Source organism: Solanum lycopersicum, chromosome 8 (genome assembly GCF_036512215.1).
Source record: "Solanum lycopersicum chromosome 8, SLM_r2.1".
Lineage (NCBI taxonomy): Eukaryota > Viridiplantae > Streptophyta > Magnoliopsida > Solanales > Solanaceae > Solanum > Solanum lycopersicum.
In genome coordinates this window covers 40,115,327-40,259,505 of record NC_090807.1, presented here as the reverse complement: position 1 = coordinate 40,259,505, position 144,179 = coordinate 40,115,327, and the positions used below count along the sequence as shown (strand labels likewise).

The window sequence follows — 144,179 nt, the reverse complement described above, 5'->3', positions numbered from 1 at the left end:
GCAGTTGTTACTGCCATGGTGCTTACTGATTACAGAAATTAGGTCTTAGGAGCTAATTGTTTTTCAAATCTTTTTTGTTGTGTGAATTCTTTGTGCTGCAAAATCTTTTCTAATTTTTCAAAATCTTTTCTCATTTGCCTTTTACTCAAACGCGTTGGAGTTGGACAACTTTTTCTCCTCCTTTGCTCGTTTTTGCAAGAGCTTTAATTTATTGTGAGACTTCCCCATGTTATTTCTGCGCAATTACGAAAGCAGCTATGAGACCTTGACAAACATAGGAGCTGCAATATTTGTATACATTATGCTAACTGATGTGTTCAGTAATAGTTTTAGCAATTTCATCGGTTGTTCATTCATGTGGTATATATTATTGGTTTAAAGGATGCTCAATCTCCTCATTTCCTGTTGTCTTTATTTTGGTTTTCCAACTTCATTATCATTGTACGAGATGTCATCACATAAAAAAATGATGGCACCAACTTATTCCTCTCAAAAAAGAAAGCATCACTAGTCAGCAGAAAGAGCTTCTAAATTTAAGCTCAGAAGACATAATCTGTATGTACAGTTGTCAATTGACAAAAAAAATGCTTTTATCATGGTGACGAGTGAAAAATGTTGATTCAGCAAGCTGATGTCTCTTGATTGAGTGCACGAAAGAAGCATTATGTTTTGGAGTGGGTGCTGATTTACCTAGACGACAAGCTCTAGTGATCAGAGAATCATCTTCCGCTGCCAAAAAAGGTCAGATCCCAAAAATACAACTTACTATTTAGAATGTATGTTCTTTATGATTTTACTTGTATATGCATTGTTAATGTTAAGTAAGATTTCTGCCCCACAGTAGCTGATTCAATTATTTATTTAGTAGCCTTTATATGCCTTTACTTTAGGATGGTTGATGATCGATTTCTTTATATAATTGAATTTACAGGCGTTAAGTTAGGTATCACTGCAGCCCCTTAATTTTGACATTTGTATAAGATGGTTCAGGTTTGGTTGTTCCGATAAACTTGAACATTCTGTTATTGCCTATTTACTTGCAGGAAAATGACTATATCCAGTTGATTTAAATTTGAACAAAGTCTCATGTAAACTTCACAAGGGACACTGAAGACTACCCCATAAAGAGTAATGGAGATGTGCAGCGGTGTATTCCTTGTACTTTCATCGATCTTCGTTGGGATTTCTCTTTTCTTTCTCTGCTGCTGTATATTCCTCCCATTCTCTTTGTCCTTAACCTGCTCGTTCCCTTATTTCAGGTAATATCTCCTTCAGATTTCTTGTGATTTGCCCTCAATCTATAATTTCCTCTGGCTAGCCTTTCTGCTTTCCTGCTTGTGTTGAATTCTGGTCATTTATAAGCTTATTCTTGCTACTTAGGATGCAAATTAATTGGTGTAGCTTCCATATTTTTCTCCTGGTCTCCTACCTTCCTATTTAATAGTAGAATTAGCATGGAATATGATTGACTTGCTATTTATCTCTCTGTACATGAAATTGGAATGTTCTTCACGAATAAGGATTAATAACACCCCCAATCTAGGTCACAGTTAATCTTCTCCTGTCTCTTTGATCTGATTCAAACAAATTCTCCAAGCTAGAAAGATGCACATTACTGCTTATTCTTTTCCTTGTCATACTGCCAGCCTTCTTTTCAAATTCATTGGGGTCAACTATATGAATCTTAATAGCTGTTGTGTTTTATTCAAGCCTGTCTTGGTGGAATGTCTGCTCAGAGAGTATATCTGATTGTGTGCTTCTTCTGAACCAGATAAATCGCATCTCACATTGTTGCATGGGCCCAAAGAATAAGCTGAAATTTTCTCTCAAGTCTTTCTGGGATGGAAAGAGCAGTGCTGAGGATTCAGTCATCCACCTGAACACATGTCTGATGCTGGCATTAAGTACATCCTAGCAACACAACCGCAATTCTTGGTGCCATCCCGTAATCAGGCGATTCAAATGAGCCACATGCTCTCGGCCGATCTCAACACTTTCAAACGTTTACCTCAATTGGAGTCAACTATAACAATACACATTGTAATACATCTTGCGTCTTCACGCCCCTATTTACTGTCAAACTCATTTTTGCTTCCATATTTGGTTCAGGTACTTTGTAGCAATTTTAATAATTTACAATAATTCCTAGTATACTATAAGGAATTGCTGGCTGTAAGTGTGTTTTAAGATGTTTCACACCTACTTTTACCTTATATTGTCAGGTTGTTAATTTCACTTATGCATTCATTGTAATTATCATTTAGTTGACATAATAATGTAAAAAATATGTCATTGATAGAAGTTAATCAAAAGATCATGGATTATAGACCTTACTTAATCAAGGTCTTGTCCAATTTGCCTTGTGCAGTTTGTTTGATTTTCTTCCATTTCAGATTACCATGTTTTGTTGGTAGAGAGTCCTGACCCTTCGACAAGGTCCCTGAATTTTTATTCCATAACAAGAGTGCACGTAGATTAGTTGCACGTCTCCATTTCACATGTACCAAAAAAAAAAACAAAAAAAATCTGATTAATGATCATATTGAGCTGCACAGTCCTAAAAATGATTGATTTTTTTTATAAAATTATTAGTGAGTTATGTCGACTCTGCAATGATGTTGATAGTAGAATCTCTTTGACATACCAGTCACCCATTAAAATCATTGAGTTGGAGCACATGTAATTGCGGAGGAGTAAGACAAACAACAACCTCCTATTTTCAAAATTTTATAATCTATTTCAAAAAAAAATTTATTGAGGATAGGGGGATTAAATGTGAGGAATCGAATTATTACCGTGAGAGTTTAAATAACCAACCAGTCGAGCTACTGAAATTCCCTATTCCAAATTATTGCTCCTTTTCTTGGAGCATTTTTTTTTTATGGACAATTCACATACTTAAAAAGTAGAATGGCCAATTATTCATATGGTTCTTTTTGATCTATTCTTTCTTGTGGCAATTCTTATGAATAATAATATCCCACATCTTTAAACGCTAAAAACTACACTTAATAACCTTAGAAAATGAATAATCATAAATTTTAACTCTCCCCTTACCTTGTGGGCGGTAAACCTTCAAAACTCAAATCCAAACTTGAAGATTCAATGCCAAATACATAGTTATATGCGTAAAACTATTTGACTCTCAAATCAAAATTACGTCATATAAATTTAAATCGAGTGAGTAATAACTATTTTAGGAAAGGTAGACACAAAAGAAATAGTAAAAAATGTGTTGGTTCTAATACATACATAAATATATATGCATACATATATATATATATATATATATATATATATATATATCCACTTAAAAATAATTAATTACTCTCTATAGCTATAGTTTGATAATTACAATTTGTAGCTACATGTTATATGGAGGAGAGAGGCGAGCGAGACTGGGAGAGAGGGAGAGAGGCGAGGGAGAGGGGGGGAAAGAGTGGGAGAAAGGTAAATTGCATATGTATATTAGTTAGATAATTGTATATTATACATATGTATTTCTATATATGGAAAGAGAGATTGGGAGAGGGAGGAGAGAGGTGAGCGAAGTTGTGAGAGAGAGGAGAGAGGAGAGCGAGATTGAGAGAGGCGAGCGAGAGAGGGCAGAGAGTTGGAGAGAGGTGAATTTTATATGTATATAATTGTATATAACTGTATATTATACATATACATTTGTATAAATGGCAAGCGAGATTGGGAGAGGGAGGAGAAAGTGAGCGAGATTGAGAAAGGGAGGAGAGAGACGAGCGAGAAAGGGCAGAGAATGGGAGAGATATGAATTGTGTGTATGTATATATATATATATATATATGTTAAAAAATGGTATATTATACATATGTATTTGTATATCCTGGTGAATTATACATATACAAACATGATTAATTATACAAACTCGAAGTCAGCCCATGTAATTAATGTATAATGTAAATCGCGAGCGGTAATTATAACAAACTTGTCATATCCGAGGAGCACCCCCTAGAAGCAAGATGGCATACTTGACCTCTCGGGGGTCTTGTACAAGCCCTTAGTTATCATTCATCGCATTGACACGGTAAATTTAGCAGAAAATTTAAAGCTTTTCATAGACATCATATGCTAGAAACTTTACTTCATATTCATATATATATATATATTACATATTACATACTTAGACATTAAGTCTCTTTGCCATATTAGACTCAATCAACATTAGAGTACATTAGGAACACGACCATTAAGACATAAACATAAGTACAATATTCAAGACTTAACAATAAACCATAACATAGGAAACCCTTGGACTTAAGGATTCCTTTCCTTGAGCTTGGGAATCACCTATCAAGATCCTCAATCATGTAGACACCCATTAAGCATCCATAACCTAAACTTTGTGTAAAAAGTAGAGAAGAATGGGATTAGTACAAGAATGCACTAAGTATGACAACCATGCAAAAACATGCATTTAAAAGAGACATTTTCTTCAAATCATACTTCATGCATTTTTGAGTAAATCTTCATAAAACCTTTAGACAATAACATTTATATCCTTCACATACTTCATATAAACATATACAAATGCCAAATATTTCATAATACCACTTGTTGAATTTATTATATTTCTAAGTCACATTACAGTGAACTAGTTTTCCCTTAACAATGAAAATCTTCCCTTTTATTCATTAATCTCCCAAGTAACCCTCAAGTGATACTTGGTGAAATGCAGCACCTTAAGTCCACAAGGAAACATACATATCATCTACACAAACAACACATATCATCATAGAAGTATAGTACAACATAGGCATAGTTAAACCATGACTATAAGGACATTATAGTAAACTCCTAGTAATTATGCACATATACTTATTTTACTTTACATATAACCTTATAAGACCTAACTCATGCCCCCAATCTAAGTCTACTAATGCAATGTACATGTAAAGCCCCATAACCTCACACACACTTAGTAAACCTATCATGAGACCACAAGCCTTTACAGCCAAGTCATATATCAACATAGTAAGAGAAGACAACTTAATTTATGTCAAGCAAGATCTTCATCATATAGTCAACAAGATCAACAACATGCATACAGACTCATACCATGCACATCTTCATAACAAGTAGACCAATACTACAAAGTCATGCATAAAGACCATGCATTAGAACACCTTCCTAAGACTTCCCTTAAGAGTCACTTGTGCAATGTATAGGTGAAGTCCCATACCCCCACCTACACTAAGCAACTACCCTTAGGTTATCCTAGTTAGGGTCCTTCCATTGTCCATTTTACTTTAGGGAGACTATAGCCTTAACCGACATTGACCATGTGATGCTAAACATGGAATCTGGTGTCATAAAACCCCACAATGAAAGAAGGTGGTCTACCGGCCAAAGTAGAACCAAATGTGACATAACTTTTTAGGTGGATCCACTAGCTAGTATCCTTTGGTGGCAACATAGTTATGGAACTTGGAGGTATATGTGAAAACCCTCTTTATGCCAAGATGGGGCATTATGGTTACTCACTTATGGAAACCCTATTTATGCTTATTGAGGCTTCGTGGTTATCCACCTCATAAAATTTATGGTAGACCTTCCTTTCCATATTGGAAAGGGACACACACTCATAATCAAGTTCACTTGGTTCTAAGCTAAGTTCTTTTTTTAAAAAAAAATCTTTATTATCATTTCTTTATAAACCATAGGTTTAGGAGAGTCATCCCCTCATATGCTTAGTTGATAGGTCATAGACGAAAGTTCATCAACCTAAATCATGTGAGGAATCCCTTCACATGAACATAGCATATGTAAAACACCATCTAGTTTAGGGTACACATGAATACACCATTCAAGGCCCCTCTCTTGACTAGATATTCATATATATGTGTTTTAATACTTATATGTGAGCAAACCTTCCACATAAAACATAAGTACCATACATGGACATACATCATTTCATTCATGCATAAGTGTACAAGTGTAACTATACTAACAATGCTTTCATATAAAAACAATTAGACACTAGGTATAATCATACTTCATCATACCACATACTTCACATTATACCATAGAAGACATGTTCATAACACACTTTCTTTGAACTCAAGCTTAGCATGCAAAATAGTAGACATCAATGAATATGATAACTACTTTTCATTTAGACACCATGACCTATAATACAATAAAATGAAGCCTAAGACATAAAGGAGCACGTCGATATTGTCCTCGAATCGATGAGGACTCACCAATACTTCATCTTCAACCCTTAGAAACCTATCCATCCTCCATGGCACATCAAGACTTCCAATTCCCTACACTTTAGTCAAAAGGGAAAAGAAGGGGTTTACTTGTAATGATGTACATTGGTCAATATGATCACATAATGGCTATCAACAACATATTGAGGCATCCACCCTCTTAGGACCACAATACACATTCAAGCATAGACCATACAACACAAAATAGTGTAGGAGACGAGACAATTTACACATTATAGTCAAGATTCCTAACTTTAGCCATTTACACATTCATATAAGGGGTACATGGGTAGGGGTAATCAATCATTAACACTTCATTAATGTCAGCACCTACAAATGATATTAGAATAATCATTTACATGCTCATAACAATAGTAATATACTCTAGATTCACAACTACAATAGAAGACTAGGCACAAGTTACACATAAGGTGATCATCATAATCACTCCATCATATATCATCAATTTGCCTTCAAGTACATGGTCAACACATATATAATGACAATAAAATAAACACCGCCACCATAAGTAGACCATATCACACTATTCCATACAAGGCTTCATCAACAATTACTATAAAGAAGTAGAGAAGTAGAAGAGTAGAAGAGTAGAGTAATTCTTACCAATCCTTTAGCCTTTGGTCATCATTGACCATTACTACTATTTCTTCAATAATTAAAGTATAAGCAGTATCTAAAACATAATAATAATATACCAAGTCATGCATAAGATACTACAAGGCCATGCTACAAACTAGTGCAACATATCTTAACATGCTAGAATGTAGAAGGACATAGACCATCGACCAATTTCTCTTACATGGATTATAGATCATATTTCATCAATCATATCACTCCAAAGAAGTAGCTAATCATACACTTAGTTATAACTAAATCATGCTTAAGCACTTCAAGATCAAGCTTCCAACATAGACATTAGGCTTATTAATTTGCTAGAGTATGGAGGAATTAGCCAATACTATTGATTTCCAAAGGCCTTGATCATCAATAATATTTAAAAAATAATGTACATGTTAGGCAGTAGCTAATTATATCTTTACTAAGAAGAAATCATGCTTCATCTAACCATAATTCGAGATCACATCACATACATAGCCTTTTTACTTCATAGCCTAAAAGAACCTAGATCGATCATGAAAATCATTCTTTACTTTGATCATACTAGATTCCTGCCCATAATTCAATCATTATGTAACCTAAAACAATATCTATAAGCACTTAACGTAATCCAAAGTCTTACAACAATCGACATAAAGCAAACCTTATACTGAATACATATATTATGTACTAGTCATGTGAATTCTTCATATATTGATCCTCATGGATCCTTCATCATCAATTCACAATCAATTAACGTAAATTACAATAGATATAGACAATTCAACTTAAGAAAATCTTAATTCAACCACTAACAAGCCCTGATCACAAAGCACATGTAAGGGTTAAATCAATTTAAGGAAGGAGCATGGGTTTATCATGCAATTGGATTAAAATCACGTTAAAAAGAATACATTAACATCAATTCATAATTATTTAACCATTAAAAATTTTTGAGAAGGAACCCATGGCTAGATTGAAAGATTCATCATAAAATCTTCTATGAAAACTTTGAGAAGAACTCTCAAAGTGAAAAGTTATTTAGAGATGAAGGACAAACATACCATTGTCTAGTTGAAAACCTCTAAAACTTTACGATTCATCCATGGAAATCCGATCTCCAAGCTGTTCTTGAGCTTCACCAACAATGGTGGTTTCTAGGGAGAAGATTTTTGGAGGGAGAGGTTCAATTTCGTGGGAAAGGATTTGGAATGAGTTGATCACGTGTTTGATGCTTTATATACACCCAAAAGTATCTAAATAAACCTATTATAGTCAGGTTAGGACATGGAGTGAATTTCCCATTCACCACTTAAATTAAATAGACGCAATGATGCAATTACAGGCAACCATCGATGTATGACCATCGACTGGCCGTTAGTCAATCGACTGGCCGTCCTTTGTCTTCCATCGATTGGTCCTTAGCCAAATTTTGGATTGAGACATCACCAAGCTAAGTTTACATCGAAGAGACCTCACCAACGGGTCTTTGGTTGACCAACTGGCCATCGTTTGGTCTGTTGATTGACACTGCCAAGGCAGTGTCTCGACCAGCCATCCTTCTTGTGGGGCCTTTTGCGGGGCCCTGTAGAAGTCGTAGCCAAATGTGCCCAACGTAAATACAATCCTTAAGAAGTTTTATACCTTCCACATAATTTTTATCCAAAATAAACACCTGCAACTCGTCCAAACAACCTAGGCCCCATCAAGACACGCGTTGAGCATCTTAAGGGCTATTTTTCAACGCCTTGGACGTTCTTGGTCGTTTGACCTCCAAACTTCTCGAAACTCTATATACCATCTTTAAAAATCAGTATTAATCATTTTAAGACTTCATATGCTCATATAATACAGTATATGAACACGTATGGACACATGAGACACATAGGTGACTAGTCGTCGAACGTTTTGGTCGTCCCTTGACGTTCGACTTCCAAATCACTTCAAACTTTACACGCTTCCTATAAACCATATTATAAGTCATTTTATAACCTTATAAACTCAAGAAAAAAAATTTAGGCTCTAGACACCCTAACTCATTTTGGGGTCTTACAAAACTATAGCTATGATGAGTAATTAAATAGTATAAGTTATATATATATATATATATATATATATATATATATATATATATATATATATATATATATATATATATATATATATATATATATATATATATATATATATATATAGAGAGAGAGAGAGAGAGAGAGAGAGAGAGTGAAGATCAAGATGAAATTCATATGCAAGCCATTATCTAAGTAGATAAACTATGAGGCAAGGCATGATCGCGATTATAAGCGTCCTATTTAGTTTAGGGATTTAGGGACTAGGCCTGTTGAGGAACTGAGATGATTCATCTTAGTCTTAGTATGTCGGGTATGTCTTTGGCCAAGCCCATGGATTGACAAGTTAGCTCATCATAGGGCTTTTTTTAAGAAAGGCTTAAGTTCTTCCTTTATTAAAGAAAGCCTATGGGTGTGTTTGGTATGAACGACAATATTTTCCTGGAAAACAAGTAAATTTTTGACTTATTTTCTCATGTTTGGTTGGTGAGTAGAAAAAAATTCGAAAAATGATTTTTAGCGTTTGATTTATGAATGAAAAATATTTTTGAGACACATCTTTTATTTTTATTAGAGTAAGAAATTTTTTTTGAAATTGAAAATATTTTTTAAAAGGAAAATTATTTTTTTCGGGGGATGGGGGTGGGAGGGTTGGTGAATGGTGGGGAGGTAGGGGTGAAAAAATAAAAATTTGAAGTTGAAAATATTTTTAAAAAATAAAATTATTTTTTAGGGGTGGGGGGTTGAGGGTAGGGAAGAAAATATGAATTTCGAAGTTGAAAATATTTTTAAAAACAAACTTCAATTTTTTGGGGGGTTGGAGGGGGGGGGGGGGTAGGGTCAAGGGTAGGGTGAAAAAATGAAATTTTTTGAAGTTGAAAATATTTTTAAAAATAACTCAATTTTTTTGGGTGGGATAGAAATTGAAAATATTTTTTAAAACTTAATGTTTTTCCAAACAAAATGTAATTTGAAGTTGGATGAAGGCTTAAGTCATCTACAGCCCCTTAAAGTTTTCCGCATAATTCACTTAGACATTTCAACTAAAATTTTTATCTATTGAACACCTTTACCCTCCCAATTTTAACCATCTGAACATTTTATGCTTACATGACACATTGTTTGTGATTCACCCCAAAGAGGCGCGTGAGAGGCCTTTAGGTAGGCTTTTTTTAGGGAAAAATGTTCTTTTTCTTCCTCCCTCTTTACCGATCACTTCCTCCACCACACCAGTCATTGCCGCCATTATACATCCATCTTTTTCCTCTTTTTTTCTCCGGATACTTCACTTCTATCTCTATCATTGTTTTTGTTTCTCCATTGCCTTCTACCTCCATCATTTTTTTGTTTTTCTATTACCATCGTACTAGGAGGATTGGTGGTACCTTCATGCCTCCATGGCAGCCACCATCATTACAGAGTTTGAAATTTGAATTTTTTTTTTGCTGTTAATGTAGTGTTTTGGCGTTAAACTGATGGAGATTTGTGTGAATTTTGTTAAACGACTTTCCTATTTATTTTTTATTTTGCTCAAATTTTTGTAAGGGTGTTCTTCAGTCCAAAAATATAATCACCTCTGGAACTCAAAAAGAAATTCACTATTCATCGAAAACTAATTAATTTTCCAACGAAGTTCATCTTTTCGTCAAAAATGAAACAAGGAAGACAAGTTAAATTTTATTTTATTTTTTTTACCTATGGCCAACTCTTCCGTAACTCATCAAAAATAGCAATAAATCTTAATCCTTTTGCTTGAACTCTATGATGCAGATGAACTAAGAAGATTAAAAAATAATAGAATATTTACAGAGAGGGTTGCCATTGGGGCTGGGGCACTGTAGAAGGAGAGGAGTTTTGGATTCCATGGAATAGAAGGGTAGGTAAGCTATAGGATTTATATGATTTCTTTCTTAATTTTTAAAATAAAAATAATTTCTTTTTTTTTTACTTTATAATATATTTTATATTAAATTTTTTGGACTCTAAAATACCAAATGTCAGTATTTAATTCGTCAAATCTACATGTCATCGCGAGTGTATTTCACACACATTATACTTTTAGCTTATTGTCAAAAAAATGTTTAAATGGTTCAAATTTGGGAGGATAAAGGTGTTCAATTGGACAAGTCTTAGTTGAGGTGTCTAAATGAATTATGCGGACAACTTTGAGGGGCTATAGATGACTTAAGCCTTGGATGAAAGTTTTGGAAAATGTTTTCCTTAATTTTTGAATGGAAGTCATTTTTCTTAATTTTTTGAGGAAAATTAGTTGATCTGGAAAAAAAAATTCAAAACTTTTGTCCCAACAAAAAATGAGAAAATTGAAAAATATTTTTTTGGAAAACGTTTTTCTTTATACCAAACACACCCTAAAAAGCAAATCATATCAAAAGCTTCCAATAAACCAAATAAGCAGTCGATTAATGTGACTTAGCAAGTTTTGATAAGAGGAATACAAATTCAAAATTCCATGTCATGTGGCATGTTGCTAAGCGCTTGCATTGTAACGCTTCCAACATTTAAAAGTTGCAAATACTCATCGATCCGCTCCGTCAGTCAACAAGACACTGTGGAAAAAGAAAAATATAAGCACATCATTGTAAGCTAATTGTGCCAAAAACGACTCAATTCTATGGTGCTGATACACTACTGCACTAAGGAGAATGTCAGATGACACCATGCAGTTACTCATAAGGCAGTACTTGAGTTCCCTGGAAAAGAGAAAAATGACCAAAAATAACACTCATGTCTCATTTGTATCCCACTTTTATCATATAAAGAATCGAAACAAATTGTACTTTTGACTACAGATTTTACAAATACTTTTCATGCATGAAAAAAGTTCTACTTTGACTCCAAATTAAGAAATCAATGTAGGAATTGATGCTGAAAATTAAGTGTTGGACCCTCACTGTTCTAACCCGAGCATTCTTCCAGAGATGGAGGAAACAAAAAATAAAACATAAAGGAGTATAAGTAGTAATAATCACTCTTAACAACAATATTATTAGAATAAGCTGAAGAAAAGGAATAATCTTGTCTGATTTAGCAAATTTATTGCATATTCTTGCTTTCTATTCATTAACTACTATATCATACAACTGAAAGAAGCAAACAACATATTAGTAAAACATGTTAGCATGGTTGAATGAAAAATGAGATGATACACAATATTGGAACCTCACACAACAACCGAGAGACATGATATCCTTCTGCAATGACATTGTTCACTTCTTTATTTGCCAAGTCAATATTGCCACTTCTGGAAGCTGAGAATATATCCAGAACAACTTCATTTGGGATGACCTGATCATAGTAACTGCAAGTCAGTTACTAAAATTAGTGTAGAACCCTAGTATTTAAGTATAAACAGGGCAGATGGATGGGTTTATACTCCCCAAGTGTTGAATAAGTGTACAAACATGGTATTGGACCAGCTAACTCAGACAATTTCTCAGTTATAAACCAAAAGTAGAGCGTCGATCATGACTTTAGATGTGAGCTTATATGGTTAAAACAATTGCAGCAATAGTTGAAATCTATTAGAAATGAATAAATGCAACTGATTTTGTGCCATCAAGTTACACTAAAAATATCTTAAGATTTTTTATTTTTTTTCAAAGAAAGAAACACGCAAAAGCAGGTTGTCAATTTCACAAACATGGAAGCGCGTCAATAATCTAAAGGATGATTCTTTCGAGAAGAATCTTTTAGGATTGGGAGTGGCACCTCAGCTAAGTGTTGGTAAGACAATTGGTTGTTTAATATTCATCTAAAAGACTCTCATCCTAGACTTTTCTCATAGCAACAGAACAAGACTCCATAGTTACAAGCAACAGACATAAATTGAATTATATGCATTGATCAACTCCTAACTGTGCTCTAAAATCTAAGTATTTAGTTAACCTTTTTAGTTGGAGAAACTTATTGTCCATTAGTATGATATCCCCTTTTAGATTTTATTAACTCTCTCTCAGTGGCTTAGCAGCCTCGAGTTTTTGCTCATGGTTTTAAAGTCACAACTTCTATTAGTTTTTGTAACGTTAATGGGCGTTAACCTTTCTTTGTAAAGCTTTTGCATGTTTCTTGATGCTTTTCAATACAAGTTACTTCTTTAATAAAAAAAGATCGAACCTATTTCTACAAGTTGTCGACTCAAATGACAACAGATGTTTGCAAAATCACCGTGAAACTCCACGAGTGATTATATTTGAAACAAGTAAGAGCATACACTATGCATGCCTAATTTGAAGAACATTGTTAAGAAATTGTCCAAGTTCAGTATTAGATTATGTATATTTTTAGTTAAGAATCCATATATAACACCAATCAAATGGATATTATGCGTGCTTTCTCGTTTTAAGATATTTGAAGACATTATCTTATCCTCAGAGCATAAAAGGACTAATCAAACAAGACATTCCAAAACAACCTCTCTTCTTTTCCTTAGTTTTAACTACTACTACTACTAAAATTGGCAAATAAACTTTCTTGAACATCAGCATAGCCCAATTATCAAATCCCAATGAAAATGCTGAAATTTATAATAGCCTTCATTGTAAATAAGAAGAATAAATTAGAACCACACATAAAAACGACAATACTAATAAGGAGAATTTCTTAATAGACCTATACTTCTACATTAAGTATTATATATACCAATGGTAAATCAAAGGCACTATGCATTGATCTTGTGAAAACATACAGATGATCTCGTTGTTGGTTAAAAAGCAATATAAACCTAACAATACAAAACCAGATATAAACTTAGCCCAGACCCACTAATTAGGTCCTTCATAGATATGTAAGATCCAAATAACCGAGCAGCACTCTAAAGCAATTCAAAATGTTACATTCGATTTACAAGGTTGATAATCTAGTTAGGAAGTAAGATAGGGCAAGAAAGCAAAGACTTGAAAATGGATAATATATATTCCTTCCACATAACATTCAGTATTATATACATCAAGGTACACTATAGTATTTGGGTAGTTAAAGTTATTCCTTAATGTACACAAATAACATAAAATTACCTATACAAAATGAGCTTGAAAATTACATGTTTAAAAATAAATATACTAAATAAATTGTTAAATAATGAAAAGAAGTAAATGTGATAAGATAGAGGAGAATTAATTTAACATGTGATCGAACAACGAAAAATTGATCAAATAATTCACAAGGGAAATTTATCACTTCGCCTCTTATCGTTCAATCACATTGTAGATAAATACATAGGATGGGTGAAAGTTAATTTCAATCATTGAATTCGTACCACTCGCAGTATTTCAGAAAGAGAAAAAGAGATTCGTTATTGCGGAAAAGGGAAAGAGTCTATATGATGAAAGTATGATTGTCTTTGTGTGGTAACAACTAACAAATACTAACAATTAGAAAATAGGACTACATCCCTGTAGATTCTCCTGTGTGTACAACCACCGTACCTTTTTGTCCCAAAGTTTCTGCCACCAATCCTGAGATGGACTTTCTCCCCCACCCAATATGTACTCATCTCAAAAATTCATAAAGACCATTTCACCAGTTGGTGATATTTTCTAATACATCCTGGACATACCATACTGAATAGTCCCCCTATGAGTTGCACCAGTAGTAATTGTTGTTGCGCAACTCCAATTCCACCATATTGAGATTTATCCTGTAATAAGTTTGTGTCTGTGGTGATTCAATCATCAACACGATCTGGTTTTGTAACTCCAGATCACCATCATATAGAATGGGTTGCTATCAATGCACCTTATTTCCATCTAGAAAATCCCAAATTTATGGCAAGAGATTCAACTCATGACAATAGAGCATCTTGTAACAACTTCAAATTCATAGTTTCCCAAGCCCAAAAAGCGGTATTTGGTTGCACTAGTTATGATTAATGTGTTTATTTTTCCTAAACATACGGATGCTCTTTAATACCATAAAATATATAATAATTTTGCAAGCCCTTCATTTCTCAGTTTTAACATGATAAAAGTATTCTATCATTAGAATGAAACAATTATATTCCTACTCCAAATTGTTTTCACGCATACCATTGAAACAACATAAAGAAAATCAAACTGCATTAAACGCAAGCCAAAGGCACAAATATGTAAAACAAAAGAGTGTCTGAAACCAATTGCACATGTAAAACCGGCACTTATCCACTAATATTCACATCACGATTTAATTGTTGAATGTCTATAGTAATCCTCATACCACGATGCCACAACAAATAAACAAAAAAAAAGAATCACCACAAGTTTTGTTTACAAAATAATTTCATTAAATACTGTAAATACGCGAAATGCATTTCAATTGAAAAGACAAGGTTGATTTCATGGACATCTAAGTCTGATATGAACCACTAGTTCCACTTAGCCACATAGTTGACTTTCATCATTGAGCTTATTTCAGCTTTCCCATACCAAGGAGAGAAAAGGGAAAACTATCTAAAAGAACCTTCGTTTCACCACAACTATTTAAGGATCACTTAAAAATAGAACCTCGACCTACTTGTTTTGTGGAACTCACGAGAAGGCTTAAATCTGCTTCCAGCAAGTTAAATTTCAATGGAAGACTAATCACTTTATGTGGAAAAAAAATAAATTTATTTTGTTTTCATTTAAAATAAATTAGTTTTGTTGTCATTTACAAAGAAACCTGTAAGAACTAAGAAGATCAAAGGAAATTGGAAAGACATAGAAGCAAGAATATATCAACAAGATAAAAAATTGTAGAATGATACCAAACCTGTTGATGTAATTAGAAATGAAGAATAATCTTGTAATTTTTTAATATGTCTCCATTGTTCAAGAAGAAGGAAGATGACAATTGAAACATGTCAAAGGAACACGTCCAACGAAGCTGACTTGATTTCATAAATCTTATAGATTCGAGGAGTGAAAGATTGTCCAAGAAAGAACTCTAGGATGCAATCAATGGAGATGAATTAAATAAGAGAGATTAAGAGAACAAAATTATATTTATCTTGTATATAACTGTATTATACTTTATGTAGAATTAAAAATACAACTGAAATAGATTCAGTTCTAACTAACTCTGTTATTTTGATTTTTGTTCCTAACCAACTAACTGTAACTACTTTATCACTAACTAATATATGGAAATATCTTTTTTCATGTAAAAGTTCTTCCCAACTAGAAGTTACTTGTCCTCAAGGATCAAACAAGGAAACCTGGACTTCAAAACAGAAGCAAATTCGCAAGTGGCATTATCAGCATGCAAATAGCACCACTTGACCAACACTTGAGCAATAACCTTGTTACCCGCTTGACCATCCTTTGCTGCAATACTAGTTCAGGTTCAGGGAAATGGGGACTAGCCAAAACGATTGTAGGAGGAGTAAATGGAGAGGGGGTGGTCGACCATGCAAGGCCTCATAAAGAGTGGTCTGAATGGTTGAGTGGTATGAATTATAGTATCAATACTCAACCATTGACAAAAACAACCCAATTCGAGGCATCCTCATGAATGTAGCATCGCAAATATGTCTCCAAACACATGTTTAACACCTAATACATCAGATTGAGGATGATACTCACCTTGGATTGTGAATAGTCCTTGCCATAATGTACTCGATAAAACAACATCCCTAACACTATTAATTGTCTCATGTAAGACATGCCGCTTAACAACAATATCAAAGAACACTTGAGCAATTGATTGAGCAGTATAAGGATGTTTAAGAGGAATGAAATGTCCATACTTACTCATCTTGTCCACCACCACTAATATAACTTCATATCCATTAGATTTAGGTAATACATAAATAAAATCCATGTTAATCTGTGACCAAACCACACCAGGAATAGGAAGAGGTTGTAGTAAGCCAGGATATGCAGCAAGATCAAATTTAACTTTTTGGCAAACATCATACCTCTATGTAAATTATTTTACGTTAGTCCTCATATGCTTCGAAAAGAACAAAGCGAGAAGCCTTTTCAGTATAGCCTTCACACCTAAATGACCTCCTTGAAAACCTACATGCCATAATGTCATAATCTCAGTCCTAATATTTGACCTTGCCAATTACAAGCTTCCCTTTTCTTCTTAAGTGACATTCGGACCAAGTAAATTTTTTATGAGTAGTGGATCCGTCTATAAGTCAGTTAATGAGTTGTTGAATTTCTATATCTGAAGACCAGTTATCTACTATAGCTTGGAATAAATTTGTACCAGTAGGAGACACAACCAAAGCCAATAGTTCAACACCAGAAACTCTAGAGAGGGCATATTCTACCTTATTATCAACTCCTCTTTTGTATTTCTTATTTGATAAGGTTTGGAGAGAATAACTTTTTTATTGCTCAATGATTACAATGACATAAATACATAAAGATTTTTAACTAACTATGGTAACTAAATAATAAATTCCTTACAAATCCACTAGACTACCATATATACAATATTATGTAGCTGTAAATTGATTTTGTAATGCTCCCCCTCAAGCTGGAGCATAGATATTGATCATGCCCAGCTTGTTACACAAGTAATCAACTCAAGTTCCATTTAATGCTTTTGTGAACAAACGAGCTAGTTGCTCTCATGTCTTCATGTAACTAATTGAAATCAAATTATCCTTTATCTTCTCACAAATAAAATGACAATCAACCTCAATATGTGTAGTTCTTTCATGATACATCGGATTTAAGACAATATGAAGAGCAACTTGATTATCACAGTAGAGATAGTTGGTAGGGATACTTTATGCCAATTTCTATTACAACATAATGTATCCACATAATCTCATAAGTAGACTGTGACATAGCTCTGTAATAAGATTCTGCATACGTCCAGATACAACACTTTAATTCTTACTTCTCCATGAAACTGAGTTCTCTCCAACGAATACACAATAGCCTGTAGTCGATCTCCTATCAATTTTGGATCAAGCATACTCAGCATTTGTAAGACACTCAACACGAGTATGACCTTGATTGATATACAATACACAAAGTCTAGGGGCTCTTTTAAAGTAACACAAAATTTGTTCCAAAGCTTCCCAATGTTTAATCGTAGGCGTGGAAATAAACTGGCTAACAACACTTACTACAAGAGCAATATCCAGATGAGTCACCATAAGGTAGTTTAACTTCCCAACTAACCTTCAATATTTATCTGGATCATCAAAAGAATCCTTATCATCTGTCATAAGATGTACATTGGAAACCGTTGGACTACTACAAGGTTTGTCTCCCAACATTCCAGTGTCCGTAAGCAGGTCAAGAATATACTTTCTTTGTGATAGAAGAATTCCCCTCTTGTTTTTATTTACTTCTACTCCTAAAAAGCATCTTAACGGTCCCAAATCTCTCATTTGAAATCTGGTATGTAAGAAATACTTAACGGAAGAAATCACCACACAATCACTTCCCATATATATATACAATAAGGTGAATAGAGAAAAATGTTGATTGCCAATAGAAGACTTAGTGATCACATGCATTTGCTTATTTTCAATTTAAAATCTTGAACTTCCTGACTAAAATCTCCAAACCGAGCTCTTGGTCTTTTCTTCAAGCCATATAAAGACATATTCAAATGGTAAACTTTTGCATACACCCCTTGAGCAACAAAACCCGGTGGTTGCTCCATATAAACTTCCTCCTGAAGAACACCATGAAGGAATGCATTCTTAATATCTATATGATGCAAAGTCCTATTCTGAGAAACATCTAAAGAAATGAACAACCAAACAGAAGTGAGTTTGGCAACCAAAGAGAAGGTGTCTGAATAATCTACCCCATATATCTGCCCATACCCTTTAGCCACAAGTATAGCCTTAAGTCTTGCCACAAAATAATCTGGATTAACTTTACCTGTGAAGACCCACTTACACCCCACTGGTTTCTTCCCGTTTGTTAAATCCACCAAATCCCATGTGTTATTTTCCTCTAGTCATGTATTTTATCCGACATTGCATTAGAATATCTTGGATGGTTCAAAGCCCCCCTTCACTATTTTGGGTACAAAGATGGAGTCTAGAAAAGCAATCAAAGATCTAGATGTGGAGGATAAGCGATCATAGGAAACAAAATTAGCAATAGAATATTTGAATTTGCAAGTGTGTGTACCTTTGCAAAGATCAATAGGAAAGTCTAGATTTTCTGAAGGATATGGTGACCAAACAGATGCAAGCCCAGTACACCTCCTTGAATAGACTTGAAAAATTAGTGGTCTTGCTTCCACACATGGATTAGGTACTAAAGTTACAACAGTTAGGTGGTGATTAATAGAAAGAATGAGAGCTAGAGGAGAAACGTCAGATTGTTTTGTCAAAATATGAGTGACTACATAGACTAACCACTCATTTTCCTCCCCCCAGACTTATAGAATTACAAGGTGCATATAAAAATGGTGTAGTCTTTGAAAATACCATATTAGTTGACACAAGAATCAATATGTTGCCAAGTTCAGTTGAATAACATTGATACACTTTTTGAAGGCAAGGATAACCTAGAAAAACACATTTTAATGCCTTAGGATCTAACTTGGTAACAAATGGTCGAACATCTCAAACATAACATGTGCTTCCAAAAACCTTCGATTCCACTGAAAAGAGTGACTTATTAGGAAAAAGAAATAAGCACAGTAGATGGCATGTGATTACTCCGAAAGAAGCTTGTAGGGTCTTCATCTGCCCAAAATTGCTTAGGAACCTTCATCTGGAATAAAAGTGTTTGAGCTATCTCAAATAGATATTTATTCTTCCTCTCAGTAACTCCATTTTGAGAGGGTATATCAGCACATGAAGACTGACAAAGAATACCATATTGTCTCAAATATGATTGAAAAAACTCTGACATATATTCTTTAGAATTTTCACTTCTTAAAGTGCGAACCGAAGCATTGAATTGAGTTTTAACTTCAGCAAAGAAGGCACAAAAGTGAGTAAACACTTTAGAGAGTCTGTTTATAAAATAAATCCAACTTCAAGAGAAATCATCGACAAAAGTGACAAAATACCTATGTCCCTTTTGGAAGTGACTGTACATGGTCCCAAACGTCAAAATGAACTAATCCAAAAGCCGATTCAGCCCGCTTATTAACCCTTGGACTTTTTGAGTTGCGATGATGTTTTGTAAATTGACATCACTCGCATTCCAATGAAGAAATATTCTGAAATTGAGGACAAAGCTTTTTCAATAGAGGTAGAGAGGGATGAACCAATCGGCAATGTCCTTCAAATGGAGACACGATACATGAGTAGGCTATATACTGAGGATCCCGTTCATTAAGGATATAGAGGTTAATATATACAAGTCCTTTACCAATAACTTGATTTGTTGTAAGATCACAAAACAAGCAATGATCAGGAAAGAAAGATATATAAAAATTAATATCTCTGGTAGCTTTGCTAACAAAAGTCAAATTAAAGGCCAACTTAGATAGACTTAATACAGATTACAGGGTAAAGATAAGGTTGGTTTAATAATCCAACGATGTTGCAAGTTCATCCACCAGCTACAGTAATCGGAGAGGGTGCTTTGTGTGATTCAAAAGCAAGAAAATACATTAGGATTACCTATCATGTGATTTGTTGCACCTTAATCAATCACCCATTTATTTGAAGACGTGATAAGATATGACTCCGTAAAAGCATTAACTGGAGTGGGTTCCTTCACTCATTTATGATGTAGAGATTTTAGCAAATTCTTTTGCAAAAACTGAAACCTTTTTATCATATAATGAACTTGAAACAGTCATATCCCTAAACTCACTTTATCAAATAAGAACAATAGAGAAATTGCCAAAGCTCTCCAATTAGAGTACTAGAGAAATTGCCAAAGTTTAGCACCAAAATGTTATCCCAATGATTTTCTCCACACCAACAAGTCATATTATTTGAATCAACTCAAAAAGAGCTCCACTCACATATAAATATCTTCATAATGAAGCAGTCAACTCTCAACTAAAGGGTTCAAACTTAAATAGAAACACACAGTTGTTTTAGAGATGGTTCAGAAAACAAAATATGAAATATCCAAATGATCCAGATGTAAAACTAATTGAATAATTGAGAATAAAATTTGAATAGAATCAAAAAAATTCAAACAAAATTGCATCTCAAAACATATTAAAGCGGCAAAAAAAGAAATTTGAACTCAAATATGACCAAAAGAAATCATAGATACTTGTTGTTGATGCTTATTCTTCAAAACTTGGTCCAATATCAAGAAGACTACCATAAGTCAGCTGAGAATTTCAAAGTGACACCAAATTAGGAATCCAGACCAAGATTGTCCCACACACGTGCCTCCATCTTTGGCTAATTTCGGCGATGACCATCCATGAAGTTTGACATACTACACTTTCTAATCCAACAAAGCTTTGATACCATGTTATTTGATAAGGTTTGGAGATAATAACTTTTTTTTAATGATTACAATGATATTAATACATAAAGAGTACTAACTAACTATGGTAACTAAATAATCAAATCCCTACAAATTAGCTAGACTACCATATATACAATATTGTGCAACTATAAAGTGATTCTGTAACAGTCTTCAATGGCATAGTCAAATGGCATCAACTTGATTAGACATAATAATTGAGAATTTTTGTGTAGTTTGTGCTCCATAAGAAACTTCAGAGCCTTCTGATCGGCCCTTATGATGATTTTTTGTCCTAACAGGTACTAAGACCACTCAGGTACAACCTGGACTATGGCTAATAATTCTCGAGCATACATAAACAAGGAAGTATGTCGGGTATAAAGCTTTACTGATTATAGGATGTCCTTCCTGAATAAGAACAAGTCCTATTCCGTATCCACTAGCATCTATCTTCACCACAAAGTTCTTGGTGACATCAAGTAATGCTAATACAGGGCTTGTGTTAATGCAGTCTTTAGTGTGGTAAAGGTTGTCTATGCTCATGTACCCAACCATCTGAAACTATTCTTCTTAGTTAAGTCAGTCAACGGTTTGCTTATCATGACAAAACCCTAGATAAATCTGGTATTACCCAGCCAACCCTAAGAAATCCCTTAGTTTTTTAAGAGTGGTTGGTATAGGCCACTTCCTTACAGCTTTAACCTTCTGTAGATTTGTAGACACTCCCTCAGATGTAATAAAATGTCCAAGGTATTCCATATGTTGAACCCCAAAGAAACACTTTCTCTCCAAGTTGATGCTTCACCATCTCTACAAAAACATATCTCAAGTACCTAACATGATCTTCCATAGTTCTATTGTAAATCAGGATATCATGAAAGAAAACAAGCATATGTTTCTGAGATATTTCTGAATACATAGTTCATTAGACCTTGAAAAGTAGTTGGGGCATTTGAGAGCTCAAAAGGCATCACTAAGTATTCATAGTGTCCTGAATGAGTTCTGAAAGCAGTCTTAGGTACATCATCTAATGCCATTCTCAATTGGTGGTATATAGACCTCACGTCTATTTTTGAAAATATTTCGGATCCTCCTTACTCATCTTACATATCCTCAACAATAGGTATGGGGAAAACATTCACAATGAATTTATACAAATCGCAGTACTCAATACACAGACTTTACAACAAGTATTGATGAAGAATGAAACTGATGATTGAAACAGGTCCAACGAAGTTGACTGGCGAGTTTACAACACTGTTGTAGAATTAGAGTCACACTAGGATTAGACTATTATATTGAAAAGACTTCTACTTATTGTACTAGTTGATGTCGATTAGGATTATATTACGACTAGGATTAGAATACTATTAGAATTATAGTACTAGGACTAGATCACTTATAATTGCATTGTTATTATAGTAGTAATAGATATTGTAGTAGGACTCTAATTATAGTTTACTTAGGACTCTATAATTATCTCCGTATAAAAGGAGTATGTACTGAAAAATTTTAATCATTAATACAAACCTTCATTTCTTTAATCCTAGTTGTGAGATTTCTATATCCATAGTGCGTCGCAAGGAATTCTGCAAATCCAAGTGTTAGGTCAAATTTATGTAGCTTATTAGAAAAACAAGTAACGGAAATGAGCATCTCGTGTCATTGAATCTGCCTTATCAGGGATTATAATCTTAAAAGATGGGCAAGGATAACCACTTAAATGAGTAAGGAAGATATGTTGTTTAAACAACTGAGTAAAAAAGAAGCTTTAAAAGCATTAAAAACTGAGATTGACAAGAAAAAAGTATGCCTTTGCTAATTAGAACCTACAACAACAACAAAGTTCTTAATTTTTGTGTAAACTACATTGATACCACGGCCATCACTAGCATTTAGCTCCAACACCCTTAACTTACACAGCTCAGGTTTTTCAAAAAAGAATTCATTGGAAGATGAAATATATATACACTAAAAGTAAGGGAGGAAAAAATCAAACAACAGACACTCATAAGGCCCAAGTTTGATTAATATGATTTCTTTGTCAGATAATATTAATAGCCACTTATCCATATGAAAATGTGTCCACTAATCTAAAAAACAAGCAAAGAATCTCCACAAGGAAACCCACCAACAATATTCTTGTCCGGTTGAGGATTTTACCAATTAAAATGTTCAAAGAAGGAAGTATGCATCTCTTATGTTTCATTAGATTACATATTCAATAAGAATTCACTAAACCTATAGGGATATTAAAAAAAGAGCATTATGCCTATATGTTTTACATTACTCAAGTATAGTTTAAAATCCTAAGCAGCATATGGACATAAAATCAAGGAAGTAAATATATTTTCCTCTCCAAATGCATTTAAATAAAATATTCCTAGTTTTCTATCTATGAATCATGGAGAGAACGTGCATGTAGAAACAGGACTAGGTCAAGACAACTAACTAGAAGCAACTAAGAGAAAATCTAGGAGTAGAATACATGTCCTAGAAACTAAAGCAAGGCAGCAAGCTGTAAAGTCCTTCCAATTTCTAGAATAAAAATAGTAGAAAGAAAACATATGTTCCAAAGTTTCATTATTACTCAATATCATTCTTTTATAATAGATGGAGAATTCAAATTACTCCAAAAGTAGTGAACTTTTTCCGGCCTCATTCCTCTTTACACTTGAATTTCAAATCAACTTTTAGCAGTAAGAAGGAAATTACTTTATTTTCTAAGCTAGAAACAATATAAGATACAAACTCCTCGCCCCAATTGGATGGATCATAGGTCTTGAGTGGTTGAAGTGTAGAGTAGTCTCAAAGAAGAGCTTTTTGATGATCCTGAACACCTGTATTTGCATCATAAAAAGATGCAGATTGAATATCATCAGTATATTAAATATACGAGTATGTAATATAGGTGAAGTGAAATAATTAAATGAAAGGACTACAATAAATAAAATATACTCAAGTTGAATGTAAAGAAATAAAGGAGTCCAATCATTGAAAACTTTACAAAATACCGACTCATCTCTTAAATCCACATAATAAGTGATATATTAAAATGTTCCCAATGTTATACTCAGAAATTACATTTCCGTACAATTGGTAAAGTAAGAAAGAAGATTTAAATATCTTCAATTTGATAGGTTATGAGCCACACAACTCTTTATATTTTAAGAGATATGATCATTTGAAATTGACTCAAGTATAATCTTACATCAAAACTTAATTGGTGTGGAATCAACTCAAGTTTGTGATAGGGGATTCCAGTGACCTTAATTCATATCCAAATGCATTTTCACACTAAAGAAATGACATTTACACGTATAGGGAATTTAAGGATCACCTGATATGACCTTACATGTAAATGAAGTATAGTTTGGGTCTTAACTTAGAATTTTTTGGGGTATTCCACAAGTCCTGGGTCAGAGTTAGGTGTCGAAACTCCAGTTGAATATGGGGGTTGGATTGTGATTCAGAAGTTGGATATTAAGTCGAATGTTGTATAAGGGAGGTAGGTCTTGGATCGAGTGGAGTCTCAGCTCAAGATTAGGTTCAGGTTCAGATGCCAAGATCATGTTCTAGTTCGAATATCAGGTCTCTATAGGTCATGGGTTGGATTTGTGGATTAGGTCCTCGTTCAAGCCATGGCAAGGTTAGGTTCCAATTCAAATTTCGGGTCTGATATGGGAGTAAGGGTTTGGTTTCGAATTGAGTGTTCTGGTCAGGTACTAAATCTATTATTGAGGTTGATTTTCAAGTAAGAAACTATTTTTCAAAAAAGAACTAAGATAATCTCTAAAATTTAATTCTTATTCACCAATCGATAACACGAGATAGTATTCTTCGAAAATTGTTTTTCCACTGACCAACCAAACATAAGAAAATAAGTTAGAAATCAACTTATTTTCGAAGAACACATTTTCATAAACATGCATGCATATGGAAACATGAAAAAGTCTAAAACGCATGAATCTGAAATAATGAACCACGAGGAACAAATACCTCAAGATAAAATAAGAGCAGAGGGAAAGAGATGAGGATATCAGGACATCACATTGGCTATGGAATCCCAAGTAGCACCCTCAACTAATTGATTTCTCTAAAGAATTTTCACGAAAGCAACTTCCTTATTTCTTAATTTCCAAACTTTTCAATCTAAAATCTCAAGTGGAATCCCTTCATATGAATATATTCTTTAACTCCCAAACCATCTAAAGGTACTATGGATAATTTATATAGTGCATACATCTAAGCTAAAATATAAGGTCCTCATTGTTAGGTTTAGACAGGTGTGAATGAGAAATAAGAAGAAAAAATAGAAAATGTGGGGAACCAATTTTGAAGGGAAAATGAAAAGCCATTTCAAATGAAACGTCTTTGAAAATGAAAAGTCAGTTCTCCCATATTGGTAGATGAAAGGAAAATTGTTCTCTTTATATTAGGAAACACTTTATTTAGTTTTTAAAGGGTTAAGAATAAGGTTCCCCTAGCGTTTTCATCGTGGCTCGCTCGACTTTGGCTTTGTCTTTGTCTTTGAATTTGGCAAATAATGTGATTGATTGATAATATTTAATTTAGAATGTTAGTTAACTAACAGAATTAATCTCGTACATAACAAAATTCATTTGGAATTAGCATGTAACGATAACGTCTTTCTGAAGGGATATGTTACTTTTGAAAAGACATTATTTTTACAAAAGACACACCATTGTCCGAACAGACACGTTCCTTGCTGCAAATGACTATAAATAGAAAGTTTTTTTTTCCATTTTTTAGACACTGAATTTTTTTCTCCCTGCATACATTTTTCTTACTAAATAAAAATGTCGATTGATCGAGTATGGGTGTGCTATCGTTACTATTCTTTCATTCGCTAAAATTATTGAAGTTTGAGGTATCACTACTTTTCTAATAGGTTGATCCATTTAATCTTGGGAGGAATTAATCCGAAACCTCGGGTACCTGATGGGATTAAATTTCTTAAGGAACATAGTGGATTATGTGGACTCGGATTTTATTTTCCGTCTGTTTCATCTATTTTTTTGTTTCTTTCCTTTGCTAACCTGAATACATGAGATAACAAGCTCAAGAAATTTAAATAGTTTATGTACTTGAGGTTTCTGGAGATTAAAACCTTTATGGTCTTACTACTCTATTTGGATTTTTAAGATTCATTTGATAAACAATTAAAACAACATAAAAAATTTATTGTTAAATCAGAAAAAGGTTGTGTAAGGATTTATTCTTTACCGGTAGTATTTCACAAATGAAATTGTTTGTCATTTGTGATAGAAAAATTAAAAATTCAAATCAAGTATATGTTGGAACAATGAGTGTTGCAACAACATCGGTTTCACACAATTGTTCAATTGTTGCCCTTGCACCAGTTGGGAAACCTGCAAAGTTCTCTGGAGTAGATTTCAAGAGATGGAAGTTGAAGATGTTCTTCTAACTAACTACGTTGAGTCTAGAGAGGTTCATCAATGAGAACGTTCCTGTTCTATCGGATGGAACTCTGACCGAAGAACGATTCTTGGTGACAGAAGCATGAACACACTCAATTTTTTGTGTATAAAATATACTCTAAGTGGGATGATCTTTACTATGTGTACAGTAGTGTAAAGATCTCAAAAGAAATGTGGGATACTTTAGAAAAGAAGTACAAGATAGAGAATGACGAAATGAAGAAGTTTATTGTGGCAAAGTTTTTGTACTATAAGATGATAGACAGTAAGACCGTCATCACCCAAGTTCAAGAACTGCAAGTAATAATCCATAATACATGATCTCTTTGTTGAAGATATAAATTTATTTAATGTTTATGTTGAAAATATTAAGTTTATTCGTAATACTCACATAATCTTTAATGTAAGATTGATTGTGAATGTTTTTCTCAAGTGACGGTCATTATTGAAAAATTACCTCTGTTGTAGAAGGACTTCAAAAACTACTTGAAACATAAATGCAAGGAGATGACTTTTAAAGATCTCATAGTAAGGTTGAGAATCAAAGAGGATAACAAGGCTGCAGAAAAAGAGGTCACGTGGTAATTCAGCAATTTATGAAATAACTATTGTTGAAGAAGATCCCTCGAAATCAAAGAAAATAAAGAAAATATCTAGTCCAAAGAGCAATCCTCCTAAAAGAAATTCAATGAAAACTACTTCAATTACAGCAAACGTGGTCATAGGGCTACTGAATGTTGGGGTCCTAAATATGACAAGAAGAAGGATCAAGAAAATTTGGTTGAATCCAAAGAAAAGATGGACAATCTTTATGCGATGCTTTTAGAATGCAATTTGGTTGGAAATCCAAGAGAATGGTGATAGATTTTGGTGCATCATGTCATGTTTGTGCCAACAAAGAATTATTTGCATCATATACTACAACACCTATAGACGAGAAGTTATTTATGGCAAACTTCATTGTTGAAAAAGTATATGGAACTGGCAAGGTCCTCTTAAAGATGACATTAGGCAAGGTAGTGACTTTAAAAAGGGTCTCATATGTTCCACAATTGAGAAAGAACCTAGTTTATACACCAACTCTGACTAAGAACAAATTCAAATGTGTATTTTTTTTATGATAAAGTTGTAGTGAGTAAGAATGAAATGTATGTAGGAATAAAGATTAAAGATTCAGAGAGACTCTTCAAACTCAATGTAATTGCAGTTAATATAAATAAAGATTCGGTTTTTTCTTATTTACTTGAGTCTAAATGTTTATGGCATGAACATTTGGGACATGTCAATAACAAAACCTTGCGAAAACGAATTAACTTAAATATCAAAATGTCAGGTTATGCTAAGCATCCCTATAAAATTTGTTGAAAGGAATTCACACCCTTAGAACTGATTCACACTGACATTGAGGACTTGTAGTCAACACTATCACGCGGTTGAAAAAAGTATTTCATAACATTTATTGATGATTGCACTAGATAATGTTAATTATACTTGCTAAATAGTAAGAATGAAGAAATAGATGAATTTAGGCAATATAAAACTGAAGTTGAAAGTCGGTTGGATAAAAAGATTAAAATGATTAGAAGTTATAAAGGTGGAGAATATGAATATAGATTCACAGAAATATGTTTGGAAAATGGAATCATTCATCAAACCACTGCTTCTTACACTCCTCAATCTAATGGAATTGCGGAAAGAAAAAATCAAACGCTAAAGAAAATGATGAATGTCTTACTTATAGGTTCATGTTTACCACAAAACTCGTGGGGGAAGCTATCTTTGTAGAAAATTGAATACCCAATAGAGTGTCTTACATCAAGACATATGTTATCTCACATGAGAAATGTAAAGGTAGAAAGTCCAACTTGAAATACTTCAAAGTTTGGGGGTGTTTAATCCAAAGCACAGGTTCCTATAACAAAGAGGATGAAAATAAGACCTAAAACTTTTGATTGTATATTCATTAGATATGCCACAAATAGTAAGGCATGTCGATTTTTGGTTCATAAGTTTGAACATCCAAATATTCATGAAAATGTGATAATTGGAATCACATAATGTTGAATTCCTTAAACATATATATCCGTATAAAACTAGACTTGAGTAATCTAGTGAGGGGTCAAAATGACCTCGAGAAGAACCAAAAGAGAGTCCTACACACAGTAAACGTCAAAGGATAACTACTTCATTTGGATATAACTTTGTAACATTGCTTCTTGAAAGTGAGCCTCAAACATTCAAGAAATCTATATTATCTAGTGACTCAACCTCTTGGAAAGAGTTTGCCAATAATGAGATTGAATCAATCTTAATCAATCATACTTGGGAGTTGGTTGATCTTCCTCTAGGAAACAAACCCTTGGGTTCGAAACAGATTTTCAAAATGAAAATGAAAGATGATGAAGCTATTCAAAAATATAAAGTGAGACTTGTTGTCAATGGCTTTAGACAGAAAGAAGGTCTTGATTATTTTTACACATACTCGCCAGTGACAAGGATTACATCAATTAGGATGTTAATTTCCATAGATGCATTATACGGTCTTGAAATCCATCAAATGGATGTGAAACCACCTTCTTAAATGGAGAGCTAGAAAAAGAGATTTACATGGAATAACCTAAGGGCTTCATGGTTCCCGATAAAGAAAAAAAGTTTGCAAACTTATTAAGTTGCTTTATGGACTAAAATAAGCACAAAAACAATGGCATGCAGAGTTTGATCAAGCCATGTTGTCAAATGGATTTAAGATCAATGAATGTAATAAATGTGTCTACATTAAAGACACTCCAAATCAAAAGATCATTGTATTCTTATATGTGGATGACATGTTGATAACGAGCCAAGATATTGCTAATATAAAAGTTATTAAGTGTATGCTCGCTAGTAAGTTTAATATGAAAGATCTAGGATTTGCCGATTTGATATTGGGAATTAAGATTCATAAAACTCTTACCGATCTAGCATTATGTCAAAATCATTACATTGAAAAGTTCAAGTATATGAATTTCAAAAGATGAAAGACCCCAATTGATGTGAACCTTAATCTTGCTAAGAATAAAGGTAAAAGTCAATCTCAATTGGAGTATATCAGAGTATTGGGAAGATTGATGTATGTCATGAACTATACACGACCAGACATAGTATGCGTTATAAGTAAACTGAGTCAAGACATATGTAATCCATTCAAAATCATTGGATGGAAAAAGACTTTTTGGGTACTTAGATGATACTCAAAATTATGATTTGCATTACAACAAATATCCAATTGTTCTTGAAGGATATATAGTGATGCAAATTGAATTATTGGGTCGACTAAAATAAAATCCACGAGTGGATATGTTTTCACTATTATAGAGGAGCAATTTCTTGAAAATCATCCAAATAAACGTGTATATCTCGCTCTACAATAAAGTTTGAATTCATCGCCTTAGACAAGGTAGGTGAAGTAGTTGAATGGCTCCAAAATTTCTTAGAAGATTTTTCATTTTGGCCCAAACCAATGGCCCCATATGCATACACTGTGATAGTTAAGCTGCAATAGGAAGGGTTGGAAACATTATGTATAATGGAAAGTCTCATCACATACGACAAAGACATAACTTTGTTGGACAACTACTCTCTAGTGAAATTTATCATAATTGACTATGTAAAGTCAAAGAATAATGTGTCTGATCCACTTAAAAAGTCCTAACCAGAGAGGGAATTGAGAGATCATCGACAGGAATGGGACTATGGCCGAGAATAAGTCATCTTAGTGGTAACTCTACCTAGATTATTATAGATCTCAAGATCTAGGTTCAATGAGAACAAACAAAGTGATAGATGACAGTTCAACATTGTCAAAATTTATTGTATGGTTCATTCTCATGATTAGACAATATTCAAAAACAGGATAAAGGCATAAGGACTTTTTAATGCTTTCTAAGTTTGATACAAGGTATATCAACTAGTTTATCTACAGATAACACAGTTAGAAACTATCTATGTAAGTGTGAAGTGTAAGCCGCTTCAAGGAGAATCTGGTAAGGTCAATTCTCTTAGCACTTATTAACAAAGACGTGTGATGGATGAAACGAACAAAACAATGAGAACCAAAAATAGTTTCAGGGTTGATTGTATGACTTATGTTCTCTAGGTATACATCGAAGCTTAACCGTTCAAATATATCAAATCAACCGATTGACCGAGTATATCTGATATATGTTCAGTACAAAAAGATTAAAAGAAAAAATACTTATCCAGATGAGATTAACCCTTACTTACGGGACATGCAAGTTTTCTCACACAGATGTTTTACAATAGTCATTCCCCATTCATGTGGGGTATTGTTGAGTTTAGCAAGGAGTGAATGGGAAATAAGAAGAAAATGGAAAATGTGGGGGGACCAATTTTGGAGGGAAAATGAAATGTCATTTCTCCCGTATTGGTAAAAGAAAGGAAAATTGTTGCCCTTATATTAGGAAACACTTCATTTAGTTCTTAAAGGGTTAAAAAGAAGGTGACCTTTCGTGTTATCATCGTCGCTCACGGCTTCAATTTTGACTATGGATTTGGATTTGGAATTGACGAATGATGTGATTGATTGATAATATTTTGACAAAATTTATTTAATCAATCTCATTAATTGATTTCATTTCTTTTATAAATTAATTCATAATGTTAGTTATTAACAGAACTAATTTCTCACATAATGAAATTTTATTTGAAATTTGTGTGTAACGGGAACGTCTTTATGAAGGGACATGTTCCTCCCGAAAAGACATTATTTTTCCAAAAGACACAACGTTCTAGAAAGACATACCATTATCCTAATAGACGTGTTCCTTGCTGCAAATGGTTATAAAATAGAGAGTATTTTCCCATTTTTTGGAAACTGATATGGTTTTCTGACCTAGTTTATGTTTTTATACATATGTCATGATTCTCATATTGCATTGACCACTCCACAATTTATATATTTAGCTTATCTGATTTTTATGTTTTCACTTGATCATGCGTTATCATGTTTTAAGCTTATTCTGTTTATGCTTATGCATGTTCGTCATATTCATTATATTCAAAATATTTAAATATATATACATATTGTGCATGTATTGTTTCATAATATAGGGTCTGAGATTCCTCCATTTTGGTCATAGTTAGATCAGATTATTTAGCATAGCTAGCAGATTGGTGAGTCCTCATCGTTTGAGGAAATGGCCATTATTAGTCTTTCATGTTCATTACAGTTTTCAAATTATTTTGTGAGCTAGGAATTTGTCCTAGTCACATCTATGATTAGTAGAGGCTTTTGTCAGGCTTAGAGCCTGTTTGGCTCAGCTTAAAAGCTGGTCAAACTGACTTAAAAGCTGATTTTTGACTTATTTAGCTGTTTGGCAATCCTCAAAATAACTTATTTTAAGTTAAAAAAAACTTATTTTAAGCCAAAAGTTAAAAGCTGGGGTAGGGGTACTTTTTTTTCCCAGCTTATAAGTTGTTTTAAGTTAACCACATTTTTACCTTTTTACCCTTAATATTTTTATACAATCTCCAAATTACCCACATAACCCTAACATCTCTTTCTTCTATTTTTCCCTTTTCACGTGTGGATGATAGACAATTACTATTACTAATGAATGAAAATAAAATAAACCTTAAATCTTTCAAGTGATCTATTCAAATTATATATTATTAAAATGTAAAATAAATTGCACATATAACTTAAATAAAAATTTATATTCCTCTTATAAATAATTTGTGATAATAAAGAAATATGTGAATGATAGACTATTATTATTACATATGGATGAAACTAAAATAAAATCTTAAATCTTCTTTGATCTATTTAAATTATATATCTTTAAAATCTATAATAAGTTTATATTCCTCTTATAAATAATTTGTGATGAGAAAGAAATGTGTGAATGATAGCAAAATATAATTATTTATGGCTGTAAAATATAAATTAATTAACTTTTATTATGTTAACAGCTTTTAAGGGTATTTCAGACATTTTGATTTAAAAAGCTGTACATCAGCACTTATTTGCCAAACACATCAACAACTTTTTTTTTGACTTCAGCACTTTTATCCAAACGCATAACTGCTTATTTTAAAAATAAGTTTCAACACTTTCAAAAATACTTTTTTAAAGCTGCTTTTATTAAGCTCATTCAAACGGGCCCTAGTATAATTTTTGTATGTCCAGATTTGCACTTTTGAGACTTTTATTCATCCTTATGATTCATGGCATTATGTATATTCATGTCTTAGTGATAGGCTTATGTCAATTGGATTTTTCAGGGTCTCTCAGGATCCTATTCGTCATGTCATATCTACTATGAAGTTTGTGCGGTGACAATAATACATTGTTATTTACTATCCCCACAATCTTAAATTGTATTCTCTTCAACCTTCTATCTGATGTCATATCCTCGGTAAGCTAAAATGCATCATGTCATGTTTAATGACCTCTGCCAAATAATTCTTTGACCTAACTTTACCTCTCCTAAAATCATTTATAGTGAGATTTTGACACTTCCTCATTTACGCATCCAAATATTTCCTCTTATAATTGTTGGGCTATGGGTCTTTTTTTTTCCCTTCCTATGTGGATAAATAAAAGCCCAATTTGGACCAATCCATTTTTGCCCATAGGCTCATTCTTATGAGGCAAATATAAGCCTATTTAGGTCTTATTTTCAAATACACAGAGAGTTTTTAAGCAACCAAAAAGAGAGAGAGCAGTTTTTCGCAGTTAAAATTCAGCCCTAACAGCCAATTTCAAATTGCGATTCCCGCTTCGTTTCTTGTCCGATTGAGCTGATTTTTGGACAGAATATTATCTTCATCTTAATCTTTGATTAGGAACTGACAGAGTTGGATTTAGTGGCCTGTAGCTTCAGTTTTGCTGTCGTGAATAGTAGCTGCGAAATTGGTGATTTTGCTCCTTTAATTCTCTAGATTTGGTGCAATCTTATTTTGTTGTTGCTCGTTGTTTGACACTTGTTTTGTGACCAATTTTGGAGAACAATATTGTAACTCTTGGTGATTATAGTGGAGCTTTCGGTCCCGTGGTTTTTTACTCTTCACATCGAAGGGTTTTCCACGTAAATCTTGGTGTCTTGTGTGATTGGTTTATTATTGCCTTGTTATATTTGTTTGGTTGAATTACTTGCTGCCTTACTATCATATTGCTTGTGGTTGTTTGTATTCTCTTGGTTCAAATCGAGAAGGGAAAGTATAGACTTGGGTATTCTTCCGCTGTTATCCTGTCAGGCATTCTTTGTTAGTGCCTTGTCTTTTCCAACAATAATTACCATCAATTATATTAAACTAGATGGGTATGACCTGTTTCAACATGAGCCCAACAAATCATATTTACACAGGGTAGATGTTTTGTATAGTCATTGATCGAGACCTTTAAGACAGAAAAGCTGAAACTGCATCATGTCATGTCTAATGACCTCTCCCAAATAATCCGACCTAACTTTACCTCTCCTGAAACCATTCATAGTGAGCTTTTGACACCTCCACACTGAAGCATCCAAACATTTCTTCTTATAATTACCATCAATTATATTAAACAAGTTAGGTATGACCCGTGTCAACACAGGCCCAACAAATTATATTTTCGGACATTAGATATTTTGTATAGTCATTGATCGAGACCTTCAAGACAAAAAAGTTGAAACTGTGTCATGTCATGTCTAATGACCTCTCCCAAATAATCCTTCGACCAAACTTTACCTCTCATAAAACCATTCATAGTGAGATTTTGACACCTCCACACTAAGGCATCCTAACATTTCCTCTTATGATTACCATCAATTATATTAACTAGATGGGTATGCCCCGTGTCAACATGGGCCCAACAAATTATATTTTCATACATTAGATGTTTTGTATAGTTATTAATCAATACCTTCAAGGCAGAAAAGCTGAAATTGCATCATGTCATTTCTAATGACTTCTCCCAAATAACCCTTCGACCTAACTTTACCTTTCCTAAAACCATTCATAGTGAGCTATTGACACCTTCACACTGAGGCATCCAAACATTTCCTAGCCCGTGTCAACACGGACCCAACAAATTATATCAGGCAGTAGATATTTTGTATAGTCATTGATCAAGACCTTCAAGACAAAAAGCTAAAACTATATAATTTTTGCCATCAGAATTCATATACATTAATCCTTCCTATGTGAATGTCTTCATAAGTTTTTGAAATTCAGATATCAAAGCTACCTTGCTAATTTATCAAAGTAGGTTCTTCCATATCCACATAAACTGTCATGGCTCAATCAATTCTTAGCTCTATTTTCAAAAGGTTGGTATATCATCTTTGTTTGTACAATTTGTTCATGTAGTAAAAGAAGTATAGAAATTACACATTGAGAGCAAACAAGCCAATCTCCACAATGAATTACATTTCTCTTTTCTGCATTTTATACTCATAAATTAAATGAATGTCCACTGTTGATTGAAAGACTCTTGTGTATAGTCACATTTGCAATCCTAGTTGTTGTAGCTTTGATATACCACAAAAGGCAATTTTATAACTTGTCACTCTAGAACTATTATTTAATGTGTTGCATTGTTTGTCCCTTTTTGCTAACTCAAAATCACTTCAAAACAATATTTAAGGAGAAGAGAAATGATAAAGCAATCAAAATTGTTTGTTGGTTTGCACACCTTGATATTGGAAACCTTAAAAATATTTGTCACCTTCTAGCTCTTCAACTTCTAGAACATGCAAGAAAATAACTTTGTGCAGTTTTCTTTTGTTCCTTCGAAACATTTCAAATCTTAATAGTTATATACGAAATATCAGTTGTATGTTTCTCTTTTGATCCGATGTTCTGAAAGGTAGCGATATGTGTGAATTTCATCTCTGCCAAACTTCTAGTGGGAACCTGCAAGTTTCTTTCCTATACCTTAACTTCATTCGATAATGTTGCAACAATTTTGCAGCCTCCATAAATCAAAAGAAATCATTAGCAAAATATAGTAGCTATACAAGTATCTAAGGAGATAAATTTAAGTCTTCTCATTTGCTTTAGTATAGTGGAGAGAGAATGATAGGAACTCTCTCTATCTAACAATAGTTATTTGTTATTGACTTGACACAATTTCTTATGAAATAATATAATAGAGATAATATTACTATATTATCTTTTAACTTTATTAAGTTTAATGTTTTGAGAATGTTTAGATGATAAATAGTATTTAATTGCAAGGGTAAAATGGACACAAAATATAAGTTACCTTTAGATTTTTGTAAATTGAACAAGTATTATTGCACAATTATCGTTAGATAAAGGAACTATGTTATAAGGGCATCTCCAACCCAAACACCAAATTTAGTGTAATCAACTCCAACTCACTACACTAAATTTTACACCAATAAAGAATTTTTTTTTCTCTCTTCATTATTTTATTATTATTTCTTATTTCATAAAAAAAATTCTTTCTAAAATAATCATCATATATAATTCATATTATTTTTGTTTATAATCGTTTAATTTAAAATTATTTTGTATCATAATCTTTTAAATGATATAAATTGCTAGCAAATATTATACATTATACATAATAAAAATAAAGTGAAATCATTATTAAGTTAATATATACATGTAACGCTTCTTCTCTAGTTTTGTGAAAGTTAATTGTAGTTTATATAATTTATAGTAGAATTAACATAAATTTAATTTTTTAAAAAAGTAAAAAATTAATTTATAATGAAGCTAAATTTTATATCTAAATTAATATTATAAAAGTATTGCATAAAAAATAATTAAATATACAAGAGATTTAATTAAAACAAACAATTTATATAATGTTTAATTAAAAGTTGGTATAATGAAATAATATAATAATATTTAAAAGTTATTTGGTATGATGAAAAGTGTTATGCCAAATTTAATGTAACAATATTCACACACCAAAATTGGTGTGAAAATTGATGTTGGTTGAAGCTCAAAACATTAAATTTTACACCAAATATAGGAATAAAAAGTAAAAAGTAAAGTAATAATATAAATTTTTATTTTTTTAAAAAAAATAAAATATCTATTGTTTCTGTCAAAAAAAATAAAAGGGGAGAAAAGACTACTTTTTTATTTAGTGCAAAAAAAAACTTAGCTTTGTTTGTAAGCAGAAAAGGATAAGTATCACATTAGTTGATGCCCACCCACCCACCCAGCCTAAGTAAAGTGAAGATGGAGCTAACCGCGGATGAGCTGAAGGCATATGACGGATCAGATCCATCAAAGCCAATTTATGTTGCAATCAAAGGTCGAATCTTCGATGTAAGCGCCGGTAATTCGTTCTATGGTCCCGGCGGGCCTTACTGTATGTTCGCCGGAAAAGATGCAAGCAGAGCACTTGCAAAGATGAGCAAGAATGAAGAAGATGTTTCTCCATCTCTTGATGGATTATCTGAGAAAGAAATGGCTGTTCTCAATGATTGGGAGACCAAATTCGAAGCTAAGTATTCAATTGTTGGAAATGTCATTTCTTAATTACTTTTCCATCTGGGAATTATGAAGAAATAAATAAATGGTTTCCTATTTGCTCATCGATCTGTGTTTATGCAAAGACAAGATTAATTATGAATAAATTTTACCCTTGAAATTGCTCTTTGTTTGTATCATACTGAATAACGCAGAGTGTGTATCTGGTAATCGTTTGATGTTTGGGACTGTTGGCAATTTGTATAACTCATTTATCTATGATGTGATTGATTAGTTATTTGTAGTATTTTTTGTTGATTAATTTGCTAATCTCTATTTCACATTCTGTGAATTTATGATCTAAATGTGATTATGCCCAAAAACATCCCTCATTTATACCTTAATTGAACTTAAAATACAAACTTGCACACATATGAAATGAACAAAAAAAATATTCCTTCTTTTTCTTTTCACTCTCCGAAGGAGCTCCCCCACTCGAGGTTGCAAACTTCGGGTTGGAAGGCACACTCAAACTCCCAATCTTTGGGCTGGAAGTAAGGGAAGTGAATGGTGCATATTATCGGAGCAATTCTTTCTCGTTAAATATTTCTTTGACATACTTTGTCGAAAAATTATGTTGTATCTAATATTTAAAATTGAAGATACTCTTAACAAAAGTTATACCTTTGGCGACTTGGCGCAGTGGTAATAGATATATATTTTGAATGAAAGACTTTCAAGTTTGAATTCCTAATAGTACAATATTATTTTGTTTTATTTTGATACCCACACATCATTATTCTTAAACTTCTAAAAGATTTCGACTCTCTTACTACCTAATACTCTCAAATTACCAACTTTTGTTAGATTCCTTTAAGAAACTAACGGCTTCAACCAAAATGTGTTACCTCAGCTCAGCCAAAGATCAATTTATTGATGAGTCATACAAATTATGTTGGTTAGCCAGCAATTTTGTGATCTGGAAAGAAGATGCAAGATGGATCAAATCATGTTAAATAGGAGGCTGTTGATACAATAGTAATGTCATTATTATATTTTTACAAGGGAACTTTAGCCAGCAATTTTGTGATCTGGAAAGAAGATGCAAGATGGATTATAAATCATGTTATATAGGAGGCTGTTGATATAATAGTAATGTCATTATTATTTTTTTCAAGGGAACTTACTGTCACTATCCTTTAACTTATACTTTAATATAATAATTCACAAATCATACTAAAATGTATAATTGGATAAATTTTGTGTGACGAGCTTGATCGAAAAATCTTGAGAATTTCAAATTTATTATTTATTATATACATTTGGGATATTGTCTTCTTGGCCACTTGCGGATATCATTGAAAAAGATATAAGTAACTCAATTTTGAACGTCAAATCTCCAATCACCTTAGTTGCTTTATGAATAATTCCATAATCATAAAGCACATGTGAGGTCTCTATTAGATACTCTCTCTGTTCCTTTTTATATATTATTTTTATCATAAATAGTTAGTCTATAATATTTTATCATTTTATAAAATTAGTACATAAATTATAATATTTTTTTTATTTCTATTTTACTTTTGTAAGTTATTAGCTTTAAAAATATATATTTAATCAATATAAAAAATTAAGTGGATAATTCATGTTTATTGGTAAAATTAATTCATATTTATTTTTGAAAAGTTGGTTTAAAAAAAAAACTAAATAAAAGTAAAATAGTAATTTTTAATGCACATGAAATTAAAAATAATAACATATAAATTGAAATTGAAAGTAAAAGAAATGTTATAGAAAAGAAGATCTCCACTCGAAATCAGTATACATATTAATGCAAGTCACTATTCTATCAGCCGTTGAATTTAGTATCATGCATTGATCCATGGCTGACCCTATTGCTTACCTACTTCTTTTTTCGTTTTTCAATTGAATTCTCTAATTACTTTGTCAATTGAATTCTTAAACGCATTAAAATAATATTTTGAACTTTTTTCTTATCTGATTATCGAAGTGTGCGCAATCCAATCAATTACACATGTAATTTTATGTCATTTTTTAATGACATAAGAAATTAAATGTTAAAAAAAATCAAATATGTCACTCTTACTGAGCACCAAATAATGTCAAATTATGACCCATTTGATTTGAAATTTCAAGTACAAGTTCATTCAAAACAAATCCAATGATCTCGATCACAATTTTGATTAATAAATCTACAATATACCCATTTCAATGAAGTTTTAAAAAAAATTATATCCACCATCACCCTATACGTTAACTTATAACCACACGTTCTCTTTGAACCCAACTAACGTAAACAAGTCTCAATATTTTAGAATCTAAATAACTAAAAAAATGAAGGGACGGGGCGCGAAACGAAAGGATTAGGGATGAAGTGTTGATTTGCATCAAAATAAGAGATTGGGCTAAGAAGATAGGGTGTGGTGGGTGGAGAAGAAGAAAGATTAGGGATAGGGGGACGGAAGAGATTTTGGTTCCCACTTGGTGCTTTGCGTCGTCATTAGAGTTCCGAATAAATTCAGATAGCTCTTTGAAATAGAAATAGTTAAATTGATTATTAAAATTTTTTATGTTTTTTTTAAAAAAAAAAAAATATATATATATATATATATATAAAACAGATCTTACTAGCTAGTGGGATTTAAAAGTGTTGCTAGGATTCAAAATACGCTTAATTTATCTTACATTCATTCAACTTCAGATAATGGCACTTTCGATCCTCCTGCTTAACAGGTAGATCTTCAAATTGTATATAATCACGGCAAGGACAAAATCATGTTCCACTAATTTAATCACTTCATCAACAACTATTTCCATCTTTAAAAAACTCAAGTCCTCCCAAAATTTACACTCTCTACTCCAATAGTAGTGTACACATCCTATAAAGGATTTTGCCCACTCCATATTTATATAATAGCTGAATTAGATCAGCAATACTACTACCTGACACAGAAACAGCATGTGTCCATTTTGAATCATGGGATGCTCCAATAGAAACGAATGGAATGGAATAAGATCAAGCCAATGAGCACACCTTGTCTGGAAAACAGAGTTGTGACATTTTAACAATGGCCAACATTACATAATATAAATAACTCAATCTAGAAAAAGAAAGACTATACAAAAGAGATGGGGAAATAAATAATTTTCGTCTCAATCTTTTTTCTCATAGAACTACTCATTGTTGAGGCTCCTCACTTTCTACTTTTGTCATTGTTGCTACATTTCCCTCAATTTTATCTATCGTTTCATGCACACTCAGTCAACAAAAACATTAACAAGAATACGGGCCAAAATACTTAAATCTGATTCATATCAGCACAAATAAGACTAACTGTTTACCTTGGCTGGTTGTGGTGCTACAGCATAGGCGGCTGTCATCTATGTAAGTTGTCTGAAGACCCATCATCCATGATCCAATAGATATATCCTCATGTGCATAGCTCTTCAATGAAGCACTGCATAACAGAAAAAAATTGAACACTTATAAACAGATACAAGACACTAGAATCAGTCAGTTTTTGTCAACCTAACACATCAAAGGAACAACTCAGCCAAGAATTCCGTAATGGGGAATGATATCAGATGCTCTTAGGTAATTTAGAATTCCCGGCCAAGCCCTTCCACTATTACTAGGCACCTATCAAATATCAAAGTCTTACTGTGTCTTGTACGATTTGAGTTCTTAAAATCTTCTTCAGTGTTCACTGTTATAAATATATAGAATTGCTAATTTTGTTTTGATAAGTATCTACAGTAATGCAATAATGATAAATTTAAGGGCACATTTTACTTCTCTTGTGCTAGTGGACTAATACCTATTTTCTGTCCCTCGCTGTAGCTTAACCTTATTTCTTAATTATAGAGACATGAAAAGCTATTTAGGCCCTTCTAAAGGTGTTTTAGGTAAAGCCTAAGCTTCGATCCCAATAGAAGGCTTCATCTTTTTTGGAACATTGGTAAAGTTGTATTCTTTAACATCAAGGACAAGCTGGCCACCTTAAAAAATTTACAGCCCTAACCAAAATTATAAGCTCCCTATTAATTCTATAGATTGATCTACATTACACCAAAAAAGTATGGATGCTAAACAATTCCACTTTATTTTGTGAATGGAATCAGTTCTATCTTCAAAACATCTCCCATTTCTTTCCTTTTACGCCGACCACCATATGCATGAGGGTATTAGCTTCCACCACTTCTTCCGAATCTTGTTACCCACCCACCCTCTGATCCATCAACTAAAACGGACAGGAGTGTATTCAGGCATAGTCCAGCTGGAGCCTGTGATATTGAGGACAAGCTTCCAGATCTGTGTAAAGAATTTGCAGTGTAGGAATAAATATTTTGTTTCCCCAAGTCAAATTGCATAGGCAACATCTAAGGACTAGTTGCATTCCCTTCTTCTGTAGGCCTTCTTGAGTTGAGCAGGCTCTTTTGATGACTAAGTGAAGCATTTCACTTTGGTGGGGTTCAGTCCTCTCCAAATACTCTTCCAGTGATGATGGTAGCCTCCAACCCCAACTTAAATACCTTTCTTGTAGCACTTCTACTGTGACGTTACCATCCTTGTGTGCTTCCATATAACTCTATCTGGTGCATTTGTGACCAGTTTGGTTCCCCCCAGTTTATCAGTGTAGAGAAGCTACACTAAACACTTCCCAATCATTCAATAGTCTCCTGAAAGACAGGTCCCAGCCTTGAGTTGCCCAGCATTCATATACTCTGGCTTCAGTATTGTTGCAGATTGAATAAAGATCTGGCAATAACTCACTAAGAGGAATTTGATCAATCCATCCATCTCTCCGGAACTTAATCTTGTTGCCATTTCCAATTTTGTGGAACACATTTTCTTCCACAGACTTCCATAAAGCTCTGATTGTCCCCCATACTCCCTATCCAGAGTTCTGAAACTACCTCTGTACTGCATGGGTTTAATTACCCATACTTTGCCGCTATCACCTCCTTCCATAGTGTTCTTTCCTCACTAGTATACCTCCACAACCACTTCATAAAAAGGATGTTTAGGATTCCCAAATTTCTTATACCCAGTGCCCCTCTTTCATTGCTCAGCATCACAGTATTCCATTTCATAGACAGTAGCCCTTGCCCTATACCTCTCTCTCCTTTCCAGAGGAAGGTTCTTCTAAGTTTGTCTAGTTTTTTGACAACTTTTGGAGGAACCGGAAATAGTAACATAAGCAGGTAGTGAATCTAAAAGAGAGTTATCAAGATCACTCTACCCACCAAGGATAGATATTGATATCTTCCATCTTGCTAACTTTCTCACTGCATTTTCTAGAATTCCATCCCACATCTCCAAAGCTTTATGTTTTCTCCCTAGTGGCATTTCCAGGTAGGTAGTTGGCAATTTCTCTACTTTACATCCCAGAATGCTTTCCAATCCTTGAATCTGAGGCACCTCCTCGACTAGGATCAGACTGCTTTTTCCAATTGACGCTTAGACCTGAAACTGCTTCAAATAAGATCAGAATCAATCTGATGTAATTCAGTTGTTCACCTTCTGGCTCAGATAGGATGATAGTATCATCTGCATATATCAAATGACTACACTTCTTTATATTCCCTATTTTGTCTCCTACCCTAATAACAAATTCAGCAAATTAATTGGTAGCTGCCACTGAAACACATAAGCATTCAGGCAAAATCAAAGCAGGCTGTACAAGTATGGCCAACCTTTTTTTCAAGAAACTATAGCTAACCTGTTTATGTTAATATACTGAGCCAAATTTTTAGAAAGCACCACAACTGAACCAGCAGCATGTCGGAAGTACCTGAAAAGAAATTCATGTCAATTTAGAGTAGAGAGGAGGAGTGACAGGAACCAAGAAATTCGGCAAGCTACGGCAATGTGGAAAATGGGAAATTGGCCCAAACCACCAGTTGAGAGTTTTTGGAAAGAGGAATATAATCATTCTAATTAGCATGCACACAAAGAACACCCAAAAGCACAGCAACTGCAGGACAACTAAGGAAAATGCAAATAGTAACTTAAAAACAATTAAGCATGCTGCCAAAATTAGTAAATGTTAATGTTTTCAGTTGAGGACTAATTTAACAAAATAATGTAACTAGATGTCAGGTATGATAAATTAGTTTTTTTATGAGCAGCTCCAAGTTTCTAAAGATTAAGTTTACTAAAACAATATCCGGAAAACCTTGTACATTGGCTAGATAGATACATGATACATCCATGACACTTGAAAAATTAATTCAACCAAATGAAAATCATTCCAATCAAAACATCTAACAACTAAAACTACAGTGCATAATTTGAGATGTGAGAGGATATAAACCTGGTTTATTCCCCATAAACAGACTTAAAGTCATTTGGACCCTATAAGCATAAGCTAATATAAAAGCCAGAGTACCATATACAGCAACAAGGATGCATCAGCTTCCTAGGACTCAGTAATACTTACGACTTCTCATCTCCGAATTTCCACCATTCTGGCTCGTACCATGACTTTCCCCTGGAAAAGGTGAAACTTTAATGCTTAATGTATTGCATACGTGATACTAAGCAGAGCAAAATCTGAAAGACAATCTTACTCTTCCGAAACTACTTCTCCAGATTTCATGCATCCAATGTAAGAACTATTTTGACCACGACGCTTTTGGAGGAGCTCAATCAACCCATCTGATAGAATAAAGTTAAAACGAATATTAGAAAAGCTCAAATATAGGGGCAATTAAACGTAATTCTAGAGGAAAGATAAGCAAGGATTTTACCAAGGTCAACATCAATGTTGTCATCAACTTTCACATAAAACTCTGCATCCCAAGTTTGTATTGCTGAGCTAAAGAAATATTTAGCCTTCTTGGGCAATTCCTCATGAGCTTCCTCATGACTTCCCTTTTAATAATTTGAAAAACATAGTTAAGCAAAAGTAAGCTGCATATGGAACAAGTTCACATGACAGTAAAAATAATTAGGAGAATGTGTGCAGACTAAGCTCTAATGATCATTTACGCACATGACTTAAATTATTTAATAACCTTTCTGCAAACAACATGTCTATGCATCAACTATTTGGGTGGAGCCAAGTAAAATTATACCACAAAAAGAAACAGATAGGTTAGACAAAAATGAATACTAACAAACTTACTAGAATCAAGAAATCTTTTGTTGCTCGATTTTCCTCATTAATATTGCGGTCCAAGCTATCACCTCGGTTGGGACTGCCAAGTTCAAGTAATCCAGAGATGAACAAAGCCACTACAAGGTCACATAAGCAGAAATGCATAATTCCAGTTTTCAGTATGTAGGACAAACCTCCGACCAACTACAAATCGCACGAGCACTCCTCTTGCTTCAAGTTTTGACAAAGCATCAACTGTCAGGTAAAAGAAAATAAAGATGTATCAGATCCACCAGCAATACCAGACATTTTAAAACCACTTGGGAATTGAAAAGTGCATTTATTTTGGACAACATACAGTTTTGTTTATTTGGAACGGAAGGAGTAACTTAAACTATTTAACTTAGACTGTTTGAGCTACTTTTGCAGTTTTACGTACTATCAAAAGTTTGACGTGCTTTCTCTCACATTATATTGTTTACTAAACTATACAAAAAAGCGGTAGAATGAAGTATTGTAATATTGGGTGAACCTATTAAATAAAAATTTATAATTTGGTGCAAAAAATCACACTTTGAAGCTAAGATAAAAAACATTCGTATTCAAAAAATGTCATTCAGGATTGGGAGCAGTTTGAAGATGATTTTTCCATAATCTTATGGCATATGTATAATGTTTTATATTACTTTTACCCTATAAGTTATCAAATCTATTAAAATCATACTTTTGTGTGAAACAATATTATCCTCTTACATAATCTATATTTATATGTTAAAAAGGCTAAACGCGAAAAAATGTTCTCCGACGTTTTACCTTATAATCATAGATTTCATACTGTATGAATTGTCATTTAATTGTCTTCTTAAAATTAAAGTCGGTTGAAACAAAGAAAATCAGGAGCTAGATGACAATAAAATTAAATCAAAGATCCCCTACCCAAGTTATCAACCAAATTTTTCTGCTCAATGAGCTCTACATTCTCCAATTGCCCATAGTGCTCACAAAAGCTATTTTTCTAATCCTGTTGTATATAAATTATCCTTATATATTGTACATCAAGTTTATATTGTTGATTGTATTTATATATGTGCAAAGTGTATACCATAAGAAAAGTCATCCATTAATGATGACATATCATTGTATTTCAACATATGTTTGCCCAAAGCAAAGTGAATATAGAGACTGACCATTTGGAAACCAAGACCCTCTGATCACATTTCTCCTCAATCGACCTCCAAATCCCGTATAAATTCCTATAACAGCCAGAAATTGTTTGCCTGAAGAAGAACTACTCTGTTTCAACTGATTCTGGAGGTACCCTTGACTCTTAGCCACTGTTAATTCCATTTCAACTTCAACTATTCTCCTCTCAAGATCCCTGGAAAACATACAGGACGCCAAAGTCAGATCAAGCAATGGTCTGCACATGCTTGTATATGTCTATATGCACTTATATTGAGACAAAGAACAGAGGAATTTGAAAAGCTTACTTGCATCCTAAAACCATTAGCTTGTCTTCCACTGTCAGCATCTTTGGTCTCTGTCATATGAATAACAAAAAGCAATATTTAGAAGTGATAACCAGGAAAAAGAACTAGCTAAATAAGTAATATCAGGCGCTTTAAAGCACACAAGTGTTGAAGCCAACACCATTAGAAAATGCAAACAACATCAGCATTAGCAATTTAAAAGCAGCAACTACTAATTTGCAAACCAGTGTTTTAGGCGGCGAAAGGCGACAAAAGACGACAAGGATCTACCCCGCCACAAGGCGAGATGCTCGCCTTTTTGAAGTGCAGCGCTAATTAATACCAAAAAATTAAAATATTTAATGACATATCTAAATGATCAAAATCTCAAAATATTTCAATTCAAAATCAGAAAATAGATAGTACATACTAAAAGTCTAGAACTTGAATGAGAAAAAAACATAATAAGAGTCAAAATAGTGAGAAAAAATAGAGGTAGAAGTAACTCTGAAGTCTGAAGAAGTAGAAGAAGAAGAAGGAAAAAGAACCAAAGGAAGAAGAAATCTGAAATAGAAAAAAAGAAATACCTATTGGTTAAGTTCCCAACTTCCCATTTTTGCAAAATAGGAGGATAGACAAAAATCTCAATTATGAAATTACTTTTGAATCGATGTGTTCAAAATTCAATATTTACATTGACAACAGCGTATCGAACAAATAGAATTCATTGTGATAAAATGAAGTGGATCTATTTCGTTTTCTTTCTATTGATTGAGACCTAGCCTCTCTCCTTTGGTTCGTAGCCTTGGGTTATACACTTTTCCTCGAGGCAGAGGTTTTGTCCACTTCAAGTCACCAAAAAAGTCTGGTTGGTCGCCGGAGAAATCTAGTTGAGTCAATTGGTTGGAGTCACAATCTAAAAGTGCAACTATGCAAATTTGGAAAAAAGAAAACCTAAAATACCTTCTAACTTTTTAAATCCTAAATTGGTCGTCTTGTTTCAAGAAACTACTAAGGTGACACCTTTCTCCCCTCTCCCCTTTGTTGCCATTGTCGCCATGGTGTTGCCTTTTGAAGATCGCCTCGCCTCAAACCATTCGCCTTTCACAACACTGGTATAAACCTATTCATGGCACTATTATATGTTTCAAAGATCCAATCTTCAAGCCACTGATTAGACCATTAGTATTTCATGAACATGCAAGGAAAACTAATCTAGAGAACACAACCCTTTACCGGAGTTAATCTGATAGCCCATCTAAAAAATGATGATAAAAAACAAATCATTGCCATAATCCTATATTATATAGATCAAATGGGCTGCTACCATTAGGATCATTTCATTTTCCCTTATAAATCCCATCAATATATAGTGTAACCTCCAGAGCATATCCAAATACAGTAACAATTGGGTCTTCCCTATCATCAAGACATCAAAATAGCACTTCACAGTACTCGAAGACTACCCTTCCCCAAAGAAAATCCATTCTAAGAAATTAGAAAATACTCCATGTGTCCTGATTTGTATAAAACTATTACTCTATTACTTCCAGTTTATCTGACCCTATAATCCTTAAAGTCGGTTACAAAAAAGTGACCTAGTTCAAAATTCAAAAAAAAAAAAAGTAAAATCAAAACCTTCCTTTTGTCCCTTAGTTACAAGCTTTTATAACCACATAAATGCTTTGACATGCTTAAAATTTGGAAAAATCAAGTAAAATCTATGGGAATCAGGTGATGTAGATTCGTCTGAATACAAAACAAGAAACCTGCTGTGAATTCTTCTTGAAAAGAGCAACTAATAACACTCTGTTCTCTGCATCTTGCCATAACCTAAAAACAACAATCCCAACAGATCATCAAATTGTATAAGAAGTAGCGATAAATCAAAGCATTGGAGAATGTGACTGCACATTAAAAAAAATGTACCTTCCGGCAACATATAACCAAGCGAAGCAGGAAATTAACGCCAGTACTAGTGAAGGTTTAGATGACGTTTGAGTAGATTTTGATTTTGATCGCCTATCTGATTTTGACGAAGAGGAAGAAACAGAGAACGCCGTCGTCGGCAAAATGCCCTCCATGTCTTCCCTAACTGGACAAGAGATCAAATTTGGAATGAGAGAGATCGATTGCTTCAAAAATGAGTTTCTAACACAGCGCCAGCGGTCGTTTGCCAAGTAAGGAAAACTTTGAGGCTTTTACTTTGCCCCCCTCCCTTAAATTCCTTCCTAATTGGTATTTTCCCAAATGCTAGATTTATGCTTGTTCGTTTCCGCTAAAATTAAAACCTACAAATCTGAAATACGTTTGATAATTATGATTTAGAGGCCTGAATTTGAATATATTTTTTAATATTAAGATTTGAATATAAAATAGTTAATATTCTTTGTTTTTTTAATATTGAAATGTATAAAATTTATCTTTGTTTTAAAATATTAGATATAAATCAAACAAAATACTAAATTGATCTTGTATCATCTCAATAAAATATTTTGAAATTCTTATATAAAAAATTGAGATCACTAACAATGATGATGGTGTGTGTCGATTTGAACCGGTATTAGCTGATGGTGGTGGTAATAGATGGTATCTTATGGTATAGTTGTTGTTATTGGTCGTAATTGATAACTATAAATGGAATGATATTGATAGTTGTTTATGGGTGATGGTGAATGATGATGATAATTGTTGTTATATAATATTTACTAATGATGGTAATATCGATAGTGATTAGAGAATGTAATGATGGTTGGTTGTGATGATAGTAAACCATGGTTATTCATGATGACGATTGTTGATTGGCAGTTGGGTTGAGGATAGTTACTGTGGATAGTAGGTGGCGTTATTGATAGTGGTGATAGTTATGGCTGAAATGGTGACTACGAGTGGACAATAGAAAAGTTACAGACCTGCAACCTGATATAAAAGGATTTGCACCTACTTCTTGTTATTTCCACTCATAAGTGGTTAGCGCCCAAGAGTAGCTCACCTTTTGGCTAAAAAACTCAGCGAAGAGAGCATCACATGAAATGAATATTGACATCATCATCGTTAGACTTTGTATTTTTATTTTTATTTTACTTGTATTTTGCTTTGTATTCTTTTTTATATTAGCGTAGTAGGTTGATTGAACTTGAAGGATGGAGAATGGTGAAAAAGAAGGAAGAGGATTGAAACGAAAAAGATGAGAAAATAATTAAATTGAATGTGTTGAGTCAGTAGATCATGGATTGGGTAAGGTCAAAAGAGAAATCGATTGATTTTGATCAATTTGGGGAATCATTAACTTAGAAGGTATATGTGATGACTTTAATAAATATAGGGTCATGAATAGTCAGATAGCCCAACGAAGGATAAACTTAGCTAATAAATGAAAATTGAGGGGGTCTTATTTACCCTTTTTCTTATAGTATATTACTCAATGTACAAATGAACTTAATTGACTTCTTATTAGAGAGAGTTAAAATTACGATGTAAGCTACTCAAAGAAAAATGTCATGACATGAAGTCGGGACATGATGGCATCCACTATATATATATATATATGGGGAGAAATGACTAATCTAAAACACAAAATGAAAGACAGTAAAAAAGGTAGAATAGTAGCAAGTCTCTAAACGTTAGGATCTCACCACAATTTAAGTCTGGGATGGCATGACAGATCCAAACGCGCAGCACTGAAGGTAACTCGAATTGGGAGCTGCATAAGAAAAAAATGCAAAAGTATAACATGAGTACCATGCACGGGGTATCCAGTAGGCATCATAGGCCGACTGAGTGCTACAAGCCTTAGTATTCTTGGAGATCCTTTCAAGTTTCTCAACAATCTCTTAGAGTGTGTTTGCTCCATAAGATCCTCCAAAAATAGTATCTAGCACAATTTTCACATTGTTATCTAGACTTGATAAATTACTCATTTAGCGGTTAATCACCAATTCGATGATTTGAAACACACCTTATATAACCGATGAATCTCTCTCATTCATTACCAATCAATTCTCTAAGTGAAGCCACAAAATTATGAATTTTATCTTTAAGATTCATTTTCTTTGAAACCAGGAAATATTTGGCTAATAGTTCTCTATGTAGCTCATCTCATGTGGTGATTGACTTATAAGGTAGCCCAGACAACCATATTGTAGTGTCACCTGTTAGTTATAATGAAAATACTCTTAAACCAATTGCATCCATATTCAAATTTGGTCATTGGACACTACTCATACAAACACTTACGACTTTGTTTAGATGAGCAAATGGGTCCTCTGATGGTAGCCCAACAAAACACCCTCTACCACTGAGTATTTGCATCGGGCTGCTTAGAACCATAACGTATATTCAATAGGCAACAGAGGCACCACAATGGCACCTGTCTATCCTGTCATATTATGATCCACCCTATAGTGAAGACACACATCAGGTGCTAGTCGATTTTACTCCCCCGTTGCTCCGTGAGGTTGGAATCTAACAACATATCCATGAATTTTTTAGATAGAATCTTCATTGATTTTCTGATTTTGACTTGTTCCAATCATTTTCATAGAGTTTTTCTTAATTCAAGATCGTATGGGGTCATGAAATTGTCTTGACTTTGTACACTTCGCATAAACTCCAAACAACACCAGTAGAAAATAAAAACAAAAACAAAAGTAAAATTAGAAAATAATTGACTAAAGTTCAATAACAAAATTAACCTACTAAAAGTATTTCTCCCTGGCAGTGACGCGAAAATTTGATATACCTAAATTATACCTCTCTAAAAAAGAAATCATTGTCAAATAAAGAACCTAACTGAGGGTAGGATCGTTCGCACGAGGAATATGATCTACTCTTAGGATAATTTATGGTTAATTGCACGTTTAATAATAATAATTATAATAATAATAATAATAGTAATAATAATAGTAATAATAATAATAATAATAATAATAATACCACTGTTAAAAACATTAGAAAAAAGGAATATGATATGCCTCAACAAATAAATCTTCTAAATAAATGGACTATTCCTAAAATCCAACCCAAGGTTATATATCAAATGAATACTATTATTATAATAATAATAATAATAATAATAATAATAGTAATAATAATAATAATAATAATAATAATAATAATAATTTTACTGTTAAAAACATTAGAAAAGAGGAATATGATATGCCTCAACAAATAGATCTTCTAAATAAATGGACTATTCCTAAAATCCAACCCAAGGTTATATATCAAATGAATACTTTTTAAAAAATGAGATTTAAACAAATTGTTAAAATCACAGAAGAAACAATTATCAAGGATTCGGATCATGGTACTTTTAGATTATTATCTGAAAGTGATTTTTCTCCTTATAGAGAAAATATTGGTTTAGTACAAATTGCTTTTAAGCCCCTCACTTTAAGAGGCCTACCAGAAAGCTTTATAGCAGCCCTGAGAGGTGACGGAAATCAGAATTAAAAAAAATCTCTTATAGGGACAGTTCAAACCAGTTTGACATATGACCCTGTTTATTTTAATGCTTATCATAATTTGTAAATCTCTTTAAATGATGAAAATTCACTAAATATTTAAATATTAAGTATAAAATTGCATGGCTGCAATTATTTATCTGGTATAGAAGTTATATGTATTTGTTATAAAATTTACTATAAGTCTTTATACACTTTAAATTCTATGTGTAAAATTATGAATTTTAAAAATGAAACAATTTTAATAGAAATAAACTTTAATAAGTCTAAAGTTATAACTAGAACATCTATTAAATGGGATAAAATTGATTTTCCTAAAGAATGGGTGATCCTGATATTTTTAGAAGCAGTCCCACCAAAAATCAATATAAATCCTGATATTTTGGATATTGAACAAACTCCAAATGGGACAGTGAGAAAAAAATCACTGACAAAAATTTATTAATGAGTTATGCTGATAATATAGGTTTTCCTTCAAGAATGTTGAGAACTAACTCATCCTACATATCTCCTGTTGATTATATTGTTGATATGCCTTCTAGAGCGCCTACTTCTCATATTAGAGAAGAAGAAAATTCTAGAATATCTACTTCTTAGATGAAAGAAGGTTAGAGAGTTGATAATATCAAGATCGAAATTCATATAGCTACCCCTAATATGGACCCTATTTTGTCTGAAATGGACTTTCCAAATAATTTACATGGATAGATAAGAAATTATGACTTTAAACGGGATCGTCGGTAAGAAAGAAAATTCAAATGAATTTTTCCAACCCAAATGGGGATCATTTAGAAAGTAGTTCATTAAAATTTTTGATAATAATCAACAAACATTCTTTCAAGAAGAATTTTATAGTGATCTTTCTAAATTAAATAGAGCTATTGCTTTTGTACCATAATTTACAATGGATGAAATATGTTTATAACTATATTTCTATGTCATAATAGGATTATAAATTATTTGATGGTACAATTACTAAATACTTCTTACCTCCTCGACAATCTTTTCAAATTGAAAAGGATGATAAAATCATATACTTTACTGCAGTTGCAAAGTTATTTGATGAAAATAACATGCTCTTATTACTTTCAAGCATATTAAAACGTTAATACGTCAAAACAATTACATAAATATTTATGTAAGCATTTTAGGAGAACATATTATTTCTTTGCATGACAAAATTAGCCATTTAGGTGTTGAATTGGAAAAATCTAAGATCCCTGATAAAGAAAAAGAGAAGGATACTCCTACTATTCACCCCCCTCCAGAAATTAAAGACTTTAAATTATCAAAGTTTGATAATATTGAGAGATTACTTCAAGAAAGAATTCAGGGGTTAAATATTAATCCCCTCCAACTAAGTGAGAAAGATATCACTGATAGGAATAATATTCCAAATGAGATTGATAAAATCTCAGAGAAACATGCTAAAAATCGGTTCGAAGAATGTATTACTATCCTAGGACGAGTCCTCAAGATATTCTCTTGGAGGAGCAAGAATATTATGTCTTCAATAGTTTTAGTGGGATAGAGACTTATGAGTGGAGTATTTTATGTATTTATGGATAGATAAAGAATTCTTATATACAACACAATCTGTAAGGCAAATAAGAATTCTGAAAAAGACACAGCAAACATGACTATCGTTGAATTTACAGGCCAATTAAAGGATTGGTGGGATAATTATTTCTCAGAATCTCAACGAATAGTCATTTTAAATGTCGTTAAGGATGAAATGGGATAATTACAAATGTAGTTTACACTTAGATTCTAACTATTATCGAACATTTTTATGGAATATGGTCAGATAATAGTGAAACCATAAGGACTATGCTCCAAAACCTTAGATGCAAAACCCTTACTTCCTTTAGATGGTACAAGGATATTTTCCTATTAAGGTTATGAAATTACCGCGGTGTAATAACTTTCATTAGAAATCCAAAATTATAGATGAGCTCCCTACTTTATTTGCAGAAAGAGTTAGAAAAGCCCTTAGAAGAAATGCAGTTTATATTGATTAGATGATTATACTTATGAAAAACTTATAAGTGTCTGCACTAGCGAAGGTCTCTCTTTATGTAATGAGATCAAGTTGAATCAACAAATTAAAAGATATCATCTAAATGAGAACAACAATTAGAAATTTTTTTTGAACAGTTCGCAATTGATATACATGAATCCTCTAAGAAGTATAATAGACATACAACGAAAAAAAATTATAAAGAAAAGCATCATAAACAGTACATGACAAAGAAACGATTAGACAAGCTGGAAAAAAGGAAAATGAATTATAAAGATAAAAAAAAGTTTTATAAGAATAATAAATCAAATGTCTACCACAAATGTGGAAGAGTAGGTCATTATACAATGGATTGCAAGGTAAAGGATAAGATTAAAAGCCTTGATCTAGAGGATAGTATTAAAGATTCTTTATGTAAAATCCTCATCAATTTTTCTTTGAAAAATTCAACCCCTAATAATAATGACGGAGAGGAATCTTATGCTAGTGAGGACCTAAAAGTTCTCCATGAAAAAGACTATGTGTCCTCATCTGAGAAAGAATGTACGTCTTGCAAAATTGGTCAATCTTGTGATAAAGATACGGATAAATTCTATCAATTGTATTTTCATTCAAAGACTTAAACATCAATTATATAAGTAATGACAATTGGATAGAAATGCTCAGAGTGACTGATAATCCGACATTAAGGTTCCAAATTATTGACAAGATTGATAATACCATCAACTCTACTAATGCTAGAATTCCTAATAAAAATCCTGCTCATAATAATGCTTATACCATGACACAAGTAAGGAGACAACTAAAACTTAGGTCTCAAAAAGATCATATTTTCACTACAGTCCAAGATTTTATCGAGGAGATAAATAATCTCAAAAATGAAATATCTTCTCTCAAAAATCATAATATAATTCTTGATGAGAGAATTACTTATATAGAAAGTAAAGACAAGAATCATCATGGAAACATGTCATAGTTGAAGATGATCCTCTTGGTGTTCCAGAGAGTAATCTTTATGACGTTCATAACGTGTCTACTCATAATAAAAAATTATATTTAAAAGCTATCGAGCTAATTACAGCTCATAAATCTTTAGAAAAAATTACTCTTTTTATTGATTATGACTTAAAGAAGGATTTTATTGCTCTTATTGATAGTGAAGCTGATTTAAATTGCATTCAAGAAGAATTAATTCCGTCAAGATATTTTAAGAACACTACACATAGTCTTCGTAATGCTAGTGATCATAAAATAAATACTGAATATAAAATTTCTAAAGCATATATATGTACAAATAATATATGCAAGCCTGGAAGTTTTGTTTTAGTAAAATATGTTTCTAAAAAAATCATTCTAGGATTGACTTTTTCTTGGGATATATATCCTACGACTTTGTGGGATGAGACCGAATAATTGTTACTTTGAAGGAAGAAAAATAAGAATAGATTTTATATCTTAATCATTTTCAAAATTCATTAATTAGGTTAAAGATATTATCTCTTTAAAAATAAACAAATTGATTTCTTAAAAATGAGAATTGTAATCTTATCGTTGAAGAGACTTACAAAATCTTAAAATTCAAGAAAAGATTGAAATTTTAAAGAATCAATTCTCTCTACAAATATGTGGAGACCATCAAAATGTGTTTGGGGAAAGGAAAAGACATGTGGTGAGTTGTAACGATCCAAAAAAAAAGAATAAATAGGTACTTAAGGTGATTTAATTATTAATTAAAAATCTGAAATTTTAAGGGCATAATGGTCCTTTCGCGTATTAATTAAGATAAACCAGAATTTTATTAATGTAATTTAAATTCTATTTGACTAAGTCTTGAATTAGTCTCCTAATCCTAGTAGTTCTCTCTCTCACACGCTTCTTAACTCTTTCTCTCACGTTCTCCATCTTCTCACGTTATTCTGCCAAATATCAACAGTTTTTCACGCTTGAAGAACTCACATGAAATTTTAAGAAAAACAAAGCAACCAAAAAAAATATATTATTAAGGCGAAGAGAAGTTATTCGTTGAGTGGTGTGGACGTTGAGGTAATTGGATTGATTTTTGGAGAGAGTTGTGGGTAGCGAATTCTTCGTTTGAACATCAATAAAGGTATGAGTTTCTTCTCTCTTGGCTCCTTTCCCAAGAGGTCCCTTACGATTCAAACTATTCATCTCGAAACTAAGGTTGTTCCCCGTTGCATGCCCCTGTCACTAGCTCCCTATGATCTTAGGTTGGGTATTCTTGTTGGTAGAATTTAGGGATACTTGTTTGTGATGATGATCTCGTTTCGAGTATGTGTTCATGACTACATGTTTATATTTTGTGTCTTTTGGGAATATGTATGTAAATACGTATGAATTTGTGCAAGATTGTGATCATGATTTTGAGTTTTTCTTTAGCATATTAATAGCATAGAGGTTATTCGTGTTTTATGTGCAATTAGAGACCCTTAAAATCGTAATTTTACACGATTGAAATGCTATAAATTCTAATGAAAACAAATGATCAAATCATCCCTCTAATCTTGTCTTAAAAACTTTAACGAATGTATAAGAAATAAATGCTAAATTAACCCGTAAAAATGATGTACAAAATTGTGGAGTAATGTTCCAGAACCTCAAAACAAGTTGTAGATGAATTCTAGAAATTTTGAACAAAAAAAAAATAGGTGAGGTCTGCTTGGATCGAACCCAAGACCTCACCAAAGTATGCCCAAATAAATAAATAAAAAGAACGTGCCAGGCGGGGCTCGAACTGGGGGCTGGGGGCCGGCGGAAGAAAAGGGAAAAATAAGATGTCGTTGTGGGGTTTCGATACCACGACGTGGAAGACCCTTAGCGATTGCAGCAGTTGAGAAAAAAAGGAGGGGTCGTGGGGAATCGATCCCCGCCCCTCGCGCCTGAAAAAAAAAGGGACTATGGGGTCATGGGGAATCGATCCCACGCCCCTCAGTAAGCTGAAACAGGCTCAAAGGATAAAGGAAAATGAAAGAAAAAGGATTGTGAGGCGTGGGAATCGAACCCACGACCTCCCAGCTATATTCAAGGCAAAAAAAAAATAGAAGAGGTTGAGGGGGTTCGAACCCACAACCCTTCGGCCAACCTAAGAGTTCTAATTAAAATAGAAAATTTATCCTTTCATGTAAATATTGAGATTTAATTTAGAATGCTAATTAAAAATAGAAAATTTATTGCTTCATATAAATATTGAGATTTAATTTAGAATTCTAATTAAAGTAGAAAATTAATTATTTCATGAAAATGTTGAAATTTAATTTAGAGTTCTAATGTTATGAATATTAGAAAAATCAATGAAAATATATAAATGATATCCAAGTGATTCAAGATTTGGGTTCCCATGCCCAAAAACCTCCGTACTGATACATAAGTCATATGTGAGTAAAATATTCAAGAATAATGTCATCTACTTAGATCAAAAATCAAGATCTTGGCATATATGCAAGATACATAAGTCTTGCAATACATAATCTTATGAAAGTAAGAATCACTTAGCAAACTATGAATGAAGCCTCATGACTTGTATCTATAGACACATAAGTCTAACATACGTTCAAAAATTAAGTGAACCTAAGATGTACATAATGAAATGATGAATCTTAGGAGGGTTAAGTACAAATATAAGATACGCTAAATGGCCAAGTGCATTGGCATATGATGAGATGAATTATGAAATGAAGAAATGAACATTCACGTAATAAGAGGTGAGTAACTATGAAAAATAAAGGTGCTAATAATGAAGAATGTAGTGACAACATGACGTGAGGCGAATGTATATGATGAGAGCAATCTCAAATGATCCTAAGTAAATGTTACCAATACGTACTCACCAATGAGAGTGTAAGATAATAAAGAGACCAGTCTCTATGAACACTCTAATGAAAAATATTGAGTTTAAAACACTTAATACAAATGATGAGATGAGAAATCATCTATTGAGCTATGATGTCCTCATACTAGAAGCCAGCTTCCATGATGTATGAGTTGAATGTAATGGAACTTTATACTGAGCATCGATAGGCTAGCTATGAGCGGTGATGCCTTCTTTCGGGAAGGGCGGAGGTTCACGTAACTCTCATGAGATGAGACTGTCCGGCTTGGCGGGTATGGGTCTCCATACATCTCCTAGTCTTTGAACCTATATTGCCACTATAGGGATCTGGCGGGGTTAAATTCCCATATACGCTAGCATGTTATTGAATCGCTTTGGCCGGTGATTCCACCTCTTTTCGGTGTGAGGGAGACACTGGATTTCATGATGCTCACATGATCAATATCGGTTAAAGTTAAAGTTCCCAATAAATGAACGAGGCCATCCTCAAATGAATCATATAAAGAAACGAATGATACTGAGGGTGTTAGGATAGGATAATCAAGAGGTGAGCTAGATTCAGGTAATGACATTAGGTTATTCCTGATCATTGCACAACAAACCTGATGAAAGTCTTAAACTACATCCTAGGTATAGATGGTGTTCGCACTGGCCTATGAATGAATTGAAATGAAATACGTATGAAGGAATGAAGCAGACTCTGTGTTTGCTAAAAAAGTCTCCCTAGTTGAGGTCCCATATGTTGAGCCCTCATTTTGGAAAGTCTTAAGGTTAAGTCTATGATAATAAGGTGTCATGGTATATGAATGAATAATATGAAAGAAACTATGTGTTATATGTTATATGTTATATGAAGATGTTATGTGTTGTGTGTCATACGACAATTATAATGATGCATGTCACTCTCATGGCATAACTTTCCCAATCTCAATTTAGCAAGTCCACTAACTTGACTTCCAAACATCATGTTGTTAGGAAAGAGCTCTTCTTCCTCATGCATGTCCCTGGTGTGTGCTTGCATATATCCATACTTAGTACAAGTGTGTACTAATTCCATACAAACGTCTACTTTTAGGTGCAGGCACAGGTGGACGGTAGAGCTACAGGTTCGTTGTTGCAGCTATCCGAACGTCAGCATTCATCCGGAATTTGGTAGGTCCTCATGCTTTTGAGGATGCTACTGTTTTACATTCTAGCGTAGTTTTAGAGTTAAGCTAGTGGAGCATGTTCCGCTGGCGTTTCTTTCCTACTTTGGTTCAGACTTTGTATTGGTGTTATTTTGACCGATATACAATTAATACTTAATGAATTATTTCTTTCAGTTGCTTATCTCTTAAATTGTTAGATGGTTGATAATAAACGATTACGAAATATAAAGAATGTTTGGCAAATATGATTAAAGAATCAAAAATTTCAAAATTTCCGCTAAAAATTAACCTATGTAAAGTAAGAATAACGTAAGTAGGCTTGTTTACGACCTCTGAGAGGTCAACGACGCCGGTCTCGTCTGGGGTCTAGATCCCAGTCGTGACATGAGTCTTCCTTATGAGGAAGAATTTTTTGAAGATAATATTCCCACCAAGGCAAGATCATGTCAAATGAATTCGAAATATTTGAATTTATGTAAAAAGAGATTGATACTCTTCTCCAAAAGGGTTTTTTGAGGCCCTCAAAATCTCCATGGTCTTGTACTGCTTTTTATCTTAATAAACAAGCAAAACAAGAGAGAGGAGTACCAAGACTTTCATAAATTATAAACCATTAAATAAAGTTTTAAAATGGATTAGATATCATATTCCCAATAAAACCAAATTTATTAGATAGGCTTCATGAAACTATCATATTTTTAAAATTTGATTTAAAATCAGGTTATTGACAAATTCAAAACTCTGAAGACGATAAATATAAGACAACCTTTAACGTCCCAATGGGATAATATGAATGAAATGTTATGCCTATTGGATTAAAAAATGCTCCTTCAGAATTTCAAAAATTATGAATGATATTTTTAACCCCTCTAGCAATTTTATCATCATATGTATAGTTGATATATTGGTATTTCCCAAAACCTTAGAAATGCATTTTAGACATCTTGATCTATTCAAGAAAATTATTATTCAAAATGCATATTTTTCAAGCTAATGTTAGGTTCTTAGGTCATAATATTGAAAAGGGAAAAATTATTCACATTCAAAAAAGTATTGAGTTTGCTTCAAAATTTCTGAATGTTATTGCTAATAAAATCCAGCTCCAATGATTCTTGGAAAACATAAATTATATTTTTCTATTTATAAAAGATATGACTAAGGACACGACTATATTATATGATAGACTAAGAAAAATCCTAAAGTTTGGATTGATAATCATAATAAAGCAGTCAAACAAATTAAGACAAAAGTTAATAACCTACCATGTTTCACTTTAGCCAATCTGAATTGGCAGAAGATAGTGGAGACAAATGCCTATGATATTGACTACGGGGGAATTTGAAAATAAATTTCTCCTAATAAAAATCAAGAATACCTTATACAGTTCTAGTATGAAAAATGGAGTAATAGTCAGAGAAATTATGCTACTATAGCTGAAGAAATTTTGGCTATAAGTAAAAGTATTTTGAAATTCCAAGGAGATTTGTATAACCAGCACTTTTACCCATCCAATACTAAAAAAGTTTACAAATTTTCAAAATTCATTATAAAAAAAATATTCACCCCAAAAGAATGGGTAGTAAGCACGATGAAGGAAAGTGAATACACCCATCCATAACAAAAACTTGCAGTGAAGTTTAATTACTGGGATTATATCGAGAGCTTTAATAAAGCCTTGTTATATGGAAATTCTAATAGAAAACATTCATTGTTTGTTTATGTTTTCATGTCTTAAAACAACATATACCAAATTGATTTTTCCAATGCTAAGTTTTATATGATCCATCTATACATATACTTCTAGAGGAATACAAAAAATTATATGTTGAATGGGTTGATAGATCACCCAAATTAATAAGTTATAAAAATATGATATATTTTTTAAGAGAATGTCATTAATGTACTTCTTTATAGAATTCTCTGTTTCATTGATAATGAAATGGACAGTTGAAGTATAAATAAATGAAGAAGGATTTCCTTGCTTAAGGAGAAAATTTCACACAAAATTTTAAAGCAAATTACTCCACAAGGATATTGAAGGAAAAATCCATGGGCAGGAGATTATAAACTCCATTAAATACTCTATCGAGATTAACAAGCGTTAATCAGAAGTTATACAAGGCGGAGATGATATCAATCCTTTCAAACAAATAACTAGAAGGTTGCAAATGAATAAAGGGGTCATCTCAAAATCGAAACTTCTTGTATCATACATGGAAGAAGTCAAAAAAGATCTAATAAAAAATATGGTCATGCAATTTTCGAATAATATTTATATGGCTACCTCAAATGAAGAAGAAGACACTTTAGAGCAGGAGACTCCAAAGTGTTCATAGCCCGGAAAAAATGGACACTGAAGCATTTCTTATAATTTAAATAATTTTAATTTGAGCAATCTTGAAATTCATGTCTCCTTTAACCGACCAATCCATGTATTCCATGTAGGCAAACACATAGATTGTGTTTCTTTAGATTAAATCTTGACCTTACAATTCAATCTAATGGTCCTAATTATTTCAATTTTTAATATATATATATATATATATATATATATATATATATATATATATATATATATATATTCATCTTTTCCCAAAAATAGTGCTACCCATCAGCCGTTACAAAAGCTTCTTTTTCCCACAAACACGTTTCTTCCCCACACCTACAACGTCCCAACGTCTTCTTCTTTTTCGTAAAAAAGGGGATGCGCCTCACTTTTTCTCCTCCTTCCCCAGGCGTCTGCATGCTGCGCGCTCACCTTCCCCATGCTCCTAATTCTTCCTCTCGCATCAATCGCCCATCATCCGCTGCCAAAGAAACGACCATGGACTGCCGAAAAATAATAATGTCCGATGGTCTCCAACGTCACCTCTTCCTCCATCCGCCGTCCATCAATCACAACCTTTTTTTCTATCAACTTTACATCTTTTTTGATTTATTTCTAACCCAAAACAGGACCAGAAGTCTCAGTCATCATCATTGCTCTCCTAAAAGCGGGGATGCGAAGAATAATCGTATTTTGATTGGTTACGCCTTAATCTAATGGGACTGAGGTTGGAAGCCTCTCCCAAATTTATCTACAAAAGACCCCTTGGGTTCTCCATCGAAAGGCATCGGAAAAAAAAATGTGAAAAAATCCAGAAAAACGGGACAAAATAACATCACACACCAACCACATCCAAATATAACCAACAATGATCGAGAAAAATGATTGAAAAAATTGCAACACTTCAAAGCTTTTAGAGTTTAAATTGTCTCCCTTCTTGTCTTTCTATTTTTGATTTTGAATTCAAGTTCGAGGAATTTAAAAGTTTGAATCTTTGACGTCTAAGCTCTAGTTTGCTGCTCAACACAAGGTAAAATATCTTCCCTAGTATTACGTTTTATTTAGATTCTAAGTGATGAGTGGTGAATCTTGATTTTGTTGAGATCCGTTGGATTCATTCTTGTTTCTTCTTTGTTTCGACCTCAATGCTCTAGGCTAAAGTTGGTTCTAGTTTGAACACGAGTCTTTTTTGTAATTAGTTCTTCTCTAAATGCTTGTTCATGGTATGGCATAATTTGGTCAGGTCCATGTTATTTGTTTTGCTTAAAGTCTTGAGAGGATATTTTTTTTAAAGTCCTGTACTATTTGTTATTCAACCAATATAAAACGTAGCCTCATTGCAATTGTTAAGTGATTTTTCATTTCTTGGGTCAGCTGTATAACTCACTATTAATGCATAATATATGTGAAAATTAGATTATTTAATTGTAGTATATACTGTAATCATTTAAAATTTATTAAATATAAATTTATAAAATGATTCGGATTATATTGAATTTATAAATATATTAATCCAAATAAACATTGTGGATTGATATAATTGAGTTAAATATTTAAGTCCAATAAATATGGATTTAATTAAAGTCTAAATTAATTTATTTGGGCTACATTGGATGAACCCAATTTGTTAAACCCAATCTTATCTCATTCTAGAGCCCATCTTGGCGCCACATGTGCAGATGATGTGGCATGCCAAGTCAAATAAGAAAACCAATAGAATCATGACATGTGTCAAAGATGACAAACCCACTCCATAAAGCCCAAATGCCATGTCACTTAAATCTGATTGGCTGAACGGAATCCTATTCCAATCGCAACTCCTCTATTCTAAAACTATAAATAGGGGTCCTCATAATTTAGAAAGATAGAAAATTCTAAACAAGAAGCTAGAGAAACTATGTGGTACAAACGCCATTTAATTCTCTACAAAGTTACAAGTTCAAGAATTCAAGCATTCAAGTTCAAGAACAATCAAGATCAAGACCACCGAATTCAAGAACAAGCTCGAAGCCCTTGAGTTCAAATAAACGTCAAGATCAAGATCAAGATAAAGTTCAAGTTCAAGTTCATCATAGATTCAAGAACAAGCTTTAAAGCCCTTGAATTTATATTTGAAAAGACGAATTAAGAGGAATTATAGAGATTGTAACACTCACATTTGAAATAATAAAAATGATTGTTGCTATAATTTTCCGTTCTTGATTATTGTTTTCTCGACGCGAATTTTATTGTCTACAAATATCAGCACGCCCAGTGGGACCATCTCTACCTCTCATCTCAACTTTTCAAACGTCAAAGAATATCAAGATGACTTCCATGGACGACATGAACAACAACTCTCGATCAACCGCCTCTAAGGTCACTAGCTCCAAGTTCTCCACTGAAGTTGAAGACATCCTTGGTGTTACCTTTGGAAGTTTTGGAGCTGTTACGAGAAGCAAGGCTGCTATATTAGGACAACAAACGCTTCAAGTGTCGTTCGCATCAACTCCTATTTTCGGGTCTTCGACTCCAAAAGGAGCAAGTTCCTCCACAAATGCTCTAGAAGGAGGAAGTAGTGTTGCTGAAAAGATCAAGAAGACATTGGCTCTACTTGAGCAATCTGGTTCCAAGAACTCTACCACAAGGGAGAACTGTGATTCAACTTATGAATCATCTCCACGTATATCGTGTAATGTGAGTCCACTGAAAATTAACTTACGCGAAAATCCATGCTACTCTCCTGCATCTCCGATGATCATGCAAACGATGGTGACTGCTGCTTCCTCTCCTGAGGAACAACTCGCAAATCTGACGAAGCTGGTAGAAGGATTGATGAAGCACGTACAACACCAAGAATCTCGAATTGACAAGTTAATGGACAGGATAGAAGGACTTTTAGATGGAGATGCGAGCCATGCACCTGGAAAGGGCATTGAAGTTCAAGAAATCAAAGATCCTGCTAAGAAAATCCCGTTTGTTAAAGAGATGCCAGTTTGTTATGAAGGAATGATCCCACTCGATCGCTTGAAGGAGTTTATTGAAGGCACTATCAAAGATAAGTATGAAGTCTCCACCAAGTCTTCTCATATGTATGCTAAGCCATACACTGCTAGGATTGATAACTTTAAAATGCCTGCTGGTTATGAACCTCCCAAATTTCAACAATTTGAGGGAAAAAGAAATCCAAAACAACATGTCGCGCACTTCGTGGAGACATGTAACAATGCTGGAACATATAGAGACTATCTTGTCAAATAGTTTGTTCGCTCTCTAAAAGGAAATGCCTTTGATTGGTACACGGATCTCGAACCTAACTCTATTGATAGTTGGGAGCAACTTAAACATGAGTTTCTTAATCGCTTTTATAGCACAAGGCGCACAGTGAGCATGGTAGAACTCACGAATACTCACCAAAGGAAGGATGAACCGGTCATAGATTTCATAAATCAGTGGAGGAACGCGAGCCTAAATTGTAAGGACAGTCTTAGTGAAGCTTGTGCAATCAAAATGTTATTCAAGGAATGCACTGGGAGCTTCTTTACATCTTGCAAGGAATAAAACTAAAATCTTTCGAGAATTTAGCTACTCGCGCTCATGATATGGAGTTGAGCATGACATCTGCCGGAAAAGATATGACTATTGTCCATGATCCTCGCAAAGGAAGGGACAAACAGGAACCCAAGAGATGGAGCAAGTTTCTGCCCAAAAATGACAACAAAGAATCCATGAGTGTAAATGTGTCCCCTGCAAAGTTCACCACGAATGAGGGTGTAAGACAAAATGTGAGAACGACTTTCCAAGCACGTTCAAATCAAAAGTCGACGCTAAGGGAGATGCAAGGAAAAAAATATCCCTTCTTGGATTCTGACGTTTCTGAAATTTTTGATGAATTACTTGAGTTAAAGCTCATTGACTTGCCAGAGATGAAGCGACCCGATGAAGCTGGAAAAACTGATGACCCAAATTATTGCAAGTATCACAGTTTTGTGAGTCATCCTCTTGAAAAATGTTTTATCTTTAAGGATAGAGTGATGCGATTGGTAAACGAAAACAAAATTATCCATGATGATGAGAAAGCTAGTTCTATCAAGATCTCTATCACGTTTGGGTCATTGGATCCAATCCAAATGTATATCTCTGAAAAGCATGAAGAAAAGCCAGTAGAACAGGACGTTGACATAGATGGTGATGAGGGTTGGATTCTTGTAACTAGGCGAAGACACAACAAGTCAAGCTTACGAAAAGAATTATTCGAGCAACCGGTTAGAGGAAAAATGGTGAAGAAATCAGAGAAGCAAAAATCAATCAAGCGCCCCAAAAGGGCAAAGATTGAAGTGCATCACTACCAAAAACCTCGACGTCTTGTAACTTTAGAGGAATTCTTGCCAAGCTCGTTCGGTACAAAGTCTACTCAAGGCAATGTCGAGGCATCATGTTTCAATGCGGATAAAGGACAAACAATGAATGTGCCTCCTACTGTAAAAGAAGGAACAACGAGTGAATCCTCACCAAAAGTGTCTCCTAGGGAAGAAGAAAAAGAAACAAGGGGAATCTCAGAAATGATGTCTCTTTCATCTTCTGAAAAATCTATTGAACTTTCTTCCCAAGAAGCACATGTATGTGATACTAAAATCACATTTACGGATAACGATCTTCTATTTGGTGAAACACTACACAATCGTCCTTTGTATATGGTGGGTCATGTGCTAGAGAAGAAGATAAATAGAATCTTAATAGATGAAGGATCTGGAGTCAACATTTTGCCTATCCACACATTGAAGGAACTTAGCATCACGACTGGGAACTTAGTGAAAGTCGTCTGTTGATACAAGGATTTAATCAAGGTGGACAGAGGTCCGTAGACTCTATTAAATTAGAGATCCACGTGGGAGATTTGCGATAAAGCGCATGGATGCATGTGATTGACGCAAAGACAACATACAACATATTACTTGGCAGGCCTTGGGTACATGAGAATAGAATTGTCTCATCTTCTTACTATTAATGTTTGAAATATCTTGAAGGTGGAATTGAAAGAACGATAGTTGCAGATGATAATATTTTCACTGAAGTGGAGACACACTTTGCGGATGCGAAATTCTATATGAGAAGTTATGTTGTTAAAGGGGTCAAAACCAATGACGTCAAATCAATCAAGATTGATAATATCGTACGTAAAAGAATTGATGCAGCTATCGATAAGGTAAAAATTGACACTAAATACTCTTGTCCCATTCTTAATGAAGGGAAGATCCTGTCTTCAAAGAAGAAGTAGACTTCTAGGCTTTGCTATGTTCCAAAAGAGAAGAAAAAACAAGATCAACCATCTAACCTTGAAGAAAATGCATTAAGAGGGCTAATTCTTCCTATCAGATGGATTGATGCAATAAACTTGTTCTCAAAGTTGCCAGAAAAGTCAGTCGCTCAAGATCAAGTGCTAGATATGGCTCTCCCTACAAAGCGCACAAGAGAAGGTTTTGATCCCAATTCCTACAAGTTATTTGTGAAGGCATGATACAACCCTAGCGAGCCATCATCGCTAGGGAAACTCCCATCAGAAGATACAACTAGGAAAGCGCGTGAAGGCCTAGGTTATAGCCAACCACCACCAATTCTCATTTCCATAAGAAGGGCCAGTAATAATCATATAACTTTTGAAGATGACGTTACTGATCCCAATAAAAGGCCTTCTGTCATTGATCGACTTGGTGAAGCGATATCAAGAATTTTTGTGTTTAAGAGGTTAGGTCCTCTGAAGAAGAATAAAGAGAACCTGAGAAGTTATTTGAGAGTTACAAAGCCTACTTCACATTTGATTCGAAAGGATTTCAGAAGTTTGATTCCTTCTAGGATGAGGCGACGAGTGGAACTTATGGTTTCCTATAAAGAGGAACTCAAGGCAAAGGTTCATACTGTTGTTTACACAAAAGAGCGCGAGGAAGATGAAGAAAGTGTAGGTTCCTCAAATCATGTTACAATCCAAAATGAGTACGATTCTTTGCCTCAAAATAAGATTGTGGAAGAGGTAGAAGATATTGTCTCGTGTTGTCATATATCAGTCAATGACAATGATCCTGTGGAAGAGGAAGATGCTAAAGATGCTCCTTCAGAACTTGAAGAAGGAGTAAAGATCACAATAGATCCTTTGAAGGAAGTTAACATTGGCACTGATGAAGATCCGAAGCCAACTTACTTGAGTGCGTTTCTAGAAATTGATGAAGAAGTCGCTTACATGAATATACTCAAAGAATATAGAGATATATTCGCTTGGAGTTACAAAGAAATGCATTGATTGAATCCTAGAGTAGCGGTCCATCAATTGGCAGTCAAAAATAGTTCTCGTCCAGTTAAACAAGCTCAAAGACGTCTTAGACCAGACTTGATTCCGTTGATAGAAAATGAAGTTAACAAATTGATTGAGGCGGGCTTTATTCGTGAGGTCAAATATCCTACATGGATTTCAAGTATTGTTCCTGTGAGGAAGAAGAATGGTCAAATTAGAGTTTGCGTTGACTTTAGAGATCTCAATAATGCATGCCCTAAAGATGAGTTTCCTCTTCCCATTCCAGAGTTGATGATTGATGCCACCACTGGTTATGAGGCAATGTCGTTCATGGATGGTTCTTCTGGATATAATAAAATCCTCATGTCACCAAAAGATGAAGAACTCACTGCATTTAGCACGCCAAAAGGTATTTATTGCTACAAAGTGATGCCCATTTGATTTAAAGAATGCTGGCACCACATATCAAAGGTCTATGCAAAATATCTTGGACGACTTGCTCCATAAAAATGTTGAATAATATGTTGATGATTTGTTAGTAAAGTCGAGGAAGAGGGGTGATCATTTGAAAGACTTAAGGATAGTGTTTGAGTTACTCCGAAGATATCAACTAAGGATGAATCCATTGAAATGTGCCTTCGGAGTTACTTCCGGCAAGTTCCTTGGCTTTATTGTGAGACACCGTGGAATTGAAATTGATCAAGCCAAATTCGATGCAATATCAAAGATGCCTGAACCTCGAGATATTCATGAGTTAAAAAGTCTCCAAGGAAAGTTAGCCTACTTGAGAAGGTTCATCTCAAATCTAGCGGGGAGATGTCAACCATTCAGTCATCTCATGAAGAAAGGTGCTCCTTTTAATTGGGACCAAACATGTAGCGAAGCCTTTAAAAGTATCAAATCGTATCTAGCGAAACCTCCGGTTTTGGCAGCCCCTATACCTGGAAAACGTTTGATACTCTACATTGCAACATAAGAAAGGTCTGTAGGAGCCCTGTTAGCTCAAGAGAATAGTGAAGGCAAAGAAAATGCTCTTTATTACTTAAGTAGAACGATGACGCCAAATGAGCTAAATTATTCGCCAATTGAAAAGTTATGCTTGGCACTGGTCTTCTTTATTCAAAAGATGAAGCATTATTTCAAGCTCATGTTGTCCGCCTTATTTCTGGAGCAAATTCCATCAAGTTTGTTATGTCAAAACCTGTCCTTAGTGACCGACTAGCAAGATGATACCTCAAAGTGGGATGGACCATATGTCGTACAAGAAGCATATTCAAATGGTGCTTACAAGCTTGTTGATGCTGATGGCTTAAGGATCGGTCCTATTAATGCCAAATTTCTAAAGAGATACTATCCTTGAAGGAAGATGATGCTCCTTAAGGTACGAGCCTAAACTGCATGTCACTCCTGGCCAGCAAGAGTATAAACTCTGTACGGCACAACAAAAAAAAAGAATAATCACTCAAATCCCCAGAACTACGTTGTGACTTGATCCTCTTTATTGAGGTACGTAGGCACTTAGAACCATATTCTAAGTTCAGTTGTATGAGTGTCAAAAAATGTTCCTACTTAATCTATTGCATGAAAGTCAAAGCTATATATATTTTATTTTTATATTTTGTCTCATCAAACTTAAGACTTGCACGAAGTATTGATGGGTTTATGGAAGGGGCAAACTCTTATAAAATATGAATATCTTATTAGTACGGTGAAAGTCTTTAAATTAGATCAAGTATGCAAATTGGAGTCTTTATATTCTTCGAGTTTATTATTTGAAGTATCCAAATTCTCTGAGTATACAGGTTGAAGTATTCAAATACTTTAAGTATGAAGGTAAGACTTCAAGTATATAAGTAGAAGCCTCCAAATGCGTATGTAATTGAATTCCATGCCTAATGGTGGTTTGTCCCTTTGCACCTTAAGCTATCTTTGTTGCGGATTATCCCTCAATTGATCTTGAATTTCTATGTTTTAAGGTGGACAAACTTGTCCCTTTGCACCTTAAGCTAGGCCTTTTCACGGATGTATACTTAAAACAATCTTTTTGAATTTTCATGTCTTAAGGTGGACAATATTTGTCCCTTTGCACCTTAAGTTGACCTTTTCACTGATGTATACTTAAAAGGATCTTTAAATTTTTCATGCCTTAAGGTGGACGATATTTGTGCCTTTGCACCTTAATCTAGCTTTGTTGCGAATTTATCCTTCAACGAATCTTTAAATTTCTATGCCTTAAGGTGGAAAAACTTGTCCCTTTGCACCTTAAGCTAGAGTTCCGACGGATTTATCTTTAAAAGGATCTTTGAATTTCCATGCCTTAAGGTGGACAATATTTGTCCCTTTGCACCTTAAGCTAGAGTTCCGACGGATTTATCTTTAAAAAGATCTTTAAATTTTCATGCCTTAAGGTGGACAATATTTGTCCCTTTGCACCTTAAGTTGACCTTTTCACTGATGTATATTTAAAAGGATCTTTAAATTTTTCATGCCTTAAGGTGGACGATATTTGTGGCTTTGCACCTTAATCTAGCTTTGTTGCGAATTTATCCTTCAACGAATCTTTAAATTTTTATGCCTTAAGGTGGAAAAACTTGTCCTTTTGCACCTTAAGCTAGAGTCTCAACGGATTTATCTTTAAAAGGATCTTTAAATTTCCATGCCTTAAGGTGGACAATATTTGTCCCTTTGCACCATAAGCTAGAGTTCCGACGAATTTATCTTTAAAAGGATCTTTAAATTTCCATGACTTAAGGTGGACAATATTTGTCCCTTTGCACCTTAAACTGGTCTTTTCACGGGTTTATCTTGTCTCAAGTTGGTTAAGCATTCAGGACCTTGTAACACCTTGAGTTTATTTTCAAGGCGGGAGTGTTACAAAGTATCCTATTATAGCTTCAAGTTGGTCAAACATTCAGGACCTTGTAACACCTTGAGGTTATCTTCAAAGCGGGAGCGTTACATGGTATTCTATTAAAGCTTCAAGATTTTTAAGCATTCAGGACCTTGTAACACCTTGAGTTTATCTTCAAGGCGGGAGCGTTACACGGTTTCCTATTAAAGCTTCAAGTTGGTTAAACATTCGGAACCTTGTAACACCTTGAGATTATTTTCAAGGGGGGAGCGTTACACGGTATCCTATTAAAGCTTCAAGTTTGTCAAGCATTCGGGACCTTGTAACACCATGAGTTTATTTTCAAGGCAGGAGCGTTACACGGTTCCCTATTAAAGCTTCAAGTTGGTTAAACATTCGGAACCTTGTAACTCCTTGAGATTATTTTCAAGGGGGGAGCGTTACATGGTATCCTATTAAAGCTTCAAGTTGGTCAAGCATTCGGGACCTTGTAACACCTTGAGTTTATTTTCAAGGCAGGAGTGTTACACGGTATTCTAGTAAAGCTTCATGGTCAAACATTTAGGACCTTGTAACACCTTGAGGTTATCTTCAAGGAGGGAGCGTTACATGGTATCCTATTAAAGCTTCAAGTTTGTCAAGCATTAGGAACCTTGTAACACCTTGAGTTTATTTTCAAGGCGGGAGTGTTACACGGTATTCTAGTAAAGCTTCATGGTCAAATAATCAGGACCTTGTAACACCTTGAGGTTATCTTCAAGGCGGGAGTGTTACATGGTATCCTATTAAAGATTCAAGTTGGTCAAGCATTCGGGACCGTTTAACACCTTGAATTTATTTTTAAGGTGGGAGCATTACACGGTAATCTAGAAAAGAATCAAGTTGGTTAAGCATTCGGGGCCATGGAACACCTTGAGATTTTTATTTATTTATTTTGTTAAGGCATGGACGTCAAGCACATTTTTAAGTGATAAATCCTTCCATTATGTAGCCTCCATAAAATATAAATTTCCTTTTGCTGATCTACAAAAAAAAACAAGTGAAGGAGAGATTGTTACCCGTCAAGATGTTTGAGACTCGAAAGGTATTAAATCTTGAATCTTGGAATTGTTGTAGACCTATATGTCTAGATTAGGAATCACCAAGTGGATTGTGATTTCGCTGTTCCTACGTCAAGACACGAGATCTTTTAGTAAGTCACACAAATCTGAAAGTTTTTTAGCATGGCAGAATCTAGAGTTAACTTCAAAAATCATCTAGAAAAATTTTGAAGATTTAAACTTTAAATTTTGGATATGTTAGAGATCGAAAAGTCTAGTTTCTGAAAAATCAAACGGTTCATAATTTTGATTTTTCTACAATGAGATATGAATTTTCTACGACGAACATGTCATACTATAAAAAAAGTGACGAATTTTCAGCATGACAGAATCTAGAGCCAACTTCAAAAAAAATCATCTAGAAAGATTCTGAAGGTATTAAATTTTGAATTTTGGATATGTTAAAGATCAAAAAGTTTACTTTATGAAAAATCAAACGGTTTATGATTTTGATTTTTCTACAATGAGATATGAATTTTCTACGACGAACATGTCAGGCTGTAAAAAAGTGACGATTTTTTAGCATTACAGAATCTAGAGCTAACTTCAAAAAATCATCTAGAAAGATTCTGAAGGTATTAAATTTTTAATTTCGGGTATGTTAAAGATCTAAAAGTCTAGTTTTTGAAAAATTAAATGGTTCATGATTTCGATTTTTCTACAATGAGATATGAATTTTCTACGACAAACATGTCAAGCTGTAAAAAGAAAAAGTAACGAAAATAAAAAAAAAGAGGAAAATTACCTTGAGTATGCCCTTTTCGTCATAGGCTCACAATCTGTAATTGAAGATAAAATTATGGAGACAATGTATCTATTTATAGATTTCATGTGGTGGGATAAAATACTTCTCCCAATTCAATTACAATTTCTTTTTGGCTTGGGCACTAAAACATATATATGAATATGAAATTGAGTAGGATTACAATTCCCAGGTTAATTACAATTTTTTTTGGCTTGGGCAATAAAACATAATATGAATATGAAATTGAGTAGGATTACAATTTCTAGTTCAATTATAATTTTTTTTGGCTTGGGCAATAAAACATATATATGAATATGAAATTGAGTAGGATTACAATTCCTAATTAAATTATGATTTCTTTTTTTGGTTTGGGCAATAAACCATATATAGGAATATGAAATTGAGTAGGATTACAACTGTTAATTCAATTATAATTCATTTTTTAACTAAGGTGAATTTAGTAACCGGTTAATGCTTCAAGTCTAGTCTCTAAGAGATAAAATATCTCGACAAGACTTGAAGAAGGGGGCATTGTAATCATTTAAAATTTATTAAATATAAATTTATCAAATCATTCGGATTATATTGAATTCATAAGTATATTAATCCAAATAAACATTGTGGATTGATATAATTGAGTTAATATTTAAGTCCAATAAATATGGATTTAATTAAAGTCTAAATTAATTGATTTGGGCTACATTGGATGAACCCAATTTGTTAAACCCAATCTCATCTCATTCTAGAGCTCATCTTGGCGCCACATGTGCAGATGATGTGGCATGCCAAGTCAACTAAGAAAACCAATAGAATCATGACATGTGTCAAAGATGACAAGCCCACTCCATAAAGCCCAAATGTCATGTCACTTAAATCTGATTGGCTGAACGGAATCCTATTCCAATCGCAACTCCTCTATTATAAAACTATAAATAGGGGTCCTTATAATTCAGAAAGATAGAAAATTCTAAACAAGAAGTTAGAGAAACTCTGTGGTACAAACGCCATTTAATTCTCTACAAAGCTATAAGTTTAAGAATTCAAGCATTCAAGTTCAAGAACGATCAAGATCAAGACCACGGAATTCAAGAACAATCTCGAACCCTTGAGTTCAAATAAAAGTCAAGATCAAGATAAAGTTCAAGTTCAAGTTCATCATAGATTCAAGAACAATCTTTAAAGCCCTTGAATTTATATTTGAAAAGGTGAATTCAGAGGAATTATAGAGATTGTAACACTCGCATTTGAAATAATAAAATCGATTGTTGCTATAATTTTCTGTTCTTGATTATTGTTTTCTCGACGCGAATTTTATTGTCTACATATATATGGTTAGAATCTTTCATTAATTGTTTTTTAAATGATAACTTTGTTCAAAATTACGGATTTCTCTTCTTTCTAAATGCTTTTCTTTCTTTTGTTAATTGGTTGGTTTGTTTGAACCTGCCATTAACATTTCGACATAGCCTCAATAATAATTGTTTTAACGTATAGCATTCCATCACGCAAAGCGCTAATGAGGTTTTTATTTGAGAAGAAAAAGAAGACTATGGACCCGTTTGGATGGGCTTATTAAAAGCAGCTTTAAAAAAGTACTTTTGAAAGTGCTGAAACTTATTTTTAAAATAAGCAATTATGCGTTTGGATAAAAAATGCTGAAGTTAAAAAAAAAGTTGTTGATGTGTTTGGCAAATAAGTGCTGATAAACAGCTTTTTAAATCAAAATGTCTGAAATATCCTTAAAAGCTGTAACATAATAAAAGTTAATTAATTTATATTTTACAGTCATAAATAATTATATATTGTTATCATTCACATATTTATTTCTCATCACAAATTATTTATAAGAGGAATATAAACTTATTATAGATTTTAAAGATATATAATTTGAATAGATTAAAGAACGATTTAAGATTTTATTTTAGTTTCATCCATAGGTAATAATAATTGTCTATCATTCACATATTTCTTTATTATCACAAATTATTTATAAGAGGAATATTAATTTTTTATTTAAGTTATGTGCAACTTATTTTACATTTTAATAATATATAATTTGAATAGATCACTTGAAAGATTTAAGATTTATTTTATTTTCATTCATTAGTAATAGTAATTGTCTATCATCAACACGTGAAAAGGGAAAAATAGAAGAAAGAGATGTTAGGGTTATGTGGGTAATTTGGAGATAGTATAAAAATATTAAGGGCAAAAAGGTAAAAATGTGGTCAACTTAAAACAGCTTATAAGCTGGAAAAAAAAAGCACCCCTACCCCAGCTTTTAACTTTTGGCTTAAAATAAGTTTTTTTTAACTTAAAATAAGTTGTTTTGAGTATTGCCAAACAACTAAATAAGTCAAAAACCAGCTTTTAAGTCAGTTTGACCAGCTTTTAAGCTGAGCCAAACAGGCTCATATATGTTAGGACCGGAAATAAGCAGGTGTAAATGCGGAATCTAGCAAAGCAAACCTCGAAAGATCACGAGTAAGAACACATCGAGAAATATACCAAAAGACATAAAGATTTAACGTGGTTCGGTCAATCGACCTACGTCCACAAAAGAGATGAGCAATCCACTATAAATAAGAGAGTACAAAATACAGAGAGAAACAACCTCAACCAATTCATTCCGAATACATGGGAGGTTCACACAAGTGATAACGTATCAAGCTGGTGACCCACAAATTCTCCCTCTAACCAAAACTCTCAAAGCCTTTAAGATTACATTGTGAATGCTAATTAAGTTAGAAGGAACATGTCTCTATTTATAGAGTCTTAAACCTTTTCCTACAAAAAAAAATTAGTCAATCCAAAACATTTTCCTAATAGGAAAACCTATTTATGTTAAGAAATCAGGCAAATAAAACCCAACAAATCTCCCCCTTGATCTGAATTTCTAACAAAATAAATTTGTTCACCTTCTTTACTTAATCATCAACAACTTGCTTCTCCTCTCCATAATCTCCTTTGCAAAATTTATGTCTCAACACAGAGAACCTCTCTGAAACAATTTCTCCAACAAAATCTTCATTACTGTTAAAAAGGTTGCGGCAAGAACTACACCCTTCAAGATGAACACCTCTTTCTAACCTGGTTCAATCATCGATTATTAGCAATGCAAACCTCGAAAGATCACGAGTAAGAACACAACGAGAAATATACCAAAAGACACAAAGATTTAACGTGGTTCGGTCAATTGACCTACGTCCAAATACAGAGATAAACAACCTCAACCAATTCACTCGGAATACATGGGAGGTTCACACAAGTGATAACGTATCAAGCTTGTGACCCACAAATTCTCCCTCTAACCAAAACTCTCAAAGCCTTTAAAACTACATTTTGAATGCTGATTAAGTTAGAAGGAACATGTCTCTATTTATAGAGTTCTAAACCTTTTCCTACAAGAAAAAGATTAGTCAATCCAAAACTTTTTCTTAAAAGGAAAATAAGAAATCAGGGCAAATAAAACTCAACAGACTATGCCTTCGCGATATGAATACTAAGTAATAATAGCGTGACACTTCGAATTCGATATGAGAAATTTTTGTATTGTTTATTTTTTCGAAAAATTAGCATATCAAAATCATTTGTATCATTTATTGGGATAATGTACAAGTTACCCCTCAACCTATGCTTGAAATATCAGAGACACACTTATACTATACTAAGGTCCTATTATCCTCAAACTTATTTTATTAGTAATTTTTACCCTTTTTCAGACTATGTGGCACTATCTTGTGGGTCCAACGTTGATTGACTTTTTTTTTCAAGTTAATGCCACGTAGACCGAGAAGGGGTAGAAAATTATTTATAAAATAAATTCAGGGAGTAATAGAAGCTTAATATAATATAAGTGTGTTTCAAAAATTTCGGACATAGATTGAGAGGATATTTGTACATTTTTCCTCATTTATTTGGCGATAGAATTAACTTAATGAAATTGTAGTTATTCACTAAAAATCAAATTCAATGATTAGATGGCTACATTTTTCTTTCTTTGCCTCTCACAAGTTTTGACACATTACAAATCTACCTTTTGTTCACGTAAAACGAGGAACGTTAAATAAATATTCACCTATTAAATTGAGGCAGACTGAGTTAACTAGAGTATAATCAATCTTGATCTATTTTGTTGTACTCTATTCTTGCTTTTTAACGTCGTTAATAAGGTCATTGATAACACCCTTTATTTTGTCGACTCATAAAATGTTTGAGTGTTCGTAATTCCTCTCAGTTCACGTTTTATGTCTGTTTTGGGATGATTAACTTTGGCTGAAATTACATGACTCTCTTCATCACAATATGCGTGATTATCAAACTTTCGAATATTGAACAGTTGATATGACCAAAATACATGTTCATGGCAAGCACATTTTTTGTGTATGTGTATTTAAATGTCATATACAGATAGGGAGACATACCTTATTCATAAAGTTGAAATGAGATTTATCTTGATCATACAATACTCATTTTGTATTTTTTCTTATTTTTGAAGTCCAAGGTGTATTATTTACATGCTGGAAAATTTTCCTATCAAACAGATCTTTGAATCTTCACTCTTTCTACATCTAAAAAAAAGAGAAAGAAAATCTTATAGTATTATGAACTAGTAAAGGATGATTGTTACTTTATTTTGAGTTCTTCATGTATTAACAAGGATAAACGCTTTTAAAATCTCGTATCATGTGTCTCTAACCCCTAAAACATTTGTTTTGCACGTCCAGTAATTGAAATTTGGGTCAAAGTTAACTGGGTCGAGATTTGATGCTACATTCATTTTATACTTTATTTCATAATTTATGTATTCAATTCCTTTAATTTCTTTTCTTATGTTTCATGTACCATTGAAGGGCTGGAGTTTCTATTTTGAAATTCGTTATTGGCCTAAAATATTAGACCAACCGCAAATTAGAATCACCGCAATGCTTGGAGTCTCATAAATAGGAGTCTAATGCTTTCTTATCCTTTCTTTTGTTGCCTTAATTATATTTGTTTTGATATGTTGACTGACCTTTACTCTTAAGTTTGATATGTTGATTGTCTTTTATTTTTGAAGTTTATTTATGTGAGCTAATATTATATGCTTATAAATTTTGTTGAAATGCTTTAATTAGAACAAATGATACAAAAAATATCTTCTTAAAATGGGTTAATATTATTTATTTACATCATTCTTTCAGGCCTTCAAGTTGAAAAGGGACTTATAGTTTAAGAATTTTTCGAATAAAGTTTCAAAAGGACCGAATAATATTGATGTATGCCAAAATGCTCGTCCAAATAAATTAGAGATTAGTTTAGATACTAAAATAATCACCCTTAGAAATATGTTATGCTAAAATAATACTCTCTTGAAATATATTTTGGGAAGTAGACGCTATGTTTATGAACAAAAAATGACATAAAAAATGTTAGTTATGAAACTAATCCCAATAGTTAGGCTTATTTTTAAGGAAAAATTACATAAATTAGTACATTTTAATAAATAATTACTGATTTTAGTAATACTTTTTATTTATTACCATTTATAACAATGCTATGTCAAATCTACAATATGAATTAAAAGTGAATTATGTATGCAATATATATGAATTATAATTGTTTTTTGAAATATATTATGTTTGTTTGGTAAAAATTTGACATATTGTATTATAAGTGTATTAAAATGTGCGATAAATGTATTATCCATTATTAAAATTTGTATTATATATGAATAATAAATTGTTATTTGTAATATGTATTAAACTTGTATTAAAAATGAATTAAAAGTGATCAAGTGAAAAAAAGATATTATTGCTATAAATGGTAAATATTTTTTTATTTTAGTATATTTATGTAAGTTTCCCTATTTTTAATCTTTAAATCAACCGCTTTATGAAGAAATTATATTACTATTATTACTATCTTTATTTTTTCAAGATATTGCTAAAATATTTTATCTATTAACATGTTATTCAAATTTTAGATATGCCAAGTCCAAATACAAGGTACATATATATGTCATACATATAAAGATATATATATTTAATATTTTTCTCTACATATTCTATTATTTTTAACTACTACTAATATTATTTGTTTATTTTACAATTTATAAATTTCTACAGTTTACACATATTAATCTATTGTCTACTTATCTCTACATAATAAACATTCACATGTTTTAAACAACTTACATGTATATACTACACTTTAATATATTTAAGATTACAAATTCAATATAATAATTTAACTTCTAGTATGATTTATTTCTTTATTATTTTTAGAAAACTCCATTCTATATATTTTCATTACACATCACATATTACTACATATTTACACCCAATTACTATTTTACTTTTATTTCATGTCTTAACAAGGCAACTAATTTTCGAAATTCAACATCTATATATTTTTAGGATAGTTCAGTATGATACGGCTATATATATTTTCACATATGAAATTATCGTATCTTTACTATTTATTTATTTTATCACATAATAAAAATATAACTATTAAATCTATTTTATAAAGCATATATATGTCGTACCTTATATTTTACTTTTTTTTAAAAAAAACAACTAATAAATTAACTTATCATTGATTTTTAAAGAAAATTAATAAACAAGTTTTCCAAATCATAATTTTCTAAATTGAGTTTAGGACTATCTTCGGATAGGCTCTGAAGGGTGCTTAACACCTTCCTCTCGAGTAACCAAAATCCTTACTCAGAATCTCACTATTTTCGCAAAGCAAAAACAGAGTTTACATTTAGTTAAAAAAATGTTTTTCCTAATATTTTTCTTAAAATTTAGGTGGCGACTCTAAAATAAAACATAATTTTCAAAATTAAAGTGTCAGTCATATTATGTTGTGAATTATTTCGGCTTGTTCGAAAATAGGGTGCGACAACAAGTAAGAAATAAGAAGAATTCGCAGTATATAATATCAATATGAGATGAAACTAGGGCATATGTGCTCCCCACAAGTTCTTAATGTTGTAATCCTAATAATAATAACTTTTTCCTAGTGTTAATCTGCAAAGTCAGTAAGTTATGTATCTCCTAAGTAATTGATCGTCTAAATAGGAAATTTCACCACACAACTTGGTTGGTCTATGAGTGTGTACTTTACTAACCCTTATCCTTGACCTCAAATTATCCCGCACGTATTTGGGTCAGGCTATTAGATAGAGACTAAATCACTGTTGTTTAACCTTTTTCTCACTCATTAATTCCTTGGTCGAACAAATAGGAATAGGGCGAGTTCTAACGCTGGGCATCATTAAATAACATCCAAAACAAAGAGAAAAACAATACTTGTATAAGCACTATCCCAAAATTAATTAATTATTAGTTTTTCATTATTAATTACTCATGGTTCATACAAACGTAGTTGTAGATTTAGCTATTCATGCTTGATAATTCATATTAGGGTTAATAGCACAAATCATGAACTTACAATGAGAATAGAGAAATCTTGAATTTTAAGAACAAATGCAAATTTCATAAATCGATCTTTAAGAATTAAGCTAAAAATGTTTGCAAAATAATTCTCAAATCCAAAACATTTTATCATATAAGGTTTACAACCCAAAAAACAAAAATTACATGTAAGATTTATAGAAAACAAATCATAAATCGAGTAGGAAAAGGAAGACTAAGAAAATTCGATTTGGACATTGTCGTCTACGGTTGGAGACCAATGGCTTGTAAGTGTTTTCATTCAACAGTTAGTCTCTCGTGTGGATGATAATTTCTACGGGCATTATTACGACCTATATTGTTCAACTTTCATTCAATTAGTGGAGTTGATTTATGAACTTTTTCTAAACCGAGCAGGAAAAAGAAGATTAAAGAAATTCACTTTGGACAGTGTCATCTACGGTTGGAGACCTACGGCTTGTAAGTGTGTTCTGTCATTCAGTAGTTAGTCTCCTATCTGGATGATCATTTCTACGATCATGATCTATGGCCTGTCTTGTTCAACTTTCATTCAATTAGTGGAGTTGATTTCTGAACTTTTTCTACAGCTTCATTTGCATGACTCGTATATTCACTTACGACCCATCAATCAGTATCCGTCATTTTACACTTGGTTTTATTTATCAATACTTCAATCTTACGATTAACACCTTTGGCTTATAGTGGCATTGACAGGTACTAGGTTAAGTCATATGTAACACCTCAGACCTTAAAATTAAAAAAAAAATCTAATTTTCAAAAAAATTGGTGTTAGTATCGATAGTTACACCCATAGATCGTAGGTGGGATTCCGTCGCTAAGGCCCAAATGTTGACTGTCTCAGATCTCCCCCACGTTAACCAGTGCAGTCCGTGGTCGGACCTACGGACCGTAGGTAAGGGTCGACAACTAATTAGAGGGAATCAATTGTTGGGTCAACTTCAAACGGTCATATGTTTTAGCATAAAATGAATTAGGACCTATCAAATTAGAGGTAATTGAATCCTCTGTCCAAAGCCATCGAGTTTGTTAAAATTCCAGCTCTGAGTAAAAAAATATGCTTATTTTAGTAAAGCCCTATCGGGCAGACCACGAACCACGACCGCAGTTGACAGTTAGTAGTCCAAAGGACATTTAGATCTTTTTCCTATGTATTAGGGCTTAAACTACGTCGTTTTACTTAGTCTAAGCCTAAAAACATAGTCAAACTTACCCAGAACCCTCATCTTCGAAAATATCATCCAAACTTGGAGAAAAAAGAAGAGGAAAAGGTCGATCAAACCTCCCCAAAACAAGCAGTATTGTTCTTTAAGGTTTAACTTCGAAATTCAAAGAATTTCTCCGTAGATTTCATCATCAAGTATGTGGTATTTCACTAGTGGTAGGTCCCTAGAATTCAATCAATTCCTGAATTCTCCATATCTTATTTAGACCTAGGGTTTCTAAAACCTTGGATATTTACTGTGATTTAGCTGTTGTAGCATCCTAAATCGAAATAGTTTTTTTTTTCAAGTTTGCTTGATTTCTTGTAAGAAACTCAAAACTCTAGTTGTATATATGCTCTTGGTTCACGAATTATACTTCTTAGGTCAGTTAAACGGATAATCATGCTCCAAATTTGAATGATACATTATCAATATAAAAATGTTGCATTATCAGATTGCATATCATTATTTTGAGCTATTCAGTATTACAGTCACAACTGTGTCATATACATATTCAGTTGGGAGTAGATTTAGCACCGAGTTGGATTAGGGTTCAACGCACCCTCATAGTCCTAAAACTACGTGGCCCTAATAGTATAAGTCCGCTCTGTTGGGCATCAAATTTAGTGATCACGCCAGTCATGTCTTTATAACCATGACAATGTGTATTGGTTCCTCTTGTTGGGGCGTATCAGACTCCACGTTTAGCCCATGTGGTTTATGTCGGTTAATATTAGCTCCCACAACTAAACTCTTAGTGCATTTGAGCAGGTTTTTTCAGTATATACTTCAGCATTCAGTCCAACATGTTATTTTCATGATTAGTACTTGGTCATTGCATTCAAATTAGCTTTTCAGTTGTATTTCAGTATGTAATTCTTACTCATTTTATGTCATTGCTCAGTTATGCTTTTTCCAGCTTATATATATTTGTTCACCTTAATATCTACATCATGCATGCTCAACACATTCCAAGATCCGACACATATTCTACATTTCATTCATGATGTAGGTTCAAGTACTCAAGATACAAATCACGCTTAGATCGGTTCTCGGTCTACATTTCAGCAGCTTCAATGGTGAGTCCTCATACTTTGAGGACAATAGACATGCTTTTTCATTTTAGTCTTTTTATTCAGTTTTCAGTTTGTAGAATTAGCTGGGGGCATGTCCCAGTAACTCAACTCAATTAGAGGTTTTTCAGACATAGTTATACAATTAGCTTGAATTGTTAAGTTTAATCTTTCAGTTGTTATTAAGCTCTTAATATGTTTTAAATAGTTAGGTATTCCCCACATTCAGTTATCCATGTTTTAGCTTCCATATAGTATATGTTTTATTCGGTGATTCTCCATATTCTTGATATATGCTAGACACAGGGTTAGATTGGGGTCACTCGTGATTCTAGGTTCTGTGTTATGTCAAGGGAACCTTAGAGCGTGACGTCATACTTCACAAAAACTGCTACAACTGCAACACTTAAGCACCAACTGCTCCAAAACATATTTCCTGTAAAATTCAAGCAAAACACCATCACATCTACTAACAAAAGACCTAAGAATCATGCAAAAATATAAGTTAATGCATCAAAAATATTATATAAGTTAATGCATCAAATATATTATATAAGTTAATGAATCAAAAGTATTGTAAATTCGTAGTACATAGCCGTTTCAATTTGTCATTCTTTAGTTGCACCTGCTCTTGAATCGATAAAACGACGATCTTGAATTGATCAGCGATAGTTAACTATCGATGTTTGAGCTAGTTTTCATCAAGTCTAGCCGGTGTTTTCCCGGCAAGAGGCCGATTGGATCCTATTGGGTGTTAGCTTTTTCATTAGTATTTTTTTTAGTAAAATTAAGCTCCAAATCCTTTAAATTTTAGTTTCCCAAGAAATTAATCCTGCACAAAAAAATAAGAAAACTAGGGCCTAGAATCTCTTCAATTAACATTCAAGCATAACAATGATTCATGAATATGAGTTTAATAAATTGGTAATACCAATTCATCCGATCCATCAAATTAAAGGTGCTTGAGTCTTCTTTTTCAATGTCATTATCCATTTCTTAATATAATTCAAGAACAGAAAGTTATGCCACATCACATTTTGCATTTTGCACACCTAAAGCACAATAAGGGAAGGAGAATAACTGTTTGACAAGTTTACTGAAATCCTTGTGCAATTGTTGTGTGATTGCACATTGCATCATATTGTGTGAACCACATATTGCTCAAAGGTCTCGATACAAAATTCTCTATTCAAGTTAGTTTTCATATTAAAAGCTTATTCCTTTGATGTCCTTTAATTTATTGCCAATGGCTAATATTTTTGTCCTCTCATTATCCTCCATCCCAAAGGTTACTTTCTCCCATAAAATTCTAAGAAATTTCAAGTAATTCAATTTTTTTTTTTTTGTAAAATAACTCAATGGAAATCTTTAGAACTGAGGCATTGTTCTTCCTCGAGCTAGAATTCCTTCAAAAAAAGATAATTAAGATGTGTAAGAATTCAATGAAGAGTTACTTTCATCCTCCTGCCAACAACGTCAAAATATTCTTTACTCTTTTGAGTCAAGTTCTTAATAGCGAAAGTCAAGTTTTCTGTTATGTAGATGATTAAAGTTAGGATTTTTACACCAACGTTTATATTTATTTCATAAATTAAGTTGGTCTTGTTGATGTTTAACTTTGAAAAAACTATAGAATTATATGAAAGTTGGAACTTTTGACACCTATTGATATCCTTGTTATATAATTCACATAAAATTTATATATATATTTAATTATATACTTCAATGTAATATTCAATATTTTTAGATTTTTATTTATAATTACTAACAATACTTGTCTACTATACTAAAAATAGATGTCCAACAATATTTGTTCATCTTATGAATTTCATAAATAATATTACACTTAGTTTCTAATTTACTCTTATAATTAATTATAGTTATTTATCTATTATATTTTTAAGACATTATATTTATTATATTCACATAGTGATATACTAAAATTATCCTTTTATTTATAATTTTTCAAAGGGTGTTGTGACAAGTCAATGGTGAATAACTATTATAGGAGACATTAAGTATTTACTACCACATCATACCCACCTCAATTGTAATGAGGTGTGGGTAGGAGTGGCGGAGCCACTTGTGAACCCCTTTGGCGTTAAATATATAATTTATACATTATTAAAATAAATTTTTAGATATATATAATAAATGTTGATTGTCTTTTGACTATTTTAAATATCTACTTTTTAAAATTTTAAACTCCTTATAAAAATTCGGACTCCGCTTTTGACAGGGAGGGAAGGGGTAATTGAAGTGTTACGAAGGAAGGTAGAGAGTATGTGCAGTGTATATTTATTATATATATAGAGATTAAAAGATGAAAATGGGTAAGTGTGGGTGCTGTAGTTGAAAATGAGCGTTGACGCAGTTATGGAAGTAAACCCTATTCCTACTGAAAGGGAAACCAACTTCATACATTATCATTCCTCCGCCGCTTTCTTTCACTTTCTCTTTCTTTCTTTCTTTCCAAATCCAAACTTTCTTCAATCCTTCACTGCTTTTTCAACATCTTTTTTGCTTTCTTATTGATTTGTTGCTATGGGGAAGCCTACTGGGAAGAAGAAAACCCAACTCATATCTGCAAATGTCAAACATGGCACTTCCAAAGCATTTGATGAAGATACTGCTGTATTCATTACTATGTCTCAAGAATTGAAGGAAGAAGGGAACAAGCTTTTTCAGAAGCATGATCATGAAGGGTCTATGTTGAAGTATGAAAAAGCTCTTAATTTGCTTCCACCTAATCATATCGATGTTGCTTATTTGCATACTAATATGGCTGCTTGTTATATGCAAATTGGTCTTGGTGATTATCCTAGAGCAATAACTGAATGTAATTTGGCACTTCAAGTTGCTCCGAAGTATACTAAAGCTTTGTTGAAGAGAGCAAAGTGTTATCAATCATTGAATAGGCTTAAATTGGCTTTAAGGGATGTTAACCTTGTTTTGAGTATTGAACCCAATAATTTGACTGCGCTTGATATTGCAGGGGCGTTGGAACAGAAAGGGGTAAAAATTGAAGAATCGGAAGTAGTTGTTGAGCCTCCGGTTTCTACTAAGGTTGTAGTGAAGTCTAAAAAGAAGAAGAGTAACAAATTTGACAGAAAGAAAGTTGAGGAAAAGGTGGTTGTGGAGGAGAAAAAAAGTGTTAAGGAAGAAAAGATAGTGACAAGAACAGTCAAATTGGTATTTGAGGAGGATATTAGATGGGCGCAGTTACCAGTGGATTGCAGTATTAGACTTGTTAGGGACATTGTTCTCGATCGATTCCCAAACTTGAAGGGTGCATTGATCAAGTATAGGGATCAAGAAGGTGACTTGGTTACTATAACCACCACTGATGAGCTTAGGTTGGTTGAATCATCTGCTGCTCCTCAGACTTCTTTAAGACTCTACGTTGTACAAGTTTCTCCAGATAAAGAACCTGTATATGAGGGAATGAGTGGTGATGAAGATATGAATTCCAGCAGTTACAAATCAACTATCCTCACAGATGATGGGCATCTGGAGAAAGAAAGGCAATCGAATAAAGGGACAACTTGTGTTGAAGACTGGATCATCCAATTTGCGCGGCTGTTCAAAAATCATGTTGGCTTTGATTGCGACCCATATCTGGATCTTCATGAGATAGGTATGAAACTCTACTGTGAAACTATGGAGGACACTGTTACAGGTGAAGAAGCACAAGAGCTTTTTGGAATTGCTGCAGCTAAGTTCCAAGAGATGGCAGCTTTGTCTTTATTTAATTGGGGAAATGTTCATATGTCCAGAGCAAGGAAGCGCGTATACTTTACTGAAGACAGTTCTCGGGAGTCTATGTTGAAGCAGGTTAAATCTGCATATGATTGGGCTGAAAAAGAATATGAAATGGCAGGACGTAGGTATGGAGAGGCTCTTAGGCTCAAGCCTGATTTCTATGAAGGCCTTCTTGCACTTGGTCAGCAGCAGTTTGAACACGCAAAACTCTCTTGGTACTATTTGATTGGAAGCAAAGTTGAGTTAGAGACGGGGACTTGTGCTGAGATCTTGGAGCTGTATAACAAGGCAGAGGATAGCATGGAAAGAGGAACAGAAATGTGGGAGGAGATGGAAGAACAACGTCTTAATGGACTCTCCAAAAATGATGAATATAAAGCTCTATTGCAGAAAATGGGATTGGATGGTCTACTTAAAGATGAATCAGCCGAAGAAACTGAAGAGCAAGCTGCAAATATGAGGTCTCAGATTTACCTCTTATGGGGTACCATGCTCTACGAACGTTCCGTGGTGGAATTTAAGCTGGGACTACCAACTTGGGAAGAATGTTTGGAGGTTGCAATGGAAAAGTTTGAACTAGCTGGAGCATCTCAAATTGATATCGCAGTTATGATAAAGAACCACTGTTCCAATGAAACTGCTCTTGAAGGTAAAATATGAACAATTTTTTTTCTTTCTATTTTACATACATCTTATGCTGAATTAAGTGATATATTTCCTTGCCATCTTGCACCTGTTCCTTTCCAGGTTTTAAGGTCGATGAGATAGTGCAGGCATGGAAAGAGATGTATGATACTAATAGGTGGCAGACTGGGGTTCCAGCTTTCAGGCTAGAATCATTATTCCGTCGCCGTGTTTCAAATCTCCATACTGTATTGGAAAGTTTTTGAGTTACAGTATCTGTGGTTGATCGTTACATGGGAGCAAAGGATATCTGTCATTACCTCTCAATTTTGTGTGGCTGTATGTTGCCAAGTCAATGGGTCAGTCTGCTTTTCCATTTTCTCGGTTTTTACAATAAGTTATTCATCTTTTGCATGCTAGTATTGCTAAATTTTGTGAGAGGAAGTTGAAGCACATTGCAGTTGTGGTATGTTATGTTGCACTCTACGCATTCATCCCTTTAAACTTATTATGCAGAGAACACAAGTATAACTCAAAATTGTAGGCAAGATAAAGAGAACAGAATATTTCAGAGATGCAAATTAATTGCAGTAGAATGTCATTTTATGGCAAACTTTTTCTGTCTTAATTAAAATATTTATCACCTAGCATCCAAGGATGTGACTTAGTGATAAATGAAGTGGGCTTAGACCCATGAGGTCTCACGTCCAAATTCCAATAGAGACAAAAGCAAGTGATGATTTTTTTCCATATCTGTCCTAGACTTGGTGGACAAAGTTACCTGGTACCATATATTGTGGAATTAGCATAGGTGCATGCAAGCTGGGTCTGACACCACGGTTATAAAAAAATATTAATCACCTAATTAGAACTAGTTATCACGATAGTTATCAAAAGTCTTTTGGGCGACTGTTCTTGCCTGGCTCAGGTTTTGTCATGCAGTCATTTCATTTACCAGTCAAAATGTTTATCTAGCTGTCATTTTGAACAGGTCTCAACATAGAATGAGACTAGGGTGAGCATTTGGTACTTCGGTTTGGTAATTTGGTTTTCGGGTTTTCAATATTGTGTGCCGAATACCGTACCAAACTAATCGGTCCCTCGGTGTTTATTTAAATGAAACAGCAAATGGAAGTGCCAAACATCCAGACCCTTGCTAGCATTCTTGGGTGTGGTGTAGGTAATCTGCCCACCGTATACTTAGGGATGCATTTAGGCAGAAAACATAAGGATCTGGAGATTTGGGATAGCATTATAGAGAAAGCCAACAAGAAGTTGTCTCAGTGGAAAGCCCAGTATCTTTCACTAGGAGGAAGGGTCACACTAATCAACTCACTGTTGGATTTGCTTCCCACCTATGTGATATCTCTATTTCCTATACCCGCAATTGTGATTAAGAAGCTAAACAAATTGAGGAGAGACTTCCTATGGAAAGGCAACAAGGAAGGAAAGTCTCCTGTTTAAATGGTTATGGAGGTATAATGTAGAAGAATCAACTCTATGGAGGGAGGTCATTTCCCACAAGTTTGGCCAATCTAGTCCATGGTGCTCCAATGAGGTGATTTACACTTATGTATGGGGGTTTGGAGGACTATCAGATCATTATGGCCAAAGCTACAGCAATCCAGAACAGGGGTTGGAGATGGCACCAATACCCTGTTCTGGAAGGAGATTTGGATAGGGCAAGTTCCTTTACAGGAAGTTCATCCTGATCTTAAGATGCTAAGTAGTAATACTGAAGCAACCATTGCTGAGAGTTGGTCAAACCAAGGGTGGAATCTCAAATTTTAGAAGGCATCTTAATGACTGGGAGGATGATAGGGTGGCAACCTTTTTGTGTGAAGTGGAGAATTATGCTGGCACCACTATGCTATCTGATACACTGAGATGACATCTTTCAAAGGATGACATTTTCTCTGTGAAAATTTTACAAGAGGAACAATAGTGTGAGCAAGGTGAGTGCTCAAGCATCTGGAAGAGCATGGCTCCTATCAATGTTAAATGTTTCACTTGGCTTGTGGTGAAGGGAGCATGTTTGACACATGAGGTTCTACAGAAGAAGGGGAGAAAAGTAGTGACGAGATGTTTTTTGTGCAATGAGACTTGGGGAGACAAACAACCATCTTTTTTTACATTTCAAGTTTACTTCACAATTGTGGAACCTATTTCTCAGCCTCACAAAGACCGAGTGGACAATGCTTGAGTATACTGCTGACTTGATGAGCTGCTGGATGAAAATAGGAGGTAGCAAGAGTCAGATAACACGGTGGAGGATAATTCCTTTGATGTATATGACGGACAGTATGGAAAGAAAGAAATGGGAGATGTTTTGAAGCCAAGATCAGGTCCATACATGATGTGAATTGGAACTGTTTAGTGTTCTTATTCTCTTGGTGCTAAGGAAATTGTATAGAGTCTAACCTTACTACCTTGTAATTGTTTTTGTACTAAACTACGAATTATAAAAAAAAAAAGAACTTCTAATTGTCAAGGCAAACAACAGCTTATATTTTGCAACAGCCAGCTTAAAATTTAGCAAACGCACCAGCCAAACAACTAACAACACTACAGTAGCTTAAAATTCAGCAGAACTGCAGGTCTGCAGCAGCTTAAAATTTGCAAGCCCAAAAGTCGGCCAAAGTGAACACCATGTCTTGAAATGAAAATGCAGCCTCACTAGTCACCAAGGCAAATCAAGCAGCAGCTAAACAACTAACAACTGCCTTTTGCTAAGGGAAAAAACTAGCAACAACCAAATACAAATATCTTAAATTCATGATCAAACACAAACAATCACAAATTAAGTCTAAAATCCACCAAATTCGAAACATAAGGTTATACGGATCAGCCTTTCTTGATAGACATGACGCTCGAGACATCTCTTGATTTGTTTCATTAAATTACTTGTCCCATTAGTTCTTGGATGCAAATTAAGTATCACACCACATGTCAAGCATCTTGCTTTCTGCCTTAGTTCATTGTCTTGAACCACGACAATATGTTCCCAAATCAGTGAGGTGAACTTTAGGAGGGCATGGACTCCAACCTGATAAAAAGTAAGATAAAACCAGATGTTATAATATAGCTTTCATGATGAAAGAATAAAATTACAAAGTATGAAAGGATATTACCATACAAATAAAGTATTGAACCCACCACTAGTAGCAAATTGCAATCTTACATCAACAATGCAAGAGTCTCTTGCATTCATTGCCATCTCCAAAGATAATTTAATCAATTACTTCATGCAACATAAACATGTATTTTTTGCACTAAAGCACACGTACAAAAGTTTCATTTTTTTGATGACTGTGGTGTTTGGTCTAGCTTTCGTGCACCTCAACTAATTCCTCATGATACCTACTGCCTCCCACCAACTACAGGTACTAACTCTGTCCACCAAGGCTATGAAAGATGGGAAGAAATAACCTGGTGTCTTTTTGTCTTTGCTGGGATTCAAACCTGAGACTTCATGGTTCTTAACGCTGTCCATTGACCACTAGGCCACACCCTTAGGTGCCCAAAGTATAAATTTTGTAAACTGCATTACTTATGGAACATGAATTTTTTCACCTCAGAGCATTTTTTGCTCATCTCTAGCCAGGCAGTCCATAGAATGCATAATGAAATAGTCTTTCAAAGCATCTTTAGAGTTCTGTATGCTCTTGGTCCTTGCTACAACTCAACAAGCTCTTAATATCCATTGACATGACTCAACATAATCCAAATGCCCTCTAAGAGAAATAATCTAAAGATCATGGCCTGTGAAGATCCAAGCGTTTTTCCCCCGACGACTTCACTACATGTGGACCAAATGATACATCTTATTCTAGTTTCAGTTGTGTGGTTGAAGTAGCAGACGGGCTAAGTGAAGAGGTTTTTGGAGTAGCATGCGGATGAGTGCTAACCAGTAATTTAGGATTTTATATTGTCTTTGGTCTAGGTTTTCTTTTTCTTATTCCTCAAGCTGAGCTATCTTGAAGATGCTGTTGAGTCTCCCACATCGGTTAAGGTATGGGGGATTTGGTCTCTTTATATCACTTGGACAACCCTCCTCTCAGAGCTAGCTTTTGAGGTTTAGTTAGACCCATGGTCCATTTATCATGGTATTAGAGTCAAGTCCATCTCAATTCAAAACTTACCAATGGTGGTGCCCCATATTAAATTGCCTCACTTCTAATGTCCCAACCTGGGCATGAGGAGAGGTGTTGAGTTAAGTTCACACATCGGCTAAGGAACGTGGTCTCTTTATATGGCCTGGATTATCCTCCCCTCATGAACTAGTGTTTGGGGTTGAGTTTGGTCTAAGATCTATTTTTTTTTTACACATGCCAAACCATGTAAAATTGCTTTTTCTATATCATATGCTGTTCGTTGGAAGTCCTGCAACTCGTGTTTTGGGTGGTTAGAGAACCTCACCAAAACATTTGTCAGCTAGCGTCTGTTATATCTGAATTCTTTTGGTAACCGTGGTGTTCGGGTCAACTAGCGTGCACCTCAACTAATTCCACGGGATACCTGTCACCTCCCACCTACAGCAGGTGTCAGGAAACTCTGCTCAGCTAGGCTAGAATAGATGGGAAGAACTGTCATATCTACTTTGTATCGTTCTTTTCTCTTCTTTTTGAAATAAACGTTATTGTTGTTCTGTCAAGAAACAGAAAATTACATGGTTTACTAATTTATCCCCCCTGCAAAACAAAATAGCTGGTGTTTTTGGGGTAAGTTTGGGAGAAACCTCAGTCCATTACTTCATTTGAAGGTGAAGGAAGAGAAGATAACTTGCTCTTTTACGTGTTTGTTGTGGAAAGATAATCTCATATAGAAGAGTTTTGGCTAATATAATGCAGTATAGTCTCTTGGGCCCAATTATCTGTCAATGAGATTAGCTTGTTGCATAATCCATGTACACATAAACTTTTCCCCGTGTTATTCAAGTGACTACTGGGGATGTATAGCTTGAATTCAGAATAGAATCAAGATTTGGTGACAGTCATCAGGAACTATGCAGAACCTTATTTGGCTGCTGTCATTATAATATTGTCATCAGCATTGTTACCTTCTGCTCTTCTACAGCTGAAAATGGTTCACATTTTGTTCCTTTTAGCTTGTGTAACATCTGACCTTGATTTCAGCCAAAATAGTTTGTGTGCACCTTTAGAAACATCTTTTCCTTGTTATTTCATTTCTGGAGGTGGATTGTCATTTACTTGAATTTTATTTGTAAAGGGTCCATTCCGAAGTATCCTCTATGTATAAGATATTCATATAAATTTTCACTGTAAACCTCTTCCAGCCTGAAATGTTTAATCTAATTACTAACTCGATTTTCTCATGTTCTCTGCAGGTTTGTTTTTTGGTTAATTATTTGTTCATGATCAGATTTTTGCTTTTAGGAGCAAAGAGCTGAGTGTGTTGGGTTTTGAAGGGATTGGTTTTTGTGAAGTTTTTTTTTTTTTTGTACAACTCATTTGTTTTTGTGGTTTTGGTTATTCTTCATCACAAAGTAGGGTCTTTGTGATTTGCATTCATTTTTTTTTACACAAGCTCAAGATAAGAGTGAATCAGCATTGAATTTGTAAGATTGGTGTTGTTGAAAATAGAAAATGGTGTGTTCATTCATAGACAATAAATATAAATACATATTTACAAGTATTTATTTGAGATGTTCCTTTCTAGCACACCTTTCTCATCCTGTTTGTCCTGTGGCAGTTTAGTTTGATTTGGTTTAGTATTTTACTTGAAAGAGATTAGATCAAACTGGTGGGTATGCATATGTTTATTATTGTTATCTGTCTATTACGATTTCAAAAGCATGAAGACTCTTAGATATGTGCAATGAATTTTTTGCATTCATTAAAAAAATTCTACAATAAATGAAATTGTGTTATAAAATAACTAGTTAGCAAACTAATATTAATAAACTAAATTAAAAATAAGAACAAACAAAGAGAGAGTATAATAATATGTTCCAAACTTTTCTTATGTCTTTGTGAGGAAATGTGTGATAAATGTATTATCCATCAATAAAACTTGTATTATATGTGAATAATAAATTATATTTTTGTAATATGAATTAAAAATGTATTAAAAACGTTCGAACCCGTGTGCCTTGACCAAAACATGAAAAAAATAATGGAAAATAAAAATGAGAGGTGTGGGGTTCTAACCCACAACCTCTCGGTCAGACTTAAGGAAGAAGTAAAAGAAAAATAAAAGTTGAGGCACGTGGGAATCGAACCCACGACCTTTAGGCAGAATAAAAGGAATTAAGGAGAAAATTAAAGTGGGGCTGTGGGGGTTCGATCCCACACCCTCTTGGTCAAAATGAAAATGGTTTAAGGAAAAAGGAAACTAAAAGAAAATGGGGTTGTGGGGGTTCGATCGCACATCCTCTCAGTCCCAATGAACGAAAAGAATAAAGAGAAATCAAAGGAAAATGAATAGAAGGCACTGGGGCTCGATTTTGGGTCCCCAAGCCGTGTGGGTCAAACTAAATTAAGTAAAAATGTAAGTGTTGTTCAAGGGATTCGAAGTCGGGTTCCCTTGTCCAATTTCCGTATTAATACATACGTTACACGTGAATAAATGTTCAAATAATGCTGCCTACGTAGATCGAAATCGATGATCTTGGCATACTGCCTACATAGATCAAAATCGATGATCTTGGCATACATACAAAATGCATAAGTCTTGTATTACAAAATCTTAGGAAGATACAAATCACTTAAACAAACTATGAATGAAGCCTCATGGCGTGTATGTATAGACCCATAAGTCTAGCATACGTTTAAAAGTAAGTGAATCTAAGATGTATGTAACGAAATGATGAACTCCTAGAAGGGTTAAGTAAGAGTGAGGAACACACTAAATGGCCAAGTGCATTGGCATATGATGAAATGAACTTTCATGTAAAAAGGGGTGAGTAATTATGAAGAGCAAATGTGCTAAAGCTAATGAATGTGGTGACAACATGATAAGAGGCTAATGTGAAAGATGAGAGCAATCTCAAATGAGTCTAAGTAAATGTCACCAAAACGTACTCACCTATGAGAGTGTAAAGTAAATGAAGAGACCAGTGTCTATGATCACTCTAATGAAAGTATTGAGATTAATGTATACTTAATACTAATGATGAGAGGAGAAATCATCTATTTAGCTATGATGTCCTCATACTAGAAGCCAACTTCCATGATGTATGAGTTGAATGAAATGGAACTTTATACTGAGCACCGATAGGCTAGCTATGAGCGATGATGCCTTCCTTGGGGAAGGGCGGAGGTTCACGTAACTCTCATAAGATGAGACTGTCCGGCATACCGGGTATGAGTCTCCTTATATCTCGTAGTCTTCGAACCTATACTGCCAATATAGGGATCCTGCGGGGTTCAATTCCCATGTACGCTAGCATGTTTTTAGTAACTTTGGCCGGTGATTCCACCTATTTGAGGTGCGGGGGAGACATTGGATTTCATGATGCTCACATGATCTATATCGGTTAAAGTTAAAGTTCCCCATGAATTAATGAGGCCAACCTCAAATGATGCACATAATGAAATAAATGATACCAAAGGTGTTAGGATAGGATAATCAAGAGGTGAGATAGACTTAAGTAATCACACTAGGTCATTCTTGGTCATTGCACAGCAAACTTGATGAGAGTCTTAAACTACATCCTAGGTATGACTAGTAGTTACACTAGTATATGAATGAATGAAATGAAGTACGTATGAATGAATGAAGCAAACTCTGTGTTTGCTAAAGAAGGCTCCCTAGTCGAGGTCCCATATGTTGAGCCCTCATTTTGAGAAGTCTTAATGTCAAGTCCATGATTCCAAGGTCTCATGACATACGAACGAATGATATGAATATATGAATATGTTATGTGCAATATGCAATATGTTATGTGTTATATGTAATATGTTATGTGTTGTGTGCAATATGATATGTATGATGAAGCATGTTACTCTCATGACATGACTTTCCTAATCTAATTTAGCAAGTCCACTGACTTTCCTAATCCAAATTTGGCAAGTCCACTGACTTGACTTTCCATAAATCATGTTGTTAGGAAAGAGCTATTCTTACTCATGCATGTCCTTAGTATGTCCTTGCATATACCCATACTTAGTACAAGTGTGTAGTAATTCCATACAATATCTACTTTTACGTGCAGGCACAGGTGATTGTTAGAGCTTACAGTACGACGTTGCAGCTATCCGGACGTGGAGCTTTCATCTGGAGTTGGTAGGCCCTCATGCTTTCGAGGATGTCTACTGTTATTATCTAGCTTAGATGTAGGCTTTAGCTAGTGGAGTATGTTCCACTAGTGTTTCATTTCCACTTTTATTTCAGACACTATATTGGTGCCATTTTGACAAGTATACACTTAATGCAGTATTGAACTATTTCTTTCATTTGAAGATCTTAATGTTAGATGGTTGATTGTGAACGTTTATGAGTTTAAGTAGAATATTTTACATGAGTGTTAAGTAACAAAAAGTTCAAATTTCCCGCTAAAATTAACCAAGATGAAGTAACAATGATGTATGTAGGTTTGTCTGCGACCTCTGAGAGGTCAACAACGCCAGTCTCGTCTGGGGTCTAGTTTTCAGGCGTGAAAATAATCATTGTTATTTATAAATAAGTTAAGACTGTTAAAAAATGTACACTACAACAACATAAATAATTTTAGAGAAAATCTACTTGTCTAAGGTCAAACGTTCATCTTTTTTCATTATTGTTACTTTGTTACTCTAACAAAATTTATAGAAGGAGAAAACTACATTTGAAACAACCATAAATACAATATTGTTGACCTTTTTAGAAATTCATTCTTCAGTAAACTCCTACTCAGAAGGCCCTTCTAGATACTTCATCAATGAAACTTTACGACTTATTCAGAAATATGTATGAATAATTGTTGCATTATGAAAGTACATTCTCGAACACTAAAACCTGAAAAATTAGTCTAACCCAAATAACTCAAATGCTCAGCAATGACTGAGGACATGAAGGACAACAAATCTATGTTAATAGACATATCTTTTGTAGTTTAAGATATTGATTTTATTTGGAGTAGGATTTCTTTCATATTCTTCCAATTAAGTTTGCCAAAAATAGTCATAACTCACAAAAATATTTAGAAGATCCAAATGAGAAGGAAAAAAAGAAAAACATTTAAAGAACGAAAAACTTTGTCTAGGTGATATAATATGTTTTCAATCTGTGTTAAGAAAATCAGAAATTACTGGTTGTAATAAATCATTCAGAAACACGAAGTAACTGAGATTTTTTTTAGAACCAGTAAATAAGATGAACAGAACTTTATTTGTAAAAAATAATTTAATCTGTAAAACTTACCAGAATCTTGAATACTCTTTCAGAATATTTAAGAAGAAAATCAAGTCCACTGAATTCACAGTGTCCCCTTAAGGAAATTATTCCCCTCTAGTAGCCGAGGTTTGATTTGGAATATAACCTCCCAGGGTAAAATGATCTTAATCAGTAGAGTATAGATACCAAAAACTCTACTGTCAGCGAATCAATCCACAACAGGAAAGTACACGAAGAAATATGTGTTTTTAAGAAGAAGGAAGATCAGAATTTTTTTTTATATTCTGAAAACTGAATGATATTTATAGGCAAGAATAATATATTCTGAAAGGTTGCCACCCTTTCAGAATTGACACGACCATTAATGAAAGGTTGCAAACTTTCAAATGGTATTGACTGTTCCTGAAAGTTGCAACCTTTCAGAACAGTGGCGGAAATTTTTAAATATAACGGAATTTAAAACGGGTCACGCGCGCGGATTCGAGTCGGGTCGGGTTAACTAAAAAGTTGAAAATATTTCGGTTAATTTCTGTTATCAACTAATTAATTGAAAATAATTTTTGGCCATTTAATTAATTAAATAAATAATTAAAATAAATTTGTCCAAAAAATTATCTCTCGATCGATCATTTGCCAAAGCCAAAGCCAAAGACAAAGCCGAAGCCGAAGCCGAAGCCGAAGCGAGCGAGCGACGACGACGGCGCGAGGGGGGTCCCTCTTTCCAACCCTTTTAACAATTAATAGGAGTGTTTATTTATGTAAACTCTCCTATTTTCAGTTCCATTACCGATGAGGGACTATTGCCTTTTTTATTAAAGCATTAGAGGACTTTTCAAGTTCCCAACCTTTCAAGTTCTGAACTTTTCAAATTCCTCTCCTTCCCTCTATTTCCCATAAATTCTTGCTACATACCCAACAATCCCCCACATTGATGGGGAATAGTTATAACATAGGAATGCACGGACAATTGTGTACTTTACAAGCAAGGATTAATTGCATCTGGATAAGTAAGTTTCCCCTTGGACTTTCCGTAGTGAGCATATGTCGGATATACTCGGTCAATCGGTAGATGTGATATCTTTGAACCGTCGAACTTTGGTGTATACCTAGACAACCATATGTCACACAATTAACCCTTTACTGTTTATCATTCTTACGGTTGTGTTTGTTTCAGCCATGAACACCTTCTGGTTTCATGAGTGTATAGAGAATAGACTTTTGACATAAATTCTCTTTGAAGCGGCTTCTACTTCACACTCACATAGGTGATTTCTAACCGTGTCATCTCGTAGATACACTATTTGGTCAAATCTACCAAACTTAGCAAATCATTAAAATCTTTAAGCTTTATTACCTCATTAACAAGACTTAAAGTCTTAACCTTTTCCTGAACATTGTCTTCATAATGAGAATGGATTGAGTTAATTGACAATGTCGAACTGTCAACCACAACTTTGTTTTTCTCCTTGAATCTAGCTTTTGGGATCTCTAGTCCGCTAGATAGATTTATCGTCATGCTGACTTGTCCTAAGCCGTAAACCCATTCCCTTAGATGATCTTTCAACTGCCTCTCTCACTAGGCCTTTCCTTAGTGGATCTGACACATTATCGCTTGACTTTACATAGTCAATTGTGATAATTCCACTAGAGAGCAGTTGTCTTATGGTGTTATGTCTACGTCGTATATGACGAGACTTCCCGTTGTACATAACGCTCCCTGCCCTACCTATTGCTGCTTGACTATCGCAATGTATACAAATAGGTCCAACAGGTTTGGGCCAGAATGGAATATCCTCTAGGAAATTCCTGAGCCATTCCGCTTCTTCACCAGCCTTATCCAAAGCAATGAATTCAGATTCCATCGTGGAGCAAGCAATACATGTCTGATTGGAAGATTTCCAAGAGACAGCTCCTCCACCAAGTATGAATACATAACCACTTGTGGATTTTACATCATTTGACCTGGTGATCCAATTTGCATCACTATATCCTTCAATCACAGCAGGATATTTATTATAATGCAAAGCATAATGTTGTGTCCATTTTAGATAACCCAACACACGTTTCATAGCCATCCAGTGAGTTTGATTCGGATTACTAGTGTACCGACTCAGTTTACTAATAGCACATGCTATATCTGGTCGCGTGCAATTCATAATATACATCAAACTTCCCAACACTCTGGCATATTCCAATTGTGAGTCACTTTGACCTTCATTCTTTTTAAATGTACAACTTAAATCAATTGGAGTTTTGACTACATTGAAATTCACGTAATTGAACTTATCCAATATTTTTTTAATATAATAAGATTGAGATAATGCTAGTCCCTGGGGAGTTTTGATAATCCTGACCCCTAAGATCAAATCAGCAACTCCCTAAGTCTTTCATATCAAACTTAATGGACAACATGCGCTTAGTAGCATTTATATCGTCAATTTCTTTACTCATTATTAACATGTCATCAACATACAAACAAACAATGACTTCATGATTCATAACGTTTTTAATGTAAACACATTTATCACATTCGTTAATCTTGAATCCATTTGTCAATATTATTTGATCAAATTTAGCATGCCATTGTTTGGGTGCTTGCTTGAGTCCATAAAGTGACTTCACAAGTCTGCAGACTTTCTTTTCTTTACCAGGAACTATAAACCCTTCAGGTTGTTCCATGTAAATTTCTTCCTCTAACTCTCCATTTAAGAATGCTGTTTTTACATTCATTTGGTGGATTTTAAGATCATGCACTGCTGCTAGTGCTATTAACATCCTAATTGATGTTATCCTTGTTACTGGAGAGTATGTGTCAAAGTAGTCCAGACCTTCCTTTTGTCTGTACCCTTTGACTACCAGTCTAGCCTTATATTTGTCAATAGTCCCATCAGGTTTCATTTTCCTTTTAAAGATCCATTTTGATCCTAAAGGTTTATTTCCTGGAGGAAGATCAGTCAATTCCCAAGTGTGATTGCTTAAAATTGATTCAATCTCACTATTGACTGCTTCTTTCAAATAAGTTGACTCTGACGAAGACATAGCTGTTTTAAATGTTTGAGGCTCATTTTCAAGCAATAGTGCTACAAAAGCTGGTCCGAAAGAAATAGATTTTCGTTGTCGAGTACATCGCCTAGGTTCCTCACTAGTTAGAATATTTTCCATTGATTCTTCTCGTGGTCGTTTAGGTCTTTCACTTGTTGACTCACTTTCAGTTTTATACGGATAAATGTTTTCAAAAAACTCTGCATTATCTGATTCTATTATCGTATTAACATGAATCTCAGGATTATCAGATTTGTGAACCAAAAATCGACAGGTTTTACTATTCACAGCATACCCAATAAAGACACAATCTATTGTTTTGGGTCCAATTTTAACCCTCTTAGGTAAAGAAACCTCTACCTTGGTTAAACACCCCCACACTTTGAAATATTTCAAGTTGGGTTTTCTTCCTTTCCACAACTCATATGGAATTGATTGTGTTTTTCGATGGGGTACTCTATTGAGTATTTTATTAGCTGTAAGGATGGCTTCCCCCCAAAGATTTCGTGGTGAACCAGAATTGATCATTAAGGCATTCATCATTTCCTTTAATGTTTTGTTCTTCCGTTCTTCCAAACCATTTGACTGTGGTGTATAAGGTGCAGTAGTTTGATGAATAATACCATATTCCAAACATATCTCTGCAAAAGGAGATTCATATTCTCCACCCCTATCACTCCGAATCATTTTTATCTTTAGATTCAATTGGTTTTCCACTTCATTTTTGTATTGCTTAAATGCATTAATTGCTTCATCCTTACTATTAAGCAAATATACATAACAAAATCGAGTGCAGTCATCAATAAAAGTTATAAAATACTTTTCCCACCACGATATGGTGTTGACTTCATATCGCATATATCTGTGTGAATTAAGTCTAAAGTTTTAGAATTTCTTTCAACAGACTTGTAAGGATGTTTAACAAACTTACTTTCCACACAAATTTCATATTTCGACTTATCGCATTTAAAATCAGGCAATACTTCTAGATTAACCAATTTCCGCAAGGCTTTGTAATTTACATGTCCCAAACGGGCATGTCATAAATCACTTAACTCCAATAAGTAAACAGAAGCAAAATTTTTATTAATACTGTCAATAACCATTACACTTAGTTTGAAAAGACCCTCATTGAGGTAGCCCTTTCCTATGAACATTTCATTCTTACTTATTACAGCTTTATCACTAACTAGGACACACTTAAACCCGTTCTTAACGAGTAGTGCAGCAGAAACTAAATTCTTCCTAATAGTAGGGACATGCAGAACATTGTTTAAAGTCAACACTTTGTCGGATGTCATTTTCAACATTACTTTTCCAGTTCCTGCAATCCTTGCTGTTGTTGTGTTTCCCATGAATAAATCTTCATCGTACTCAGCAGGAGTGTACGTTGCAAAGGCTTCTTTTGCAGAGCAAATATGTTTAGTAGCACCTGAGTCGAGAAACCACTCCTTGGGATTTCCAACTAAGTTACACTCTGATATCATTGCACACAAGTCATCTGCATCTTCCATTTTTTCCACGATGTTTGCTTGACTTTTGCCATTGCCTTTGTTTTTGTCCTTTCTTGGAGCATGACAATCAGAAGATCTATGGCCAGCCTTGCCACAATTATGACAATTGCCTTTGAATTTCTTCTTGGCCTGTTCTGACTTCTGCCCGTTGGACTTCTTTCTCTTTTTGTCTTTGGTAGGAGCTTCTTCAACAATATTAACTCCAATGATTTTTGAACTCTTACGCGACTTCTTTTCGGCATTTCTGTTATCTTCCTCAATCTTGAGACGAATCACAAGATCTTCAAGCTTCATTTCTTTACGCTTGTGCTTTAGATAATTCTTGAAATCATTCTACGAAGGAGGCAACTTCTCGATTATTGCAGCCACTTGAAAAGCTTCATTTACTACCATATCTTCAGCAATCAGATCATGGAGAATAAGTTGAAGTTCCTGCACTTGTGATCCAACAGTTTTACTATCTACTATTTTATAGTCTAAAAACTTTGCGACCACAAATTTTTTCAAGCATGCATCTTCTGTCTTATATTTCTTCTCAAGTGCATTCCACAACTCTTTTGAAGTTGTTATTGCACTATAGAAATTATATAAGTCATCCTCTAAAGCACTCAAAATGTAACCTTTACATAGGAAGTCTGACTGTTTCCATGCTTCAACAATCATAAATTTTTCCCTGTTTGGCATATCATCAGCAGGTACTGGAGTATCTTTACTTGTAAATTTCTGCAGACCAAGAGTGGTAAGCCAGAAAAATACTCGTTGCTGCCATCCTTTGAAATTCACACCTGCGAATTTACCCGGTTTCTCTGCTTGTGACACAAAAGTTCGGGTTGGTGCAGCAACAGCCACTGTAACATCAGTGTTTTCCATTTCTGATAAACAAAATAGATACAATATAAGTAAGCAATAAATTATAATTGTAGACTTAAAGGAGTATAAAATCACAAAGATTTTTGTCTCCACCAGAAATACAGATTTATATAATTTCCTTAAGATTGTTTCCAATCTGTGTTAAGAAAATCAGAAATTACTGGTTGTAATAAATCATTCAGAAACACGAAGTAACTGAGATTTTTTTAGAACCAGTAAATAAGATGAACAGAACTTTATTTGTAAAAAATAATTTAATCTGTAAAACTTACCAGAATCTGGAATACTCTTTCAGAAAATTTAGGAAGAAAATCAAGTCCACTGAATTCATAGTGTCCCCTTAAGGAAATTATTCCCCTATAGTATCCGAGGTTTGATTTGGAATATAACCTCTCAGGGTAAAATGATCTTAATAAGTAGAGTATAGATAGCAAAAACTCTACTGTCAGCGAATCAATCCACAGCAGGAAAGTACACGAAGAAATATGTGTTTTCAAGAAGAAGGAAGATCAGAAAATTCTTTTTTTATATTCTGAACACTGAATGGTATTTTTAGGCAAGAATAATATAGTCTGAAAGGTTGCAACCCTTTCAGAATTGACACGACCATTAATGAAAGGTTGCAAACTTTCAAATGGTATTGACTGTTCCTGAAAGTTGCAATCTTTCAGAACAGTGGCGGGAATTTTTAAATATAACGGAATTTAAAACGGGTCACGCGTGCGGATCCGAGTCAGGTCGGGTTAACTAAAAAGTTGAAAACATTTCGGTTAATTTCTGTTATCAACTAATTAATTGAAAATTATTTTTGGCCATTTAATTAATTAAATAAATAATTAAAATAAATTTGTCCAAAAAATTCTCTCTCGATCGATCATTTGCCAAAGCCAAAGCCAAAGCCGAGCGAGCGACGACGACAACGGCGCGAGGGGGGTCCCTCTTTCCAACCCTTTTAACAATTAATAGGAGTGTTTATTTATTTAAACTCTCCTATTTTCATTTCCATTACCGATGAGGGACTATTGCCTTTTTTATTAAAGCATTAGAGGACTTTTCAAGTTCCCAACCTTTCAAGTTCTAAACTTTTCAAATTCCTCTCCTTCCATCTATTTTCCCATCAATTCTTGCTACATACCCAACATAATATACATACCAAACAAAAAATAATCAATACAATTTTAAGTAAACAACAAAACAACGAGAAAAAACATACATTAAGGGAGTAAACTATGAGATATCCAATGATGATAACAAATCACTCTAACAAAAAAAGTTCCTATGTTTTGGAATAACATACCACAAAAAAATTGACCAACACTTCAATCAACTTTCATTCCTTAATGTTCTCATAATATCCCTGATAAAATTTAGTAAAAATAGATCTCAATAACATAAAAATCAATTAAAAATATGGGCATGCAAAGTTAATAACTCTCAAAGCATTTCTTAAAGAACACAAAAATCGCATCTTTGTAAGTGAAGGAATGACGTTGTTGATGAAGAAATTATATATTTGTAAGAATTTTTTTTATTGTACCTTCAACAATTTCAGTAGAAAAAACTTGCTTGAATACCCAATTAACGTTTGTTACTTAATCTATACTAACAAATACTTATAACAATAATTTTGCATAAACATAAACAACAAAGTTTAAAACATGCACTAAAAAATAATTAATATAAAGATAAATTTGTGACTGTAAAAAACATACAAGGATCTTCAAAAATAAAATGAAACAGAATGAAAAAAACTCGAGCCTATTAAATGCACAATGTCCTTTTAAGGAAATTATTCTCTTCTAGTAGCCGATGTTTAAAGGATTAGATCCTCTTAAAATAGAACGATTCTATTAACCAGTGTATTGATACAAACACAATGGTGTCAATGGTTCATTCAAAGGAGCAAAGTACACATATATTAATTGTACAAAAGAACAGAAGAAGAACATTGCTTTAAAATGAGAGGAAAGTCCTCTATTTATAGACAACAAAGGGTAGTGAGTACAAATATTTATTGTGTCTTATCAAAAAGGTTGCAACTGTTTGAAAAATTTACAATCCTTCGGAAAGGTCACAACCTTTCATAAAAGTCACAACTTTTCATAAAAGTGACAACTCTTTATATAAATAATAAATTTTCATAAAAGTCACAACTTTTCGAAAATGTTATAACTCTTTGAAAAAGTTACAACCCTTCGAAAAGGTTACAACCTTTCATAAAACGCATAACTTTTCATAAAAGTGGCAACTCTTCATAAAAGTTATAATTTTTCATATAAGTCACAACTTTTTATGGAAGGGGAAGACTAGTTTTGGAAATAAAATAAATTAACACTTTGTTTGGATCATTGTTACCATTGTTTTATAATGTATTGTATGGTAGATACTATGTTCGACTGGACTGTAATTTTTGTTGTTGTTTAATAATATTTTAATTGTTTGGTTTGATTGTATTGTACTGTATTGTAATTTATAAATTTACTAAAATATCCTTAATTATTTTAGGGTAAAAGGTTTAACTAGATTTAAATATTTAGGGCAAAAGGTAAAATTGTATTTAAAAATATTATGTAAAGATATAATTGGAAAAAGAAATTAAGTAAATAAGGGAACACAATAAATCGGTTGTTCCATAAAAAAAGAGATTTTCATTGTTACGTAACAATGAAATTTAACAATACATTTTAAGTAACAATCAAAACAAACATTGTAGGTACAGTAACGATACAATACAATACATTGTGTAACGATGGATAGAAGTTTTAGACTCCATTAAAGATTTTCAAAAACCTCTTTTTAAAGGTTTTAATGATTTTACAGAAGCCTTGGCGTGATGTTTTTTCAATAAATTCGTTAAACTTTTAATGTTGTAAAATCCTACTCAGTACTCCTTCACTCTCTTGTTCTATTATGTAATTATCATATTACGTTCTAGTTTTAACTTCCCCTTTTTTTAATGGACTCTGTCCATTCATGAATCTATTATTACTGTTCATCTCTTTCTCTTACCCTTTGTTCTTAAAAGTAATCTTCTTTAACCACACCCCGGATTCGGTTATTCATAGTTCCTTTCTCAGAACATTTAACCTGACAATGTCCTAGGAATTTACAGGTTAATCCATCGATACTAATAAGAAGCTAAGAGACTAAACATATACTAAATAATATAGATTCATGATGATATTCATAAATTTACAAGATTTTAAATAATTAATATTTTAGAAACACACATAATTTAACACACATAATTTACATATATGGAAAGTTTACTAGAAACTTAAATATGAAACTTACATTATTTAGAACAGAGTGAAGTTTCCCTTTCGGGAAACCCGAAAAGCTTCCAAGCTTTTACTTAAAAACAAACTTTAGAATAAAGAGCTGAAAACTTTTCTACAATCTTTTTAAAGATGATTTTTTTAAAAAAAAGAGAATTTCTTGAGGATTTTGGGAGAGTGTTTATAGTGGTTGTCTTCGCCTTTTTTCGCCTTCTCCTCTTCTTGTCTTGATAAAGTTTTCTTTTATAGTGGTCTTCGGACTTCAGACTCCGGATATCAAATGGAAAAAGAAATCTTATCATCTAAGCCGGGTAGACATTTGGGCCCCATCGTCACGTAAAATAATATTCCTTTCTTTGCATTATTTTCCTTTTAATCTGATTGTTGTCTGTCAATACTTATCTATACATAACGACACGTCCCAACAGTTTTTCCACATGTGTGGTAGTGAGTAAAGTGGGACTCACATTTGAAAAAAGAGGCATTTCCTCTTTAAGACTATATATATATATATATATATATATATATATATATATATATATATATATATAATGATATAATTTTTTTTAAGTATCTAAATTATGTAATGCAACTGAATCAAAACTCATACCCGAGTCATCATCATTTGGGTCTTGAGCAAATTGCATTGTGTCTTACATATTATATGAATTATTTGGGATTGAAATAGAATCTTGTCTTGGGCTTTGTATTGGACTTGGGTTTATATGTTTGTCTTCTTCTTGTTTTTGTTTAAGTAATTCTTCTCCGGTTTGGGTTTTGAGGGTTTCTAAATCTTTATTTTTTTGGGATTTTTTAACTTTTTGTTGAAAGAAATTGGTAATCTTCTTCTTGTATATGATCCTTCATCTTTTTAACTTTTTGGCAAAGTGACAGCCAGTAACAGATTTGATAAGTCTTTACCGGCTACCGTTTGAACCGTACTAGCTGTATCTTCATCCGATACAGTGGATTTCCTAGCATTCAGTGGGGAATGCACACCCATCTCATCCATTTTTATGTGGGATGGAAAACCCTCTATATTTGTCTGAGTTTGTACATCTTGTTTTCCTTTACTTTCCATTTTTTGAAGCTTTTCTCTGAGCTTGGCATTTTCTTGCATTAAGGCATCATTTCTCAAGGTTAGCCTTTTGAATGCTTCGGTCATGGAAGAACAATGGTCACAAAATATTATTTTATCTGTGTCTTTTTGGATATTGTATTGTGGGGCTTTATCTGGATTTTGTCTTAGGGCTGGAGAAATATAATAATTTGGTCCTAATATTCCTCTAGCATAGTCTAAGGCTTCTGTAAAATCATTAAAACCTTTAAAAAGAGGTTTTTGAAAATCTTTAATGAAGTCTAAAACTTCTATCCATGTCTGAAAAACACCCTTAGTTTTACCATGAATTACTACATAATATTTAAATTTATTTTCTTTATTTTTATTAGTAAAATAATATCCTAAAGCATTTAAAATAGCAATTACATATTTAGTGTCTTTTTTATTATGAGCTATCCATATATTGTCTATGAGACATTTTTGTTGTTTGTCTAGTTGACAGTTAGATAAATGTTTGAATGTTAAGTTGAACGACTCGTAAGCTATTAAATTTTGTTGTCCAAATTGCAGTCTTTCTATTCTAACATCATCTATTTTATCTAGAGGTTTAAAATGTAAATTTGCTAACATTACATGTTTATAAGAGTCTGCAAACCTGAGGTTGAAGGTTGAACCTTTTTACCTTTGTCTGATAGTAGAAGTCTCATTCTGTAAAATTTAAACTTTGATTAGTAATCTACTTAGTTGATCTGCAATACTATTATCATTCCCTTTTATATGCTCAAAGATTATAGAATGATAAATTGATATTGTGTCTAAAAAATTTAACCATCTTCTTCTACTACTAGTCTTGTCATTAATTTTTTGATGAAATTTTACTATATCTTCACAGTCTGTTCTTATTAATATTTCAGGTTTGTTTAAAATATAAATTCTAAAACTATTTAAACCATATATTAGAGCTAAAATTTCAACATCTATTATATTCATAGAATTTATTTTTAAATCATCTATGTCTAAGTTTTCTATTCCTATTTCATTAATTAATTCTTCTCCTTCTGAATTAGAAGAGTATTCCTCTTTGTTACCTTCATCTATATCAATACTTACTATAGAATAAATACTTTCATTATCTGACATATATTCATCTACATTTAATAATGCTTCATTGAATTCTTCTACTAATTGAGCGTTTCTAGTCTTATCATTATATCTTTTAGGACAGGTATTTGCTAAATGTTCTATACTTCCACATGTAAAATATTCTAATTTGTTTTTGTAATTTCTATCTGTTCTATATTTTCTAACATGTCTATCCCTATTCAAATATGGTTTTCTGACTGAAGATTTTCTAAGAAAATATCCTTTTTTTATTATATCTCTTATTATTTTGTGGGTTATATTTTTTATACTTTTTCTTTTTATATTGACTTCTATCATAATTTTGGGTTGTATATATTATGTCTTTACAGAAATTCATTTCATTCTGCTTTAATTGTTTTTGTATTTGTAGATTAGTACATTTTTCTTGTAATATTTCCATTATATGTTGTATTCTATGTCCTATTGACCATTTAGCTTGAGGGTTTTGTGCTATTCCTTCTCTTTTAGTCCATCTTTCTTCTATTTCTCTTCCTAATGCTCCTGGTAGTTTGTTAAATAATTTTTTACCTAAGTCTTGGTCAAAGGCATTTCCACTAATTGTACAATAATAGAAATAATCATTTAATTTTTTTTTATATAATACCAATTACTTATACTTAATTGTTCTAATTTTATTACTGCATTTCGTTGTAGAGCTACTAATCCACTATTTGGGTCTTCTCCTGTTATTAGTGTATGTATTTTATTTGTAAAATTATATGGGTTTGGTCCTAAAGATACTAAATACTGAAATTCTGATGGGAATTCTACTTTATAAGCTTCCCATAGAGCTTTAGTTGATTCTCCTAAGAATGTCTCTAAGTATTTATACATAGTTTCAGCATCAGTCTCTGTATAATTTTTTATAAAGTCTGCTACTACTATTCCTTTCCATAAGTCTATTACTGAATTCCATCTTTGTGGATCATGTGCTGCTATATTTAGAATTTTTCCTTTACTTCCTCCTTCTTGGAGTATTATTGGTTCTTCTATAGGCATTCTTTTTCCCATTGGTTTAACTACTGTTATTGGAGTATCTCCTTGTCTATATACTCTTCTACGTGGTATATTTCGTGTGCTATTATCTGCAGTATATCCTTGTTCATTTGTTCTTTGGAATGGACTACTAGAACTTGCTGTTTCCATTAATTCTTTTTGACTTAGTATAGATTCTAACTCAGATATTTCACTATCATTATCTTGTATTTGTGTCATTATATTATTACTTTTTTCTAATTTATCTTGTAAATTTTTTTCTAATCTATATCCTTTATTATCAGTTCTTTGTTTACATATTTTAAAATGAGATATTGTTTGTTCTATATTTACGTCTTTTAATTTACATCCTTTACATGTAAATAGTCTATTCTTATTATCTTTACTTATTTCTTTAGCTTTTTCTATAGCTAAATCTACTGCAAAATCTTCTTCTAATATTATTTCTATATTCATTCCTTCTAAAGGCATTTCTTCTACAACACTTTCTTCTTCAAAGTCTTTTTGAGCTTCATAGTTATAATCTGTAAATCTAATTGAAGGTTCCCCCTTGGAATTTGTATATATTAAATGAGCATCTGGTATTAATGCTTCTTTTTCTTTAAAATCTCCTAATTTCCATTCGAATCCTGCATATTCTTCAGGACTTATTTTTTTAGGTTTTATTAGTTTTATCCCTTTATTTCCCATTACTTCTACTACATCTTTTATTTTTAATTTAAATCTAGTATTACTATTATCTGTCATTTTTCCTAAAAATCCTACACACAGTAATAAATTCTTTCCACTATGCATTTCTTCGTATCCTTTAGTTTGTATTCCTATTCTTATTTGGTTTCCGAATTCATTTAAATTCATCATAAAATCTGGACTTATGTAGAAAATTCCTCCATTATTAGTCATATCTACTTCTGTTAATCCTATAATTGCCTTTTTTATATCTGACCATCTGTTATCATATATTGTAATTAATGTTTTTGTTCCTAAATTTTTTCTAGTTAATCCTTTAATTCCTATTACAATTAATCCTAAATGCATTAAGTCTTTTTAACATGTTTTATTTTTTTTACAGATTCAGAGTTTATAAGTGGTAGAGATACAGAAGTTTTCCCTAATACTGATAATTGTTCTTCTCTATAATGTCTATATAGTTGAGATTTTGAGTTTGTATTATATAAAACTTTTGGATTTAATAAATTTAATTGATTTTGTTGAAAGATTTGTATATCTTTATATGTATCTATTATTTCTTCTAGTTGTTGATTATTTTCTTCTTTTGTCTTTTTATTTAATATTCTTGATAGAAAATTATTACTTATCATATTCTGAGAGTAACTTGGTCTTGAGTGGCACCCACACTTACCTTCTTAGGTGGGCGAACCAACACATCTAAACCCCAACATATACCAATAGTTCAACTATAAATAATATAAATAATGCGGAAGCTCCAAAAGATACTAAGCAACCAATTTTAATAAGTTTCTAAAGTTTAATACTTATCATCCCAAAATCTGATAGTCATCACATCAAGGACATCTAATCTCCAATACTAAGTCTAAGAATATCGAATACACTAGAATAAAAGAATAAAATGGTATGTGTCCAAAAGTATAGGACATCATGTCATGACCGAGAGAATCCAACACGAGCTTGAATGGATAACTCACCCTGAAACTTGATATGCAGGAGGCTAGCTAGAGCCGAGGGAAATCAGAAGTCATAGGTACACTCGCTGCATTTCATAAAAGGAAAACAAAGAAGAAAACAAGTAGGGCTCAGTACGAGCCAAAATGTACGGAGTAAGTATCATCGGTCAACCCAAAATAGTAACTAATATACAAAGAATAATAGTATGAACTCAACTATAGCACTTAACATGTAATAAGCAACAAACAACATGAACAAGTGTCAATAACAATAAAGTAAGCACGTATTAAGTAAACGGTATCAAGATCACACATGAGGACTCATGCCTCCAAACCAAACCATTTTGGAAGTTGAGTTCTTTGAGATTGAGTATCTTCCATTAATTCAACATATTTTTCCTTTAATATTATCGTGTCGGAATGTGACACTCCGATTCAAAAATATCGTGTCAAAATGTGACACTCCGATTCAAAAATACCGTGTCGGAACGTGACACTCCAATTCAAAAATACCGTGTCAGAATGTGACACTCCGATCCAATAATACCATTAATTTATCATTTAATATCACCACTTTTTCATTCATTAATAATATTTCATTGAGCCTTCTTTATTCAAGGCATTACTTCGATATAGATGGTTTAAGATTATACATTTCACGGTCTCGAGATTTCAGACCAATTACAAAACACACGACCAAGCTACACAATCAAGTACATAGAAAACTTCACAATATCATTCAATGCATATCAGTCACTATTAAGAGTTTACTATCAAATAGCAAAAACCATAACCTACCTCCACCGAAGAACTGAAGTCAAGTAACTACTTCTCCAATGCTTTTCCCTTTCTCAATGCCTCCGAAACTTTCCAATCTATCAAGTATATATATCCATTTGTAATTTAATGAGTCTACAAACATCCAAGTTATTACTGTATGTCTATCCTAGACCCAAAAATTCACCTAAACCTATAATCAAATCCTAATGTTCAAACCTAAGGATAAGTCCAAATTTCTCTAATTAGCATAACTTTAATGGGATTGAAATAATTTGATACACATAATATTGAATTACCTATCTCAATATATAACGATATAATTTATAGAACAAAAGAAAATAACCTCAGGTTGATATAAGTTAATTATAGACCACTAGTGTTAACCACAAAATCATCTCTCTCATCTAAGTCACTATATTGTTTTACTTTCCTCTAATCATCATATTATAATTGTATAATAGTCTTTCCCCCAATTCAGTTGTGATGATGTATGGCTGAATTGACATAAAAATAAAGTGGCAGTCACTTTTGTTGCCACGTCAATTTGAGAACAACTTCACTTTGATACAACTTACTAGTATCAAAGTCTATCCATGCAAATTATTGATTACAATTAATTTAACAACGCTGCTCTTTCTTTTAATCTTACCATTAATTTTCATAAATTGACTAACATTCACATCCTAACCATTACTCCGACAAATTTCTTCCAAGTCCAAGCCATTTAAGTTACTAGCTATTAACGAAAGACAATTATCCATCAAGTTATTCATATTCACACCACCCATGAGAAATTTTATACTCTAATCTCTTTTCAACCAACACCAATGTAATAATAGTATACATAAAACAAACATTAACCATTTTACTAAGCAACAACCGTACATAAACAATATTTAATCAGAATTATCGAAACATTACCTGAATGCAGAGCCGCCATTCTTCATTATCAAACACGTATGTTTTCTCTCTTCCTAATTAGTTCACCTTATAATAATATTTTAACTCCTTAACTCACCATGATTTCAATAGCCTTTAATAAATATTCTATACATATGCACCCTTTAACTTTATAATATAATATAATAATGTAATTGTTCCCTTAAACCACGTCCTATACGGCTAATGATCATTGCCATTATTAAATTATTAATCCTACAATCTATGTTCATACATATAAAATATACGAAGATTAATTCCTTATCTGAAATTGTCGTCCTTCTTCGAGGCTGCTCTGCGGTCTCCCTTTTCTTATTTTCTTCCTTTTTCTAAAGACAAACTTCTACCCTAATTATCATATAATCAGCTATACAATTTGATAAAAAGGACCCATTATTTATTTTAATATTATTTTCTTAACCACTAACTAAATAAATTAGTAAAACTACCCCATTAATTTCATAGTTATAATTATGAATAGTCCAAAATACCCATTTAAATCTATCAAAAAGTATTTTCTGACATAAAAATTCTAGTGCTCAAAATGATAAAAAATGATCGTTACAATATATATATATATATATATATATATATAGTGTGTGTGTGTGTGTGTGTGCGCGCGCGCGTGTGTGGGTGCGTGTGTGTGTGATTGTTATTTTAGTATCATTTCCAAATATCACCAATACATTTCTTAAATATAATGACAAAAATATCAACTACTATTAAACTCTTTTGATATATATATATATATATATATAGTGTGTGTGTGTGTGTGTGTGCGCGCGCGCGCGCGCACGTGCGTGAGTGTGTGTGTGATTGTTATTTTAGTATCATTTTTCAAATATCACCAATACATTTCTTAAATATAATGACAAAAATATCAACTACTATTAAACTCGTTTGACGAATCAAAGAAAACAATCTTAGATGATGGATTTTCATGGTCTTCACTTTCATCTTTTCTGTTTTTTTGGATGAAGCAAGATTTGGTTTTTCTTTTTCTAGAAAGAGTCACTCCCTTTTGATCTTTACGTAAGAATTTTATTTTGGCCCCTCCCACAATGAAGATTGTCAATATTTTAAAGTACTTTTAGGGTGTTTTTGGTATGGAGGAAGACATTTTTCAATTTTATCATGTTTGGTTGGATAAAATGTTTTTTTGATCAACTCATTTTCCTCAAAATTAAGGAAAATGACTTCCTTTTAGAACTTAAGAAAAACATTTTTCAAAACACTTTGCCAAGTTCAAATTACATTTTTTTTATTGAAAAAATCAATTCGTTTTATCCCTACCCTCAAACCAGCCTCCAACCACCCTCCCCCCATCACCAAAAGAAAAAAAAACTCATTTTTTAAAAAAACTTAAAAGTTATTTTTAAAAGATATTTCTACTTTCAATTTTCTTACCCCCACCTCTTATCCTCACTCCCACCTCTACCCCCCAAAAAATTAAGTTTGTTTTTAAAAGATATTTTCAATTCCAAAATTTTATGTTTTCATCCCTATCCTAGACCCCCTACCAGCCCCCCCCCCCCCCCCCCCCAAAAAAAAAAATAAAAAAATCTAAGTTTGTTTTTTTTTAATTTTTAATTTCAAAAAATATTTTCTACTCTAGTATAAATAAAATATTTCTCAAAAACATTTTCATTTATAAATCAAACGCTAAAAATCTTTTCCAAAAAATATTTTCTACTGACCAACCAAAGATGAGAAAATAAGTCAAAAGATCTACTTGTTTTCCAGGAAAATATTTTCGTTTATACCGAACACAGCCTTAAAGTACACACAAAATTATATTTGAAAGTCGAAATAATAATGTTTGAGTAATAATCCAAAATTTTAGTGAAAATCTATGTTATTTAGGATTCGTTAATCAATATTTATTTAATTAATGTTTTATTAATATTTATTTGTCCTAATTCTATAGGTGGCTCAAATGTGCTAATAATTTTTGTTTAGTCGGTTTCTTCTAATAATTTGTTTTCAATTGATAACATAACAAATCTACTTAATATTTTTTGAGACATGTTGATATTAATTAATATTTTATTGTTTTTAATTTTAAAAAACTTGTTTCGACTAAGGCGATGTTACAGAATTGTTAACATTATTCTATAAGCAATATAAAATTTGGAAACGAATCAAACTTTTTTATTTGATTGAGTATATCTTCAGAGTATTATCTTCTACTTTTATGATTTTGCTTAAACTTTTAATTCATAATATAAGTCTAAACCGTCATTATCAGAGTGATATTACGTTTTAAGGAACATTCAAGACTCAAAAATACTTTTAAAAAATTCTCGTCATCTAATGATCTCAAATTTTCCCACTAAATAGAAAATAAAAAATATTTTCATATTTCAAATTGTTCAAATCTATTTTGAAGTGAAAAGATGACTTGATCTACTATGTATTAGTAGTAACTCAAAAAGATTCTTTAAGTGGTTTTGTGATTTCACTATCAACATTCTCATCAAATTATTTCTTTCTATAAATTACACGTCTTTGACGAAATTCAGGTTACATATGCATCTCTAATGCAATTTTCTTAGCTGAAAGTATAGCACTTGTAAATCCTTCTTCTCCATATTTTTTTTTAGAAAAAGAAACTAGATCTTTTAATTGATCAGTGGCAACGTCAAAATGCTTTTTTTAATTGTAAATTTTTGCTAATTGAATTAACAACAAATAATACATCATACCAAATAGTCTTATCCAACGAAAATTTAAAATTTCCAAACTCAAAGTTACTAAACAATTAGCTTAATTTTAATTTTTAGATCATCACTAACTTCAACTAATTTAATTAGAACACATTTTATCGGTGGAGTTTGAAATATTATTCCTCTAACACTTGGCTTTCTTATCGTGTTTGTGACAATGATTAAAAATTAAACTAAATATGTATCTTTTAAAAATTTCACCGTTTAGAGGATGAAGAAAATAGCGAATATCTATGTTGTATCACTCCATAGAATGATATACTTTCGTACAAGAATTAACCATATCGCCAAGTACAAAATTTAGATTATTACACCACACTAGTCACATTCCTAGAATTTTACTAAGCACATATGTGACACTTGACAACTTGCTCACGGTCTTGCTATATCAAGTTATCATAGAATTCTAGGATTCGCTAAGAGAATAGAAGAAATAACACAAGAGGATTTCTTGGACAGATTGTATTGTAGAGAACTTTGTGGATTTTTGCTTGATGATCTAACAAATGGATGTCCCTCTATTTATACAATTAACTTAGGGGTATAAAGTTTAAATAATAATTGTTACATAAGTCCCTAGATATTTATAAAATAGTTCTTCCTCTAGAATGTTCTACAATGCTAGAAAATTTTAAGGACCTTCCATGAAAATCCTAAAAACTCCAGGAACTTCCATGAAAAATCTCTCTATTTCTCTTGAATCATCCACAGGGACAATTCTTTCTACTAAGTATCCACATGGGCAACTTTGTACCATGTGGCACTTATGTGGTGTTTATGTGGTATGATAATAGAACATGTCATCACACTCTCCCCCACCCAATGTTGCGACAACCACATTGCATTACTTTTGCATAAAATTTTGAATCTCATTTTTGAATGCCCACAAGTCCTCAGAGCATTCCCATATAGCTTCTTTCGATGATTTTGCTTTCCAATTTATTGGGGTAAACAATGATGACTTTTTGTCTTTGCCTCCCTAAAAACTTGTAGTGGTTTCCAAGAATACCAACCCCTCTTTCTTGATCCCCTTCACAAGTTGCATAACTAAAAGTTATGCTTGATTCTTCTAGTGTGGTATAGTTACTGTAGGCACCGTACACGCCTCTTTTCGTTCCATAACCCAGAGTTAATGGAGGTAGTGTTCAATCAAGGTGTGCAACTGTGTGAAGAAATATTACCGTAGAATAATGTCCAAGTTATTTGATGTACCGTGATTTTATGGTACTTTCAATGTTTTTTACTTAAGATTGGTGTGTGTCTAGAGCTTTTTTGGTAGTAAATTTAATATGTTTTTTATATTTGTTTTGCAGGAAAGGTGTCCAAAACCAAAATGTAGAAGGCTGTGGTGATTTAGTGCAGAGGTGACTCACGAAGGCCATCAACGACCCGTCGTCCCATCGATGGACCATAGATGGTGACCGTTGATAGAGGGTTTTGGCATTTGGAAGAAACTTGGGGAATTCTGACCAAGTGTGGGGCTACGAAAGGATCGACGTGTAACAACCCTAAAAATTAATATGCTAAGTTATGCTTAATGTGTCTAGTATGCCTACCATTAGACCCGGTTCACATGGATTAACGCGCGTAGAAACAAAAAACTGAACCCTTGATACAACCAAGCCAACTAACTTGGGGAGTTAGTGGATCTAGAAAAGGTTGGGTCCAACTATGTAGGGCTCTCAAATACAAAGATTTACTTGAAGGAGTCTTTACCGGACTTAAAAAGGGAAAATCTTAGGTTTGGAGGGTCTAGGGGTAAAATGGTCTTTTTCCAGGATAATAGTAGTATCTTAATTAACCTAAATATATAATTAATTATTTAATTAATAAGGTGGAGAGGCAGTTTGGGGAGAGAGGGCCGAAAATTGGCTCTTGGAGTGAAGTCTTGCTCCACCCAAGTTCGAACCTAGGTGGAAGCAATGAATTAAATTATTTTTAATTTATGTTGGTAAATAAATGTAATTAATTCATATATATTATTTATTACTTGGGTTAAAATAAAAGGAAATAAGATTTTTAATAATTTAATAAAAATCTTAATTGAGTAAGTCCTAAACTAGACTCCTAATCCTCAAAACTCTTCTCTCCCACGCTAATCTCTCTCTCACGTCTATATCACTCTGAATCACAATTCTCTCTGCCAAATAACTTCAAAAAATATTAGCTAAACCAAATTTCTTCACACTTGAAGAACTCACAACGAATATATAAGAAAACAAACGAAATCAATCACGTAGGCAAAAAGAAGTTTGTCCGTCGAGTTGGTTGACTTTGAGGGGATTTGGACGTGATCTTGGGTGAATTTTTTGGGCATAAAGTCTAGTGTTTAAAGTAAAAAAGGTATGGGTTCTCTTATCTCTTGGTCCCTTTACGAAGAGACCCCTAAGGTTCAGACGAATCTATTCCAAAAACTAGGGTTGTTCCCCGTTGCATGTCCTTGTCACTAGCACCCATTGAATCATAGGTTGGTTATGTTTTTTGGTAGAAAACTATTAATAAAACATGTTTTCGTGATGATTATGTGTGTATATGTATGTTCAAAATTATGTGACTTATGTTGATATTTTTCCAAAATCATGTGTACGTGTGTGTGCAATGTGAACCGTATGTATGTGCCTCGGGTTAAGGCTTTAAAAATGTGATGTTGTGGTTGTATTTCAAGTACAAATGATTATGTCATTTGTGATGTTCATATGAGTTGAAATGTAGTTGATTTGAGTGATAATCTCTTGGCTAAATGAATCCATGAAAAATGGACCCAAGAACGTATTAAATAATCTACGAATTACCCTATTAAATTACGTATAAATGTTGGAGAAAGTAGGCTGCAAAATGTGATTAAAATTTTCAACATGTTGATGGTTTAATTTTGGCTAATGCTGAAGTTTAGGGGAGTTTGAAAATAATATTTGAAGTATGTGAGGTTAGTTGAGATTGAACCCAAGGCCTCACTATAAGAAAGCTATGAGTGAAAGAAAAAGAAATGTGAGGTGTTGGAATCGAACCCACGACCTCTAGGTAGTGAAGGAGAGTTGAGAAAATGAAATAAAAGAGATGTGAGGTGTGGGAATCGAACCCATGACCTCCTAGGCATATTCAAGGAGAAAATTAAAAGAAATTAAAGAGGGGCTGTGGGGGTTCGAACCCATAAGCCCTCGGCCAGAGAAGAGAAATTAAAAGTACTGAAAATAATAAATAAATGAGGTTGTGTGGGTTCGATCCCACAGCCTCTTAGTTTTATTAAGCGAAAAATGAAGAGGGAAATTAAGGGAAAAATAAATTGACGGCATTGGGGCTCGAACTTGGGTCCCCATGCCGTATGGATCAAATAAAGTAAATGAAAAAAATGTGAGTGTTTTCTAAGGGATTTGAAACCGGGTTCCCTTGCACAAATTCCGTATTGATACATAAGTCATACATGAATTAAATATTCAAGAATAATGCTGCCTACTTAGATCAAAATCGAGATCATGACATACATACAATATGCATAAGTCTTGTACCACATAATCTTAAGAAGATATGATTCACTTAAACAAACTATGAACAAAGCCTCATGGCTTGTATGTATAGACCCATAAGTCTAGCATACATCTAAAAATAAGTGAACCTAAGATGTACGCAATGAAATTATGAAACCCTATAAGGGTTAAGTAAGAGTGTGAAACACAGTAAATGGCCTAGTGCATTGACATATGATGAAATGACATTCACGTAAAATAGGGTAAGTAATTATGAGGAGCAAATGTGATAATGTTAATGAATGTGGTGACAACATGATATGAAGCTACTGTAAAAGATGAGAGCAATATCAAATGAGCCTAAGTAACTTATGAGAGCGTAAAGTTAATGAGGAGACCAGTCTCAATGAACACTCTAATGAAAGTATTGAGATTAATGTATACTTAATACTAATGATGAGAGGAGAAATCATCTATTTAGCTATGATGTCCTCATACTAGAAGCCAACTTCCATGACATATGAGTTGAATGAAATGGAACTTTATACTTAGCACCGATAGGCTAGCTATGAGCGATGATGACTTCCTTGGGGAAGGGCGGAGGTTCATGTAACTCTCATGAGATGAGACTGTCTGATATGCCGGGTATGGGTCTCGTTATATCTCCTAGTCTTCGAACCTATACTGCTAATGTAGGGATCCTGCGGGGTTCAATTCCCATGTACCCTAGCATGTTTTTAGTGTTCAATTCCCATGTACCCTAGCATGTTTTTAGTCACTTTGACGGGTGATTCCACCTATTTAAGGTGTGGGGGAGACATTGGATTTCATGATGCTCACATGATCTATGTCGGTTAAAGTTAAAGTTTCCCATGAATGAATGAGGCCAACCTCAAATGATGCACATAATGAAATGAATGATACCAAAGGTGTTAGGATAGGATAATCAAGAGGTGAGATAGACCTAAGTAACGACACTAGGTCATTCTTGATCATTGCACAGCAAACCCGATGAAAGTCTTAAACTACATCCTAGTTATAACTTGTTTTTACACTAGCTTATGAATGAAATGAAATGAAATATGTATGAATGAATGAAATAGACTCTGTGTTTGCTAATGAAGGACCCTAGTTGAGGTCCCATATGTTGAGCCCTCATTTTTGGGAAGTCTTGATGTCAAGTCCATGATTCCAAGGTCTCATGGCATATGAATGAATGATATGCAAAAAGTTATGTGCTATATGCAATATGTTATGTGCTATGTGCAAGATGTTATGTGTTGTGTTCAATATGATAAGTATGATGATGCATTTTACTCTCATGCATGACTTTCCTAATCAAAATTTTTAAAGTTCACTCCCTTTCCCAATCCAAATTCGGAAAGCTCACTAACTTTCCTAATCCCATTTTGGCAAGTCTGAATCATGTTGTTAGGAAAGAGCTATTATTACTCATGCATGTCCTTGGTGTGTGCTTGAATATACCCATACTTAGTACAAGTGCGTACTAACCCTATACAACTCTACAATTTTAGGTACAGGCACAGGTGGACTCTAGAGCTGCAGGTTGACGCTGAAACTATTCGGACTTGGAGCATTCATCTAGACTTGGTAGGCCCTCATGCTTTTGAGGATGCTTGCCCATTATAGTCTAGCTTAGTTATAGGACTGATATAGTGGAGTATGTACCACTAGCATTTCTTTTCGCTTTTGTTCAGACATTGTATTGGTGCTATTTTTGCAGTATACATTTAATGCTATATTAAACTATTCCTTTCATTTGATGATCTTAATGTTAGATGGTTGATGGTGAAAAATTATGAATCTAATAGAATGATTAGTATGTATGTTAAAAAGAAAAAAATTTCATTTTTTTCGCTGAAATTAACCTATACAAAGTAAGAATGACGTAAGTAGTATTGTCTACGACCTCTGAGAGGTCAACGACATTGGTCTCATTGTGGATATAGACTCCGGTCGTGAAAAAATTCGTATCAAATCCCTAGGTTAAATTCTGAGGATAATAAGTTCACATCAACCACATTAAGTAGTTTATAATTCATGGTAGTGAAGTGCACCACTATCCTTGATTAGAGACTGCATGATGCGTAGGAAAAATTTCCCTTCTTTTGATCTTATCTTGCCTTTTCTAATGTATAATTTTCGTGGTGTTATGAGCGTGTATAACATCAACCCTTGTTGTTTTCAGAGAATGAACACTAGGAGAGCAATTGGTCAGAGGATAGGAGAAGCAGCTGCTGGGGACAATCAAGTTCCACTACAGGCTCCAGCTGAAGAAGTAGCCATGCCGGTTAAACCTGCTGGGTTGACTGATGCTGAGGTCAGGGCATCTCTGTCCCAAATGGAACAGGCCATCACTATGCAAGCTCAGTCCATGACTGACCAAGTCAACTGGCAAAATGTTTAGAGGGAGAACCCACCGGTTCGTACCATGGCTGACAGGCTGAGATACTTCACGAGGATGAATCCTCCTATTTTCACAGGGTCTAAGACTTTAAAGGACCCCCAGGAGTTTGTGGACGAGGTGCATAAGATCTTGGTGGCTATGGGGGCCACAAATACTGAGAAAGCAGAGTTTTCTTTGGGTAGAGTTCTGATCACTTGGGAGCTGTTTAAGACATCTTTGAGAGATTCTTCCTCAGATATATGAGGGAGTCCAAGGTTTAGGAGTTTATCAACATTAAATAGGGACCGATAACAGGAGTATTCCCTGAAGTTTGTGAAATTATCTTGGTATGCCACTTAACTTATGTCTAACAACAAACACGAGATGAGTAGATTCTTGACAGGGATTACTGAGGATCTCAAGGAGGAGTGTAGGGAAGCTATGTTGCATGACAACATGGACCTTTCCAGGATTATGGTCCATGTCTAGCAAGTGGAGGAAAGCAAGAAGAAGAAGCACACTAGGGCAGGGAATAGGTGAAGGCAAGCTGAGGTGAATTTTTTAAGGAAGAGTAGTACTAAAATAAGGGATAAGCCCAGGTTTAAGAAGGGATTCTCCCACCAAGGGGAGTCAAGTTCATCCAAGGGTTGCTATGATAGGAATTTCAAGTCCAGAGTTAAGAGAAACAATGAAGTAGATACACCTCAAAAGAGACCACCTTGCTGGAAGTGTGGAAAACTACATGGAGGAGAGTGTATGATGGGCACAAACGCTTGTTATAGTTGTGGAAAACCGAATCACATGGTGAAGGATTGTCTGAATAGGAGAAGTCAAAAACAAGGGAATGAGAGAGTTCAACCTAATGGTCCAAGTGAAAAGGCTCCAAGGAGGCAACAATTCTTCGCACTCAAGTCTAGGGGTGCAGGGATAAGGCACCTCTGGTGAAGTCTCGGGTGCGTAGCCTTAGTTAGTCTTTCATGTATTTGACTGCATAGGGTTTTTATGCACTTATATGAGGTTAATATGTTTTAGTCATCATGTTGGTTACTGATTTTTATGACTTACATGTTTAATTAAGTTGTATGCTTTGATGAGACTAGTTTAGGAAAGAGTTCCTTAGACCTTAATGTGAAGCTACTAGTAGGTTTTAAGGATGTGTACCGTCATGTTAATGTGTGAATCAAATATTCACCAATGGGGGGCATTGAATTACCTATGTAGGCATACATTTTATAGATGACTTACTTATTATAAGTAAAAAGTAGTGTCATTCAGGGACGAATGTTCCTAAAGGGTGATAATGTAACAACCCTAAAAATAAATATGCTAAGTAATGCTAAATGTGTCTAGAATGTCTACGATTAGACTGGATTCACACGGATTGATGCGCGAAGAACTAGACCTCCGAATCCTTGATACAACCAAGACAACTAACTTGGGGATTTAGTGGATCTAGAAAAGGTTGGGTCCAACCATGTAAGGCTCTAGAATACGAAGATTTACTTGAAGGAGTCTTTACCAGACTTAAAAAGGGAAAATCATAGGTTTGGAGGGTCTAAGGGTAAAATGGTCTTTTTACAGGCTAAGGGTAGTAACGTAATTACCCTAAGTATATAATTAATTATTTAATCAATAAGGTGGAGGGGCATTTAGGGGAAAGAGGGCCAAAAATTGTCTCTTGGAGTGAAGTCGAACCTAGGTGAAAGTAATGAATTAAATTATTTTTAATTTAAGTTGGTAAATTAGTGTAATTAATATATATATATTTATGATTTATTATCCGAGTTAAAATAAAAGGAAATCAGATTTTTAATAATTAAATTAAAAAATTAATTGACTAAGTCCTAAACTAGACTCCTAATCATAAGAAAACTCTTCTCTCCTTCGCTCATCACTCTCTCTCACGTCTCTATCACTCACACTCACGATTCTCTCTGCCAAATAACTTCAAAAAATAGTAGGTAAACCAAATGTCTTCACACTTGAAGAAATCACAACGAAACTATAAGAAAACAAACGAAATCAATCACGTAGGCAAATATAAGTTTGTCTGTGGAGTTGGTGTTGACATTGAGGGGATTTGGACGTGAGATTGGGTGAAGTTTTTGGGCAGCAAGTCTAGGGTTTAAAGTCTAAAAGGTATGGGTTCTCTTATCTATTGGTCCCTTTCCCAAGATATCCCTAAGGTTCAGACGAATCTATTCCGAAAACTAGGGTTGTTACCATTGCTTGTCCCTGTCACTAGCTCCCATTGATTCATAGGTTGGTTATGTTTGCTGGTAGAAAACTAGGGATGAAACGTGTTTTCATGATAGTTATGTGTTTATATGTATGTTCAGAATTATGTGACTTATGTTGATGTTTTCCCAAAATCATGTGTACGTGTTTGTGCAATGTGAACCGTATCTATGTGCCTCGGGTTAAGGATTTAGAAATGTGATGTTGTGGTTGTATTTCATGTACAAATGATTATGTAATTTGTAATGTTCATATGAGTTGAAATGCGACAAATTTGAGTGATAATCTCTTGGAAAAGCGAATCCATGAAAAAAATACACCTAAGAACGTATTAAATGATCTACAAATTACCCTAGGAAATTACGTATAAATGTTGAATAAAGTAGGCTGCAAATGTGATTAAAATTTCCAGCATGTTGATTGTTTAATTTCGGCTAATGTTGAAGTTTAGGGGAGTTTGAAAATAATGTTTAAAATATGTGAGATCAGTTTAGATTGAACCCAAGACCTCACTATAAGAAAGCTATAAATGAAAGAAAAAGAAATGTGAGGCATGGGAATCGAACCCACGACCTCTAGGCAGTGAAGGAGAGTAAAGAAAATTAAAGAAAAGAAATGTGAGGCGTGGTAATCGAACCCACGACCTCTAGGCAGTGAAGGAGAGTTAAGAAAATGAAATAAAAAATAATATGAGGCGTGGGAATCGAACACATGACCTCCTAGGAAGATTCAAGGAGAAAATTGAAAGAAATTAAAGAAGGTTTGTGGGCGGGGGGGGGGGGGGGGGGGTTTGAACCCACAACCCCTCGGCCAAAGGAGAGAAATTAAAAGTAAATGAGGTTGTGGAGGTTCGATCACACACCCTCTTAGTTATATTAAGCAAAAAATGAAGGGAAAAATAAAATGAAGGCACTGGGGCTCGAACTTGGGTCCCCAAGCCGTATGGATCAAATAAAGTAAATAAAAAAAATGTTAGTGTTGTCTAAGGGATTTGAAACCGGGTTCCCTTGCCCAAATTTCGTATTGATACATAAGTCATACGTGAATTAAATATTCAAGAATAATGCTGCCTACTTAGATCGAAATCGAGATACTTGCATACATACAAGATGCATAAGTCTTGTACCACATAATATTAGGAATATATGAATCACTTAAACGAACTATGAATGAAGCTTCATGGCTTGTATGTATAGACCTATCAGTCTAGCATACGTCTAAAAATAAGTAAACCTAAGATGTACGCAATGAAATGATGAAAACCTAGAAGGGTTAAGTAAGAGTGTGAAACACAGTAAATGGCCAAGTGCATTGGCATATGATGAAACTAATTAATGAATGTGGTGGCAACATGATATGAGGCTAATGTAAAAGATTAGAGCAATTTCAAATGAGCCAAAGTAAATGTTACCAAAACGTACTCACCTGTGAGAGTGTAAACTTAATGAAGAGACTAGTCTCTATGAACACTCTAATGGAAGTATGAGATTAACACACTTAATACTAATGTTGAGATGAGAAATCATCTATTGAGCTATGATGTCCTCATACTTGAAGCCAGCTTCCATGACGTATGAGTTGAATGTAAGGGAACTTTATAGTGAGCACTGATAGACTAGCTATGAGCGTTGATGCCTTCTTTCTGGAAGGATGGAGGTTCACGTAACTCTCATGAGATGAGACTGTCCAGCATGACGGGTATGGGTCTCCTTATATCTCTTAGTCTTCAAACCTATACTTCCAATATAGGGATCTGGCGGTGTTCAATTCCCATGTGTTCTTGCATGTTTCAGGTCACATTGGCCGGTGATTCCACCTATTTTCAGTGTGGGGGAGACATTGGAGATGCTTACATGATCTATGTCGATTACATTTAAAGTTCCCCATGAATGAATGAGGCCAACCTCAAATGATGCATATAATGAAGTGAATGATACCAAAGGTGTTAGGATAGGATAATCAAGATGTGATCTAGACTTAAGTAATGACACTAGGTCATTCATGATCATTGCACAGCGAACCCGATGAAAGTCTTAAACTACATCCTAGGTATAGTTGGTGTTTACACTAGCCTATGAATAAAATGAAATGAAGTACGTATGTATGAATGAAGCCAACTCTGTGTTTGCTAATGAAGGCCCCTAGGTGAGGTCCCATATGTTGAGCCCTCATTTTTGGGAAGTCTTAATGTCAAGTCCATAATTCCAAGGTCTCATGTCATATGAAGGAATTATATGAAATATGTTATGTGCAATATGCAATATGTTATGTGTTATATGTAATATTTTATGTGTTTTGTGCAAATATGATACGTATGATGAAGCATGTTACTCTCATGGCATGACTTTCCTAATCCAATTTTGCAAGTCCACTGACTTGACTTTTCATAATCATGTTGTTAGTAAAGAGCTATTCTTACTCATGCATGTCCTTGGTGTGTGCGTGCATATACCCATACTTAGTACAAGTGTGTACTAACCCTATACAACTTTACAATTTTAGGTACAGGCACAGGTGGACGCTAGAGCTTCATGTTGACGCTGAAACCATCCGAACGTGAAGCATTCATCTAGACTTGGTAGGCCCTCATGCTTTCGAGGATGCTTGCCCATTATATTCTAGCTTAGTTATAGGATTGATCTAGAGGAGTATGTTCCACTAGCTTTTCTTTCCGATTTTGTTCAGACATTGTATTGGTGCCATTTTGGCAAGTATACATTTAATGCTATATTAAACTATTTCTTTCATTTGATGATCTTAATGTTAGATGGTTGATGGTGAACAAGTATGAATCTAATAGAATGATTAGTATGTATACTAAGAAGCAATAAGTTTCAAATTTTTCTTTAAAATTAACCTAGACGAAGTAAGAATGACGTAAGTAGGCTTGTCTTCGACCTCTAAGAGGTTAACGACGCCGGTCTCGTCTGGGGTCTAGACTCCGGTCGTGAAAGACAGTCTGTCGATTGATTGATGGACCGTCTTGTTGAATCGTTGAACAGATAAGAGAAAGTCGCAATACTCGACGTTGAAGAAAATCTAAGTATGGAACTACGAGAAGCATCGACGGATACTAGGTGAATCGATGAACCGTGCTGTTGGTCCATCAATTAGATCAGAGAAGATTCAAGTTGAAAGCTTAAAAAAGATGCTTAGTCTGGACTTATGGAGGCAGTCAACGGTCCGTCATTTGACCGACGAACCGTCTGCGGGGGTCGTCGATTGAAGCCACATTTTTTGGAAAACTTTCCTCATTACATTTCCTTTTAATTTAGGACAATGTTTTTATAAATATAGTGAAAACCCTCATTTTTGGGGTTGTATTTTATTGCTACTTTTTTATTTTTGTTCTTGGAGATTTGTTTTTGCAACTTTAGCATTAAATCAAATTGCAGGATTTGATTTTTAAGTGATTTTTGTGGTTTCAAGTTGAATTTCTGGATTTTCTTCGAATTTGCCAAAGTAAGTTCATGATTTATTATTTGTCAACCATGAATTTTGTTCTTCTATGCATGGATAACTAAATCCACAACTAGATTGTGGGAACCATGAGTTATTAACACCCTAAACCTAGCTTAATAACAATTCTCAAATAGGTTATTGCATGCATTGATAATTCTTTCGCTTAGAAGTCCTTTTAACGAGTGCACGCGTTAGAACTCACCTTATTTCTACTTGCCGGACCAAGGAGGTAGTTAATAGAAAAAGAATTATCAACATTGATTTAGTAAGATACTATCTAATAGGCTAGTCTCGATTGGTGCAAAGTAATAACTAAGCCATACATCGAATACGATGCTTAATATGAAGTAAAGGTAAGGGTTAGTAACATAGATACACATAGCTGAACCAAGGTACAAGGTGAAATTATCTAAACCTGACTAAGTATTTAGAGATACCTAACCTATCACTTTGTATGCAAAAGACTAGAGAAGAATCGTTATAGTTAGGAATATAGTGTTATGAACCTGTGGGGAATACTTACACCCTAGTTTCTTCCACAACTTTATAAACATCAAAGACTTACTCCTATTACTTGTTTGATTTAGAAATATGAAATACTTTTATTTTACAAAAACTCCCCTTTAATTACCCATTTACGGAAAAGACTTGACTTAATAGAAGTAATTGTACATTGAAGTTATGTCTAAACCATTTTCCTCGTGGGATAAACTCCAATCTAATATTTGGGTTCTTTACTTGATACGACCGCTTATACTTCTTTAGGAAAGTGTAATTTGAGCGTATCAAATTTTGGCACCTCTGCCGGAGAAAGTGACTTATAGATTAACTTTAGTAACATTACTGAAATTTTAGTCAACAATTTCCTAATTTTACTTTGTTTTTGTTTCTTTCTTGTCTAGATCTAGTGTATGCCAAGTACACAGAGCCAAGGAGAACCAATACTTCCATTCAATCCTGAACTAAATCGTATACTTAGAAGAATGAATTATCTTCAAATGTTCTCGTTAAGGTGGATTCATTTATATTTCCGGTCGATTTTGTGATTCTTGATTTTGAGGTGCCTATTATTCTTGAGAGGCCGTTCCTTGGTACTGGTCGCACCTTGGTTGATATTGAAAAAGTTATATGAAGTTTAGGTTGAACAATTAAGAAGCAACTTTCAATATTTGTAGTTCTGTGAAGCAGAGTGGTGATTTCCAAACGGTATCTACTATATCCTACAGGGTTGAGAGTACGTCTAAGGTACAAATCGAAGAGCACCTTGGTGTTTAGGCACTAGTGACAATGATCATGAATTTTGAGAGTGATGGTATTGAAGAGTATGGGTCTTTGGTTGCGGCACTTGAACGAGGTGAATTTCGGTCAAACCAAAGAAATTGGAGTTAGATATGAAGCATCGCGAGTCTCCATCCGCGAGACCATCTATTGAGAAGGCTCCAAAATTAGAGCTACCACCTCATCTGAGGTTCACCTTTTTGGGGAGAAATGACACTTTTACGATAATCGTTGCATCAAATTTGAATGTGCTACAAGTATAGTGTTTTGTAGAAGTGTTGAAGAGGCTCAAACGAGCCATTGGTTGGACTATTACGAACATTATTGGGATCCCACCCGACATTTGTTCACACAAAATCCAACTCATGTTTGATTCCACCTATGTAAGAGGAAGTGAAGAATGAGATTTTTAAGTGGTTCGCTGCCCGGAGTCATATATCCTATTGCAGACAGTAGTTGGGTATGCCCTCTTCAGTGTGTGCTGAAAAAGGGGGGAATGACAATAGTGCCCAATGAGAGGAATGAGCTTGTTCTAATGAGGCCAGTGAATGGATGGAGAGTTTTTATGGATTACCAAAAACTGAATGCATGGACTGAGAAAGACCATTTCCCAATGCCCTTTATGGATCAGATGTTAGATAGACTCGTAGAAAAAGGATGGTATTGTTTTCTTGATGGTTATTCGGGTTACAATAAATCTTTATTGATCCGGAGGATCAATAGATGACAACATTTACTTGCCCTTATGAGACGTTCGCATTCAAGAGGATGACTTTTGGGTTATGTATTGCACCGACGACTTTCCAGAGATGTATGATGTTAATATTCTCCTATATAGTGGAGGACACTATTGAGGTGTTTATGGATGACTTTTTAGTGGTTGGAGACTCCTTTGATTGGTGTTAGAGTCACTTGGCCGAGGTTCTCAAAAGATATAAAGATTGCAATCTTGTGCTAAATTGGGAAAAATTTCACTTTATGGTGAAAGAAGGTATATTATTGGGATATCACATCTCAGATAAGGGGATATAGGTTGATTGAGAAAAGTTAAGGTTATAGAGAGACTTCATCCATCAATCTCTGTAGAAGGTGTGAGAAGTTTTCTAGGACATGCGGGCTTCTACCGGAGGTTTATTAAGGATTTCTCAAAAATTTCACATCCTCTGTGCAAGTTACTTGAGAATGAATGTGATGAATCATGTCTAAAGGCGTTTGGAGAGTTGAAGGAGAATTTGGTGTCTGCACCTATAATTATTTCCCCAGATTGGAGTGCGCCTTTTGAGGTGATGTGTGATGCTAGTGGGGTTGCTCTTGGTGTGGTAATTGGAAAAATAAGGGATAAAATCCTTAACTCCATCTATTATGCAAGTTAGGCCCTTAATGAAGCGCAAAAAGATTACACTATGACTGAATAAGATTTTTTTATGGTGGTATTTGCTTTTGAAAAATTTCGATCCTATTTGCTTGGCATGAAAGTCATAGTGCATACTGACCACTCTGCTTTGAGGTATTTCATGGCAAAGAAGGGTGTGAAACCAAGGTTGATTATATGGATGCTACTATTGCAAAAATTTGATTTTGAGGTGAAAGATAAAAAAGAGACTGAAAATCAAGTTGTCGATCACTTGTCCAGATTAGAGGATGAAGCTATGCAAGAGTTGGGTGAAAAGGCTAAAATTGATGATACCTTTCCTGATGAGCATGTATTGGCCACTTCTCATGATTTGATACCATGGTTCACCGATTTTGCGAATTATCTGGCTAGTGATATAGCTCCACCAGACTTGTGAAAATTTCATGCATGATGTGAAAAAATTCTTTTGGGATGAGCCTTACTTATATCGGAGTTATGCTGATGGGATTTTTCACCGTTGCGTAACAGAAGTTGAGATGCTAAGTGTTTTGGAAGCATGCCACTCTTCACCTATGGGTGGGCATCATAGTGGTATTTGGACTCCCCACAAGATATTGTAGCATGGGTACTATTGGAAAACTATTCACTAAGATGCTCATGAGTTTGCCAAGTCATGTGATAGGTGGCAAAGAGATCGAGGAATTTCTAAGAGGCAAGATGCTGATGTATGGGGCATTGATTTTATGGGCCCGTTTGTGAGTTCTCATGGGATGAAATATATACTTGTGGAGGTGGACTATGTGTCTAAATTGGTGGAAGCCATAACACTTGCCAAAAATGAAGGGAAGAGTGTCGCCATGTTCTTGAAAAAGAACATATTCTCCAGATTTGGCGCACCTAGATCCATTATTAGTAATGGGGGATCTCACTTTTGTAACAAGTTATTCGAAGGTCTATTGGATAAATATGTGGTTCACCACAATGTAGCCACTCTGTACCATCCACAGACCAGTGAACAAGTTGAGGTGTCCAGAAGAGAAATTAAGCAGATCCTGTCAAAAACGGTGAATGCTAATAGAACGGATTGGTCAAGGAGGCTTGATGATGCTCTTTGGACCTAGCGAAGTGCATACAAGACCTCCAAAGATATGTCTTCATACCAACTTGTATATGGGAAAGCTTGTCACTTTCCAGTTGAGTTAGAGCACAAGGCCATGTGGCCTATGAAAAAACTGAAGATGGATTGGAATGAAGTGGTGGAGCAGAGACTTAATGGGTTGAATAAGCTTGATGAGTTTCTCCTTAAAGCATATGAAAGTTCAGCCATCTACAAAGAGAAGATGAATAAGTACCATGACCAAAAGATTGAAAAGCGAGAATTTGTGGTTGGGGACTTGGTACTTCTATTCAACTATAGGCTAAGCTTGTTTCCAGGCAAACTCAAGTCCAAGTGGATTGGTCCATTCTTTACCACTAAAGTGTTCCCCTATGGAGTGGTTGATTTGGACAACAAGGAGGGTGCAAAGCTCACGGTCAATGGGAAAAGAATCAAAATCTACCTAGGGCATGTGGATAGTGTCCATAAAGTGGTTGAAACAGATATCCTTGATGAAGTCTGAGTAATCAAGGATCTTGAGTCGTGCCGCGACATAAAATCAAGAACTTCTTGGGAGGCAACCCAAGGTGTATCCTCTAGCCAACAATAGGTTTTCCTTTTCTTTGTAGGAATATTTGCATTCCCTTGTTTCATTTTTTTTTGTTGTTTACTTATCTTCATGCGTTATTTTATTTTAGTGTGTTGGCTGGAGAGTAGTTTAGGGTTTGTTCCTACAAAGGGTCTATTAAAACACAAAAAGAATATCTTAATGGTTGTTCAATGTGGAGGGACCAAACCAAAGAATTCTACAAAAATCGGTCTGCTACACAGATCTACGGACCAATCGATGGGCCATTGTTCAATCGACAGACCATTGATGGTGCCATAGATCCCAGGTATATCTTCAAATTTTGTCCAAGTCTGTATGCAATCGACGGTTCAGTTGACAATCCATCTACTAACCTATGGACCATCGACTGGGTATCGTTAGTTCAAAGAACCAGTGACCCGACCCGACCGGTTGTATAAAAAAACAAACCTTTCAATAAAGTAAAGATTTTTTCAAATTCCCTCCCAAATGTTTCCCTCATCTTATTTCCTTCCTTTTCAATTAACTCCCAATATCTCTCCCTTCCATTTTCTTCCCATTCCCAAACTCTCACCAAATCCCAAAATGCTACCCTCCTCAAATTCTACTCTGTTTCCCTTGTTCTCTCCAGTGAGTGTTCGAAGGCAGGCACATAGGTTGATTGTTGAAAAGATCGCTCACTCAATTTACTTCTGATTTCACGTATTTCAATTCCGTCGGCTCAATGATTTCTCGTTCCTTTACTGTTGGAACCGCCAAATTTGTATGTGGGTCTTGACTTAGGGACATAAAATGAATGCTAAATGTTTAAATTAGGGGTACTATGTCCCTTGGAATGATAAGAAGTTTATGAGTTGGGGGTGTAGTCTTTTTATAATCAATCTGATTGTTGACATTCCGACTTAGGTTTTCAAGCATCATAGAATCCGGATCAAAACTAGCAAAATCAAAACCCTAAGGATGAAGAATTGGTCTCGTACTTATTACTAAGTGTTTGGTGAACCTATGACGTGCTTAAAGTTGTCACAATGTGTTTTTTTTAAAAAAAGTCATGAAATCTGTCTCTGACCAACGGCACGAGACCTCGTCTACAGATCGTCGGTTAATCGACGGACTGTCTATGCGGTCCGTTGATGGCTTCACCCTCAATATGCTGAACTTTAAAACAATGGAAGATGACTACAGTCCGCTGATTGATCGACGGTCCATTCTGCACGTCCATCGTTTATGACTGACACCTTGATTTGTGAGAAAATTAAGAATTCTACTAAGTGTCAGACGACGAAAGTGAACTACGGTTCGTCAATTGAGTAACATTCCGTTCTGCACATTCATCATTTCTAACTGTTAGGGCTGGGGAATGAGGACTACAAAAATTTTCTAAGTGTCCACCAATGGACACCATCGACGGACCATCAATTCATCGACGGGTAATTGATGGTACCCGTCTTCCAGTAATATAACATCCTGTGCTTTGTGTTTCAAGGTTCTGTTTTGATTGTTTTGCTTGTGTAGGATGATTGCAATGAGACTAACAAAAAATTGTTTTCAAGTACCTATGGACCCCAAACCAAATATCGTCTATTCTAGGGGTAGGTCCAAGTACGTGGCACCATCCCGCCGACTGATTGACAGTTCTGAAAATGAGAGGGGTATCGAATATGTTCCCCCAGGTACCCTAACCCCTACACCAGCTGGCAGAGCCACTAGGAGCACCCCCCAGAAGGTGGCGTCCAACATAGTCACTGCTTCCTAGTCTAATGTGGAGCGCACACACTAACTGGTACACCATCTGGATTTGCCTCGAGTTTTGAGGGAGTGTATGGCTATGAAGAGGCTTCTGATCTAGAGTCGGGCCATTCTACAGGGTTGAATGAGGCCACTGCTCGGTTACGGCTCACTTGGAGCCATTCTCCAAGATGTGCCTTCCGGCCATGCCTTATCTTATGAGGCCTAGAGTTCAGAGTCTTCTCTGGGACCCCAGCATGAGGTCCCTGCACAGGTTCCTGATGATCCCAACCGGTGGTGCGTCGATGGTCAGTATCAGATCTATAGTAACGCCAAGATGCAGAACGACAAGATGATGATGACTCGGTTGGTGACAATCGAGCCGCGAGTTCTTACAGGGAGTCTTTTGACAATTCCTGAGGTACATAACCTGTTTAACCGCCACAGGCTTGACCGGACGACTCGTAGTTTGGAGGCATATATCGAGGAGGTTGTTCACGAGTTCTACGCCTGATATGTGGTAACTCTCAAAGGCTCTTTGGACAGGAGATCAAAATTTCTCAACCAGGACCCACTCACAAAGGTTCTAGTTCGAGGCTGCCGGGTGGAAATTTCTTCTACCTCTATCCTTCGCTTCCTGTACTGTGTGTCCATTGATGACGTGAGGGTTCCCCTTACTCCTGAGTTTGATTACAGGTGGGATATGTTCAAGAGTGGCCAATTTCAGCAGGTCAGGGATCAGAGAGATTCCACCAAGAGTTGGATTTCACAACAACTATCCATTGACGGTGAGGGAGCAGACTGGGTGTTGGACCCTAGAGGCCTTATCAAGAAGTCCAACCTTCCCTTTGCAGCAAAGTTCTTCTGGCTGTTAGTCCGCCACCGCCTATCTCCACAGCAACAGATAATATCCTTACTTGGGATAGAGTGGTCCTGGTAGTAGCACTGCTAGTCGGGTTGGAGACGACTTCGCGAGGTTGTTGATCTCCGTGATACATGAGAGGGCTTTTAAGACCTCTACTACTTACTCATTCGCGTGTATGATTTTCCAGTTATGCAGGGATACTGGCGTGCCCCTTTGGCACTGAGATGTCCTCCATACTATGATAGAGATTGTGGATATCGTTCTCATCAGGGATGAGGCCAATGTCGCGGCACCTCACCGTGGCCCAGAGTTGTTTTGCAGCCACTAAGTGAGAAATTAGTGGATACGATAGAGTTAGACCGAGGGGATGATTCTGCCACTTCGGAGCCCACCGATACCACCCCGCTGAGTCTGCCTTGACACTAGTAGGGAACCTAGTACCTCCCGGTCTACTCCACCATCAGTAGCATTTGTCCCTGATTGCTAGGCATAGAAGGTAGAGGCCTAGACGACCATCTTGTTGCATCATATCCAACCTTGGATTCAGAAATTCATTGCCGAGGATGAGGACCGATTTAGAAGAAGGTGTCTCGGCAGACGGAGCGAAAGATTCAGGTGGTCCACCAGCGCTTAGATGCATTTGAGCTTTGAGTTCTAGTACGTTCAACCCCCACCATTGATTTCAATAATCTTAAGGAGGTTGTGGAGAGTCTACGGGCAGATGTTGAAAACATACTAGAGATGAGGGGACCTGAGCCCGAGACTACACCCGTTGAGCTAGCCGAGGACATAATATTGGTTGCTCTCTTACTGCCCCTACTGCACTAACTGAACCAGGTGAGCGTGCAAAGAGGCACCGTTCTAGTCACACTACTGATGGAGAGGATGACCGTGCGAGGAAGAAGGAACGAACGGATATTGAGGCGACGAGGATAGCCTCGTTGATTGATGAGGAGATCCGTTAGATGAGGGCTCGAGATTTAGCTGCTGGAGTATGTAGTTCAAGACTTGAGGCTGTTGAAAGAAGAACCACTAAAGGTGCAGAGATTGATGTGGGAACCACTGGGGTGTCCCTACTACAGAATTTGTGGGTTCTGGGAAACAGGACCCACCTTTGATTGTCGGTGCTATGCGCCTCAGGTTTGCTTCACCTACCACCCTATCTTTATATTTTTATGTATTTGGGACAATTGCATGTTTTTTTGTTTGGGGGTGGGGTAAATGGAAAGTTAGTGTTAGGGTGAAGTTTGAGTAGACTAACTCATGATCCTATCTTAGGGGTTTTCTTTCGTGTGTTCTTTTGCCCCAAGAGACTGATTACTTTCCTATTGAGCTGACATGTGATGTAACTTGTACAAAGTGTGAAAGTGAAATTTGACGCATGATTGCTAAACATGAATGATATTCCGGTCTAAGAAATAGCTTGCATGAATAAGTATAAAGAAGTTGAATGTGTTGGATCTATTCATGACATAAAGATACACCAACTACATGACCCTCAATCTAACACTCAAACTAGGTGTGCGACAATCTGATAGGGTAATGAGGTGTCAAGAGAGAGTGATGAAATTTGATTGTTCCACTGTTGGTACCTAGCTAGAACTTGCTCGGTTAGTCTTGCAAAAGGAATTTGTGTTAGACATCTACGAAATGATCATAGGACCTTGTTCAAATTAGTAAACATCTAGCCTAATGTAAATTGAATAAAATGAAAGTGTTATCCCTTTTTGACCCAAATATGTTGAGCTTATAATAGACCTTTCTTTTCTTTATCAACTAACCTTCCCTGGGTATAATGTGTTGCCCCTGGTCCTTCCATGTACATGTGCACCTCAACTTAGGTCAAAAGCCTAAGTTGAGGGTGGCTAATACAGAAACTAACCTCGTCTTACCCCTGACCTAACCTTGGATAGTGTGAACCTTGACTCATGGCAAAGGTATAAGTTGAGGGTGGCTATTATGAGTGATGATCCAAAAAGTAGGTATGAAAAGAGTAGTGTGGAAAAGAAAAGAAAAAAGTGATCAAGAAAGGTGACTCAGTCAAAATTATCAATTGAATAATAATAAATAAGAAAAAGAATAAAAAAAAGAGTTGAACAAAAATAAGTAAGAGTCACTTCCATAAAGACTAAAATGGAAAGCAAGGAAAAGATGAAAAGAAAAGAAAAGTAGGGCCTAAGAGATAATTAAAGAGGTAGGACACCTAGCTGTAATGTCAAGGATGACAAAAAGTCACTAAAATTTACCTATATGTACCATACTTGATCCTGAGCCTACGTTACAAGTCAAGAAAGTCCTATCGTAATCCTAAGAGTGTAATGTGAAAAACTTAAGCAGTGAAAATAAGGTAAACCCTATGGCGACAAGTACTAACTAGGTGTGAACTTGTTTTGAGTGTGAGTATTGAATAATGATCCTTATACTCAAAGTTAAAAATCACTATGCTAAAAAGGAGGATATCGTTTGAAGTGAGGGTACTAATTGCAATATCGAAAAGTTCGTACCTTGGAAGAGACAAAAGAGTAGAGGTGTCTATACATGGTAGTCTGTGTCATGGCATGATGTACATGACTAAGCTTATCAAGCCTAAGAGTAAAAGCATGTATTGATGCAACGAACAAGTTGGAATTGATAGTATGTGATTGCGAACGCTTAAAAGAGTCTACTTGTGTATAAAGTTTTGTGTTGAGTCATAGTATGTCTCTTGAGGACAAACAACGAATTTAAGTTGAGGGTGTTGATGTCTGTGATTTCACGGTACTTCCAATGCTTTTTCCTTAAGATTGGTATGTTTCTAAAGCCTTTTTGCAGTAATTTTGATATGTTTTTATCTTTGTTTTGTAGGAAAGGTATCCAAAACCAAAAAACAGAAGGCGGTGGAGATTTAGTTTAGATGTTACCCACGAAGTCCATCACGACCTATCATCCCATCGATAGGCCGTAGATGGTAACCGTCAATAGAAGGTTCAGGCATCTGAAAGAAACTCGGGGAATTTTGACCAAGTGTGGGACTACGAAAGGATCGACTGTCCATTAATTGATTGACGAACTATCCTGTTGAATCGTTGATCAGATAAAAGAAAGTCCCAGTACCCAACGTTGAAGAAAAGCTAAGTATGGAACGACGATAAGCATCGATGGACCGTAGGTGAATCGACGGACCGTGTTGTTGGTCCGTTGATCGGATCAGAGAAGATGCAAGTTGAAAGCTTTAAAAATTGATAAGTTTCGACTTACGGAGGTAGTCGACAGTCCGTTATTTGACCGACGGACTGTCTGTGTGGGTTGTCGATTTAAGCCGCATTTTTTGGACAACTTTCCTTATTAGAATTCCTTTTAGTTTAGGAACCTCGTTTTTGGGGTTGGATTCTATTACTACTTTCTTATTTTTGTTCTTGGAGATTTGTTCTTGCAACTTTGGCATTAATTCGAATTTCCAGATTTGATTTTTTAGTGATTTTTGTGGTTTCAAGTTGAATTTTTTGGATTTTCTATGAATTTATCAAAGTAAGTTCATGATTTATTGTTTATCAACCATGAATTGTGTTCTTCTATGCATGGGTAACTAAATCCACAACTAGGGTTATGGGAACCATGGGTGATTTACACCATAAACCTAGCTTAATAACAATTCTCGAATAGGTTATTGCATGCATTGATGATTCTTTCTCGTAGAAGTTTTTTTAACGAGTGCACGCGTTAGAACTTGCCTTATTTCTACTTGCCGGACGAAGGAGGTAGTTAATAGGAAAAGAATTATCAACATATATTTATTAGGATACTATCTAATAGGCTAGTCTCGATTGGTGCGAAGTAATAACTAAGAAATACATCGAATACGATCATTAATATGAAATAAAGGTAAGGGTTAGTAACTTAGACACACGTACCCAGACCAAGGTACGAGGTGAAATTCTCTAAATGCCGGACCAAGGATGTAGAGATACCTAACTTATCAATTTGCATGAAAAACACTAGGGAAGAACTGTTATAGCTAGGAATACGGCGTTATGAACCTATGGTGAACACTTACATCCTAGTTTCTCTCACAACTTGATAAACACCAAAGATTTACGCATGTTACTTGTTTGATTTAGCAATATTGAAATACTTTTGTTTCAAAAAATACCCCCCTTTAATTACCCATTTTCGAAAAGTACTTGACTAAATAGAAGTAATCGTACATTGAAGTTAAGTCTAAACCATTTTCTTCGTGGGATCGACCCCAACCTAATAGATGGGTTCTTCACTTGATACGACCGCTTATACTTCTTTAGGGAAGTTTAATTTGATCGTATCAATATTCATATTTGTCATGGTAAAGTTTGTCATAGCTTTCTAATTGGCCAATTTGATATCAACACCATTGGAAACACCATGAGCATTTTGAGGAATCAATATTCATTGTTTTGATGCCTGAGTTATTTGTAGCAACTTCAATTCTAGTCTTTTCGTTCCAGCCTCAGTCATAAAATTATGAGTTTCTCTAGTGTCAACCCGTGCACGAGTGAGCTTATTATTCATGATGAGATCCAAATATTGTTTTCTATTGTCGTTAACTTGTCTAGTTGACTTGTGATGACTCCACATAGTCCAATCAGTCCTTGTTGAGTTGTGATCGAACTCTCTCCTTGCTCTTGTTCCTTCTATTCACACACCAAGCGCTAATACCCCTTAAGTCAGAATAATTCTTGAAGTTGTGTGGCCCAATGAATATGAAACAACCTTTTTACTTGGACTGTGCTTTCTTTTTCGTATAGCAACGAATTGACTTCTTATTACAAAACTTGTGGGGTATGTAGAGTCTTGTGGTATTGTGATGTACTTCTTTAGTTTTATCACAATTTCCTCCACCCTTAGTAATTCCATCGTCGACTTAATGCTTCTATCTTTGTCATAATTCTCATTCCTGAAATCTATCAAACTCATCTTCTACTATGACTTGATCGATATTAGTGAATCTACTTAGCCCTATTCTGCAACTCGTTTATAGAGTGGAACAACAAATCATCATTTGTAAGATTTAAAATTTGAAGGGTAAGGGTTGTGAACTCCTTGACGTAGTATTGGATGCTCTTTATGTGATTTAAATCCCTATGTTTTCTTCTTGACTTATACTGATACACTCAAAGTACACCTCCCTAAAGAATTATAAGCGACCGTAATCAAGTAAAGAACCCAACAAGTTGGTTAGGGTCGATTCCACGAGGAAAAGGGTCTAGACTTAACTTTAATTCACAATTACATTTATTTAGCCAAGGTCTTTCCAAAAATATGTAATTAAGGGGGAGGGGAGGGAGTTTGTGAAAAAAGTTTCTTAGGCAGTCTAAGTTAACAAGTAAACGATTAGATATTGAGTATTTTTATCAAGTAGTGAGAATTACTAGGGTATATCTATTCCCCATAGGTTCATAGTGCTGTAATCCTAGCAATAACAATTCTTTCCTAGAGTTTTACATACAAAGTGGTAAGATATGTATCTCTAAATCCTTGGTCCAGCATCTAGAAAATTTCATTGCGTACCTTGGTCCGACTACGTGTGTATAAACTACTAACCCTTACCTTTACCTCATATTAGACATCATAATCTATGTATAACTTAGTTATTACTTCGCACCAATCGACACTTGCCTATTAGATAGTATCACGCTAAATCTTTGTTGATAATTCTTTTCCTATTCCTACCTTCTTGGTCTAGCACATGTGCACTCGTTAAAAAGACTTATAAGCGAAAGAATTAATACATGCAAAAACACTACTTGAGAATTTCTTAATTGCTAGGATTACTTTGTTAATTATACATGGTTCCCACAACCCTAGTTTTGGATTTAGTTACCCATGCTAGAAAGATCACAATTCACAATATTGAATAAAGAATTCATTACATTACTTAACAATAAGAAGAAACCTAGAAATTCAACTTAAAATTGAAAAAAAAATAACTTCAAACCAAATTCGGGAATTGATTAATTACTCATGTTTGCAAAAACATAATCTCCAAGAAAATACATTAATAACAAGAGTAACTAACCCCCAAAATAAGGTTTTAATGCGGCAGCAATCTGCGGATCAACTGACAGACCATTGATCAGTCGAAGGTTCATAGAATCCTTCCGTCGTTCAGGACTTAGAATATTTTTTTCCTCTTTGGATGACACCATCTCCTAATCAATCGACGCACCAACAACACGGTCTGTCCATGCTCCTCTATCGTTCAACACTTAGAATTTTGCCAAACTTGTGTACTGGAACCTTCTCTGAACCAAATAACGGTTCACCAATACGGTCCATCGATCTAACGATGGACTGTCATTGCAACTCGTGGTTCCACACTTGGTCATACTTCCCCTATTTTTCTCCAAAGTCATGTTCATCACATCTACGGTCAATGACTACAGTCCGTCGTTGGAACGATGAACCGTCGATGGCCTCTGTAGGTCATGTACTACACTTCTTTTCCATTTGTTTTCTTATCTTGATGCTTGAACATCTTTTCTGTAAAACAAACACAAAACTTGTTAAAACTACTAAAAAAGGCTCTAGACACACACAACTCTTAAGCAAAATGCATTGAAAGCACCTTACAACCACGATACATCAATACCCTCAACTTCAATTCGTTGTTTGTTCTAAAGAGACACAATATGAGTCAAAACAACATTTCTACAAAAGTATAAACTTTTAAGCTTTAGCAATCATATGACTATCATTATCGACTCTTTCTTTGATTTCGTGCAGGCTTACTCTCTCAGGTCCGACAAGCTAAACATGTCGATCAAATCATGACACAAACTCACTGTCACATCCAGGGAACACCCCCTAGAAGTAACATGGTGTAATTGACCTCTCGGAGGTCTTATACAAGCCCATAGTTATCATTCATTGCATTGACATAATAAATTTAGCGGAAAATTTAAAAATTTTCATAGCACATCATAAGTAGAAACTTAACTTCATATATATAAAATATAAGTCATAATAAATATATAGACTCTAAGTCTCTTTTCCATCTTAGAATCAACAACCTTAGAATACATTAGGGACACGACCCTTAAAATTTAAGACATAACTATACAACATTTAAGAACTTCACAGCAAGACATGAGTAGGGAATCCTTGGAACTTAAGAACCCCTTTTCTTTAGCTTGGGAATCACATATCAATCTCGTCAATCATATATATCCTTTAAGCATCCATAAACTACACTTTGTTTAAAAATTAGGAATGGAGTTAGTACAAGAATGCACTAAGTATGACAACCATGCAAAAACATGCATTTAAAAAGGACATTTTCTTGAAATCATACTTCATGCGTGTTTGAGTAAATCTTTATAAAACCTTTACACAATAGAATTTATATCATTCGTATACTTAATATAAACATATACAAATGCCAAATATAAAAATTCTCTTTTGTTCATTGACTTCCCAAGTAGCCCTTTAGTGATACTTGGTGCAGTGCATCACCTTAAGGCCACAAGTAAAATTACATATAACCTACCTAAGCCAACATATGTCATCATATAAATACAATCTATAGAATATAGGTCAAGGCCTTATGAACATTATAGTAAGCTACATCAAGTGAAACATATATTTACTTCTTTGCATATTCATCATTATTAGAAGTCTAATAGTGCATGTGAACACATAGATCCCCATAACCCTATACATTCTTAGTAAACCCTTCATCAGACCACAAACCTTAACATTCAATTCATATATCAACAAGTAAGTGAAGACAACTTCATTCATGTCAGTATAAGACCTACAATATATAGTCATTTAGACCAACATAATGAATATAAGGATAGGAACACATCATATAGATTAATACCATGAACATCTTCATAACAAGTAGACCAATAATACAAAGCATGCATATGGAAATAAACATAATCATACATGTTACGTCATATTTCTATGACTTCCTAAGGAGCTACTTGTGCAATGTATAGATGGGTTCATTACTTCCACCTATCATAAGTAACTTACCTTAATTCCTCCTAGTTAGGATCCTATTCATTTACTTCCATTTTCATTTTACTTTAGGGAAACTATGGCCTTAACCGACACTAAGACCATGGGTGCTAAATATGGAATTTGGTGTTGTAGAGCCTTAGACCAACGGAAGGTGTTCCTACCTAGACAAGGTAGAACATTAACATACATCCTTTCATACTAAGTGATATCACATTGCTAGATCCTATGTGGTAAGCATAGTTATGGAACTTTGAGGTACATGTGAAAACCCTCTTTATTCCAAGATAGGGCATTATGGTTATTCACTTGTGGAAACCTTATTTATGCCTATTGAAGCATTGTGGTTATCCACCACATGATATTTATGGTGACCTACCTTCCAACATTGGGAAGGGACACACACTCAAATTCAAGTTCACTTGGTGCTAAGCTAAGTTCCCTTTACTGAAAAGCCTTCATTAACATTACTTTATAATATATAGGCTTAGGAGAGTCATCCCCATATATGCTTAGCTCATAGGTCATAGATGAAAGTTCATCAACCTAAATCATGTGAGAAGATCCTTTCATATGGACATAGCATATGTATTAGCACTATCTAGTTTAGAATACACTTGAGCACACCTTTCAAGGCTCCTCTATTGACTAGATCATCATTCATGTGTGTATACATATATGTGAGAAAACCTTTCACATAATACATTAAGTCACACATGTTCATACATCATATTTTACATATATAAACCAAAACAAGAACTATCCTATCAAGGTACACATGTGCAATGCATAGGCAAAGTCCCATACCCTTGCCCGTACTAGTACACCTATCAAGTCATCCTAGATAAGGAAACATATATCATACTTTCATAAACATCATCTTATTATGCATAGTAGTAGACACTAGTGAATGTGAGAACTACCTTTCATTTAGACATCATGACCTATACTACTTGTAACATGCATGTAAGTGAGTGTGTGTATAAATTGGTCAACATGATCACATAATGGCTATCAACAACACATTGAAGCAGCCACACTCTTCGACCATAATACTCTTTCAAGCATAAACCACATGACACACAATAGCATAGGAGACAAGTCAACTTCATATTACACTTAAGACTCCTAACTTGTGCTAATCATGCATTCACATAGGGGTACATAGGTAAGGGATTATTAACCATGTTAAATCATCAATGGAAACACCTATACTTTAACCTAACATGAATATACACATGCTTATAAAATAGCCATATAACCTAGATCAAAACTACAATCGGAAAGTAGGCATAAGCTTCGCATAATATCATAAGCATATGTTCATGTGTTCGTAAAAATTTCCTTCAAGGCTATGGTCAACACATATACAATGACAATAAAGTAAACGCCTCCACTATAAGTGAACCATATGACACAATGTCATACAAGGCTTTATCAACTACATTAATATAGAAAAGTAGAGAATTGTTACCAATTTCTCATCGTTTGATCATCATTGATCAATACACATTGTTTATCAACAATTCATATATAGGGAAGTATCTAAACATACATTTAATTATACATGAATTCAAGTATAAGATACAATAAGGTCATACTACAACTAGTACAATACATTAACATACTAGAAGTTAGAAGAACATAGGTCATTACCCAATTTCACTTGCATGGATTATATGTCATATTTCATAAATCTTATCAACCTAGGGAATTGGATATATATGTACATAGCATATCGAAATCATGCTTAAATCCCTACAAGATCATGATACCATCAGTGGTATTAAACTATCAATTCAATAGTGAGTAGAGCGAGTAGGATATATTGAAAATACCTCAAAGTATTGATCATAAATCATATGTTAAAAATAATTACATGTTTGGAAGTAGCTTAAATGATCTTTACTAAGAACAAATCATGTTTCATCTAACCACAATTCGAGATCAGATCACGTAAATAGCCTTTTTACTTCATAGACTAAAAGAACCTATATCAAGTCATGCAAGCCTTTATTTAATTTGATCATCAAGGGTTTATACCCACAATTAATCCATAATGTTAGCTTAAGGCAGTAGCTAGAGTGATACATGCATAATTGAAATCCTACACAATTGTTCTAAAATTGAATTCACTGTAACATATAGAAACATAGTCTAGTAACACTCAAATCTTCATACCTTGATCCTCATGGATCCTTTATGATAAATTTACAATCAATTAAGGTAAATTACAGTAGATTGAGAATATTCAACGAAATAAAATCACAATTCAATTTATAACAAGTCATGATTACAATGCCCATGCAAGGACTAAATCGATTTAGGGAGGGAACATGGGTTCATCATGAAATTGGACTAAAATCACATTCAAACTAATACATTTACATAAATTCATCAAAAATTATCCATTAAAAACATTTTTAGAAAGAACCTATGGATAGATTGAAGAAGAAGATGTTTTATTATGAAACTTTCTTTGAAATCATTGAGATTAACTCTCCAAATGCAAGGTTACTTAGAGATGAAGGATCACCAAACCTTTGTATATTTCAAAACCTCTAAAACATGGTGATTCATCCATGTAAATCCAATATCAAAGTTGTTCTTGAGCTTTACTTATAATGGTGGCTTCTAGGGAGAATATTTTTGGAGGGAAAAGTTCAATTTCGTGGGAAATAATTTGGAATGGGATGTTAACGTTTTTGATCACTTATATACACCCAAAAGCAGATAAATAAACCTAATAGAGTCAGGTTATAACATGGGATTAATTTCCCATTCACTCCTTAAATAAAAGAAGACGCAATACAGTAGCTATAGGCCACAATCGACGGAACCCACGACTGGCCGTCCTTTGGCTTATTTCATTTGGTCCTTAGCCAAATTTTGGGTTGAGACCTGCCCAAGATAAGTGTCCACCAACAAGACCCCACCAACGGTCCTTTGGTCAACCAGCTAGCCCTCATTTGGTCCGTTGATTGACACTGCCAAGGCAGTGTCTCTACCAACCTTGGGTCCTTCTTGGGGGCCTTTTGCGGGGCCCTTTAGATGTTGTACCCATATGTTTCCAACGTAAATATGAAACTTAACAAGTTTTAGACCTACCACATGAGTTTCAACAAAAACAAATACACATAAATCATCCAAACAGGCTAGGCCCCATCAAGACACACATTAAATGTCTTAAAGGCTATCTTTCGAACGTCGTAGACGTTCTTGATCGTTTGACCTCCAAACTACTAAAAACTCCATATAAAATCATTAAACATAATTATAAATCATTTTAATACTTCATAAGCTCATTACATACAATATATAAACACGCATGGACACATGAGACTCATAGGTGACTAGTTGTCGACCGTTTTGGTCTTCTCTTGACGTTCGACTTCCAAATCACCTCAAACTTTACACACTAACTATAAACTATCTTATAAGTATTTTTATGACTTAGAATATTAATACAAACATGTTAGGATCTAGAAACCCTAACTCATTTTTGTTTTTTTACAATATCCCCCACTTGGGAACATTCGTCCTCGAATGACAATTAGGCTCTTTAATCACAACAAGGATTTCAATGCATCTTAGAGCAGTTCATAACATTTATAGTATCCTCAAATCATTTTATAACTCAAAGCACACAAGCAAGAAAAACCATTATCATTCACTCTTTAATACATCAAACACAAATCTTATCATGTTCATAGGAGGAACATCCTTCTCCTAATCATAACATGGTCATTTCACTTCAATTCATTAAGATATTATCTTGCAACTATTCTTTAAGTCACTTAGAAAGATTTTCAACAACACTCAAGAAGCAATTAGGCACTCATACTCCAATGCACATAGACTTGAGTTAATTGAATCACAAATATCTTCATTAGTTAGACCTAGTGTCATGAAGGTCATACTCAACCATATCATGCTTAGTGGTTTTCATGGATGACTGTCCTTCTCCTCAACACTCTTACATGTATAATGAGTTCACACCTAAGCAAAGTATAAGTTCAATTCCCTCAAAAAATGAGAAATTCTCAACTTTTAAACAAAGGCATGCTCATGTTTCCTTCCCAGTGAAGTCTAAATGGTAAGTCACACTAAGTACACACATCAATTAGGAAGTAATTTCACAAAATTTCAATTTCTATCATACTACTCACCTTCATAGTAAGCATCATTTGGGAAGAATCACACAAATCATAGGTACACATGAGCACTTATCTAAACATGCTTTCACTTTTAAACAATGAGCCTACAATTATGCATTCCAAATTATAAAAGTCAGATAATTTTCAAGAGACTCAACATATTTCATTTTAAAGAGACTCAACTTTTCATTACAAGGCTAAACATTTCACCTCACAAGTGACTATTACCATGTTTCTGATCTTATCACATGAAGTCAAATGCACAACTAGCATATCAAGATGCAATTTAACATGAGAAAACATGGATTTTATCAAAAATTTTCTTTCATGCACTTTGAAATATTTACAATATCTATAAGGTAATGTCAATCAATGCATACCAAACATATAAGGTCATGCAATTCATACTTGATGCAAAAATCTTATTCATGAACAAGCTTACTAAAAAATTTATTAGTTTCAAGCTCAAGTAAAATAGAAGGACAATATATAAAATATCTACAACCTTACCATTGCAATCACCATCTCCCACTTAGGGTAAACCCAATTAAGAGTAAATTAACCCAAACTTAAGAGGATCTTAACTAAAC

The 144,179-nt window shown here is 34.0% G+C and overlaps 5 protein-coding genes and 1 long non-coding RNA gene across 8 annotated transcripts in view; 5 read left to right on the top strand and 1 right to left on the bottom strand.

Moving 5' to 3' along the window:
• LOC101266052 (pentatricopeptide repeat-containing protein At1g77405) overlaps positions 1-2,392 on the top strand; it is a 5,211-nt gene extending 2,819 nt beyond the window's left edge. The window contains exons 2-4 of the transcript XR_011211199.1: positions 625-741; positions 1,044-1,259; positions 1,772-2,392. The gene's annotated coding sequence lies outside the window, so the exon portion shown is untranslated. The remainder of the gene's footprint in view (positions 1-624; positions 742-1,043; positions 1,260-1,771) is intronic.
• A 21,456-nt stretch (positions 2,393-23,848) lies between these two features.
• On the bottom strand, positions 23,849-48,089 carry LOC101264448 (hydroxyproline O-galactosyltransferase HPGT3). 2 transcript variants are annotated; one of them, XM_010326528.4, is made up of 12 exons: positions 47,701-48,089; positions 47,541-47,604; positions 45,793-45,842; positions 45,490-45,680; positions 44,497-44,557; positions 44,330-44,402; positions 43,953-44,076; positions 43,773-43,860; positions 43,643-43,693; positions 42,923-42,994; positions 40,542-40,657; positions 23,849-24,122 (listed from the first exon to the last, which is right to left on the bottom strand). In XM_010326528.4, the coding sequence occupies exons 1-12, from the start codon at positions 47,853-47,855 to the stop codon at positions 24,091-24,093; spliced, it is 1,077 nt and encodes a 358-aa protein (XP_010324830.1). In that variant the 5' UTR covers positions 47,856-48,089; the 3' UTR covers positions 23,849-24,090. The 2 variants fall into 2 exon arrangements, with proteins under 2 accessions (XP_010324830.1, XP_004244894.1); XM_004244846.5 differs by lacking the exon at positions 23,849-24,122 and adding an exon at positions 39,866-40,238.
• On the top strand, positions 35,274-37,359 carry LOC101265565 (probable steroid-binding protein 3). The gene has a single exon (XM_069288133.1). The coding sequence runs from the start codon at positions 36,909-36,911 to the stop codon at positions 37,245-37,247; it is 339 nt and encodes a 112-aa protein (XP_069144234.1). The 5' UTR covers positions 35,274-36,908; the 3' UTR covers positions 37,248-37,359.
• Positions 48,090-60,875: 12,786 nt separating the features above from the next.
• On the top strand, positions 60,876-77,148 carry LOC138337700 (uncharacterized). The gene is made up of 2 exons (XR_011211095.1): positions 60,876-61,604; positions 76,389-77,148. It is a non-coding gene; the product is annotated as an uncharacterized lncRNA (long non-coding RNA).
• A 6,432-nt stretch (positions 77,149-83,580) lies between these two features.
• Positions 83,581-94,093, top strand: LOC101266244 (protein PHOX4). Of its 2 annotated transcripts, none has more exons than XM_004244850.4 (3): positions 83,581-85,666; positions 85,765-86,000; positions 90,989-91,322. In XM_004244850.4, the coding sequence occupies exons 1-2, from the start codon at positions 83,800-83,802 to the stop codon at positions 85,905-85,907; spliced, it is 2,010 nt and encodes a 669-aa protein (XP_004244898.1). In that variant the 5' UTR covers positions 83,581-83,799; the 3' UTR covers positions 85,908-86,000; positions 90,989-91,322. The 2 variants fall into 2 exon arrangements, with proteins under 2 accessions (XP_004244898.1, XP_069144233.1); XM_069288132.1 differs by lacking the exon at positions 90,989-91,322 and adding an exon at positions 93,818-94,093 and having other exon boundaries at positions 83,586-85,666.
• Positions 94,094-127,334: 33,241 nt separating this feature from the next.
• Positions 127,335-128,295, top strand: LOC138337943 (uncharacterized). The gene is made up of 2 exons (XM_069288389.1): positions 127,335-127,606; positions 127,857-128,295. The coding sequence occupies exons 1-2, from the start codon at positions 127,335-127,337 to the stop codon at positions 128,293-128,295; spliced, it is 711 nt and encodes a 236-aa protein (XP_069144490.1).
• The last annotated feature ends 15,884 nt before the right edge of the window (positions 128,296-144,179 follow it).

Coding starts and splice junctions, on each gene's coding strand:
- LOC101265565 (XM_069288133.1), top strand. CDS start 36,909: ATGCCCACCCACCCACCCAGCCTAAGTAAAGTGAAGATGGAGCTAACC.
- LOC101264448 (XM_010326528.4), bottom strand. CDS start 47,855: ATGGAGGGCATTTTGCCGACGACGGCGTTCTCTGTTTCTTCCTCTTCG. Junction 45,843..47,540: donor TCAAGAAGAATTCACAGCAG/GTTTCTTGTTTT, acceptor TTCATATGACAG/AGACCAAAGATGCTGACAGT. Junction 44,558..45,489: donor AGGGTCTTGGTTTCCAAATG/GTCAGTCTCTAT, acceptor TTTACCTGACAG/TTGATGCTTTGTCAAAACTT.
- LOC101266244 (XM_069288132.1), top strand. CDS start 83,800: ATGGGGAAGCCTACTGGGAAGAAGAAAACCCAACTCATATCTGCAAAT. Junction 85,667..85,764: donor CAATGAAACTGCTCTTGAAG/GTAAAATATGAA, acceptor GTTCCTTTCCAG/GTTTTAAGGTCGATGAGATA.
- LOC138337943 (XM_069288389.1), top strand. CDS start 127,335: ATGGCAAAGAAGGGTGTGAAACCAAGGTTGATTATATGGATGCTACTA. Junction 127,607..127,856: donor GATATAGCTCCACCAGACTT/GTGAAAATTTCA, acceptor GTCATGTGATAG/GTGGCAAAGAGATCGAGGAA.